At 40.9% G+C, this 144,179-nt stretch overlaps 3 protein-coding genes and 4 long non-coding RNA genes across 10 annotated transcripts; 3 read left to right on the forward strand and 4 right to left on the reverse strand.

Moving 5' to 3' along the window:
* Positions 1 to 12,395: 12,395 nt before the first annotated feature.
* On the forward strand, positions 12,396 to 74,061 carry LOC113016994 (ATP-binding cassette sub-family C member 4-like). Its single transcript, XM_026160249.2, has 31 exons — positions 12,396 to 12,709; positions 14,406 to 14,516; positions 35,881 to 36,001; positions 36,139 to 36,363; positions 36,584 to 36,673; positions 37,348 to 37,511; positions 37,823 to 37,948; positions 38,866 to 39,115; positions 40,897 to 41,001; positions 41,161 to 41,250; positions 41,413 to 41,604; positions 44,329 to 44,423; positions 44,849 to 44,935; positions 45,781 to 45,877; positions 63,740 to 63,937; positions 64,213 to 64,350; positions 64,482 to 64,519; positions 64,599 to 64,711; positions 64,795 to 64,941; positions 65,963 to 66,042; positions 66,973 to 67,123; positions 67,276 to 67,395; positions 67,496 to 67,606; positions 68,274 to 68,374; positions 69,545 to 69,736; positions 69,837 to 69,992; positions 70,701 to 70,790; positions 72,221 to 72,393; positions 72,592 to 72,697; positions 73,099 to 73,233; positions 73,314 to 74,061. The coding sequence occupies exons 1-31, from the start codon at positions 12,636 to 12,638 to the stop codon at positions 73,401 to 73,403; spliced, it is 3,966 nt and encodes a 1,321-aa protein (XP_026016034.2). The 5' UTR covers positions 12,396 to 12,635; the 3' UTR covers positions 73,404 to 74,061.
* LOC145424278 (uncharacterized) lies at positions 57,154 to 59,827 on the forward strand. Of its 2 annotated transcripts, none has more exons than XR_013905299.1 (4): positions 57,154 to 57,810; positions 58,196 to 58,374; positions 58,596 to 58,677; positions 59,206 to 59,827. It is a non-coding gene; the product is annotated as an uncharacterized LOC145424278 (long non-coding RNA). The 2 variants fall into 2 exon arrangements; XR_013905298.1 differs by having other exon boundaries at positions 57,166 to 57,810; positions 58,234 to 58,374.
* LOC145424279 (uncharacterized) lies at positions 59,515 to 61,676 on the reverse strand. Its single transcript, XR_013905300.1, has 2 exons — positions 60,909 to 61,676; positions 59,515 to 60,114 (listed from the first exon to the last, which is right to left on the reverse strand). It is a non-coding gene; the product is annotated as an uncharacterized LOC145424279 (long non-coding RNA).
* A 104-nt stretch (positions 74,062 to 74,165) lies between the features above and the next one.
* Positions 74,166 to 96,819, reverse strand: LOC113016995 (ATP-binding cassette sub-family C member 4-like). Of its 2 annotated transcripts, none has more exons than XM_080297465.1 (31): positions 96,590 to 96,819; positions 95,102 to 95,212; positions 93,474 to 93,594; positions 93,062 to 93,286; positions 92,838 to 92,927; positions 92,498 to 92,661; positions 92,220 to 92,345; positions 86,972 to 87,221; positions 86,257 to 86,364; positions 86,064 to 86,153; positions 85,773 to 85,964; positions 84,686 to 84,780; positions 84,345 to 84,431; positions 84,039 to 84,135; positions 83,176 to 83,397; positions 82,879 to 83,016; positions 82,381 to 82,418; positions 82,116 to 82,231; positions 81,881 to 82,027; positions 81,071 to 81,150; positions 80,826 to 80,976; positions 80,600 to 80,719; positions 79,954 to 80,064; positions 76,502 to 76,602; positions 75,954 to 76,145; positions 75,717 to 75,872; positions 75,362 to 75,451; positions 75,106 to 75,278; positions 74,893 to 74,998; positions 74,635 to 74,773; positions 74,166 to 74,507 (listed from the first exon to the last, which is right to left on the reverse strand). In XM_080297465.1, exons 1-30 carry the CDS (start codon positions 96,667 to 96,669, stop codon positions 74,636 to 74,638), a joined length of 3,915 nt encoding a protein of 1,304 aa, XP_080153591.1. In that variant the 5' UTR covers positions 96,670 to 96,819; the 3' UTR covers positions 74,166 to 74,507; position 74,635. The 2 variants fall into 2 exon arrangements, with proteins under 2 accessions (XP_080153591.1, XP_026016035.2); XM_026160250.2 differs by having other exon boundaries at positions 74,166 to 74,471; positions 74,640 to 74,773; positions 96,590 to 96,730.
* Positions 96,795 to 97,594, forward strand: LOC145424280 (uncharacterized). Its single transcript, XR_013905301.1, has 2 exons — positions 96,795 to 96,934; positions 97,016 to 97,594. It is a non-coding gene; the product is annotated as an uncharacterized LOC145424280 (long non-coding RNA).
* A 5,654-nt stretch (positions 97,595 to 103,248) lies between these two features.
* Positions 103,249 to 142,271, reverse strand: LOC113016997 (ATP-binding cassette sub-family C member 4-like). Its single transcript, XM_080297467.1, has 31 exons — positions 141,394 to 142,271; positions 139,953 to 140,063; positions 139,442 to 139,562; positions 138,964 to 139,188; positions 138,764 to 138,853; positions 136,206 to 136,369; positions 134,369 to 134,494; positions 133,324 to 133,573; positions 133,104 to 133,211; positions 132,900 to 132,989; positions 123,987 to 124,178; positions 123,332 to 123,426; positions 123,014 to 123,100; positions 122,190 to 122,286; positions 119,650 to 119,868; positions 117,751 to 117,888; positions 117,580 to 117,617; positions 117,046 to 117,170; positions 116,738 to 116,884; positions 114,777 to 114,856; positions 113,568 to 113,718; positions 113,347 to 113,466; positions 112,836 to 112,946; positions 111,013 to 111,113; positions 110,716 to 110,907; positions 110,477 to 110,632; positions 109,842 to 109,931; positions 107,242 to 107,414; positions 107,011 to 107,116; positions 106,313 to 106,447; positions 103,249 to 106,222 (listed from the first exon to the last, which is right to left on the reverse strand). Exons 1-31 carry the CDS (start codon positions 141,465 to 141,467, stop codon positions 106,205 to 106,207), a joined length of 3,930 nt encoding a protein of 1,309 aa, XP_080153593.1. The 5' UTR covers positions 141,468 to 142,271; the 3' UTR covers positions 103,249 to 106,204.
* Positions 129,037 to 132,886, reverse strand: LOC145424281 (uncharacterized). 2 transcript variants are annotated; one of them, XR_013905303.1, is made up of 5 exons: positions 132,841 to 132,886; positions 132,104 to 132,719; positions 131,596 to 131,746; positions 131,139 to 131,229; positions 129,037 to 130,544 (listed from the first exon to the last, which is right to left on the reverse strand). It is a non-coding gene; the product is annotated as an uncharacterized LOC145424281 (long non-coding RNA). The 2 variants fall into 2 exon arrangements; XR_013905302.1 differs by having other exon boundaries at positions 132,104 to 132,881.
* Positions 142,272 to 144,179: the final 1,908 nt, after the last annotated feature.

The following is a 144,179-nucleotide window of genomic DNA, read 5'->3' on the forward strand; positions in this document are numbered from 1 at the left end:
TACAATGCCTCACTATGCGTAGAATAACGTATGGCACAAAATTTGTATGCAAAATAGTAGTAATGACACAAAGGAAAAACTTTCATAAATATCAGATTACACATGGAAATATGAAATAGCATTTGTTGTTCACCTGCTAAACAGAGCTTCAACTAAGTACACATCTATGAGAAACTGTTGTTAAGATATGGAAACCATTCGGTGTGAGTCAGCCCTTATCATTAAATCTTTCAGCCAATGCTTTCAATAATTTCAATAATAAGAACCCTTAGCCCCAGTATTGTTAGGGATTAGACTCAAAGACGGGGATAAAACCAGAAGTAGCCACGTGTCTCCACACAGCCACAATACAATCTACATTGTCTAATAGAGTAATAGAGCTCTGTTTTCTATGTATGCAGTGTACTGTAACCTTTACTGCTGTAGGGTAATCGACCCTAATTTTCTAGGTGCTCCAAGCATGTTTGAGGCTTAGTAAAATCCCTCAATGACGTGTGGTGACCCCAAAATCCTAAAAACCGGATACCAAAAAAGTTGGGACACTAAACAAATTGTGAATAAAAACTGAATGCAACGATGTGGAGATGGCAAATGTCAATATTTTATTCAGAATAGAACATAAATCACGGAACAAAAGTTGAAACTGAGAAAAATTTTCATTTTAAGGGAAAAATATGGTGATTCAAAATGTCATGGTGTCAACAAATCCCAAAAAAGTTGAGACAAGGACATTTTCACCACTGTGTGGCATCTCCCCTTCTTCTTACAACACTCAACAGACGTCTGGGGACGGAGGAGACCAGTTTCTCAAGTTTAGAAATAGGAATGCTCTCCCATTCTTGTCTAATACAGGCCTCTAACTGTTCAATCGTCTTGGGCCTTCTTTGTCGCACCTTCCTCTTTATGATGCACCAAATGTTCTCTATAGGTGAAAGATCTGGACTGCAGACTGGCCATTTCAGTACCCGGATCCTTCTCCTACGCAGCTATGATGTTGTGATTGATGCAGAATGTAGTCTGGCATTATCTTGTTGAAAAATGCAGGGTCTTCCCTGAAAGAGATGACGTCTGGATGGGAGCATATGTTGTTCTAGAACCTGAATATATTTTTCTGCATTGATGGTGCCTTTCCAGACATGCAAGCTGTCCATGCCACATGCACTCATGCAACCTCATACCATCAGAGATGCAGGCTTCTGAACTGAGCGTTGATAACAACTTGGGTTGTCCTTGTCCTCTTTGGTCTGGATGACATGGCGTCCCACATTTCCAAAAAGAAATTTGAATCGTGACTCGTCTGACCACAGAACAGTCTTCCATTTTGCCACACACCATTTTAAATGATCCCTGGCCCAGTGAAAATGCCTGAGCTTGTGGATCTTGCTTAGAAATGGCTTCTTCTTTGCACTGTAGAGTGTCAGCTGGCAACGGCGGATGGCACGGGGGATTGTGTTCACTGACAATGGTTTCTGGAAGTATTCCTGAGCCCATTCTGTGATTTCCTTTACAGTAGCATTCCTGTTTGTGGTGCAGTGTCGTTTAAGGGCCCGGAGATCACAGGCATCCAGTATGGGTTTACACCCTTGACCCTTACGCACAGAGATTGTTCCAGATTCTCTGAATCTTCGGATGATGTTATGCACAGCTGATGATGATAACTGCAAAGTCTTTGCAATTTTTCGCTGGGTAACACCTTTCTGATATTGCTCCACTATCTTTCTGCGCAACATTGTGGGAATTGGTGATCCTCTACCCATCTTGGCTTCTGAGAGACATTGCCACTCTGAGAAGCTCTTTTTATACCCAATCATGTTGCCAATTAACCTAATTAGTGTTAATTGGTCTTCCAGCTCTTCGTTATGCTCAAATTTACTTTTTCCAGCCTCTTATTGCTACTTGTCCCAACTTTTTTGGGATTTGTTGACACCGTGTAATTTTGAATCAACATATTTTTCCTTTGAAATTATACATTTTCTTGGATTAAACTTTTGATCTGTCATCTACGTTCTATTATGAATAAAATATTGACATTTGCCATCTCCACATCATTGCATTCAGTTTTTATTCACAATTTGTTTAGTGTCCCAACTTTTTTGCAATCCGGTTTGTACTTTAAGGGGATCAAATAATGTGTCAGAATTCAATAAATATGCCAAAGGAACTTACAGCTGTTGTTGCTATGTTTACTACGATAATGAGGATCGAATGCACTTACGTATCAGGAACTGGCATGCTAGAAAAGCAGTCTAGCTACCCTAGAAAATCAAGTAGCTTTGAAATTTGCATGCTATAATTACTCAGTCACTTTTAATTAGGATCAGGAGTCGGGAAGAGTTTGAAACTTAGAAATTTACATCCACCTTCACTGTGTTTGTGATGTTTGGAGAGTCATGTCAATGTTTATCATTTGTAAAACAATTAGAAACATCACACCAATGACTACCATAACTTAAAACATACTGAACCTTTTCAGACAAAACTAGCCCGGCTCTTTAATCAGGTGCTATCTGTGTTCCATCGCTGATCCGTCGTAGGTGACACAGAGTCCAACTTGGTGAATTCCCTCCAGTCAATGAGTTGGAGGAGGGCGCTCTTTTCACCCCTTACCTCACTCAGTGAACTTAACCTATAGGTTATCAAAAGACTTATCTCAGCGTGGATGTACCACCTGTATATGAATTATTAGTGACACAAATCAATAGAACAATGGGTTTTTTTTAAATCGCAAAACAGTTTTTGAGTAAACCTGGAATCCCTCCTTTTGACACACGTCTTGTCCCTCCCATGCCTCAATTTACCATCACCAAATCACCAAGAGAATAAAGAAAAGTTAGATACACCATATCTTGGGCAATATCAGGGCTTCTCCTCTGGAATAGCTTCTCTACAGGCCTGTAAATCTGTGTTAGGAGGTAAGGTCAAGGTGGGTTTCTTAAGTTAAACAGACTTAATGTGGGTTAAGTCTGTTTAAATCCTGGCTCCTCCTTTTAACAGGAGGAAACCTCCGGCAGAACCAGGCTCAGGGAGGGGCGGAGCCATCTGCTATGACTGGTTGAGGTGAGAGAAGGAAGACAGGATAAAAGACATGCTGTGAAAGAGAGACGGAGATTAATAACAAGTATGAGGTGCAGAGAGGTCTGTTAACAGATACTGTGTGAGAAACGTGACTGAAGAAGAAATACTCAATGCATCATGGGAATCCCCCAGCAGCTTACACCCATTGCAGCATAACTTTGGGAGGATTCAGGGTCACCTGATCTGGCCCTAACTATATGCTTTAGCAAACTGGTTTCAATACAGTACATTTTCTTTAACACTTTTATACACATTTTACACTGTTTCTGGCATTTACTGGTTACTTATGCTTACTTGGTCAGACTCAGGAGACACTACCTCCACATCATATTTATTCTAATCTGGAGAGTCCGGGGTCACCTGGGTCACCTGACATGGTTCCACCTGCTGAATATACAAAAGTTTTTAGCATTCACACTGCGAACCGTTCCAGTGTGAGCTGGAGGCCCCCACCCGATGAAGCCAACAAAACCACATCATCCGCAAAAAGCAGAGATGAGATTCTGAGGCCACCAAAGTGAAAGCCCTCCGCCACTTGGCTGCGCCTAGAAATCCTGCCCATCACCCACCGGGAACGAGTCCGACTTATTGCTGGCAATGCGAACCAAGCTCTTGCAACGGTTGTATAGGGATCAAATGGCCCGTAGCAATGGGCCAGACACCCCATACTCACGCAACACCTCCCACAGGACACCCCGAAGGACACGGTCGAATGCCTTCTCCAACTCCACAAAACACATGTAGACTGGTTAGGCAAACTCCCATGCACCCTCAAGTATCCTTGAGAGGATAAATAGCTGGTCCAGTGTTCCGCGACCAGGACGAAAACCGCATTGTTCCTCCTGTATCCGAGGTTCGACTAGTGGACGAACTCTCCTTACCAGCACCCTCGCATAGACTTTCCCAGGGAGACTGAGGAGTGTGATCCCCCTGTAGTTGGAACACACCCTCCGGTCTCCCTTCTTAAAGATGGGGACCACCACCACGGTCTGCCAGTCCAGGGGTACTGCCCCTGGTCTCCACGCAACATTGTAGAGGCGTGTCAACCAGGACAGCCCTACAATGTCCAGAGCCTTCAGAAACTCGGGGCGGACCTAATCAACACCAGGGGCTCTGCCACCAAGGAGTTGTTTAACTGCCTCAGTGACCTCGCCCCGGGAAATTGGCGGGTCATTCCCCTCATCCCCAGACTCTGCTTCCTCCTCGGAAGGTGTGTCAGTGGGATTAAGGAGATCCTCGAAGTATTCCTTCCACCGCCTGACAATTTTCTCAGTCGACGTCAGCAGCGCTCCGCCAGCACTATACACAGTGCAGGTAGAGCACTGCTTTCCCCTCCTGAGACACCTGACGGTTTGCCAGAATCTCTTTGAGGCAGTCCGAAAGTCTTTTTCCATGGCCTCTCCGAACTCCTCCCACACACGAGTTTTTGCTTCAGCCACTGCCCGAGCCGCATTCCGCTTGGCCTGTCGATACCTGTCGGCTGCCTCCGGAGTCCCACAGGCTAACCAAGCCCGACTCCTTCTGCAGCCTGGTGGCTCCCTTCACCTCTGGTGTCCATCATTTGGTTCGGGGATTACCACCATGGCAGGCACCAACCACCTTGCAGCCGCAGCTCAATGCAGCAGCTTCGGCAATGGAAACGCTGAACATGGTCCATTCGGACTCAATGTCCCCAGTCTCCCTCGGAATGCTGTTGAAGCTCTGCCAGAGGTGTGCCTTGAAGATCTCGCGGACTGGGGCCTCTGCTAAACGTTCCCAGCGCACCCTCACTACGCGTTTAGGTGCACCGGGTCTGTCCAGCGTCCTCCCCCGCCACCTGATCCAACTCACCACCAGGTGGTGATCAGTTGACAGCTCAGCCCCTCTCTTTACCCGAGTGTCCAGAACATAGGTCTGGTGATATGATTACAAAATCGATCATCGACCTGCGGCCTAGAGCGTCCTGGTGCCACATACACTTATGTTCGTTATGGCCAAACTGTGATTTGCACAGAAGTCCAATAACAAAACACCGCTCGGGTTCAGATCAGGGAGGCCGTTCCTCCCAATCACGCCCCTCAAGGTCTTGCTGTCGTTACCCATGTGAGCATTGAAGTCTCCCAGCAGGACAACAGAGTCTCCAGGTGTTACAGTTTGGAGGAGGACTCAAGCGCAGGACTCCGGTTCTGATGCTCACAAGAAGGGTTTATTTACAATTCACCAGGTGTATATACAAGAATGTGCGGGGGGTGCTATATACAGCTGAGTGGGGGGGAGAAGGGGTCTCCAGGGTAGTCCAGGGGAAAGCACGCGTTCTTCCGATTATCCATTCACACGATCACAGGCTCACACTCCGACACTGCCACACGGGAATCACACAGGGGTAAATCCAGGAAGCTCTGTAGACAGGGAGACAGGGTTAAGTACGACGCACAAAGGAAAGCACTCTTAACTAAACTTGCTGTAGCTTGACTTCACTAACGCGTGGTAGACAACAATCCAGCGACGAACAGCAGTCACCTCCTGGTTTAAATGCTGCTCACCTTAATGAGACCAGGTGTCTCATCTCCCGAGGGTGTGAACCCACAGTGAGTTCTGCCCCGGCGAGAGAGAAGAGGAGAGAGAGAGGAAGAGAGAGAGAAACAGAGAGAGTGCTGATCAGCATGCAGCACAGTACCCTCCCCCCCCCCAACGGGAGCCTCCCGGCGAACCCCAGGCTTGTCAGGGTGAGCCGCATGGAACGCCCACACCATACCCCGATCCAGGAGGGCCGCCCGCAGGATCCAAGAACGCTCCTCCATTCCGTAGCCCTCCCAATCCATGAGATACTGCAGACTGCGCCCCTGGTGCCGGACATCCATGATTCTCGAAATGGTGAAAGCCGGGTGGCCATCAATGACCCGGGCGGGTGGAGGGGGTCTGGAAGGAGGGCACAGAGGACTAGAGAGGCGCGGCTTCACTTGCGACCAGTGTTGGTCAAGTTACTTGAAAAAAGTAATCAGTAACTAATTACTGATTACTTCCCCCAAAAAGTAATCCCATTACTTTACTGATTACTTATTTTCAAAAGTAATAATTACTTAGTTACTTAGTTAATTTTTAAAAACACGATTTACAACCTGAATCGGTGATAAAGCGATAGATCTTTCAGCCCAATTCTACTTTTTCTACATGATCCATCATACAAAATGGAATCAAATGGAAAAGTCTCTTTTTAAAACTTGTTTTATTAGTTTTAATCTTTTAACTTTATGCATCAGGCAAAAATTTTATTATATGCAACATTCTCTGACTGGAAGAAATTTGTTTAACATTTAAACCTATTTTTTGCACATTCCAGCACATAATTTTTCTTTTTTTTTGTTTACACTCACTCTTTCAAATAGATGCAAGTAAAACACAGCAGAACATAAATAAAGTCAAAGACTAGCGGTCCTTTTGCTCTATTTTCACCTGTAAAGCAGCAGTAGGGTAGGTGGAGGTTTACTCTGGTGCAGGTGTGCCACGGCGGTCAGTGGAAGAATCTGCGAGTTTCTCTGTGAATTTCCCATTATGTCATAGTGCACTCGGTGCTTGCTTGGAAGTTTAGGGGGTTTTTTTCGCTGTAAAAAGAAGTTTTCTTCCCACGCACAACGAACACTAATGTTTTTGTCACTTTTTATGGAATCAAACTTAAAGTAAGGTCAGTACTTCCACGCTTTAAACGCTGCACGCTCATACTCTCTCCCGCACTCGATATCTACTGTTGATCTGCAGACAGCTGTTGTCACGAACGTTGCACTTGCTTACATCACTGTGATGAGACATTCTCGCAAAAAAATCATGGTTTTAGTAACGCAGTAACGCAGCGTTCCTACGGGAAGTAACAGTAATCTAATTACCGTTTTTGCAATAGTAATCCCTTACTTTACTCGTTACTTGAAAAAAGTAATCGGATTACAGTAACGCGATACAAGTAACGCGTTATTGCCCATCTGTGGTTATGACTCATTATTGGTATCTTTTCTTTATCTAATTAGCCAATCACATGGCAGCAGCTCATTAGTGCATTAAAGCTTTTAGTTAGGCATATAGACATGGTCAGGCTGACCTGCTTACTGCAAACTGGCAGGATGGGGAAATTAGGTGATTTTAGTGACTTTAAAGATGGCATGCTTGCTGGTGTTAGGTTGACTGGTGCGATCCTTTAAAAAACTTACGTCCGTTACCCTAGGGACCGTTTTCTGCCATGCCCCAAAAAATGCTATAAAAAGATTATATATTCATATTTTTTTCCACTTTAAATTAAAACTACTTCTCCCTGAAATATTCATATAAAGTTTTAATTATATTTCGGGGGTTTTAACCCTTTAAATCGCAGTTTAATTACATGAGTGCACCTTTTTTTTTTGCCCCAAAAAACAAAAAAAACTAAATATTTTTTAAAAAAAACATTTGAAGTAATATTTGACTTTTATTATAATTAGGCCTTTGGATGGTCCAAAGATTCGCACCAACATTCGTTTTGATCCAGCATTATTTTTAATGCAGGGGCAAATTAAAAGAAAAACTTACGTCCGTTACCCTAGGGACCGTTTTCTGCCACACCCCAAAAAGTGCTATAAAAAGATTATATATTCATATTTTTTTCCACTTTAAATTAGCCAATCTTTTAAAACTACTTCTCCCTGAAATATTCATATAAAGTTTTAATTATATTTCGGGGGTTTTAACCCTTTAAATCGTAGTTTAATTCCATGAGCTCACCGTTTTTTTAGCCCCAAAAAACAAAAACTTAAATATTTTCCATAAAATACATTTGAAGTAATATTTGATTATTGTTATAATTAGGCCTTTCGATGGGTCAAAGATTGGCACCAACATTTGTTTTGATCCAGCATTATTTTTTTTGCAGCATCATAGTAAATTATAATAAAACGGTATATTATGTTTTTAGTTTTCACATACTAAGTGCTTATTACCTCGTTGTTTTCTAAAAATAAAATTACAAAAATATGTTAATAACAATACAAGATCACTTTGAACCAAAAAAACATTTATTTGAGAAGGATGAATATGAACAGTTATGTTGAGAATCAAGGAAGAATATGATTTCCGCTGCCTCCAGCCGGCTGCTTGGAGCGGTCTGCTTCCAGCTGGCTGCATCCAGCGGGCTGCAGCGGTGGGTCCCGGTACAGAAAAGTTACAGCAGGATATAAATAATTATCAGGCAAAATGTCCTTTGTTCATTACAATAATCCTGTCCGAACGTGAGAATAGTCAATATAAAATGTTTTCTTACCCTCAAATTGAATAATAAGGCAAAGATACATGTTCTTTATAAAACCAAAACATTCCCTCGCTGCGTCATGGTGACGCACGTGCCATGTTCGGTCGGGGTAGCTACCTACACGACATGTCCGATCCACACTAGAGCAATAAATCTGTAGTTTTCTTTTCTAACTCTCAAATTGCATGGTAATGCAACGATACAAGTTCTTCATAAAAGCAAAACAAACCATAGCTCGCTGCATCATCGTGACATGTGTCATGTTCTGTAGCGTGTAGCTACCCTGTAGCTACCCCGACAGGGTAGCTACCTACACGTTATGTCCGATCCCACGCAATAAATCTATCGTTTTCTTTTGTAACCCCCGGTAACTGAGTGGCAATGCAACGATACTAATTTTTAAAGTAACGAAAACATTAATATTTCCCTGCATTATCCCGGTGCAGGGGGGAAGGGCGGATTTTGTCATCCGCTAACAGCCATCGGCTGAAAGCATCGCCAACGCGATGGCGGATCATTGTCTTTGAGTGACCAAAATACTTTAAAATATCGCCCTGTTACTGTCTCATTCATCTCCTTTTCGCTCCCAATGTTATAACGAGTGGCAAAGGTGCTTTTTTTTAACCGTTAAATTTGCGTGCCAGTGTGCCAACCGCAGTGCGCGCCGAGCCCTTCCGTCGTCAAAAATAACTACTTCCGGGGTACAGCTTGTTTTCCCAACCACAGCTTCACTGAAAAATTAACTTTTTGTCATAATAAAGTAGAGCTGGGCGATAGAACGATAACGATATGTATCGCGATATAACTTTTACTCGATAGAGAAATTAAGCTATCGCGATAGACCTCGCCGCTCTTGTCCTCTTAAAAAAAAAAAAAAAAAAAAGGTCAGCCAATCCAAATTAGGTAGCGCAGAGCCGAACCAATCACAGCCGCAGCGTCACGTCGCGTGACTTGTTACGTACAGCACAAGTGCCAAGCCGCACGTGTGTTTGTTTGGGAAGCAGCCGGTAATGGAGCCAGCGCGTAATGGAGGAAATGAGTGTGCCGACTAGAAAAATCAACCGAGCGTGACCGAAGAGAAAACAGATGATGGTTCCAATGCCGGAGAGATTGTCGAACGGAAGAGCCAAAGAAGTTCCGTAGTGTGAAGGTATTTCGGCTATTTCAAGTCTGACAAAAAACAGAGTAGCGTGCACTGTAAATTGTGCCGAAAGCAAGTCTGGAAATACAATAAACTGGTGCATGCGTCACACTGTGCGCCACGTTATTGTTTCGGTGAAATGAATTTCTACAATACTGTTACTGTTAATTCTACTCTCTGCAGTGTTTAAATGCTTACATATACACACAGTTACTGTCCCTCCACACATACGACTCGGTTCTGCTTCTATGCCCCAGCTTTGTTTACTTTTTCCCACGAGGCTTCTAGACTTCTGATTGGCCAACATTTCTGCACGGTTAGGAATCTAGCGCCACCTGCTGCTTTGGCATGTTCATAGCAGCGTTTTCCTTCATTTCTGCCTTTATGTGTGGACGGGATTATTTTTTAAAACGAAAACGGAAAATCTCCGTTTTCAAAAATACCCGTGTACATGTGGACGTAGCCTCAGTCTCTGACTGGAAGCGCTAATTCTTCATTCGGCTTTTGTCAGACTAAAGTAACTGTTAAAAGTGTTTGAAAAGCTCAGCTATACAACAAGGAGAGATTGAGAATTTCCTTTTAGTTCTCAGTTTATTTGATATTGACAAAAGTTAGTCAGTTTTTTCTGTTCTTCTGTAAAACAAACTTAGATTTATTTTTAGAATTAATATTTTGTTTCTAAGTGGAATTGACAATTTAGTCTGTTTCGTTTGTTCTATTTTGAAACTTAAACGCTTTAGCGGCTGCCTTTTGTGTAGTTTGCAATATTTGCCTTTATTTATCTGAAAAAGTCTCATGTTCCTTAAGTACATCTACCCCGTTGAACTTATTATGGGAAATAAATATTTAAATAAAAACAAGCTGCTGATTATTTCACATTTTACTTGTGAGCAACGGCACATTTAAATCTTACAAATATAGTTATTTGGCTCATATCGTGATATATATCGTTATCGCCTGAAATGAAAAAAACATATCGTGATATGAAAAAATCTCATATCGCCCAGCTCTATAATAAAGTTAATTTGGCTTTGGTTCCAGCTTTTATATTTATTGTTTTTGTATTGCATATTGGCCTAAGAGAAAAGACGGGGGGAAAAGGGTGTGCGTGTGTGTGTGCGCGTGTGTGTGTGCATGTGTATTTTTTTTCTTTTTTTAGGCATAAAAACCTTTATTTTCTTTTTTTACACATACACCCCATTGTCTAAGACTGTTAGTGACACAGAATTATCATTTATTCAGCAGAAAGTCTATGGAATAAATACGAAAATTTACTTCATTTCATTCACTGGTGGACAAATATAAAAATTAAAATTTCAAGGCCCTGAGTCCTCATTGACATCCAAAGCAAAAAAAATAAATAAAATCATATAATAATAATTTTGGGATGAAAAATAGCGTTTATAATGGAAGTCAATGGGGCCGAAAATGGTCCCTAGGGTAAAGGGTGTGAGGATTTCTGTTGCTCAGCCATTTTAGGCTGATTTAAGAAATTCACACTGAAATTTTAAAATTAAAAAAAAAAAATCCTTTGGCAAGTTTGGTTATATTCCACTGAACACAGTGGAAATGGCATGCATTTAAAACCAGAAAGTGGTACAAAAAGGTCCCAGGACGACAGGAGGGAAACTGCTGATTTATTGGGTTTTTCCCACAGAACCATCCCCTTGGTTTATAGTGTAATGTATATGTTGTAAGCGGCAGTTGTCTGGTCACCCTGACCCAAGTCAATAAAGCATGCTGAAGAATTGTGAAAATAATGCACCTTTGCCTTGTTGAGCACTGAAGAAATGAAAATAACCTGAAACTACAACATGTGAGAAATTAAGCAGACCTGCCACACAACTTAGGATAGCAAGCGAAAGTAGTTTAGATGAATGTTATTGGGTTGAGCTCAGCTGCTTGTAATAATCTCCTGCTGGCTTCTCTTCTTTTGGCCTTTCTCCCAGTCAGCGCTAGCTAAACATCAACCGTAGTATAAAGTAACATGTGAGGTTAGGAGCTATGAACATGCAGCTTTGTTATCATTAGACTGAGACTGTCAGGACATTCATTTACCCTGGTTATATTTGACTGAATTTCAGTGAATAAGGGGAAATTAGTGAGAGAAGGAGAGGAGGTAGGTGTTTTAGTCCCTGCTCTCTTTTTCTATCTCTGGTCTTTTATGTCAAAGCAGGAAACACCTCTTGAATGTCAGACAGCCTCTCTCATCAACAACCTGCTCTTTATTTATAGGATATTCTCTTTGTGTCTACCTCACATCAGTGTGTTTGCCTCTGGGATCATAAAGTCACAGCAAGCAAGCAAACAAATGCCACCTCCTTTGCCATGGAAACTTTTGAGTAGAAAACTCTCAGGTTGGGTCCCACAGGACAGACACAATTTCGTTTATGATACATTGTTATCATAACTTAAATACAGTCAAGTGAGACCTCACAGCTACAAGGCAAGCCCTATGAGGAACGTATTTTGCTGACTAATGAGGATAAGCTCAAAGCATCTGACACACAGGAAGTTTATATGGACACGTTTGAGCTCTTTTACAGCATAAAGAAAATTTGATATTCACCAGTAAAGTCAATTTTTTCCTTAATTTTGATGCCAATTGTACCTTAAAACGTAATGCGGTACAAATATTGCTTTATTACTGCTTTATTCTTTTATTAAAGAAGTCCAGACGCTCATTTGACTACGATGACCTGGATGACTGAGAACCTTCACAGACACATTGCTTCTGCATCTGAAAACTGAAGGTGTTAAGGACTCTTCCATATTAGAAAGAGAACTATCTGCAGTATCTTTAATACTACTTTTTCCTCATCAATGACCAAAAAGAAGAAGAAAAATCATAGGTAAACTGGACTCTGTGACATTCTAAACATGTTACGTGAATGCACCGCAGTCACACAGTCAGTGCGCGTGCACGACTGTTTTAACCAATTGGGTGTGACGGGGCGGAGCGATTAAAGACATTTCTATTCTATTTTTTCTTTTTTTATGACCGCTTCTAAGGAGAAGGCCCATGTGTTTTACAGGATATGTAACGCACCTTGAGGTTGCTGACCTCCGCGTAACATATGTCTGCTCCAAAGCCACGGCACATAGCCACGAGGAGCAGTTTTTTAAAGGGGAAAGAGCTGAAGGGAACCTGCGGTGTGAGCGTGGGCTACGATGGAAAAAGTCAGTGAAGATGCCAAGACGAACCCGGCTGCCACCGCGAACTTTTTGTCCAAGATATTTTTCTGGTAAGTTAATAAAACGTCCTGCGGGCTAACGTTGAAACTTGAAAACACGTATAAAGGATGTGGAGAAATGTATATGTTTTCTAAATGTTGTTTTTAAAGTAAGTGGAGCCATAAAACAGCTTAAACCGAAAGTTGCTGAAAACCAGAAGTCGGGTGCTTGGCTAAAACGCGGTTGACTGGTTTTCGTTACAGAATTTAAACTTTAGGCAAGTCTTTAATGTCAGAAGCATCCTGTATATATTTATTCAAAGCTTTATCGTTGAGTTATTTTGAATACCGCCGCTTCAAATGTCAATTGTTTACTGGCAATGGGATGTTTGTTTGTGTGGACGATCAAGCTGTTTTGTACACGACGGTTTCCTTTACCACTCACGTCAAGCTCACGGAGTTTGATTTCTCAATTCCCAGCAACTTATAACCTCGCGAACAGAAGCAGGACCTCCTGAGTAGAACGTAGCCGTTGTTAATACACCTGTGCTCTTTAATTTTTACAGGTAATTGGACGTGTTTACCTTGCACTAGCCCAGTGGCAACGCGCTGTTACTTCTCTTCCAAAGAATCTCCCTTGAGTTACACCAGGGGCGAGTCTAAGTTAAAACCTTTAGGGGGGCTCAGTTTCCAAGGATAATGCCATGCATATAATAAATTGGCTTTAATATTTATGTAAAATGGTGCAACCATTCAGTCCTTTTCACCTTTGGAAACCTAAATTCAATCTGATAAATATTAAAATGTTGCCTTCAAACTCAATCTATTTAGACATTTAAATATAGTACTGTCACAGTGGTAGTGACTGAGGCAAAGGCTCAGTCCTGCTGACCACTATTTTCCAAAGTTAAAGAACAGTTTGTAGAAAAGCAGATTAGAGGAGAAGCATCCACAGCTTTTTTAAGCTAAGTCTCTTAACCATATAAAGTCAGTCCACTGTGCTTTAGACAATTTCTTTTATTTGTTTTTAATGGGTGCTATGAAGACATTTAGGGACGCTTGAGCATCCCTTAAAAGAGTCTAAGCTTGTCAGAGTTGTGGTAATCTTTTTAAAAAAGGAAAAAAAAGTCCAACACAATCTACAGACTGACTGTGTAAATCATTAGTAAACACCTCCTATAGCCATTGGTAAACAGTGGTCCCAATTTTGGGCCCGATAGTTCTGCGGCGTCATGTGAGTGTCTGCTTTTTGGCATCTGCAAAAATGCGTGCAATTAGTTCCAGTTTGGGCCTGGCACGGCTTCAGTGAAAAACACTGTGTGTGCAAAGAGACATTTCTGCGTGCAAAATAAACTACACAGGAGTCAAGAGAGAAAAGGAAATCCATTAAAATGTGACTACAAAACACACAAAGAAATGAAATGGACACGAAGTGAGGTAAACAAGCAACAAAGACCTGCATTTTGGATCCTTGCTTTTATGTAAGTGCTGTTGGTTTTTTTTATTTGTTTGAATCTGTATATCTATTAATCCATCTGTGCCTCCAGCCCATCATGTTATGAAGTCCTGCTTTACCACACATTTCTCACGTCATTTTAAGGTTTTTTTTTTTTCATTGCTGCAAGCATATTACATGTTTTTTTTGCACGGCTCTAACACCATGTAGAGTTGATGATCAGCTAAATTAAACCATAAACTACGGTCTCTCCTCTTTCTTTCGACATCTGCTTCCACTTCCCTCTGACTCTTGGATTTATTTTTCCCTCAGGTGGCTGAATCCTTTGTTCCGGGCGGGGTACAAACGTAGGCTGGAGGAAGATGATATGTACCAAGTGCTTGCAGAGGACCGGTCGGAGAAACTGGGACAGGACCTGCAGAGGTAGAGAAGCTTTACATCTATGTACTAAGACACTATCACATCTGGTGGCTTTGTTAGCTCATTCACATGCGTCTGACTGTGTTGGTGTTGAGTTTGAAGGCTTCTTTCTAACATGGATGAACTGAGGGGCTACACCAAGGTCCGGTATAAGGGATTGAAGCACCAGCCTTTCCAATTAGTAGGTGACCTACTCTACCACCTGAGATACAGCCACACCAGTATACCTAGGAGTTGGGTCATTTACCCATTTCTAAATGTTAAGTGATACCACTCACTACCCTCTCCTTCAAGGTATTTGTTATGGGAAATACTTATAACTGACAAATCACTTTTTGGGCTGGTTTTTTTGTTGTTGTTGTTTTTTTTTTTAACTATATAAATAATATTTTCTCTCTGTACTGTTTGAGAAGCTGTGGCTCAGGGGGTAAAGTAGGTTATCTGCTATTTTGAAGGTTGATGGTTCAATCCCCTCTGCACCCTGGACAAGATTTGAACCCCAAGTTGTCCCCTCACATCAGAGTGTTGAGTTTACATATGAAAGTTAGACAAAGTGCTCTACGCATAGAATAAAAGCGCTGTTTGAAGGAATGAGGGTTGCAGTAGGAAAATCGTCGAGTGATCAGCAAGAGTAGAAATGGACTTTATACATGTTTGTCACCTGTACTGTCTCCAATAGAGAATCTTGTAAGATATAACATTAAATGACAATTTTTATAACATTTTTTTTTTTTAAATAGTGGTGGCATGAGGAAATATAGGGCAGCTGTTTTGGATCACACTTTACGGTGAGATGATCCATTCAGTTCTATGTTGCTCTGTGTTTAAGTCACCACATGACAGAAGTTTGGAGGAAATTACACTACACTAAATGTGTTTAACTATGATTTGTTACGGATTCAAATATTGGGGATGGATACAAGAGGAAAAACCAAAATAACAACACTGGTCCGGCCGGGTTGAGTCAAACGATGATTTTAATGATCACACGCGTGGGAGATGGACACCGTACGCAGACAGCATCAGATCTCAAAATGGTGGAGCATTGATCAAACTCTTATAGCCTCTAGTGGCCCCCACCTAATCATAAAAGCCTAAACATTCACATTCTTTCTCTCACACAGCGCCTAAGCTACGACCTTGGCTCCCTGTTTATCTGCTCCTGCTGAGATGGGGCAGAAAATCTCTCCAGTATGTTCTGTTCTCTTCTAATCAGACAAATAAGGCGATGACTTTCTGCGAACAGTATTTCTTATAACTCAGCAGTATAATGCATCATAAAACAATATCATTCATTCACAATAAATCAGCAGTCTAATGTAATGCAAATCAGTTTAAAAAATGCAATAGTTATCACCTTCTTCTAATTCAGGAGAATAATGCAAACTAAAACTACATAATAATTCACAATCTTTAATTAGGGGTCTAACATGGCATAAAATAATATTATAATCCCACACTCCCCCTGTTGAGCTCTTTAGAATAAAGAGCTCACCTACACCCTGTAATTCAGTGTGGCCGGGTTCATTTCTTCTTACCCCTGAGGCCCTTTGTCCCCCTGTTGGGTGAACCATACGTGAGATGACGTCTGTGTTTGCGCAGTTCAGATGCAAGAAAAACTATTATTACAACAACAATAGTAGGTACAGATGATACTCCCATCACTCCCCAGTTCTTCCCCAGCTTTATTTCGGTGCTACCTTATACCCTTCAGACATACTCAGACTAGAACCTCTGTCCGAGGAGCTTTTAGCCTTTATTTTATTGCTGCAGCCACCAGTGTCTTCCAGTTGGGTGATCCTCTGCTCTTCTTTCTTCAACCTCAGGGGTTAGACAACCCTTCAGTCGTTACACAGATCAGGGGATTATTCTGCCCCGATGTCAAACAACGATCTGTGTATCCTCTGGTCACAACTGTGTCCCCCAGAAAAAGGAACAGGAACGTGTCCCCCTTTTGACCAAGAGCCTCTCGAACCTCGTTAGTCTGGTGTTCCTGGATTTCCGCCAACCCATTCATGGTTATTGCTGTGTTTATGGGATCCATCCTTTTGAGGTGACTAATCTGAGCCCAAACGCCATGACACTTGAACCCAGTTGGTGCCTTGGCAGTCACTGTGTCTGTCTCTGCTGCGAAGGATCCTCGTATCTCCGTGACCTCGTCTGGTCCTTTCTCTGTAAGAGACAGAAAACCAAAACACCTCTCTCCCTAGCTCTAATAATCTAATGTTGTTATCTACTGATCTTCTGGTGATTCAGAATTGGTTTAGAATATTCAGAATGTCCCAGGGAAATACGCCGAACCAAAAGACAGAGTGCCAACTCATTATAAGCACATTTGCAAGGTGTGTCTGAAAATTATTAAAACCACTCATTTTAACAAAAGACATCAAAAACAAATTAGCCATTTTAATTCTAACATTCGCCCCCCGTTTTCACAAAATTCATGTGTTTCCTTCCGCCTACCGTCCCACGGTTTCCTCTCCAGTGTGGTACTCAGCTTCTCATGAACACAGGCATTTTATCTTCTAAACGCTATTCAGTTCATTTTAATGATTAACGCTCAAACATGGAAATAATGATTTATGCTTCTCACTGATTCTCTAAAAAAGTCCGGAAACCTTTCGGGTCACTATTAGCTTAAGCTTTACCATACCTAAGTTATTAAAACACAAATCAAGTCATAAAAATGTTCATATAACCCTTGTTTGATGTTAAAACTCAACTCCCCCCCCCCCTTTTTTTGACACATTCCCATGTGTCAAATCAACGGAGCTCGAAAATTAAAAGAAAAGGTTAGTGACCTCATATCTTAGAAAGTATCAGACTTTCTCCTATCCAGTGTTGTCGCTCCAGTCTCGTCATCCTGTGCCAGGGAATGAAATCAATTTAATTGACATGATAGATCTGTTCAACTCGTGGCTCTGCCCAGAGCCTGCGTCCACAGAATTGCCAAGAAACAAAACCTGTAATAATATGAATTTCACTTCAATATGAACTTGTTGACTACTTTTGACACAGCAAAGGAACATTCTCTCCTCCTCGAGGACAGGCACTGACTCCCACTTATCTCCTGGAGCCAACTGTCCCTTATGGAGACACAACATTGCAGCTACAAGGTTTTGCAGATTGTTAAGTTGATCTGTGTGTAATGCTCTGAATCAGGTATGTAATATTAAAGGAATGTTGTTTAATCAACTGCCACTACTTAAAACTTAACAAATGATATAACTGAATAAAAGATCACAAAGAAAAACATGATATCAGTGTTATGTAAGCGCATGCGGCCTTCTATGCTCGAAGTCACTCCAGTCCATAGATCAGCCAAACATCGCGTTGACTGTAGCTTTTAACCCTTATTAACTTGAGCACAACTCTATAATGAGCAACAAACTGCAATATAGTGGGGCAAAAAAGTATTTAGTCAGCCACCGATTGTGCAAGTTCCCCCACTTAAAATGATGACAGAGGTCAGTAATTTGCACCAGAGGTACACTTCAACTGTGAGAGACAGAATGTGAAAAAAAAATCCATGAATTCACATGGTAGGATTTGTAAAGAATTTATTCGTAAATTAGGGTGGAAAATAAGTATTTGGTCACCTCAAACAAGGAAAATCTCTGGCTCTCACAGACCTGTAACGTCTTCTGTAAGAAGCTTTTCTGTCCCCCACTCGTTACCTGTATGAATGGCACCTGTTTGAACTCATCATCTGTATAAAAGACACCTGTCCACAGCCTCAAACAGTCAGACTCCAAACTCCGCCATGGCCAAGACCAAAGAGCTCTCGAAGGACACCAGGAAAAGTATTGTAGACCTGCACCAGACTGGGAAGAGTGAATCTACAATAGGCAAGCAGCTTGGTGTGAAAAAATCAACTGTGGGAGCAATCATCAGAAAATGGAAGACATACAAGACCACTGATAATCTCCCTCGATCTGGGGCTCCACGCAAGATCTCATCCCGTGGGGTCAAAATGATCATGAGAACGGTGAGCAAAGATCCCAGAACCACACGGGGGGACCTGGTGAATGACCTGCAGAGAGCTGGGACCAAAGTAACAAAGGTCACCATCAGTAACACACTACAATGGCAGGGAATCAAATCCCGGAGTGCCAGACGTGTTCCGCTGCTGAAGCCAGTGCATGTCCAGGCCCGTCTGAAGTTTGCCAGAGAGCACATGGATGATACAGCAGAGGATTGGGAGAATGTCATGTGGTCAGATGAAACCAAAGTAGAACTTTTTGGTATAAACTCAACTCGTCGTGTTTGGAGGAAGAAGAATACGGAGTTGCATCCCAAGAACACCACACCTACTGTGAAGCATGGGGGTGGAAACATCATGCTATGGGGCTGTTTTTCTGCCAAGGGGACAGGACGACTGATCCGTGTTAAGGACAGTCGGCCATGTATCGTGAGATTTTGAGCCAAAACCTCCTTCCATCAGTGAGAACTTTGAAGATGAAACGAGGCTGGGTCTTCCAACATGACAATGATCCAAAACACACCGCCCGGGCAACAAAAGAGTGGCTCCGTAAGAAGCATTTGAAAGTCCTGGAGTGGCCTAGCCAGTCTCCAGACCTCAACCCCATAGAAAATCTGTGGCGGGAGTTGAAAGTCCGTGTTGCTCGACAGCCCCAAAACATCACTGCTCTCGAGAAGATCTGCATGGAGGAATGGGCCAAAATACCAGCTACTGTGTGTGCAAACCTGGTAAAGACCTATAGTAAACGTTTGACCTCTGTTATTGCCAACAAAGGTTATGTTACAAAGTATTGAGTTGTATTTTTGTTATTGACCAAATACTTATTTTCCACCCTAATTTACGAATAAATTCTTTACAAATCCTACCATGTGGATTCATGGATTTTTTTTTTTTCACATTCTGTCTCTCACAGTTGAAGTGTACCTCTGGTGCAAATTACTGACCTCTGTCATCATTTTAAGTGGGGGAACTTGCACAATCGGTGGCTGACTAAATACTTTTTTGCCCCACTGTATGTATAAAGATGATCATGGTTACACCTGCAATGAAAGATCATATGATTATGCTGACACCTGTAAATAGAAGATTAACCTGAGGTTATAACAATCACTGTAATACAAATGTTAATGTAATGTCAATAGCTTCAAGAAATGATTAATGCAATGCTTGTTATATGATTCTGATGCAATAATAATGCTGATGCTGAAATAACAGTAAAACACCCCCTTTTTATCCCACTTCACACATAAATGTTTATAAATGCCTCTTTCAATTTTATTTCCCCCTGTTTTTCCCTCACTGACCACAGCAGGGGAATCTTTGTCTTGAATCAGCCATGAATCCGGCTCACCTGATTCATCACTGAGCCCCACCGTCACTGGCATCTGACAGGGTGGCGCTGCATATTCTTCCTTTAATGTCACTATTTTCCATCCATCCATCCATCCATTCCCTTCCGCTTATCCTTTTCAGGGTCGCGGGGGGCGCTGGAGCCTATCCCAGCTGTCATAGGGCGAGAGGCGGGGACAGGTCGCCAATCTGTCGCAGGGCGAACACATAGACATAGACAACCATTCGCACTCACATTCACTCGCACATTTACACCTAATGGCAATTTGGATTATCCAATTAACCTATCCCCACAAGCTGCATGCCCCCTGATGGGGGAATTGAACTCAGGACCTTCTTGCTGAGCGGCAACAGTGCTAACCACCGTGCCACCATGCTGCCGTCACTATTTTCAATCTGTTAATTAGAGTGCTTAAACATGAAGTAGACTACGTCCACAACAAGCTAATACAGCTGTAAATGTGGCCAATTATCAATCTATTACCAATCAATAACAAAAGATAGCTTTTATTTTATGCATGCTTTTAGTCAACCACTCACCCAGAGGATCTCCAATCCCAGAAAAATCCTTCTCCTCATTTAATGAGTCTGTCCTCCTTCCATGCCCTGGTAACTGGTTCATCCAGAGCTGTATCATCTTGAAATATACATACAACAAGCCAAACCACACGTTGGTCACACGTCACACCAACCCTTTTCCGCCCTGAAGATGTCCAATGCCATCTTAGTCTGGACTGTCAAAGGTGACTTTAACGCTGACTGTTCCGACAATCCATTTTATAACATTTCCTGGTCAGATTAGCCAATCTCTGCACCAGGGTTTTAATAGTTTTGCAATTTTCATTAGTTTGTATTTTTATTTAGTTTTGACTTCAGATTTTCAACTTTATATCAGTTTTAATTAGTTTTTACCAATTGTTTGCTAGTTTAGTCTATTTTTTATCTTTTTGAAAATCCTTAGTTTCAGTTTAGTTTTGATTAGTTTCAGTTATAGTTTTAGTTGTGTCTGCAATAATTAAGTGTAACAAAATCCCAGTTTCATCATATCAGTCATGCTCTTCTGCTTATCCTCGGGTATTGAGACTATTAACTCTTGCAGCACCACGTGTTCGTAATTTTGGTTCAAGTGAATTGATAAACTTTTTGAAGGCAATTGACTCACACAGTTATGTAGATATCCCAGTCCTGTTGTCTCGGGATGCATCACGCTGCCTTGCATGATGCTTCTGTTCTCTGGGGATGAGGTTTGAGTGGGGGGAGCTCTTTGAGGAGGGGGAGTGTGCTCCCTTACCTTCTCAAGGTAAGCTAGGTTAGCCTTCTTGTGTGAGCTTTTCAAGTGCACTTTAAGGTTTGTGGGATTTTTTCCCTTTAGAAATAATAATTTGTCTCTTTCCACTACAAGATACTTGCTTTATCCAAAACACAGTCATATTCAAAGTAATCCCAAATTGGACTCTGGCGCTTTCTCCCGACTTTTCCTGACATGATTCTGCGCGTGGACGGAGCAGCAACACAGACGACTCGACTAACGTACTGCCACCTGCTGGCATAATGAGACACAGCAAGACAAAAATCTGGAAACTAAACTTCATTTTCTCCCTTGACTATTGTATGACATGCACACATCAATAAAAACTAAACACATTTTTGCTATAAATTCAGTTAATTGTGTGGATGCCTTAACAGGCATCCACACTATTGAAATCCTGTTTCTCTTTCTTCTTTATTATTATTCCGGGTGTTTCCGTACACTTTTTGCCGTGGATCTACTTCCACAATTTTTGTGCTATTTTCACCGTTCAAACTCTAAACTGTTCTGCTCTTTCTGCTAATGCCGGCTATGACTTTTGGTGTTTATTGTGTGGATGCTTTAAGCATCCACACTATTGAGTTCCTCTTGGGACTTCCGTACACTTTTTGGCATTTAACTACTTCCACAATTTTCAGCCGATTTTCACCGTTCAAATTTTAAAATATTCTGCTATTTCTGCTAATTCCTGCTATGTCTTTTGGTATTTTTCACTATTATACTTTTTAAAATATTAAGCTTAATTTGTCCCATTGAAATGAATGGGAAACTTCTGCAATTCTGCTAAAATTTGCTTGTTTCTGAAACTTAACTACTTCCTCATATTTTCACGTAGAACAACCATTCAAACTTTAAAATGTTCTCAAATTATTGGGCTATTCAGGTATGATTCAGCTTTTTCAAATCTTTTACCGTTTTACCTTTATGCCTCTTAAAGTTTTCAGTTGCAAAATTGTGATTTTTCACAAAATACATGCGTTGTTATGGTTGCTATGCACTTGGCTTCCAGTCTGCCACTGAAGGTTTTGCAGTCTTCTCTTCATGTCCGAACAACTTCTTGCTACTTGCTCAATCTTCACTCAACTTCCACAAATTATACATCAAAACGTAGGTATTTTTGCTGGGTTTCCGAAAATGTCACTATCATTGTTGTGGGATTTATAGAATTTTGGCAAATCTCCTCAGACCAACACAAAGTCGCAAAACTCTCCATAGAAAGTCAATGGAGAGCTTGTTCAAAATCACCGCTTGATTTCTGTAATGAGAGGCATATTCGAATCGTCATATCTCCTTAACGAAGCAAAGTTAAGACATAAGGCTTGTCCCAGTATATCTTCAGACACTCCTGACGCTCACAATTCAAGAATTATTTTCTCACCTATTACCGTTCTGAAATGAGTTAGACTTGTTTGAGGGTAGGAAATTCGTCCTTCGCTCAGATTTCTTCAGATTTCAAACTCTGGAAATGAACCACTTTTTTCTTTCGTCATATCTTTTTAATGGATTTCCACAGAGACCTGAAAATTTCCATGATTGTTCACCAAAGCCTGCTGTCTCTTACGGTGAAAGAATGATATTGATACTCCAAATAGATTTAGAGTTAGAAAGCGTTGTTTGAGGGCAAGTCAAGGCAGTTTTTGCTTTGCTCTACTCAGTTATGGTGCATTAGAAGTCAATTATCTTTAATAATTCATATTTTAATGATAAATTGTCAACACTTTAAGATTCCCCCATCTCTTCTGAACAAAACGGTGTAAGAATGACCGTTCTAGCCCCTACGGTTAGGAAATTATGGTCATTTGTTTGAGGGGAGTCGTCATTATGAGAAATAGACTGCAAAAATCCTGTGTCTCTCTGTGCTGCATGCACCTGTTTTGGCGGGAAAAAGTGCACAGGCTCTCTGATTGGTGGATTCAAATTCAGCAGCTCCAAGGCTGCTTGACTGAGCTAGAAACTTACTTCTCTGTGTGTGTGTGTGTGTGAGTGTGTGTGTGAGTGAGAGAGAGAGAGAGAGAGAGATGATCTCATTGTAAGATTCAAATTCAATATATTTAGACTGGTTGACTGAATTGGATCTTGTGTGTGTCTCTCTCTGTGCATGTGTGTTTCCATATGTGTCCATATTTGTGATTGTGTGGCTGTTATATTTTTTTTTGCCAATTTTTTTCATTTAACAAGTATATTTGAGGGACCCTTAGCATGTTCAGCATTTTTTCAGCTGTCCATTTTGCTTTTCCAATTTTTCTGTTTAAATTATTACTATTGTGCTAAATCATACTATTTCTGCTATTTTATAAGATTTGTGCTAAATGTAGTATTTCTGTCAAATTATAGTATTTGTGCTAAAACATAGTATTGATTTAAAATTACAATATTCATAGTTCATCACAGTGTCTCTGGTAAATCACAGTATTTCTGCTCTGTTGTACTATTTTTCTAAATCATAGTGTTTCTGTAATGCTTAAGTATTTTTGGCTAAATATATTCTTTCTGTTATCTTATACTATTTCTCCTAAATTCTTGTATTTTTGAGAAGTTATCATGTTTCTGGTAAGTTACAATATTTCTGCTAAGTTCTCCTATGCTATTGTATTTCTGCCAAGTATTATGTTTCCTCTAAGATATTGCAGTTCTGCTAAGTTATTCCATTTTAGCAAAGTTCCTTTGCTTCTGCAAAGTTTTTACAATTTCTGCAACTTTTCAGCTTTTTCAGCTAGTTTTTGCATACAGCTTCAGCTTTAAAGCATCCACACTGCATTTTCGCAGGAAATGCAAATCTTTCTAGTTACTATTATACTTTTTAAAATATTACACTTTTTTCCTTTAATTTGTCCCATTGAAATGAATGGGAAACTTCCACAATTCTGCTAAAACTTTCTTGTCTTTGAAACTTAACTACTGCCTCATACTTTCACCTAGAAACTTCATTCAAACTTTAAAATGTTCTCAAATGATTTGGCTATTCCTGTATGATTCAGCTTTTTCAGATCTTCTACCGTTTTAATCTTATCCCTCTTTGAGTTTTCAGTTGCAAAATTGTGATTTTTCAGAAAATACATGCGTTGCTATGGTTGCTATGCAATTAACTCAGAGGGGACAGTGAAACTGTTTGAATTTTCTCTTCATGTCCAAACAACTTCTTGCTACTCGCTCAATTTCCACTCAAGCCCCACAAATTATACACCAAAACGTAGGTATTTTTGCTGGCTTTCAGAAAATGTCACTATCATTGTTGTGGGACTCATAGATATTTTGCAAATCTCCTCAGAGTAACACAAAGTCAGAAAACTCTCCATATAAACTCAATGGAGAGTTTGTTCAAAATCACCGCTGGATTTCTCTAATGAGAGGCATTTTCAAATTGTCATATCTCCTTAACGAAGCGAAGTTAAGACATGAGGCTTGTCCCCGTATATGTTCAGACACTCCTGACGCTCACAATTCAAGAATTTCTTTCTCACCTATTACCGTTCTGAAATGAGTTGGACTTGTTTGAGGGTAGGAAATTTGTCCCTCGCTCAGATTTCATCAGATTTCAATCTCTGGAAATGAACCACTTTTTTCTCTCGTCATATCTTTTTGATGGATTTCCACAGAGCCCTGAAAATTTCCATGACTGTTCACCAAAGCCTGCTGTTTCTTACGGTGAAAGAATAATTTTGATGCTCCATATAGATTTAGAGTTACCAAAGGTTGTTTGAGCGCAAGTCAAGGCAGTTTTTGCTTCGCCTCTACTCAGTTACAGTGTATTACAAGTCATATATCTTTAAGAATTTATGTTTTATCTCTGAATTATGAAGACCTGAAGATTCCCCCATCTCTTCTGAATAAAACGATGCCTGAATGACCGTTCTAGCCTCTACGGTTAGGAAATTATGGCCATTTGTTCGAGGGGAATCCTGAATGTCAGAAATACACTGAAGAAAACTCACACCTCTCTCTGTGTCTGTGTGTGTAAGGGCTGACTACAGCAGGTGCAGCTAATTTAACTGACCTACATATACCAAGCCCAGACTCTCCACAGCTCCTGTTCCCTTTACTGTCTGTGTATGTGTGTCTGTGTATCAATATTTCTCCTATGTTTAGGTATTACTCCTCAATCATAGTATTTCTGCTAAAGCAAAGTACTTCTACTACATCTAAGTACTTTTGCCAAATCATAGTATTTCTGCTAAATCATAGTATTTCTGCCAATTCATAGTATTTTTGCAAAATCATGGTATTTGTGCAAAATCATGGTTTTGGGGCCAAATATTTCTGTTATTTTATAATATATGTGCTGAATATATTATATGTGCCAAATCATAGTATTTATCCCAAATTATAGTATTTATGCCAAATTACAGTATTTCTGCTAAAACGCAGAAATAGTACCTTTTAGCAGGAATTTCTACCAAAAGATAGTACTTCTGCTAAATCAGAGTATTTCTGCTAAACCAGAGTATTCCTGCCAAATCATAGTATTTGTACTGAAACATGGTACTTCTGCCCAATCATAGTATTTATACCCAATCATAGTATTTCTGCTAAATCATAGCATTTGTGCCAGATCATGGTATTTGTGCAAAAACATAGTATGTCTGCAAAACCATAGTATATCTCTTATGTTATAGTATTACTACTAAGGCATAGTATTTCTGCCAAATCATAGTATGTGTGCCAAATCGCAGTATTTATACCAAATCACAGTATTTGTGGTAAAACATAGTATTTCTGCCATATTGTGGTATTTGTGCAAGAACATTGAACTGTTATGTTATAGTATTACTACTAAGTCATAGTATTTCTGCATTGTTATAGTATTTGTACTAAAACGTAGTATCTCTGCCAAGTCATAGAATTACTGCAATTTCATAGTTTTTTTTAGGAAATCTGTTATGTTATAGTATTACTACTAAGTCATAGTATTTCTGCCAAATCACAGTATTTGTGCCAAAGCATCGTATTTGTATGGAGTCATAGTATTTCTTCTAAATCATAGTATTTCAATCAAATCTCAGTAGTTGTTGTTAAAACGCAGTATTATTGCCAAATCATAGTATTTGTACCCAATCATAGTATTTCTGCTAAATCATAGCATTTGTGCCAAATCATGGTATTTGTGCAAAATCATAGTATGTCTGCAAAACCATAGTATATCTTTTATGTCATAGTATTACTACTAAGGCATAGTATTTCTGCCAAATCATAGTATTTGTACTAAATCATAGTACTTGTGCCAAATCATAGTATTTGTTGAACATCATAGTATTGGAACCAAAACATAGTATTTGTCCCAAAGCATCGTATTTGTATGGAGTAATAGTATTTCTTCTAAATCATAGTATTTCAATCAAATCTCAGTAGTTGTGTTAAAATGCAGTATTATTGCCAAATCATAGTATTTGTACCCAATCATAGTATTTTTGCCAAATCGTGGTATTTGTGCCCAATTAATAATTCTGTTATGTTATAGTATTACTACTAAGTCGTAGAATATCTGTTATGTTATAGTGTATCTGCGGAATATAGTATGTGTGCCAAATCGTAGTATTTACACCAAATCACAGTATTTTTGCTAAAACATAGTATTTCTGCCATATTGTGGTATTTGTGCAAGAACATTGAACTGTTATGTTATAGTATTACTACTAAGTCATAGTATTTCTGCGTTGTTATAGTATTTGTGCTAAAACGTAGTATCTCTGCCAAGTCATAGAATTAATGCAATTTCATAGTTTTTTTTTAGGAAATCTGTTATGTTATAGTATTACTACTAAATCATAGTACTTGTGCCAAATCATAGTATTTGTTGCACATCATAGTATTAGAACCAAAACATAGTATTTGTCCCAAAGTATCGTATTTGTATGGAGTAATAGTATTTCTGCCAAATCATAGTATTCGTGTGAATTTGTATACTGTAATATCACTGTATTATGTAGTGGCTAAGTAGGGGCTGTTTACTAAGTGCATCAGTGTAAATAGGTCATCTCTTGTGTTGGAGTGCCCTCTTGTGGCGCCTTTTGGGTAGTGCCTTAGTAAACGGGAACCCTGTAAAAAGTGGCATCAGACTGATTTGTAGTGGAGGAATTTGTTACCAGTTTTCTTAATCTTTAATCTGTATGCATGTTGTAATGCATACCCTGTTCTTAATCATAGAAACCACACCATATCACCTCTCCACATCCTCCTACTGTATGCCATACCTCCCTGTACCATCCATCTGACCGCAATAAACTCCACCTGTGGTAATCTAATCCCTGGATGTCAGCCTCTCCTTCTGACCGAGGATAGTTATAGTATTTGAGCCAAATCATAGTATTTGTGCTAAAACATAGTATTTCTTCCAAATCATAGTATTTGTGCCAAAGTATAGTATTTCTTCCAAATCATAGTATAACTGCACAATAAAGGTTCTTGAGCCACATCAGTGTTTGTGCCAAATCTTAGTATTTCTTCTAAATCCTAGTAATTCTGCTCAATGATAGAATTTCTGCTATGCTTTAGTACTTTTTTCCTAGATTGTAGTACTTCTGCTAAGTCAAAGTATTTCATGTAAATCATAGTATTTCTACCAAGTCCCAATGTTTCTGCTAAATCATAAATAATGTTTTAGTACAAATTGTATGATTTGGTGGAACTTTCTGTGTTCCAGCACAAATGCTATGATTTGGCAGGAAAAAAATATTATTTAGTATAAATACTAAGTTTTAGCAGAAATGCTATGTTTAAACTTTAAAAAATTCTGCTATTTCTGCTGATGTGTGTTATGACTTTTGACCATTGAAATGAATGGTACACATTATCAATGTGGTCACTGATTTTGCATGATGGGCTGAGCTGTGCTTTACCTCAGTGAGATAAGCATCCGTTCTCAGACTGGGAGGCCTGGGTTCAAATCCAGCTTATGGCAACATTTCTTTCACTTAACAGTTAAACTTTTTTTAAACTCTTTTCAACACAAATTTCATTTTATTCACCCCTTTTCAGCAAAATTTTCAGTTTTTTTAACCCCTTTTCAGCACAAATCCAAACTTTATCAGCTCTTTTTCAGCAAAAACCTCTTTTCAGCAGAATTCTGCTCATTCAACTCTTTTCAGCAAAATTATCAGTTTTTTCTGCTGTTTTCAGAAAAAAAACTCTTTTCAGCAGAATTCTGCTCATTCACCTCTTTTCAGCAGAAATTCTGCTGATGGAACTCTTTTCAGCAGAATTTTCACCCCTTTTTTTTTGCCCAAATTCTGCTAGCACAATTGTCAATCTCTCCACCTTTTCTTTGTGAGAAAGTGTTTGGCTCAGTGAGCTAAATAGCTGCCCTTTGATCAGGAGGGCCAGGTTCGAATCCTGCTCAGGGCATCTTTTTTTTTTTTTTTTTTGTTTCAACTTTTTCAGCTTTTTTCAGCAGATATCTTCAGCCGTTAAGGCATCCACACTGCATTTTCGCAGGAAATGCAAATTTTTCTAGTTTTAGTTAGTTTTGTGAACACTCATTACAGTCTTAGTTAGTTTTCCTTTTTTAAATTTTTTTTTATTTCCGTTAACGAAAATGTTTTTTTCACTTCTAGTTTTCGTTATTTCATTAACGATAATAACCTTGCTCTGCACACTGGAATAAACATAATCAACATGATCAACATTTTACTGTGTGTTATTTCACCATCTTATCGATTCCAACTCTCCCTCCGCATGTGGTTTGGCACATTATATTTATCCAGAACTCCACTCTGTCTCTAAATGTTTGAAGAATTTTTCATGTTTGGGGTCAAATTTTGAGAATTTGACCATAAATGAAAGTTATGGTGTTATCACCCCCTTCGGGGCTTACCTTTCCCAGTTTTGATGATATTCCTCCCTATTCTTTGCAAGTACCCCCTGTTGGTGACGAGAAACTGTTGGTGTGGTCAAGTGGGTGCTGTAAAAACAAAAGCTCAGGACAGAACAGTTATCAGTCATGTACTTCATACAAAATTAGCATATATTGAATTTCATATTGATCCTCTGAGTGTAATGATACATTTTAATTTTAATTTCTCAAAGCTAAACACAATAATTTTTCTTTATTTTGCTCTTGTTCTTGTGCAGCACCACCTCTCAGCACATTCCCCTGTCCGTTCTATCCTACTTTTAAATTGCTGACTATTTCAAGAAAGCACCTAAAAGACGGGGACCAGTGTTTATTATTACATATCTCCATTTTGAATGTGACGAGCCTATCATTCCCCTGTTATTCATAGACCTCAATAGAGGGTTTTTTGGCTTTTTTTTTTTTTTTTTTTACTTCTATAAAAGTTAATTGACTCTTTACAGTGGCCCGCTATGGTTAATAATAACATGTTCAGTCATGAGTGAAATCAAACCTTTTCTTCACTTTAGCATTTAACATTCCCAACAATATAATGTGATACATTAATCGAAACACAGCTACTAAAACACAATTTTCTTAATGCAAACATCAGTAACTCAAAATTAGCAACCAAAGGGTTAAGTCTGCAGTTCACACTCATGTGAAGCTACAGCCTCCCCCTTTAGTCTCTGTCATCCTTCTGTTCTTGCAAAAACAAAAACAAAGCAAGACAAAATATCCACCCTTCTTTTACAGGCTGGGTGAATTGTTGTGGACATTTACTAATCCTAAAGTCGGCACCGTTTTTGTCTCAGTATCAAGTCAGTTAAAACTTTTAGTCGTCAGTCCATCACAGTCCAGTTACATGCATACATCCACACACATTCATACCAGAAGTTGCTGATAATGGAGTCTCACGCGCAACCTATTCGACCCTCCATCACCAGCAAGATGACGTCATCATTTTAAAGGAAAACAGTTCCTTGTTTTTGGACTGGATTGACTCGCTGCAATCCTTTCAGGCTCAGGACTTCTCATGTGATCAGTGTCCCATATAAGTGAATTTCTCCCAAGCCCATTATAATCATGGAGAAAAATACTTTGCGACTGTTTCCAGTAAGAATATTTTATAGCGCTTTAAAGTTCAATCTCTCAGGCCTGGATTAAAGAGCTGATTTGTTAAATCAGGAACTCACAAAATACCAAAATATCACCACCGGTGGATCACACCTCTCAGATGTTCTAATTTCAGTGCACTGTAACAAAAGCAAAAACAAACGTAACCAATAAAATACCCATATAATAACAAATACTGGGGCCCATTGCAAACATGTCCAAGCATAAAACCATTTTTCTCTCTCTTAGAGAAAGAAAACAATCCAAACCTCACTGATAAAATCAACCTAGTGTCAAGAAAAACCCAGAAATCAACCAAAACTTCACCAGAAAGTTTTCCTCACTCCCGGGACAATATTGCGTAGGAATACAGGTACCGTAACTCCTTTTTGCACTGGGAAAAAAAACATGTTGGATTTACTTGATTCAATAGTGGACACTGGTTGCACACAAATGTTTTGCTTTGGCAGAAACTTAAACAACTGAGTTAAATCAACACAACCTTTTCATATTCAGTAAACCTGTGCATTTTGTGTTCATAAAACACGATTGAAACATGTTCAGATGGAGTAAGTTGAGCTCCTGGAATATTTTAATCCTTCAATTCTGTCAGTTTATTTCAACACTATTCAATAACTTTTATCCAAATACTACTTGGTCACTTAAATACTACATGTTGTCTTCAGATTGCATGCGGTTCAACAAAGTCTAGATCCTGGTTGCCATAAAAATTGAATGGATCTACAACAACTACCATCCTCCTATCTTTATCCTGGTTGCAGCAGGGCCGGGAAATAACCCTGAAGTGACACGTTACCAGGCAGGGTACACCCCGGACAGCCGACCAGTCTATCAGATAGAAACAAACAGCCATTTACCCTTACATTCATGGATAATTTAGAATCATCAATTAACCTAGCTCTAATAACTGCATGAATTTTTCTCTCACACTGGAAACCAGAATTTTGTACAGATCTTTAAAGCCTGAGGCAATTGTGTTAAATACACGCGAGATGCTTACGTAAATCCAAGGGCTGGCCCCTTTTTTTTTTTTCTTCAGTGTGTTCCTCCTTCAATTAAATCTCAATCACAAAAATGTGGCGCTCCGAAATATAACTCACACCGTTAATTCATCATTTTCACTCTGTACCACTGCTCCTTATCAGGCTGTGTGAAGCACAGTAAACAATTCAGTGGAGGCCTTAAGCCATAAACAGACATCACGCACAGACATTGTTTTCATAACCAAACCGCCTTAGACCTTGTCCCCTAAATCTACACAAGTGCCCTCTGGGTGACATGAAATGCATTTAACCAATAAACAATCAATGGCTTCTTGTTGTTGTAACAGATTCTGTATTTGGATGTTTGTGTGCAGCATTTTGCGTGTCAGCATAAGCATTTGTTAGAAAAGCATTCTTCATCGCATCAGCGTGTGTGTGTATCACTCTTCATTGCACAAGCGTGTGCATGTGTGTGTGTGTGTGTGTGTGTGTGTGTGTGTGGATCACTTCTCAGTGAATTGAATCAGCATTTCGATTTGTGTGCGTGTGTGTGTGTGTGTGTGTGTGTGTGTGTCATTTCTCACTCAATCAATGAGTGCATATGTGTTCATATGTGTGTTTCTCTTCATTCTGAGTCAGTGCATGTAGATGTGTGTGTTTGTGTTCATCACTTTCCTGTTCTGGTGTTCTGGGTAAACCACGGCCTGAGGCGTGCCCTGGGGTCCATACTGGTTCTGGCCCCAATTGAGGCAGTGCTTTTCTCCAGTGTCCTGCATCTTCTCCTTGTTCCGCTCCTCCTTAACTTGACCCTTTTGCTTCTGTAGCTCCTTCAGGGCTTGCTCCTGCTGTTGGAGCTTCTGGTCAGGTTTGGCGACCTCCTGCACCAGCAAGCTCCGGCCTGATTTCAAGTCCTGTGTCTGGGACTCCAAGCCTGACTGATGGGTTCGATTATCAGCCAGCTCCTCCTGAGCCATGCTCAGTTTCTGCTCTGATGCCTTGAGCTCTTACTGGGGGCAGAAACCTCAGAGTCTTTTCCGTACACGTCAGATTGAAGTCCATTGATGTTTTCCTTGCTTTGCTCCACGGCCTTCTGCAGCTCTGCTGTTCGGCTCTTCTCAGAGGTCAGCTCCTGGCCGGGCCCCGACACCTGTGCCTTCAGCTTATTTTCTCCTGGTGCCTTTGTCCATTCTGAGGTGCCTCCTGACCTCAGTTACTCCTCCTGTCTCTGGCATGCCCTTTTTGCTGCCCGATCATCCATGTTGGTCCGTCATTGTCCTGCACAGTTTTAATGCAGAGTTGTTAAGGTCAGCATTCTTTTGCTCGGCCTCACTTCTCAACCGGGCTTAATGGGCGTCTCGTCACAGCTCTGTCAGCTGAAGCTGTCTGGAAATCTCCCCCGTGTAGTGAAACAGGCCTTGGATTTGACGCTCTCCGTCTCTGCTGCATGAGATCGTTTTCCTGCAGCAGTGTTGACATTTTCAGGTTGTTGTTGTGGATCCAGCTGCTGTAGCATTTGGTCAGGGTCACATCAAAGATGGTAGAGGAGTGAGCAAAGATGGTAGAGGGGAGAGCAGGAGTCCAGGTCAGCCTCGGCTTTCCGGGCCGACAAAGCAGCCTGTAATCAAGCATAAAGAGAAAAAACAAAACAAAAACAAAACAAAAACAGACGAACAGGAAAATGATGTTGTGTTGGCTGTGTTATTCAGAGAGGGGAGAAACAACGGGGCCACACAATAAATTGTGTGTCAAAGATTTAGATGTTGGATTGGTGTTTGCTATGGGTGAGGTTGGACCAGCCTTAATCAGTGTCTGAAACATCAGCCTTGTTGGAATCAAAGTTGAAATAGTTGTTTCTTGTATTTGCTTTGTGATACTTAGAATTAATGTCTAATAGAAAAATTATTTAACCCTTATGTAGTACTGTAGTGCTGATTGTCCACAAAGATGAAGCAGGCACAAAACTGCTAGACACACTCTTTATTATCAAGTAGGTGTGTACATGATAGTGGGGAAAACGCGGCTCTGGAGCTGCACAGAGTATAAAGGAGGTGAGATTTTGTTTATTCAGCATCAATGCTGGTGTTGATTCTGTTCATGCTGTGGGGTTCCTTTTGCAAAAGTTTGTTCAGTAAATCTCAAGACAGTTTGACAGTCTCAGTGTTCAGTTTATTTTTCCACCACATGTTAGTCCAAGTTTACACGGCACAATGGTTAGCACTGTTGTCTCACAGCAAGAGTGTCCTGTGTTTGAATCCACAGGCCAGTTGCACCCTTTCTATATAGTTTGCAGGCTCTCCCCTGTGGCTTCCTCTCACTGTTATGTGACGGCTGTGTGCAGGCAGGAGAAGGACCCAAAGTGCAGACTCTGGAGACAGAAAGTAACTCAAAACAGCTTTAATGCTGAACTCAAAAGGGTAACAAACACTAAGAATACAAAATACACCTACGCAGACAAAACACACAGCAAGATAAAGGTAGATCACAACAATGACAAACTGAAACACAGGGCTTAAATACATAGAGGGAGCAATCAGGGAATGGACAACAGGAGGGAAACACGGCTGGGGCAAATCAGAACTGACAAGACAAGGAAGCGTAAACTGAACACACTGAGATAAGACGGAGACCTTCAAAGTAAAACAGGAAACACATAACACAGACTGAACAAAGACACAGACTCACATGCAGGCACTGCAACAGAGGGAACAGAGACGTGGGACCAGGGCAGACACAGACACTGACTGGACACGGGGATATAGTGGACAGGGGAGACAGCAACTAAGGATTACACAGAGACAAACTATAAGACATGACTCTAACAAAAACCCAAAGACTAGAAATTATAAACAATATAATAAACTCAAAAACCCTGGGTCAACGACCCAGGCATCCTAACACTCACAGTTGTTACTGGTTACTGTGTTTGTGAATGTGAGCGTGAACAGTCGTGTCTCTAAGCCCTGCAACAGACTGTCAACCTGTTCACTCTGACTTTTAGCCATAGTGCCGAATTTGATGGATGGATGTAAAACCAAACTCTTTTTTTTTTTCCCCCCCCTCGTGGCATTTTCACGAGCACTATCATTTTAAGCCATCTATATACTATTTAGTTGTGACTTTCACATTGTGTTGCTGCCATGTTTTAACAAAACAAGATTTAACGTGTTTAGGTTACTTCTGTATATGCTGAAAGCCAACAATCCAGAAAGAAATTTCCATGTAAAGCAGTTTTGTGTATTTTCTGCTTCATCTTTGTGGTTTTTATTTTGTGACCTCTGGGAAATCGTAAATAATGGTGATTCAGAATTCAACCCTGTCAAGTGAAATATTTCCTACATGATCAGGAGCCCTTGTGATGTTTAACAGTGAAGGACTAAAAGTACAGTAGATGAGTAATACTATAAATTAGACCTTTCTTATTTATCTTATGAAGCTAGAAAAGCTGTGCCTTGTGATTATCAGTCAGTAAAACTGAGCTTCACCAACTATAAATTCCAAGTGAACTGATTGTAGAAAGGCTGTGATGGTGTCTTTCAAGTGAAATTTCTTGTAATGTAGGATCTGTATTTCTTGTACTGTCCTCTGAGCAGGTTGTTCAGTAATATTATTGCAGTTTGCTATCTGCTGTCTAATTTCAAGTGGGACTTGAAACGATCAATATCTGAGTAGGAAATCCTGTGTTTAGGACATCAAAGACTGTTAGTCCAGAGTCAAGATTTGCTGCTTTCTGTCTGCAGTCTTGAAATGTGCAGAGACAAAATAAAGACTATAAACTTCCCTGAGAAAGGGAAAGAGAGCTGTGAGTTTTTATTCAGGGATGTAGATATAATTTGTATAATTTCAACAGTTTTCTTTATTTTTGCTGATCTATGGATGAACAGTCTGGTTTCATCCGGCTCGATATAAGTGCTGTTGGATCACAACAGACTTGGCGAGTGGACAAAAGACTGAACTTTCCAACTAACAATCAAAAGCCTTGTGGTGCACTCTAACATCCACCTTTATGACTGCAACGGCATGGCTCGCTGATGTATTAAGTGCTTAAAGACTTCTTTAATCAAGTGTTTTAATAAATGGAGCCTATAAAAGCTGAAATTGTGTCTTGTTTAAGGGTGTCATTGTTGATAAGTTGGAACCGCATATTCCCATAAGCTGTAGTAAGGAATGCTGCAAAGCAACCATAAAAAGCCTTAAGAGGAACGTTAAACACCTATAGGTTTGTTCTTGTAAAGACTTTGGAATTTAAATGATCCAAACAATTGTTGGACCTTTGGCTTTGGTGTAAACATTAGATATTGTTCAGGTCCATTTTCCTTGTTTTACCCTTTTTGCACCTGTTCAGTGTTTAAGGTGAATTAACCTCTTGATTGGATTTTATGATGACATGATACTGGTCATTCACACTTCTGGCTCTGCTGGCAACCAACACGTAGTAGCTGTGTCCAAACCTCGTTTTGACTGGATAAAAACTGCCAGAGTAAAACTGTTTTCACGTAAATATTATTTGTGCTAGTCACACCAAAACAATATGAAAGTTTGTAGGTTAAAGAAAAACTAATGTCTGAGACTGATGTTTGAATTTTAACAGGAGGCGATGTAAGGTAAAGCCTATAAAACATCCACAGCAAACTCGTAGAAATGGCTTAATTATTAACCTGTTTTGTATCTTACCACAGCAGTACAGTCAAGTGACAGGGAGACCTCATTATGTCATCTTTAATTGCTCCAGGATTTATAAGACAAAAGTGGAAAACAACATGAATATGATGTTTCCATGACAGAATCTGGGATCATGAGGTCCAGAGGGCTACCAAAGAGCTGCGGAAGCCTCGACTCACCGGTGTCATTGTTAAGTGTTACTGGAAAGCATATGCAGTCCTGGGGATCTTTACACTAATTGAGGTCAGTGGTGTGTTCATTACAATTAAAAATGAAAAGAACTAAACTTAAAGCAGTGGAGATGTTAATCAGAATCATTAATCAATGCTGTGTTTACTGTGTATTGACAGTCACTGTTCTTCATCTGTTCTTCATTTCAGGAGATCATTAAAGTCGTCCAGCCAATCTTATTGGGGAAGATTATTGAATACTTTGAGAGTTATGACCCAAATAACACAAGAGCTTTTCATGAGACCTTGGGCTATGCAGCTGGATTGTCTCTCTGCACCATTGGCCTGGCATTGATGCATCACCTCTACTTTTACTATGTGCAGAGGATAGGCATGAAAATCAGAGTGGCCATGTGTCACATGATTTATAAGAAGGTGAGCAGGAGTCCATGACCTTGATAAAGGAAAAACCCTTTCTTTTCTAGTTGTTACTGAACTCTATTTAGATTTCATGCGAGGACTGCTAAAGGCCGTAGCTGCATTCTTGTGCTTGTATCACCTTGCCAAGTTCTGTCATGTAATACTTTAAGAACTCTGTGGATAGATGTGTGTTTGAGGTGGAGGAATGTTGCTTCACGGATAATCTTTGTTTAAGGCTCTGCATCTGAGCAGTTCAGCCATGGGGAAGACCACCACAGGCCAGATCGTCAACCTGCTCTCCAATGATGTCAACAAGTTTGATGAAGTATGTGAAATTTACATTTTTTAGCAAATAAAAAGCAAAGACTTGAGACTAGTTGCTAAGTAATAATATTTGCTTTAACCCTTGGATGCAACAATATTTTAACTATAGCTAAACCTCATTTCCAGTGGCACCTTCTAACACTTAAGCTTCATTTAACTACAGAGACATGTAAGCAGAATGCAACTTTACTGCTATGCAACTACTAATTTTAAAGATGCAGTTGTATTGAATTTATTTTGGATTTTCTTTAATCCACTCAGGGTTAAATGCATGCATAAAGACTCAAACATACACACCCACTAATTCATCTTTTTTATGTGTGTCACATCAGACTGTTCTGATTCTACTCACTCAGACAAACTCTGGCAAATCTCTCCTAGCGTGAGGTTCAGGCTTAATTACACTCTTGGTACCAAATCCAGTTTCCCTCATTGGAATGTTGAGTTTCCTTTTAATCAGTGTGGGCAGAGACTGCTGTGAAAATGCCAGCTTCTTGGGGGTATTTTGTTCCTTGGCAGCTGGATGTTAATTACACCATGTCATGCTTTCACTGATCTTCATAAAGTCTTTTGAAAGTAGCCATTCCTAAATGGCGGAATTCCCATGCTTCCTTAAAAGATGTATTGCTGTTAAAGTAATATTGCAACTTATTCCAGATATTTTGCTCTGAATAGGTGACGATCTTTCTGCACTTCCTGTGGGTGGGACCGCTCCAGGCAGCTGCAGTCGTTGGGCTGCTGTGGAACGAGATCGGTCCTTCATGCTTGGGAGGCATAGGGGTCCTCTTGATTCTGATGCCTGTCCAAAGCATGTTCGGAAGACTTTTCTCCAAATTCAGGTAAACCCACAAATGCTCATTCAGTCTTAGATCCCTGAAACTGAGCTGAACTCTGATTTAGCATAACAGAAATGTGTATCTTTGTGGAACTGTAGCAAGGAACTATTGTTTTAGTCTAAAACTCCTATGATTGGTCTGATTTTATTTCAGTATTTTTGGCTAAATTCCCCCCAAAAGAAAAAGGTCTTTTACAGACTTGGTGACGAAAAACATTTTAAGGAATAATCCTGATGGAACTGATGAACATTGATGTTGCATGTTAGATGTTTGGATAGGTTTGTTCAATCGTGAGTTTTTTATTTTGTTTACAGAAGTAAGACTGCTACTCTGACGGACAGCAGAATCCGCACAATGAATGAAGTGGTGTCTGGAATGAGGATCATTAAGATGTACGCTTGGGAGAAGCCCTTCGCTGCTCTGGTCTCTGAGGTCAGAAGGTAAAAAGATGATGATGATTATTATTATTAATTCTGAGTCTCAAGAAATGCAAACTTAACTTTGCTCTTTTTTCCAGAACATTATGCAATTAATTTTAAAATGTGCAGATCTGGTTTTGGAGCACATCCTGACCTTCATCAACTGTGATAGTTGATGAAGGGTGTTACTCAAAGCTCTGACTTTGAAAATGAACCAAGAAGAAAATGCTTATCTTACCAAACCACTGGCTTAATTAGACACATGTGTCTGGGGCGGGAGTAAGAATGTAAATAAAGGAAAAAGAGGCAGTTTTCTGAGAGAATGTTGTAGTGTACGGTAACAGGGGAGAAACCAGTCCAGCTTTTTCCAGTTTGGATACAATACTGATAGCTGGTACTGGTGCTGATTATTGCTGCTTTATTGCTAATCTGCATTCCTCAGTAAGAGAAGGAGCGTGAACATCATTCTTTTACTCTGGATGGCATTACCTTGGCCTCCAGTAACACTGTGAGGAACCTTGGAGTCACTTTTGACCAGGATATGTCCTTCAACTCGCATATTAAACAAATATGTAGGACTACTTTCTTTCATTTGTGCAACATTTAAAAAATGTTGCACAAATCTCTTATTTTCTTTTCTAAATGTACCTGTATATTGTTCACATGTTGAAACAAATTATCAATCAATCAATCAAACATCTCTAAAATTAGACGCATCCTGTCTTAGAGTGACGCTGAAAAACTAGTTCATTACTTCTAGGCTGGACAACAGTTTGGAGTCTGGGTGTTTATTATCTATGACAACACTGCATATAGATGCATTTTTCTGTTTTATCGCTAACATTTGAATGTTAGAAAGTAATGTATGTTTTTTTTTTGTGAAGGGCTAAGGAATAAGTAACATTGGTCACATTTCATTGTTGGTGTTCTGTGTCTAGAAAGGAGATCTCCAAGATCATGAAGAGCTCCTACCTGCGAGGTCTCAACATGGCTTCATTTTTCTGCGCCAGCAAGCTCATTCTCTTTGTCACATTCGCCATCTATGTCCTCCTGGGAAATACCATCTCAGCCAGCCGTGTATTCGTGACGGTGTCTCTCTACAGTGCGGTGCGACTTACGGTGACGCTCTTCTTCCCTAGTGCTATTGAAAAGCTGTTTGAGAGCCGTGTCAGCGTCCGCAGGATTCAGGTACACTGCATTGGTGCTATTTTCCGACTTCACTGAAAGACTTCACTAAAAATCAGTCGAGTCAGCAGACCTTGTAACTAGGGCTGGGCGATATATCGAGTTTTTAAAAAAATATCGATATATTTTCATACGAGATATAAGATGTGACAATATCGTTTATATCGATATAGTCTATGTTATGTTATAATTATACTTGTGGAGCCGCAGGTTTGCCTCTCTTTCGTCCACTTTTGTCTCTACGCAACGTTACTCGGCCTCGCCTCTCCTTCACTGAACACAACTCCCCCTCCCCCATAGCTTCACCTGCAGGCAATGACAAGATGAAAGCGGAAAATCTCCGTTAGCGAGTTACCGCGGATCGCCCCGTGTGTGGGGCTGGACGGTGTCAACGTGTTAGCGAGCTAACCGCGCTAACGAGCTAATCTGTCAAATGTTTTCATATGACTTTGCTAAGCTACGGAGCTGCACCGCTTGATGGATTGTCGGAGGATTACGGCTACCGAGGAGGAGCCTCGCGGAGTGATACGTACCGTGTGTGTATAAGGACCACAAATGGCACCTGTTCAGAGACGTGGTGCAGCTGTGAAATCTGTCTTTGTTATTATGCTCAGCGTCTATTAGTTTACATTTTGACTGCACAATTGTGAGCTTTTTGTTATGCACAAAAACAACATTGTTTTCTTTTATTTATGGACCATGATTATTTAATAAATGCTGATAATTTATTTTTGAGTAATTTCTTCATGTACATCTACGCTGTATGTAAATAAAAGTGCCTGTGTGACATCTGGGACACAGTGTGACTAGAACTCTCTTTTTGTTCTTAACTTAAAACTTAAAACTTTAAAAAAAATATCGAGATATATATCTTATATCGCCATCCAGCTAAAAAATATCGAGATATGAATTTTGGGTCATATCGCCCAGCCCTACTTGTAACAGTAAGGTCTGTTGACTTGTTGGAGACGTGCCCAGTACAGTTTCAGTGCAGGTTTAGAATCAGAATACTTTATTGATCCCTAGGGGAAATTATTTTTTGTTACAGTGCTCCATTATAAACAAACATTAACAAAGACAGACAATACACTAACTAAGAATAGCACAATATATACAGGCATATATATACATAAAAGTCACTTATTAATAAATAGCTGAAAAAGAGCATGTGCAAGAAGGGTGTAGCTGTTGCAGTAAACAGTGTGTTAAGTGGATGAGGTGTACAGGGAGATGGCCACAGGCAGGAATGATTTCCTGTGTCATTCAGTGGTGCTTTTTGGTAATCTCAGTCTCTCACTGAACGTGCTCGTGTGTTTAAAGTCATTGTCTCTCGCCATGCAGCTTTTGAACAGTTAAAGCCAGCAGAATGTAGCAGTGCTTCTGAAAGTCTGGTTCTGCTTTCAATGAACAGACTCATAAAAGCAGATAAAGGCTTTAGTATTTGCTCATTACATTACTCCTTTAATGTTCAGTCCGGGACTGCTGTTCTCACACAGCATCATCTCAATGGTTCATCTGTGTAAAACAAAGTTCTTCCTCATTTTAAATTTTCTGCCCCTAAACTCGAGTTCAGATTTAAATGGAATTTTCATTGGCATCACTGTCAGTTGTATAATATTACAAATAATTTACCAGATCACTGTAGTAAAAGGCTACTCTTTAAACATGTGGCACCTTGGTGCTGTTGTGTAACACTGCATTGGGAAATGATCATGGGAGCGATTTGACTGTCATGGCTGTGTTAGATCTCATCACTATTGCACTTCTCTCTTTCTGTGGTAAAGGAGTTCTTGACACTGGATGAGATCAGGAAAAACACAGTTGCTCTGCCGCAGGATGAGAAGGATGCTGCTGTGGAGATTCAGGATCTGACTTGCTACTGGGACAAGGTTGGATACATGTCACTTGCTGCTCTAACCAATCAGAAGACCTCAATTTAACTGAGTGCACACTTGCCCTTTGGCTACACTTTGTTTTGTTCATAGTAACTCTAAACAGCAGACTTTTAAAATGTTTTTTCTGATGTAAGATTTTTATTCTCTTTGCAGAGTTTGGATGCTGTATCTCTCCAGAGCATCTCACTCACACTCAGCTCGAATCAGCTGTTGGCTGTAATTGGACCGGTGGGAGCTGGAAAGGTAAGACATCTACTCGTGTTGCTGTGTAATCTATTTTCTTTGTCTTACTCATGCCATACGTGCTGTTATATAAAGCACTTTGAGTACTCAAAGTAGAAAAACGCTATATAAAAACCAGTCCATTTACCGCATCTGTGCTTTACCTTCTACCATCACTATCAGTCATCCCTGCTGAGCTCCATCCTGGGCGAACTTCCAGCTGAAAAAGGGGTGCTGAGAGTCAAAGGACAGTTGACCTACGCAGCCCAGCAGCCATGGGTCTTCCCTGGAACAATTCGCAGCAACATCCTTTTTGGAAAAGAGCTGAACCCCCAGAAGTACGAGAGAGTCATCAGAGCCTGTGCTCTAAAGAGGGTGAGAGATTTGCATTTGCAGTTCACAAAGTACTCAATCATTGTTATGTGCATGATTGAGCCTTTAGAAACAGAGAAAAGGGTGATGAATAACTCCAAAGTTGCACTAGATCTTGTTTTGTTGTTTTGTTTTTTTTCAGTGAAATCAGGTCCCGAAGCAACTACACTTTCCTCTGTTTGAGGAGTCTAATACTAATTCAATGTGAAAACACATTTGATGACTTTACTTTGTCAAAAGCAGCGTTGGTATGCATCACCTGTGCCAGCGTGTGTCACGCCCTTTCTCTTGCACCGACTCTGTTCCTGTGTGGTGCTGCTAGTACGTTCCCTCTTCATTGTCAGGAGCAGAGATGGGCAGTAACATGTTACTGTAATCAGATTACCTTTTTCAAGTAACGAGTAATGTAACGGATTACTATTGCAAAACCGGTAATTAGATTACCGTTGTTTAAATATTAAACAAATTTCTTCCAGTCAGAGAATGTTGAATATAATTAAATTTTTGCTTGATGCATAAAGTTAAAAGATTAAAACTAATAAAACAAGTTTAAAAAAGATACTTTTCCATTTGATTACATTTTGTATGATGGATTATGCAGAAAAAGTAGAATTGGGCTGAAAGATCTATCGCTTTATCAGGTTTTTTCAGGTTTTTTTCAGGTTGAAAATCGTGTTTTTAAAAATTAACTAAGTACCTAAGTAATTAATTACTTTTGAAAATAAGTAATCGGTAAAGTAACGGGATTACCTTTTTGGGGAAGTAATCAGTAATTAGTTACTGATTACTTTTTTCAAGTAACTTGACCAACACTGGTCAGGGGTATGAAAATACTTTGGTGTCATGTTTGTTGGAAAGGGAGGATTTGTGTTTCAGGATTAGTGAAACTTCACCCAGTCTGTTGATCACGAAGGTCTCAATAAATGAGATGGGACCTGTGTTTGTTTGACTCTGTGATACTGCAGAATAATGAGACAGGAAAAGTTTTCTAAGCTTTATTAGACAGATGACTTCCTGTGTCAGCAGCAGCGTTTTTCTTAATGTTCCTTAAAAGAAACCAGCTGCTGTCACCTTTATGTGAGTCTTAACAGGCTGCTTTTGGCTGTATAACAATATGGTTTCAGGGTTTACTGGGGTTGAAAAGCAAGATTTAGCTGCAGGTTGATCACATAAATTCACTCGATCTGCTGTGTTATAACAACTTCCTTGGCAGAGGTAATATTTTTGGTAGTGTTTACGGACAGAGTGACGCACATGCTAACACATAGTTCAAAGTTTTGAGTGAATACTGAGTGGGGTCATCTTTTTCATGTGCAGGCTATATCCTCACAGTTAAACTGGGCTTGATTGGAGTCAGTTTGGCAATAGCACTCTGATGGCAGAATGTTGTCGTCTCTCTGCAGTCAGTCAGAAAATTTGCCTACTGTTAAGTGAGCTGGGACTTCTTGTTCCTAGTAATCCTAGAGTATTTTCCTTCCATCCAGGATCTTCTCATTATCCAGATAAAATATGGTGTCAGTGTATCACCAAACCCAAGGTCACCAATCTGCTGAGAAAGATGGCAACATAGATTTTTGGATGAGTGAGTGTGTAGACTGTAGACAGTCTAGAAACAAGCTGACTTGGTTCTGTTCATAAAGCTACTGAAAATAATGAGCCATAGATGGCAGCACTACTTTTTCTTACTATATGCTAATTGTAAGTGAATGGTACCGAGTGACTCGACTGCAGAGGTCTGAGTGCAGAGAGGATTGAGAGTCCAACTTTCGTCCTGTTGTATTCGTCTCAGCATTTCTCATCTTTGTTTTTATGATCACTTATTGCTTACTTTTATGTAGTTTTACAACAAGATTTGCATGTCTGCACTTTTGCAAATGACTGATATAACGGCTGCACTGCAGTGAGCCCTTGTTAATCTGCCTGCAGCAGAGGTTTCACATGCTGTGCTCAGTAGATGAGTTACTTGTGAGTCATGGTACTGTGCGCAATAAACAAAGTAAAACAAAAACAAATTCTGCTCTGACAAGAGCATCTTATCTAATCTGTGACTTGTAAAGGGCTAGAAATGATTTGATAGTCTCATGAATAGCTTTGTCATCAAGACGCTCAGTCACTCAATGTTCTGACTTAGTCATTGTGAAAGGTTAGGTATTTTACATTAGCGGGGTTACTGTTTGCTTTGTTTTCTTCTCATTTATACACACACTTGTACATTTGTATAAAACAAACGGGGCTAGTGTCGCTGTGTCATTCATCTTTGCACAAAGGTTGGGTGGCATTTTTATCATGGAGTCATCATATTATTGAATATCAAAAGGAATATTAATAATAATATTAAGGGTTTTTTTGTTTTTCAAATTGCAGTTGTGCCTTTGTGCTGGTAATTGTTGTACTCTGCAGCAACAACAAAGCCATAATAAGACAGGGCTGTCTTATTATGAAACTCCAGGCCTCAAGGGCCGGTGTCCTGCAGGTTTTAGATATCACCCTGGGTCTACACACCTGAATCGAACAACTAGTTCATTACCAGGCCTCTGGATAACTTCAAGACATGTTGAGGAGGTAATTTAGTCATTGAAATTAGCTGTGTTGGTTCAAGTAAACATCTAAAACCTGCAGGACACCGGCCCTCGAGGCCTGGAGTTGGACACCCCTGCAATAATACATGCTCTTCTTCCCATGGTACTGTATAGTGCAGTAATAAAACTCTGCTGCCCATACATCCAGGATCTGGAGCTACTCCCAGATGGAGACCAGACACTGATTGGGGACAGAGGAGCTACACTCAGCGGAGGACAGAAAGCGCGTGTCAACCTGGCCAGGTAGTTTGACAGAGAACCAGACTGCTTTATTGTGTTCACCCAGATATTCATGACTGCTGTTAGGTTGCACATTAGTTTTTGTTTTGCTAGTAGCAGTAAATGATACACATGAAATGTCAGCATAGATTTCCCTTTAGGCAGAAAAACTTTAAAGGAACAGGAATGGACAGGTTTTAAAGGAAGGTGCAGCAGACTGTTTCCTGGCAACACCTAAGATGGTATTGACACAGTAAATGCATGCACGAATGGATCGCGTTCTTTTAGTCGTCTTGAATTAAAGCACTCCGTGAGCCAAAAGTAATGATAATCAAAAAACAACAGAAGACCTTCTCACTTTTAGATGACGGTAAAAAGACATCTCATTGTTGCTATGAAGCCTGATGCTGCAGCTACTGTAAAAAAGGGATTCATGCTTTTGATTTCAGGGCTGTGTATCAGGATGCAGACATCTATATTCTGGATGACCCACTCAGTGCTGTGGATGCAGAGGTGGGGCGGCACCTCTTTGAACAGTGAGTGACTCAGTTAAAATCATTTCAGCATTTATGACTCAATCTGTCTGCAAAGAATGTGTGGTTGTTTTTGATGCACACATTTACAATAATGTGCAAAAGTCTTGCACAAGACTGGACAAGACTGGATATTTAGCTTCCATGGAGCCAGACTAAAGAGTAGTTCTGCAGGCTTTCTGGACGTTTTCTAAGTTTTCTTTGAGTGTTCTTTTGTGTCTACACATGATTATTTGGCAAAGAACAAAAAAACTTCAGGCAACCCTTGCTTTAAGAAGTGGCTTGGAATGGCTATATTGTTTAATCAAAATTCTGCAAAACAGGTTTCTGTCCTTGCTATTCATCCTTCTGTTAGCAGTCACATCACAGGTCAGGGGTGGGGTTAAGCCCCTTACTGGAAGAATACATCAAAGCTGGAAATCGTTCAGTGTCTCCTCCCCAGCAGGAGAAAGTTTCTATTCTTGTGCATGATGTAACACATGCACTTGTGTTTTTGGCTTTTGGCAGAAGTTTTAACCTGAGCGATGGATGTTTAGCAGTGCACCATTGTTTAATGTTGTTTTTATAGCTTTAGCACTGGACACAGTGCTTTGAAACAAAAATACATCAGAAGTGAAAACTGACAAAAGCTTTGCATGTGTTGGGCTAAGCCAGGAAGGGGTGCGGGACTACCAGTGTCAGGCAGACAATTGAACTTGACTCCAAACTTCCTGTTACACTCTTCCTCTTAGATAACATACAAACTTTTTAACTGTACTAAGGAAGGAGAAAATCCTTTGACAGTGTTTGACGTTTTTATGTGAAACTGAAACAAACTGGAATGAGAGGAAATGTTTTTCTTGTATCAGATGCATCTGTGGCTTGCTGAAGAACAAGCTTCGCATCCTGGTCACCCATCAGCTTCAGTACCTGAAGGCAGCTAACCAGATTGTTGTCCTGAAAGAGGTTAGTGCAGATGAAATCATCCCTGTGTACCAAACTTGTATCTGAGCACTGTGTTTACCTTCAGCTATTACATTTCAGCGCAAAAGACATGCTGTGGAATAGAGCCAGAGATTAGTAACAAGTGTGATTCGGTGCAAAGAGGTCTATTAACACATAGTGAGTGAGAAAGGTGACTAAAGAGAAATACTTAATGCATCATGGGAATCCTTAAGCAACCTATGTCTATTGCAGCATAACTAAGGGAGGATTCAGGGTCACCTGGTCCAGCCCTAACTATATGCTTTAGCAAAAAGGAAAGTTTTAAGCCTAATCTTAAAAGTAGAGATAGTGTCTGTCTCCCGAATCCAAACTGGAAGCTGGTTCCACAGAAGAGGGGCCTGAAAACTGAAGGCTCTGCCTCCCATTCTACTTTTAAATACTCTAGGAACAACAAGTAGGCCTGCAGTGTGACAGTGAAGTGCTCTAATGGGGTGATACTACAAGGTCATTAAGATAAGATGGGGCCTTGTATGTTAGGAGCAGTATTTTGAATTCAATTCTGGATAAAAGATTATTTCAGATTAATAAAAGGATTCATCTGAAATAATCACTATACTGCAAACACTGTGGATCAGCCTTGAATAGTCTTATAGAAGATTGCTCTGAACTTTTGTTTCTGAGTGTTCTCTGGCACCACCTTCAGGTCAGTTATCAGCTTTGCACACAAGATATTAGATCAGGGGTGTCAAACTCATTTTAGTTCAGGGGCCACATGGAGAAAAGTCTATTCTCAAGTGGGCCGTACTGGTAAAATCATTGTGTGTATATATAACTTAAAAACAACAACTTCAGATTGTTTTCTTTGTTTTAATACGATCAACATAAAAATAAAGCTAGAGCCTGTGGACCGTATGTTCAAAATAGTACAGGCACAACATAGCTATTAATCATAAAACATCTCAAGTTATTTGAAAATTCTGAGGACAAAGAACACACAAACACACAGTGCCTCAGTGATTCACAGAACTGATTCACAGATCACAGAACTATATCAGGGTGTCACTTCGCAGGCAGCAACGTAGATAAAAATAATGAAATCCTGTTCGCCAAACACGTACAAGAACCACAGAATAGGTTAAATATATAAATCAAATATAATCAATTAGAAACAGTCTCACATCAACATAAAAATATATAAACATAAAGCTGGAGCCTGAGGACAGTGTGTCCAAAAGCACAATATAGCTATTAATTACAAAACACCTCAAGTTATTTGAAAATTCTGAGGACAAAGAACACAGTGATTCACAGAAGTAAATCACAGATCACAGAAATACATCAGGGTGTCTCATGCAGCACTTTCAGTGGGGTTACATAGTTTATTTGACTTCTGATACCTGGCATCTTTTTGCTTTCACCAACTCATCAATATCAGGCTTCACATCCTGAGTGGCAGCTAACTTTAGGATGTGATTCAAGTGCCTGTGCGTGAGCCTTGAGCGCAGTTTTGTTTTATTTACGCTCACAAAGATACGTGGTTCCGAACATGCACAACAGTTTTGCAGCGAGGGCTGTCAAGTTGGGGTAACCTGGCAAGAGATTCTGATAGAATGTGTTCAAGCCAACTGCGGCAAATTTGCCCTTCAAATCCGAGTCACACTGCAAGTCTATTATTTCAAGTTGGATCCTGACGGGCAGATCAAAGGGATTCACGGTGAACGGCGAGCAAAAAACTTTGAAGTCGTTCTCCAGTTCACCAAAAATCTGAAATCGTTGCTCAAACTCTAGTAACAGTCCCGTTATTTTATCTTTAAACCGCTTCATATCTGCCACATCTGTTCCGTTATTTGAGGTTAAGGATGTTATTTGACTGGAGGCATAACTCACAGACACACGAGACGCGCCATTACTCCAATGAGTGTCCTTTATTATTTTTCATCCCCCCCCACAACAACAACCCAGCAGAAACGTTCCTACCACTTAACATTTACCTGATACTACATCCCCCCCTACTAAATAGGATGTGATGCTGGAATATAACCAAGAAAACAGATTAGACCCGCACGCTTTAAAGTATACTATTACTATGTCCTTGTGCTTTATCTGGTAACAGCTTGTTTACTGAACTCGCTTGGTTTCAAACCAGACTACTCAGAATGTCCAAAAATAAACTCTCAAAGTATACAACTCTGAACACTAAGCATAAGTGCACATTTCTGAACTATTCGGTGCAGCTACAAACAACATGTTTAAACAGTGCAACCATTTGCTTTATTTCTCATTGTCTCTATGAGGGATGGGGTAGACTACCCAGCCCTCAGCCTGAGTGTGGGGATTATTCTGCCCCATTGCTCACTCAGTTCCAAGCCCTATGAGCAAACATAGTCTTTTAGGTATGCTGGAGGCCTCCTAGACCTGGGTTGGATTTGGCTCCCAGCTTTAGGAGTCTGCTGGCTGGCCTCCTGTGAGATAGTGTCTGGAACCGACACAATCTGTGCAGCTGGAACAGAGTTCTCAGGTGAAGCCTCTGGTGGATCGCCAGAAATCTCCGGTGCCCCAGGTGTCCATATAAGATGATAACGGTTTCTTCTCAGCGTGCCCTTTGCTGTCTCGATGATGTAGGACCTCGGTGAGCCTGCCATGGACACGACTGTCCCTCTAGTATCCATGTCTGAGAACCACACTTTGTCTCCAGGATTGAGCTGTAGCATATCATGTGCTCTGTGTCTGCGGTTGTAGTTTTGTCTTTGTTTTTGTCTGTACGATTGTTCTATAGCTTTGAGCTTGTCTGTGTCCGTACCTCTTGGATTTAGCTGTGATGGGATGACAGGAATAGTTGTCCTTATCCTTCTACCCATGAGAAGCTTCGTTGGGCTGTAGCCATTTGCCAATGGAATGGCCCGGTATGCCATAAGGGCGAGATAGGGATCGCCAGACTTTTTAAGAAGACTTTTGATGGTCCTGACTGCCCTCTCGGCCTCCCCATTGCTCTGAGGGAAGTGGGGACTGGATGTCTCATGGCTAAAACCCCATTCTTGTGCAAATCTTTTGAAGGAATCAGGCGAAAACTGAGGTCCATTATCAGAGCGAACTTGCTCTGGTATGCCATGACGTGCAAAGATTGATTTACAGTGCTCGATCACTGCCTCTGATGTTGTAGATGTCAGTTTGGCAACTTCGAAGAATCTGGAAAAGTAATCCACAATGACCAGGTACTGTTTATTCTCAATCTGGAACGGATCAGTTCCCACCATGGCCCACGGTCTTTGTGGGAACTCGGTAGGTAGCATGGTTTCTTTGTGGTTAGTCCGCTCACGGCAGCAAGTGTCACAGGTCCCAATCACTTTTATCAGCTCACTGCTCAGGCCTGGCCACCAAACAGATTGTTTAGCTCTCTCTCTGCATTTCGTTATTCCTAGGTGTCCCTCATGTAGTTTAGACAGAATGTCTGCTCTGAGTGATGTGGGAATCACTATTCTGCTCTGATAAAGAAGCAAACCATTGTGGACTGTGAGGTCACCTGAAAACGGCAGATAAGGCTGGAAAACCCTTTCAATGGAGTACTTATCTGGCCATCCTTCCACACAGAACTTCTTCAGCTGGCTTAGAATGCTGTCCTGATGTGTCTGGATTTCTCTGAGTCGTGGCTCTGTGGCTGGCAGGCTTGCTATGACGGACTCCACATACAAGTTGATTTCTTCCTCCGACAAACCCTCAGTTGTGTCACATACAGGAGCTTTGGACAGTACATCTGCTGTTGCAATGTCTCTACCAGGAACATGAGATATGGTATAAGAGAACCTCATCAATCGCATGCGTAGATGTTGTATACGAGGTGGAAGCTCGTCCAGGCCCTTGGAGCCAAGCAACGAGACCAGAGGTTTGTGGCATGTAAGACTGCTTTCTTCCATTTGCGCAACATCTCTAAAATTAGAAATATCCTGTCTCAGAGTGACGCTGAAAAACTAGTTCATGCATTTATTACTTCCAGGCTGGACTACTGTAATTCATTATTATCAGGATGTCCAAAAAACTCGCTGAAAAGCCTTCAACTAATCCAAAATGCTGCAGCAAGAGTCCTGACAGGGACTAGAAAGAGAGAGCATATTTCTCCTGTTTTGGCTTCCCTTCATTGGCTTCCTGTTAAATCCAGAATTGAATTCAAAATCCTGCTCCTCACATACAAGGTCTTAAATAATCAGGCCCCATCTTATCTTAATGACCTTGTAGTACCATATCACCCTATTAGAGCACTTCGCTCTCGCTCTGCAGGCCTACTTGTTGTTCCTAGAGTATTTAAAAGTAGAATGGGAGGCAGAGCCTTCAGTTTTCAGGCCCCTCTTCTGTGGAACCAGCTTCCAGTTTGGATTCGGGAGACAGACACTATCTCTACTTTTAAGATTAGGCTTAAAACTTTCCTTTTTGCTAAAGCATATAGTTAGGGCTGGACCAGGTGACCCTGAATCCTCCCTTAGTTATGCTGCAATAGATGTAGGCTGCCGGGGGATTCCCATGATGCATTGAGTTTTTCCTTTCCAGTCACCTTTCTCACTCACTATGTATTAATAGACCTCTCTGCATTGAATCATATCTGTTATTAACCTCTGTCTCTCTTCCACAGCATGTCTTTATCCTGTCTTCCTTCTCTCACCCCAACCGGTCGCAGCAGATGGCCGCCCCTCCCTGAGCCTGGTTCTGCCGGAGGTTTCTTCCTGTTAAAAGGGAGTTTTTCCTTCCCACTGTCGCCAAAGTGCTTGCTCATAGGGGGTCATATGATTGTTGGGTTTTTCTCTGTATCTATGAAGCGCCTTGAGGCAACTTTTGTTGTGATTTGGCGCTATATAAATAAAATTGAATTGAAAATTGAATTGAATTGGTCTGTTTCAATGTGGAATGTCTTCCCAATTAGGAACTCTGCAAACCTCTCACAGGCCCATGTTGAAGCGAGGGCCTCCTTCTCAATTTGAGCATATCGCTGCTCAGTCGCGCTGAGAGCTTTTGAAGCGTATGCTACTGGTTTCCACCCTAGATCGGCGTGCCGCTGGAGAAGCACTGCTCCCAAGCCATACGAAGATGAATCAGCTGATACGCACGTTTCAGCATTTGGATCATACAGAGCAAACCCTGGGGGTGTTGTCAGTTCTTTTTTGATGCCGTCGAAAGCCTGCTGCTGCTGTGGCCCCCATGACCACAGGTTGGACTTCTTCAGCAGATCTCTTAGGGGGCACGTTTTTTCCGCCAGGTGAGGAAGAAACTTTCCTAGGTGATTCACCATGCCCAGGAAGCGTCTCACCTCACTTATGTTGCTGGGCTCATCCATGGAACTCACGGCATGCACCTTGTCAGGATCTGCGCTAACCCCCGATCCCTCAATGACCTGCCCCAGGAACTTTATCCTGTTCTTGTAGAACTCACACTTGTCGTTCAATGTTACTCCAGCCTCCTGCAGTCGAACCAGTGCTTTTCGAAGTCTCTCATCATGCTCTCCTTGTGACGTCCCCCAGATGAGCACATCATCCATCTGGCAGAGGACTCCTTCTAAGCCCTCAAGAATGCGTGCCATCCGTTTCTGGAAGTGTTCTGGGGCTGATGAGATTCCAAAGCACAGACGAATGTAACAATACCGACCAAAAGGTGTAATAAAGGTCGTGAGCAAAGAAGAGTCCCTGGATAAGGGAATCTGCCAAAATCATGCATTGGCATCCAGCTTTGAAAACACTTTTGCTCCTGCAAGCTGTCCTAGTGTGTGTTCTACTGAAGGGAGTGGATGCTTCTCTCTCATGACATATTTGTTTAGTTCAGTGAGATCGCTGCATATTCTCACTTTGCCTGTGCGCTTAGGAACCACCACCATAGGCGCGCACCAATCAGTGGGCTCCTCCACCTTGGAAATGACACCCTGCTGCTCCATCCTGTTCAGCTCTTCTTTAACCTTTGGTAAGAGTGGAAGGGAGATTCGCCTAGGGGTCGAGAGGGAAAACGGCTGTGCCTCTGGTTTCAGAGCAATATTGTACTCCCCCTCCATTTTGCCTAAGCCGCTGAAAAGCTTGGGGAATTCTTCTTTGACAGCGTCAATAGAGTCTAAGCTAATATGATTCACTCTAGCAACCAGCTGTAGTGCCACTGCAGCATGCCCGCTCAGCAGCGGTGTGCATAAACCCTGTACGACATAAATGTCTTCTTTGGTTTTGTGGTTGTTCTTGCTGAGAGTGGCTGTGAACATGCCTTTTACCTTCAGACGTGTTCCTCCTGGGCCCTGCAGAACCCTTTTGGGCTTATCCAATCTCCCCAACTGATGCTGTGTGTAGAAAGTCTCTGGGACTGCTGTGACATCCGCTCTGGTGTCGATTTTAAAGAGTGTGTTGTATTTGTCCACATGTATCTCTGTTACCCATGGACTCTCTTTGGTGTCCGCAGAGAGGGAACCCAAGAAAGCGACCTCATCATCTGTATCGCTGTTCTCTGAAACTGTTGCAGCATTGACTTCACACAGTTTTTTGTTTCTGCACATCCAGGCAAAATGTCCTTTTTTTCTTACAGTAATTACATGCGGCTTCCATCGCAGGGCATTGTTGAAGATTGTGACCTTTTATGTCTCCACATCTTCTGCATTGTGTCTTTTTTTCTTTCTGTGTTTTGGCGGTTTGTTTATGTAGCGGTGTCAGCTGCTTGGGACGTGCCCCTTCTTGCCGTTTAGCATGGACGCGGTTCAGTTGTGAGTTGGTAATATCCATTTTAAAGTTAGTGCTTAGCATCTCTTGTTGCTTCTTTACAAGCTCACTTTGTCGGGCTCTGTTAAGCGCTTGTTCTAGCGTTAGTTCTGGATCCATTTGTAGCTGTTCTGACAATCGTTTGTCTTTCAGACCCACGACAAATCTGTCTCGCACCATTTTGTCATGCAAAGTCCCGTATCCACAATGTTCTGCCAGACAATGCAGTGCAGTATGGAAGTTGTCAACTGACTCACCCGTCTCTTGTTGGCGCTGGTTAAACTTCGCTCGCTCAAATATGATGTTTCTTCAGGCTACGAAGTGAGCATCCAACCTCCTTTTAACGGTCTCATAATCGCTCGCCTCTTCGGGAGTCAGGTGCAGGGATACCAATATGTCCTCCGCCTCCTCGCCCATAGTGTAGATAAGGGCGTTCACTTGATTTTCGTCCGCTTGCGTCTCCAATCCAGACGCGATGCAAAAAAAAAAAAGCTTTATCCATTTGGTCCAATCGTCGGACCTAAAAGTGAACTTCTCCGGCGGGGTGACTTGAAACTGACTCATGACGCCACGTCTCTTTTCGCGCAGCTCCTCTATGGCCGACCTTTAACCTGGCACCGACGCCGAAACCTTTCACTTATGCCCAACTAACGTTTCCAGTTGTCTTCTGACACCATGTTCCGTTATTTGAGGTTATGGATGTTATTTGACTGGAGGCATAACTCACAGACACACGAGACGCGCCATTACTCCAATGAGTGTCCTTTATTATTTTTCATCCCCCCCCCCACAACAACAACCCAGCAGAAACGTTCCTACCACTTAACATTTACCTGATACTACAACATCGTGCACACATTTTTCAGACAGGGGAAGTGAGCTGCATCACCACCAGCGAGCTGCGTCTCCCACAATAACAGCTTCAACTTGAAAGAACGTATGCTGTCATAATACTGTGTGACAACTTTGTTGCGTCCTTGCAGCTGTTTGTTCAAGTTATTCAGGTGCTCTGTAACATCCACCATAAATGCAAGGTCCTGCATCCATTCTGCGGAATGAAATTCTAACACTGGTTTGCCCTTTTCTTCCATAAACTGTTCAATTTCTTCTCGTAAATCAAAGAAACGCCTCAGCACAGCACCTCGGCTCAACCATCTTACCTCAGTGTGGTATGGCAGGCCATAGATGTGGTCTTTCTCTCTGAGAAGACTGTCAAACTGACGGTGATTGAGGCTTCTGGATCGGATGAAATTAACAGTTTGGATGACCACCTTCATGACGTTATCCATTTTCAGTGACTTGTAACACAAAGCCTCCTGGTGCAAAATACAGTGAAAAGTCCAAAAATCACGTCCTCCATTTGCAGATTGCACTTTATCTCTGAACTTTTTTACAATGCCTGCTTTCTTCCCGATCATTGAGGGCGCACCATCTGTAGCCAGGCTGACAGCGCGGGACCAGTCCACCAGAGGTGTGGACTCGAGTCACATGACTTGGACTCGAGTCAGACTCGAGTCATTAATTTTATGACTTTAGACTTGACTTGAAAAAATGTTCTAAGACTTGTGACTTGACTTGGACTTTTACACCAATGACTTGGGACTTGAATTGGACTTGAACCGGTTTACTTGAAAAGACTTGATATTTTACCCCAAATATAAAATTTAACATGCATATTATATAGAGATTGAAAATGTGACGTCATTCACGGGTAGAACCGCAAAGGATTCTGGGAACTCGTGGCAAGCGGTACTAGCGCACGCAGGCTTTCAATTAAAATCAGTTATACAGCGATAAAAAGAAACACAAAAATGTCAAGAAGCTGTTGTATTATTAACTGCAATAGCCGGTCGCATGACAGCCACGGGAAGCCGACGGGTAAAGAGATCGGTTGTTATCGGATTACGTCGTTGAAGAGAAATTGTTCAAGCCATGTTTCCGAAGTAACAAAGACGCGACGGATGGCCTGGATTGCAGCCATTCAAAGATCAAATATAACGTCCCAGAACACTCCAGCTCACAGGTTAGTCTGCTCCAAGCATTTACACGAAGGTCAGTGTTTTTTAGTACTTAATACGTCATTTTCATAACATAATTAGTGATATAGGTTACAAGCAAGTCTGGCGCTGAACAGAAATTGTCGCGCTATGCTCCTTTATTTATTGTGCATAAATAGTGAATTGTCCTGACACAATATTGCGTTTCGCTTCTGTTATTATGGTACACTGACAAAAACATATACTTTTATTCACAGGATAAAACAGGTTTTTTGTATCACTAATTGCCCAGTACGATTACAGCATACAATATTGTTGTCACTGCTACATTTCTGTGATGGGTACCAGAAATTATTTCCACTACTAATTAATTACCCTTGAGCTCAAAGGTCATATTAATAAACGGTTAAGGAATGTGTATTTATGACGACAATTTGTGAGACTGGTAAACTTATGATACGTACGATGGTCTTTCGTTCTACACGGTGCATTTCAAGGTCCTGCACCCATCCGTCGGTAAACTGTACCTGGGCTTGTTGCAGTGACCGGAAGTTACTAAACTTCATGAGTGTATGCACTCACTCCAAGAACCGTATGATTATAAATATGAATATAAATATGCTAAGATGAGATAGCTGACTTCATCTAACTAGCAAATGTTGTCCAGGCTACGTTGGTGATACAGTTTTTTTTAATGTGTATGATATTTTTGTCATGCGATTTTAAAGCCGGTCCTACAACCGCATCCAAGAATAACATGCAGCTTATCTCAGAACTGTCGGTGAAAATTATTCTTGGAGCTAGGTTTAATTGAGCTGCATTTTAAAGAGGTGCAATTTCACAATTTGTGTATATTTTCTAAGTTCACTATTTTGTCATGTGTTGAGAAAAACACAGATTTTAAAATTACATGGTCTAATATTTACATTTAGCATAACTGCAACATTATTTTTTCGTTTTTTTTTTAAAGACTCGAAAGGACTTGAAATTCAAAGTTTCAGACTTGTGACTTGACTCGGACTTTTACACCAGTGACTTGAGACTCGACTCTGACTTGCCTGACATTACTTGAGACTTGACTTGAGGATAAAGACTTGAGACTTACTTGAGACTTGCAAAACAATGACTTGGTCCCACCTCTGCAGTCCACTCCGACCCTGTCCAGCGCACCGACGAGTGCGGTGAAAATATCAGCTGCGGTTAGGGTTGCCAACCGTCCCTTAAAAAACGGAATCGTCCCGTATTTAGAAACAAAAGTACACGTCCCGTATTGAGCTAATAAGGGACGCACTTTGTCCCGTAATACAGTGAGAATCAAAAGTAGTCTATAAATGTTAATGGAATTAACGCTTTGTTTGAAAACATAATTCCCAGCCCCTCTCCTGCTTTGTGACCAATGAGCTGACAGCACACTTATGACAATTCGAGTATGACAATTCAGATTACCGCTTATCTCATTGGTCGAGGAAAGGTCGCTTGCGGAGAAAATACCGGAAGACAACAGATGACCACAACAAGAAGCATGGCCAACAGGGAAACAAACGCTGACACTGCGGTGCAAGTCTCGGACGACAGTACACCTAAAGCTGGGCAGACACTGTGCGATTTTTTTTCATTCACGTTATTCAGCTCCTGCTCAAACTGCACGATTGACTCACAGGGGTTAGAAGTTGGTAGGTCACGATGCAGAGTCTCACACTATACCGCCCGATGCTCTGATGAGACCTGAGTGCTCACACTGTGCCTCCATAAAATGAAGGTTATAACAGAAATTCTGTCGCTCGCTCTCCCTCTCTGTCTTTCACTCACACAGACACCCCACCACCATCAACTTTGCTAAATTGAAAAACATTGATCAGGCAGCTGTGATTAAGCAGCAGTGTAAATCAAACTATTTTCACGGTTGTTGTGGTCGTGATAATTTTGTGATGCCACATCGAAAAGGCTCGGATGAGCTTTCCAAAGTTCTACAAGTTGTGCCTCCATCGCTTGGGTCCAGATCACACGCCGCACAGCCATGCTGCTCCATCTTTTTCACCGACGTTTACGTGTTAGCGCGTGAGCGGCTGTGTTGACACCCTCACGACCGATTGATGATCGGGAGCTGGTCGTGAGGTGTTAATCGCTTCTCGTTACCCCACGTATACTACACGATGCACGATGAAGGCCAAAATCGGGCCGATCACCAAATCGGTCGCACGACTCAAAAATCGGCTCAAAATGGGCCAAAAATCGCACAGTGTAAGCCCAGCATTGGAGCAGCAATGTTTGTTCGCTCAGAGAAAGAAAAAAAGGCTGCAAAAGTACAGAGAGGAATGGGAAAAGGAAAACACCTGGCTGGAAAAGTGCACGATAACACCTTTAAAGCGCACTGCACTGTGTGCCGGCGCACTTTTTCCATAGGCATGCTTCTAGCGGTGGGCACAAGAAGAACATGAGGGGTATGGAACTCCAAAGTGTTCAAAATTAAATAAATAAATAGGTCAAGATGAAATAAATAACTATGTGAATAAATAAGACACAGATATGTAATGTGAGAATGATATTGTGAAATAATGGAACACATTTTGAAAACAATGCTCATTATTGTGAAACATATTACATTCTGCTATATAAATTTTCTTATTATTGTGAAATATTATTTCATGGTCATTATTTTTCACAATAACAGAGATTATTCCTGAGGCATTTTATTTATTTCCAGCCGTTTTTAGTCCAAAATGACCTTTTTTCAAAGTCAGTCTTTATTTCAAAATCCCGTTTTTCCCGATGGTCTATTTATTTCATAATGCGACTTTTCAGCAGAATGACTTTGTCTGTCAATCAAGAAAGACAGGGCGGAGCCAGTTGTGTGATTGGTTGCTCCTTTACTCAGACATAAGTAATAGCACATGAATTGTCGATTTAGGTTTAATGGTGCAATGCATCTCCTATGCAGCTGGCGGCAGTATGCAGCTCAAAATAAACTTAAGGCACCGACAAATGCAAAACACTGGGCGCGAATAACGTTACAGGTGTATCAATTCTTGTGAAGGGCATGGCTGCAGGAAACAAGTCCGTTTCTGAGTTACTCAGAGAACTTGCTAACCGCTTAGATTGAACGTCTTCACCTCAGTCTGCGTATTGCAGCAGTGTACTGGAGATGAAGTGGTCCCTGGTCCAAGTTCTCATCACAACCGCACAGTGTTAACGTTAGCAAATGCTAACGCTATCACAGCTAGCTCCACTCCACGAAACGCTGTTCAGGGTAAGTAACGATATGTTATTATTGCTTGGTTAGTCTGTCTGTCTGGCAAAAATGAGCTTTTTAATCAGTTTAGTCACAGATTTTTTTTAATACTGTTTTTTATCATAGCAAAGAATTCTATAAATTAGGTAAGAGAAAATAATTGTCTTCTGGGTTAATGTCTGTATTACTATTTACATTGTTGTAGGTAATAGTTATTCATGACTGTTTTAAAGTGGCTTATCTTCTGTGCTAATATGGAAGACAAGTAATCTATGTGAAAGAAAAGAAAGCAATTTTAGTTCAACGTAGTGATTTTGTAAGTGGGTATAATTTGAAAATGCTTTTACTAGTACAGTGGATGTTCTTTAAATATTTAACATTTAAAGTGTGTGTCACTTTACAGACTCCAACTTCAGTTTTGGTTTGGTCTCACCGTTGTAGGTCATAACACAAACAAGTCGTCAAGTCAAGCAGCTGAGGAAAGGGCTTAAGGAAACCATGGTATGGCCGCTTCTGACAGAAAGATCAGACATCATTCCTCCTTTCTTACCAAGGGAATCAGAGACTGCTCCCTGTTGTGAGGTAAGGTCAGGTCACATCTTTTAACATCTGAATAGTAAAGCTATTTGGTTAATTTATGAAGGATGAACATTAATTGTTGACACAAAACACCAATATACTGTTTTGTATGCGTGGGTTAGTTGAACAGCTGGGTTACATTTAATAAAAATACACCTAATGTTGCTGATGCTCTTAAGACTACAAGATAAGTAAAGCTATAAAATGACTGTGGCCTGCCACAGAAGATGAAGATGAGGAAGAAGAGGAATGCTCTCGAGGATAAATGCAGAGTGGCAGGTTACCTTCGGTCCTTCATTGAAAATGGTAAGTCTGCTGCGATAGGTATTTTGCCATTGGTTTTCTCTGATTATACTTTGGTAAATTACATACAGTCCAGTGATCTTGGGTCATTAACAAAGTACACTATAGTAGAGCTGGGCGATATGAGATTTTTTCATATCACGATATTTATTTTTATTTATTATTTTATAAAAAGGACAAGAGCGGTGAGGTCTATCGCAATAGTTTAATTTTTCTATTGAGAAAAGGTTATTTCGCAATACATATCGTTATATCGCCCAGCTCTACGCTATAGTATAATTTTGTTTTGTTATTTGCTCCATGCAATACATAAGAGTGGTGGCATTATCAGTTGCACTAGAATTGTATGTAGACTACTTTTAGCTTTGTTAACATAAAAATATCTATAAAAGCTACAACAGCAATTTGAGTGGGGCAAAAATGTCTGGTGCCCTGTATGTAAGTGGTCATCTTTTATGGTATTTCTCCATAAAAGATTCAAAATAATGAATATAGGATGTCATTATAGTTTAAAACAATCTTCTGTTGCAGCATCTTGTGCACAACAAAAAGCCCTCATCAAGTTTTGGACAGGATGGGAAGTCTTGCCGAGAAATGACTGTGGAAGTGGTCAACAGCAATCTTCCAAAGTCTTCCACCGGTTTTGAAGTACTACGTCTTCCTGCACACTACTGTACCTATGAGTCATTTCTAATGGACATTCAGGTGTGTCTCAACTCTACTGACTCAGGTTTTGGTCTGGTTTACGATTGATTCCATAACCACATGGTAAAATTAGACCATTTCTTCTTTCTTGCATCACATTACTGTACTCGGTGTTCAAAGAAACGGACAATCTAGTGAGTTCTAGTTCTTTTTAATACACTTGACAGTGAAAAATACAGAGTACAGGTGTGCATTTATGGCTTTTTTAATATAAACTGATGAAGAGTTCAGATATCAAAATCAGTTGTTCACTGTACATTATAAATTACACAATATGTTTTGTTTATACTCGCTACTGATACAAAAAAAATTTCTAGAAAAAATTATTTGAATTAAGATGTTACACTACTCTACTGTGTTCATTGTATTAAATCTGCTCAGAGTTGACATGTACTGTATATCCAACCAAGAAATGAATATCATTAAAGTGACAGCTGTATAAAACAAATCCTGTTTTATAGCCACTCACTGTTTTGTTGAAAATGAAATTGGTTATGCTGTTTTGAGTCGGTATTAGCTACAAAGCTGTAGAAATTTAAAAAAAAAAAAATCCTCCTGACATAGAAACTGATTAAATGTAATAATGTCTTTCTACAAGTGATTTTGAAGTATTGGTAGCACAGCAGGGTCTTGTTCATTCAGTGCATCTGGGAGCTGAATCTCAGGAATGGTGATCTCATTTGATGGGCAGCGATTATGTTGTCCTGTCCAGTCCACACCATAATCCTCATCAACCTGAAAGAGCATGCACATGTTTTAAATCTAAACTGAAGAGGTGTTTCCTGCAGCTGTTCCTAGATGGACTTATTGAGTCTGCCAGGGCCTATGTGAGTTGCTTAGGCATTGGCTACCAACTAATTATTCATTCACCCATTCTAGGTCAGGATTGGTTCTCTTCAGGTATAACAAATTTAACTTTGTTTAAAGTATTGCCATCTATACCTGACAGGTGGGATAAAAGAGAATGGCTTGGGAGGCGCACAGCAAATCTCAAAGTTTTCCAATTAATGCTGAAAGAACCAAGGATGTAAATGTATTCTTGTTTTAGCTTTACCGAAGACACCAGAGAAAGTATATCTATAATGCTGCTGAAATAGACAAAACCATTTCAATAAACTCGCTATTTAACATCAACCTTGTTATGCGTTATCAGAGAACAATCAACTGCAAACAGCAATGAAACATTCAACTATGTACTATTTAAAGCACTAATGACCCTGTTGTCTAACAAGATGTGATAAGTAAGTAGACTGTGGAAAGCTGGTGGGTCTACTCTCTGTGTAAAAGGTTCCTACAGGCTCCACTGACCCCAGTCTCCGAGTTAACACACTAACAGCTAACACTGCTAAACGTGTCTCAACGCCGAGATGGCGCCGATAGCTTTAGCCGTAGCTGCCCCACTTAGTTTAGACAGTAACAAAAAAAAAGTAAGCGATAATAATTCATTGTCAAACGTCATAATTAAGGTCAACACCTAAACAATGCTGTGTACAGAATCACACAGGTGCTCAATTACAGCATAAACTTACCTTAGACCATCCTCCGTCATTTTCCTCCTAATTGTGCTCGGAGACACAGAAAATGTATCGGCAATTACCCCGACGGTTATCCCGGACAGCACTAAAGTCCTGAGTGCTGCACCGGGATTTCTAGACGTGGACGGCCAACATTTGAAGACTGTTCTTCCTCGGCGTATTCCAAACGAACACGGTGCTGAATTGATCTTAAACCTTTGACAATGCTGTCATCGATGCGAACATCTTGAAGAGCAATTATCATCCCAAGCATTTCAGAAACATCTAAACGACTCAAAACAGTATCTACAGGTAAATGATCCCTCTCTATCTGATTTGCTTAAATGAGCAGAACTGGCTGAAGTTCACACCAGTCCGCCATCCTCCGTGACTTTTGACCTAGCACGCTGTTGCTAGCTGCAGTAGCCGTCCGCGGAGCCGGTATCCAGGAAAACTAGTCGATGGTAAACGATAAGCCAATAGGTGCAAAGGTCCAGCCCACTTACATTGATTGACAGACAAAGTCATTCTGCTGAAAAGTCGCATTATGAAATAAATAGACCATCGGGAAAAACGGGATTTTGAAATAAAGACTGACTTTGAAAAAAGGTCATTTTGGACTAAAAACGGCTGGAAATAAATAAAATGCCTCAGGAATAATCTCTGTTATTGTGAAAAATAATGACCATGAAATAATATTTCACAATAATAAGTAAATTTATATAGCAGAATGCAATATATTTCACAATAATGAGCATTTTTTTCAAAATGTGTTCCATTATTTCACAATATCATTCTCACATTACATATCTGTGTCTTATTTATTCACATGGTTATTTATTTCATCTTGACCTATTTATTTATTTAATTTTGAACACTTTGGAGTTCCATAGGAGGGGTGTGAAAGCTCAGGGAACCCTTAACCATTTTTTTGTCCACCAGGCCACGGCAGAAGCAGATATGGTATGTAAACATTGGTTTGTTTTTTTAAACCCTCTGGTTAAGGTTATTATGGGCATGTGCAGTGAATATCAGCGCTATGTGGCCAGAAGTGTGATAATATAATTTATTTTGTGTAATAAACAACTGCAAGGATAGATGATTACAACAAATAGATGACTAATACATAAAAGTAATACATAGATGAATAATGATGATGAGTTAAGATGCGTAATCATGGCAACAAGTGGGTTTACAAACAGGAGCAGCTGATTAGCATTAGAAAAGCTGAAATAATACCTCAACTGAAGCCAATTGTACTATATGCACTATATGTGCACAGTTACAGGAATATTTTTTGTTCTATTGCTTTCTATTAATTTATATAATTTTAAGTTAAGCAGGACAGAGTTCTTTTAAAGAAAGATTTACTTATATTCTCAAAAGTTAAGCATGACAGGCTTCTGTTTAAGAAAGAGACCTGTTTTACTGTGTTAATGTTGTCATTTTGAGCTAAAAATAAATGGCTAAATGATCATTTGTTTCCCATATGGTCATATCACAAAGAATATGCATCTGCTTAAATCAAATTCAAGTCAAATGGTTAAAAAATAATTTCACACACAAAAAAAATAGCTACCACACTGGGAAGGGTGAAGACAACTGGGTTGCCCGGCCCTGGCCACGAGGTGTCCCTTATTTATTTTTCAGCGAGTTGGCAACCCTAGCTGTGGTCGTTGTATCTGTCATCGGTACCAACTCCACGAACTCCTCGGTGACGGTCAATGTGTCATCAACTCCGCGGATGAAAATTGCCAGTTGTGCAACATCTGTAATGTCCGTGCCTTCATCAATTGCAACTGAAAACACAATAAATGACTTTACTTTTTGCTTCAACTGGCTGTCCAAATCCGCTGAAAGATCAGAAATCCTGTCAGCAACTGTGTTTGTTGTCAGGCTGATATTTGCAAAGGCCTGGCGCTTTTCAGGGCACACAATCTCCGATGCGTTCATCATACATGTTTTTACAAATTCACCGTCACTAAATGGTTTTGAAGCTAGTGGAATTTCGTTAGCAATGAGGTAGCTAGCTTTCACTGCAGCATCACTGATGTCTCGGCTGTGAGTAAACACAGACTGCTGTTTCTTCAGACCCGCCAACAGTTCATTCACCTTCTCTCTTCTCCGCTGTCCTTGAAAGTTGTCATATTTGTCGGCATGAAGACTCACATAGTGGCGACGGAGGTTATATTCTTTTCAGCACTGCAACATGCTGGGAACACACCAAACATACAGCTTTCCCATTCACTTCCGTGAGGAGGATGACCATTTATCTTGGAACACTCTGCATCCACTTTTCTCTTTTTTGACAGAGACATATTGGGGCAATGAGGGTGCCAAAACAGATCAGGTTTACATTTCGCGGGCAAAACAAAGTAGCTCACAATTGCTATTGCGCCATCCAATGGACACAATTGGAACAACAGTTTCTTTATTGAAAAATTGCTGCTCATTTTTATACTTTACAAAATCATCTCGCGGGCTGGATTAAACCCGTTTGCGGGCCTGATCCGGCCCGCGGGCCGTACGTTTGACACCCCTGTATTAGATCATAGACTGAAGGGGCTGCAGGGATTTATCTTTGTCTCTTCAGGAGATGTTTTCTGAAATTCAGCCACACTACTACCATTTGTAGAAAAGCACAAACAAGACTGAGTGCTGCCAAAGCAAGCTGACTGTCAACAGACTATCTGGGTGACTCGCAGGACTTTGAAGATGTAAACCGCAGTACATTTCCAAACACTACAAAGTGTGTGTTTCACATGAGGAGGTGGTGCTGCCATAGGTCTGTAAAACACAGCTGTACAATTTCCTAACACTTGGTGATATGTGTGTGTGTTTGTCAGGGTCACATGGTGGCAAAGGGAACTTACACGGAGCTTCAGCAGTCTGGATTGGACTTCACCTCTCTTCTCAAGAAGGAGGAAGAGGAGCAACAGCAGCCTCATCATGACACCCCCACCAGAACTCGAACTCTGTCTCAAAATTCAGTGCTGTCCCAGACTTCCTCTGTCCAGTCCATCAAAGATGAAGACCAGTTACCGGTTAGTGGATAATTATCAGTAAAAACAGCCTAGTTTTTAAAAAATCAGGGTTGTTTATAGGAAATGGGTCGTTTCTGCCCATCCCTAGTTTAATATCATGTTTGCTTTTCTTTCTTTTCCCCTTCCCCAATGGTCTTTAACATACAGAGCGTGCTGAACTGACACAACTTGAGCTTAGTTTGCTTTAGTCCGTTTTCATTTTGACAAGTTAAACACAGGGAACTTGACGGCCAGTGATCATGATACTTGTCTGCATGCTGATGACTTCCTCGCAGGCGGAGAAAGTTCAGACATTTGCAGAGGAGACTCGAACTCAGGGAACCATTGGAATACGCATCTATGCCAAGTATCTGGCAGCTGGGGCCAACATTGTGGTTCTGCTGGCTGTCGTGCTGCTTAACATCATGGCTCAGGTACACAAAGACTCACCTGCACTTGTAATTCGCCTTCCACATGTTAGCTCAGTGAGAATAAGTGTTGAATGCATTTCACATGTGTAATATAAAGCAGTAAAAATTATTTTTTTGGCTTTTATATCTTCTAGGTAGCATACATCATGCAAGACTGGTGGCTAGCTTACTGGTAAGTATCTTCAATCTGCCGTTTTCCTCATAGACTGCAGCTTTTACATGTCTGTTTATACTCATGTCTGACTGTTTAGGGCTGATGAGCAAGAAAAACTAATGGCCAGCAGTAACATGACTAACATCACAACAAATGGACTAAATGTCACCAAAGAGCTGGACACGGATTTTTACCTGGGAATTTATGGAGGTAAAGGCGTTCTCTTATTTACACTGCGCTGCATTTCTTCTGATTTTACTCCACTGGTGTTTTATGGTGTGTTATTTTTCCAGGTTTGACTGCAGTCACCATAATCTTTGGCTTTGGCAGGAATTTGGTGCTGTTCAATGTGCTAGTGAGGTGTTCACAGTCTCTGCACAACCGCATGTTTAGCGCTATACTCCAAACACCCGTGCGCTTCTTTGACATCAATCCGATTGGTAAGCAAAACTTTGCAAATTTTTAGTGTTGTACGTTCTAAAGCCAGAGTCGGTAAATTGTAGAATTTTGTAGTTCAAAAACTTCTAAATGGAATTCTGTAGTGCTCGTGTGGGCCAGCCACTCACCGGAGGGGAGATGGTCAGGGGCAGGCTGAGAAATCTGGCTTTAGGAACTTGGAATGGCACCTTTCTGTTGGGGAAGGAGCCTGAGCTAATGCTTAAGGTTGAGAAATATGAACTAGGTGTAGTCACGGTCACATGAACTCATAGCTTTTGCTCTGGTGTCTAGAGAGGGCTGGACATTGTACCAGTCCTGGGTTGCCCTCAATGAGAGGTGACAGGCAGGTTGGGTATACAGGTATCCCCAATTTGGCAACTGTGCTTTGGGATGGATGAGTCTGGTTGTTTCCCTGTGCATTTGAGTCAAGAAACAGGTCCTGACTGTCATTTTATGCTTATGTGTAAAATCACATTTGACACGTCAGCACAATACCCAACCCTCTTCAAGTCCCTGGGTAGGATGCTTGATCTGCTTAAATGATGTCCTCAATCCTGCTGATACACTTTTTGTAGTGGAAGCAGAGTCTGGAGCTAACCCATCCATCACTGTGGCTGAGGCCACTGAAGTAAAAAAACAAACAAACAAAAAAGCTGGCCAGGCCCCAGGGTTAGATGAGGTTTGGTGAGGTTCCTCTTCCTTACACATAGGGTCAGGAACTCAGTCATACCTTGGTGTGACCCAAATAACCCAGATAAAGGGGGTAAAGATGGATGGATGAATTTTGTGGTTACTTTTACTCCATTTGCCATCTTTGTGGGGGCACAGTATACAATTCAATTCAATTTTATTTATATAGCGCCAAATCACAACAAAAGTCGCCTCAAGGCGCTTCATAGATACAGAGAAAAACCCAACAATCATATGACCCCCTATATACAGGCAAGGAAAGTTAAACTAAACATTAATCTTACTCTAGCTGGTTTCAAAGTGTGGTGATAATTATCTCTTGTCTGACCTCAGGAAGAGTATTGAACAGATTTTCAAAGGACATTGGGCTGCTGGACTCCAACATGCCAGTGACGTTTGCAGATTTCGTTCAGGTGAGGGTAGATTTCTCAGCAAAGACACAGCAGCATTTTTCTTTTCTAAACCACTGACAAAGCTGCAATGAAGATCATAACAAGTGACAGTTTATGGTGGAGCTGTAGCCTCCACGCTCTTTTCGATAAACACAGCAGGTCCAGAGCAAAGGTAGGGAAGTATTTCCCTGAAGTAACAGCAGCACTCACTACTGTAATGATAATAAAACTTTCAAGCCAATAAAAGTCATTTAAAGTCCAATAAAAAAAAAACGGTAACAAGTCTTAATAGAATCAAATCAACAGTTCAACAACCTAAGAAGAAAAGCGATCTTACCATGTGCTCATCTGTTGCTGGGTAGTTTTCCAAAGTGAAAGCTAAATTCTATGAAGAAAATGCCATAACTAGGCAATTTAAACTTTGCTGCAGACTCACAGCAGCTGTCCCATCACTATGAAATCAATGCAGTACCTGAAATACTTCACTCAGGTCCAGGCTTTATAACTCATTAGCCCTTAGCTCTTAACTTTGAAGCTAATCATTACACTGATTACATGCTGCTGGACAAAATATTACGAATTTCTTTGTTGTCACATGTTCCTTGAGCTTGCCTCAGTCACTCAGTACTCAGTGCTGCCACTGGTGAGTAAAGCGAAAGTGTAAGCGCTGTGGCACTGCCCTTTGCTGAGGTTGGTAACATTTACCTACTGATGCCCATCTGAGATAACGCTCTTATTTGTAACAGAGGGTCAAAGATCTCTTTGAAGAATAAAATGAGTAAAACTGACAGTGCTGTTACTAAAGTGAAAGGCTGAAGTACAATGCACAAGTTAATGAAAATACTTTCTCATTCTGTAAAACATTCATTTTTCTTTTCTAAAGACACTCAAAAAGAAAAAGGCACAAGAACAAACCACTTTAATGTTGATGTGTTTTTCTGTTGTGAGCAGATCTTCCTCCAGATACTTGGGGTCATTGCTGTTGCAGCGTCAGTGATTCCCTGGATCCTTATCCCCGTTGTCCCCCTCCTTCTCATCTTTCTTTATTTGCGTCGCTACTTTCTGCGGACCTCCAGAAATGTTAAACGGCTGGAGTCCACCAGTGAGTGTCCTACAGTACAACAGTGTGTGAAGAAGGAGATACACGTGCTGCTACTGTTGTTTCTTTTTCATTTTAAAACCTGCATATGTAATATCTTTAAAACTTGAAGCTCTTTAACCTATTGGTAACTTCTGACTCATCTGTGTCCTCAGCTCGGAGTCCAGTCTTCTCCCACTTGTCCTCATCTCTTCAGGGCCTTTGGACAATCCGAGCATTTGGGGAAGAGAAGCGCTTCCAGAAAGTCTTTGATGCCCATCAGGACCTGCACTCAGGTGCTCTTCATGCTTGGCACATAGAAGCTCATATTATGATCAGAGAACTTAAAAATTGTATGTTTTTGAACTGTCTGTGATGGATTGTTTCCCTGTGCAGAGGCCTGGTTCCTGTTCCTGACCACCTCTCGCTGGTTTGCTGTCCGCCTTGATGGCATCTGCTCCATCTTTGTTACCATCACTACTTTTGGCTGTCTGCTGCTCAGAGACAGTGAGAGAACTAATTTTACTGTTGATTTAGTCTTGCTGTTTGCGATCGCTTACCAGCAGGGGGCAGCAGTGTGCCGGTTATCCACTATATTGCCAAAAGTATAGGCTTACCCATCCAAATTGATGAACGATCAAGCTTCTCCATCTGGCAAGCCGATGGTCCAGTCTGAGAACGGTACTTATCTGACTGTTTCCAGGGAAAGAAACTCTTAGTGCAGCATACCAAGACATTTTGGACAATTTCATTCAGGAAGGGGCCATCAAGGCGATGGCCCCCTGTTCTAGCATGACTGTGTACAGTACACAAAGCAACGTCCATGAAGTCCATGAAGACATGTGTGAGTGAGTTTGGGATGAATTCGAGTGGAGATGACGAGCTAGGCCTTCTCATCCAACATAAGTGTCTGACCTCACAAATGCACTTCTGGAAGAATGATCAAAAATCCCAAAAACGCACTGCTAAACCTTGTGGAAGAGTTGAAGCTGCATAATTTTAAACCCTCTAAATTAAATGGATGGGATGTCACTCAAGTTCATATGCTTGCGAAGGCAGTTAAGTGAATACTTTTGGCAATACAGTGTATATGCAGTCCAGCAGATGCTGAGTGATTGCTGCCGTTTAACTTTTAAAAGTGTTAGTAAAATGGTTGTTTTCCTGCTCCTGTCAGAGCTTGATGCGGGTGCTGTTGGTTTGGCTCTGAGCTACTCTGTCACACTAATGGGCATGTTCCAGTGGGGTGTCAGACAGAGTGCAGAGGTGGAGAACATGGTAAGATACTCACTGTCTCTTTTATTTCCAGAGCTTGTATCATTTCTTTCCATACTGAGCTTTTGCTATTCCCATATAAATCTCACTAATTTCCAGAAATAGTCCAAAGATTGTATTTATTCTGTCATTTGAACATCAAAAGTCTTCTTTGCCATTTTGTTTTATATTTATGGTTGTTGGGCTTGTTGACATGGAGGTGAATCTGAGACCACTTTCCTGATGTTGTATGATTTCTGCCTGGTGTGCTACGCATCTTAAACTTGTGTTGTCAGCAGACTTAAATGATCAAAAATTTTTAGGAGTCTGAAGTAAATTATTTATTTGGGTGATGCAGTGGTTAGAACTGTTGTCTCCCAGCAAGAAGAAGGTCCTGAGTTTAACTCCACCATCAGGCCGGGGTCTTTCTGTGAGGAGTTTGTATGTTCTCCCCATGTTTGTGTGGTTTCTCTCCGGGTACTCCAGTTTCCTCCGAAAGTCCACAGACATGAAGTTAGTTGTGAATTTAAAATGCCCGTAGGTGTGAATGTGAGTGCGAATGGTTATCTGTCGACCTGGCGACCTGTCCGGGGTGTACCCTGCCTCCCGACCTGTGGTAGCTGGGATAGGCTCCAGTCCCCCCGTGACCCTGAATTTGATAAGCAGAAGAGGACGAATGGACATTATTATTTTGCAAGAGTCCAAAGGGTTAAGCTTTGGGATTCTGCTCTTTCACATGAATAGCATGAATAGACCACTAGTTGTACTGGTGTTTCTCTGGCATCTGTCCATAATAAATAATACCTGCATTCTCCTTGATACCAAGTAGACACACTAAATGATTCTATAACATCCGTCTGATTCACGTGGCAGTTCTCCTTCATTGAGAAAAGCAGCTCATGGAGAAAAAGTAGTTTAGGAAAATAATCCTGCAGAAACAGTGGCGGACTGAAGCATCCTGAACACTGAGTTGTGAGTTGCAGACTTGCTGATTGGATGTGGAGGATGTGGTGGGCAGTATCTTCTTAAATTTTTGGTGTAATTCTAGATATTAATCCATTCTTTCAGATTTACCTGATTGTTTATTTCTTAAATTGAACTTGTATGCAAATAGTTTTATTACATGTTGTGTTCTTGACTACACCACACAGACTGATCCTGATTTAATGTGCATTCCTGCGTTTCTGTCCTCAGATGACATCAGTGGAAAGAGTAGTAGAGTACACTAAACTGGAGAGTGAAGCACCCTGGGAAACCCAGAAACGTCCTCCTCCTGATTGGCCAAGTAAAGGCCTGGTGACTTTTGACCAGGTCAACTTCTCCTACAGTGCTGACGGACCTCAGGTGCTGCACAACCTGAAAGCCATGTTTAGACCCCAAGAGAAGGTCAGACATCAAGGTTCATTTGTTTTGTTTCTAAGAACCTGAAGCCATTTGTGTGATACGCTGTCAAACCAAAGCTTATGTTCTGTGTCCTGTGGGTCAGGTTGGTATTGTGGGTAGAACAGGAGCCGGGAAAAGCTCTCTGGTCTCGGCTCTGTTCCGCCTGGCAGAGCCCCAGGGGAAGATCTACATCGACGGTATTGTGACCTCTGAGATCGGCCTCCATGACCTGCGGCAGAAGATGTCCATCATTCCTCAGGTACAACATCATAGCTGACCTCTTAGCAGAACACAACACTAGCATCTGGCTACTCTTGTTGCCTTGTTTCGTAGCTCGTCTACTATGACTTTGTTACTTTGACATGAGAAATATTTGGCTAATAAGTGACATTAATTATTACTAGTTGGGCACATCCTTAAAGCTAAGAAAGGATCAGCAGCCCCAGTCTGCTCTGACACTCTAGAGTCTGTTTGCTCTGTGAGAAAAGCACAAGTGTTGCAACAAAGTGCACAAGCACTTTGTTGCAACTGCTTTGATTTGGTGCTTATAAATAAAATTGAATTATTTGCTCAAACAATTATACGAGTGTAGTTTTAACACTGCATCTTTTGGTTTTTTTGTTGTTTGTTTGTTTGTTTTCACCAGCTTACCAGTAATGAGTTAAAATCAGCTGTCCAGCAAACATTTTCCCCTCAACGCTCTCAGCATTTCAATTCCCACAAAGCTCTTTGCTGTGATCAGTCAGAACTTTTGCAAACTGTAGGATGCATTCAAAACCAAAGGAGGGCAGCTGGTTACAGTTTGCCATGTGTGCCATTTAGGTTTTTTAAACTTTTACCTGCCACAGCAGGACATTCACTCAGATATGTCGAAATAAGTCACTGTGCTGTTCTGTTTACAAATAGTCCACAAAATCTAATCATTTTGGTGTCCTCTGGGTTCTCCAACTCTCCCCCACCCCTTTAGGACCCGGTACTGTTTACGGGTTCCATGAGAAAGAACCTGGATCCATTTAACCAACACACAGATGAAGAACTGTGGAGTGCTCTGGAAGAGGTCAGTAACTCTCACAATCGGCAGAATCAGTAGTGTGTGAGTTTTAATTCTTGTATGATGAAGCAGAATACTTGCCAAACTATTTTATTATCTTACCATACAACAGAAATATTGTGAAATATGTCAGGTTGGCTCATCAGAGCGTAGCGTACTAGCATCAAACTGTCCCATTCAGGATGACTGAGGGTGGAGGAGCTGCTGTCTCTATTGCATGAGGATATTCTCTTACATAGGCAATTATGTAATTATGTCCTGGAGCCAGGAGCGGACAATCAGAGATCCCAGTGTGGTGGTGAATGACCTCAAGGATTTTGACCTCAAAATCAGCCTTGAAAAGAGCTGCCAGGAACCTGCACCATGTATGGACTGTCTGGGGCTCTATATAGATCCTATTCCTAATTGTGTCACTTTCAGAGCAGAGGATCATCAGCATCCTTCACACATTGTCTCTCCCTCTTTCAGCTGAGAAAAACTGTGCAGTTCCAACTCTCTGCATCCTTGCACTCTTTAATTCCTGTGGTGCATTTACAACCGCTTATAATGAGGGATTGTCAGCTTTGGGTCACATCTCTACATCTGCTGCTGTCACAGTGTAACAATAACACCGCACTGTCTATCACAGTTCTCCACCTGCAGAGGAACCCAGCAGCTCTTATTGCACAAATACCTCTGAGGGTGATGTTACCCAGAGTAGCCCTTATGGCCTATGATGGGAAGGCAGTGAATGGCACAAATGTGCTAAAGCTGTGCTCTTAGCATCACGGGACATCTCTGTGGGTAACATTGTTGTCAAAACAGATGACTATGCAGTAATTATATTATGTTATAGTTTATATTAATCTTTGTTAGGATATTTAGATACTAACAGGTCTTATTCATGATTTTTATATGTAAGAAGAAGAACTTCAAATTTAATGCAGAGAAGCTAATATGTGAAGAATGGAGTCTCTCTTTTATACTGATTGCAGCATTCTGGATCAACTGAAGGCTTTTAGGCTTTTACAGCAATGCAGCCTAGAATAAATAAATACACCAACTAGCTTTCCAGCTTTACTTTGAGACAGGTTGCTTCTAATTTTACAGGTACTGCACAAATTAATAGAAAGAAAAGAAAGGCAGTCCTTAATGTAGATGCTAAGGAACATACCCTGATCAAACATGAGTCCTTGTGTTATTGGAGGTTGAGTCAGTGTCAGGTTAGACACACTATTTGTTTTTGAATCATTTGTCTTGATTGATAAATAAAGCTGGGTGTCATCTGCGTATCATATCATAGCAGTGCTTCTAATAATGTCTAAGGGAAGCATGTATGATTGGTCCCAGTACAGAACCCTGTGGAACTAACTGTAAAAAGACGACAGAGCAGGAATTATTTATAGAGGACACACACAGTGTAGTTAAAGCTGCTTTATTTTTTTTTATTCCTGCAGGTGCAGCTAAAGTCTGTGGTGGAAGAGCTCCCTGGAAAGTTGGAGACTGCCCTGGCTGAGTCGGGCTCCAACTTCAGTGTGGGCCAGAGGCAACTGGTGTGTCTGGCACGAGCTGTCCTGAGGAAGAACCGCATCCTCATCATTGATGAGGCCACAGCCAATGTGGACCCGAGGTACTGCAAGATGACGTTTGCCTACTGTGTATGAACAACATCTTGTTAGACAGAAGAATATCTTGTGTACTGCAGCATGATGGGATACAGAAACTACTCGGCTGATAACACTTACTTTGACACATCGGTGGTTGTTTGCTGATAGTAAATTTTATCTAAAGGTCACACTAACAGAAGCGTTTATTTCTGCGGCTGCAGGACCGATGAGCTGATCCAGAAAACCATACGAGATAAATTCAGGGAATGCACTGTGCTCACCATCGCTCATCGCCTCAACACCATCGTAGACAGCGACCGTATACTGGTGAGTCCTGAATCGTTGACAGTGATGCCACTTAATTAGGTAAAACCTCTAATTAGGTAGTAGTTAAACAACTAATGCAAAGGTAAAAAGTAGAATGGCTTTTTGCTGAGAGCTGGATCCAAATAATCTGTCAATGCCAGGCCTTAGAAATGCATTAATGCATTCTGTATTTGACAAGATTGGTGTCCAAACATACAAACTGTAACACAAGTGTGACTGTCACCTTTGGAGCAGCTTCTGCTTTCCCTGTATGTGGATGGAGTGTCGGGCTTTCTGGGTTTAGCAGCTTTTCTTTCATAGCCTGAAAAATGCCAGATTCAAGTCAAGAGGCTATTAGTTTTACTTTGAAACTCATACTTTGCTCTTACTTTTGTGCAATAATCAGAACTATTTGTTTCCAGGTTCTAGATGCGGGGAAGATCCATGCGTATGATGAGCCGTACACCCTGCTGCAGGATCCCACTAACATTTTTTATAAAATGGTGCAGCAGACGGGCAAACAGGAGGCAGCAGCTCTTCTAGAGGCAGCTAAAAAGGTCAGTTTGTTTTCGTTAAGTGTGAAGAACTTGAGTCAATCTCTTTTTGTAAACTGACATTTGTAAACTATGCGTTCCAGGCTTACGACAGCAGGAGCCGCCCCAGCCTGTCAAACGGACACGCAGTAACAGCAGACGGGAACTTGGTTATCTTTGAGACCGCTCTGTAAGCTCAGGGAGGCACTGAATTGCTGCTGCTCCTCCAGAAGATCCCTGGGCTGTAAAGCCCCTCCAGTCTCTGGTGAAAGCGCTGATCCGCTGCTGGTGGCGTAAGACGGGGTGGACGTGACCTGCACAGCATTGATTTGCTGGGCCTGATGTGGCCACACAGTGCAGCTGTTTCCTCAGACTGACTGCCCAGAAATCAGGGCTATGAGAACTGTTGATGTAGAGCACTACCTATTTATCTCTCACGTGTTAAATTGCTGCTCAGCATTCTGGTGCCTTGCACAAATAGCTTTTAAATGGCTACATAATCCTTAAAATCCCAAGTGCTTTAATTTACTGATGGAAGTAAATCACTTGTAGATCAAAGTGATATTATTGTTCAGGATTAGTAACGACCAAATTCTTACTCTGCAGAGATCTCTCTATTTTTTTCACATTTATCTCTTTAACTACATGTTTTAAAGACTTGGAAAAAAAGCGTCACAAGATTTCAGTGTTAAATATTTTGTTCCTTGTGTTGTTTAAATGCTGACTGAAGCGTTTCCAGGGAGGAAAGTGAAATAGCAGTGTGAGCTGTCTGCTGAATGTTTAAGTTATTTCAACTTTGTACGCTTGTTTTGTCAAATATTACATAAAAGGCCCACACATCTCACATGGTAACATTTGTCTTGGTGTATTGTGTAGTTTTTGCTTTTTGGCAAATATTGCTACTAAGATATAATACTGAAATCAAATCTTTGGTCAAGTCAAGAAGACAAGGACTGTTACAAATTACATGAACTTTATGAAAATTCGTGTACAAAAAGTATAACGGTGGGGAATTCAAGGTCAAATTCTGAAGCTTACAGATCTTACAGAGTAGCTTGTTCACATGTGACAATGTAACCATAATTTATGATTTCAACATAACTTAAAAACAGACACAGATCAAATAAGATCAAAGCATAAAAAACATCAAACGCCCCAGTCGTTGCACACAGTTGGAGGCAGGAGGAGCTCGCGGTGCTCAGAGGTTGCTGCAAGAGTTCAGCTGATTCCAGTGTTTCACTCCACGTCACAGTTTAACTTCTCTGTTTGGGTGTGAGAGAGACTTGTTGGAAGTAGACCTCACCTGGTTGTAGCAGCCACAGAAAAGTCTAAATTATTTTGCTCAGGCTGCTGTCATAAGCTGGAAAGCATGGAAACTGTGTGGATGCAGATTTTTCAGCCATGTTTAAGGGGACTCTTTTTCACCTCACCTTCCTGCTGACTCCAGCAGAGCCGCTGCCTCAGCCTGGCCCATCTCTTGCACCATCTTGTAGAGAGCACCCTCCTTGTTTTGCAGTAGAGTGAAAGGACAGTCCAGCTCCTGAATGGTGCCACTGTCCAGCACCTTAGGCCAAGAGAAAACATACGGTGGTGTAACAGTTAACACAGGAACATTTTTTGCATATCTGTGTACTCTAACAGTATGAATTTATTAAAAAGCTACAGTCGGAATAGCTGAGTCACCAGTATACGGTCGCTGTCTATGATGGTGTTGAGGCGATGAGCGATGGTGAGCACAGTGCAGTCTCTGAACTTTTCCCGAATGGTTTTCTGGATCAGCTCATCTGTCCTGCAGTAACAACAAGAAAAACACTTTGAGAATCATGTGGGAAAAGTGTGTTGAGAAAGCTCCTGGATGTCTAGGAGCTCTCTGTACTGGTAATGTATCTGGAGGACCTTGGGTCAACGTTGGCCGTGGCTTCGTCGATGATGAGAATGCGATTCTTCCTCAGGACTGCTCTGGCCAGGCACAGCAGCTGCCTCTGGCCCATGCTGAAGTTGGAGCCTGACTCAGCCAGGACAGTCTCCAGCTTCCCAGGCAGCTCCTCCACCACAGACTTCATCTGTACCTGCAGTGAACATGGAGAGGAGAAACCTGTAGCTGGTCTGTGGGCAGTAACGACAAATCTGGGTGTGCTAATTAAATACTAGCCTCTTCCAGAGCTTTCCACAGGTCTTCATCAGTGTGCTGGTTGAAAGGGTCCAAGTTCTTCCTCACACTGTCAGTAAAGAGAACTGGGTCCTGGGGAGCAGAGGGGAGAGAAGTCAGGGAGAAAAATCAGTAGACTCTGCTACGTCATTAATTCTATGTACCGGATATGGATTTGGAAACGACACGCAGTATCGTATGACTTTGAAAATCTGTGTTTTGAGTTTAATTTACTGAAAATAAATGATATAGCAGTTTCAATTAATAGAAGAATAACAGAAATGGATAGCATTATTGTAACAGTGAGATTGTAACTACGTATTTCTTCAGGCAGTTGAAGTGTCATCTGATGTTGTACCTGAGGAATGATGGACATCTTCTGGCGCAGGTCATGTAGGCCAATCTCAGAGGTCACAATACCGTCGATGTAGATCTTTCCCTGGGGCTCTGCCAGGCGAAACAGAGCCGAGACCAGAGAGCTTTTCCCCGCTCCTGTTCTACCCACAATACCAACCTGACCCACAGGACACAAAACATCAACAGCTGATCATCACTCAGACCCCAACCAGCTGTTCTCCACAAACCGATGTGTCACCTTCTCTTTGGGTTGAAACGTGGCGTTGATGTCTTTGAGGACCGGTGGTCCATCCTTGCTATAAAAGAAGTTCACTCGATCAAAGGTTATCATTCCTTGGCTCGGCCAATCAGGGGGAGGACGCTTCTGAGTTTCTAAGGGTGCTTCACTCTTTAGCTCAGTGTACTCCACCACCCTCTCCACTGATGTCATCTGAAAAGCCAAGAGGTCTTTTTCAATTATGCTTTTTGTAGCCTATGTTAACGTTCATTCATAGGCATCAGGATGTTTTTATATTTTTTAAACCCCAAAACCGAAAATTCCAACTTTCCTACAAAGGGCTTTATAATTTGTACAGCATACTTTACTGTAAGTGCAGAAGTCAAGTGTCCAAAGTTTTTGTACAAATGAGGTATGATCAAAATTTGAGAGGATTAAGGGGAATTGAAACTTTGCTCCATGTAACTGTCCATTAAGTACATTTATCTTCACCCACCAACATCATTTTCATCAACATCATTCATTCAAAAAAAAACTGGAAATACAAAATGTCATCACTCAGTTCTTACCATGTTCTCCACCTCTGCACTTTGTCTCACTGTCCACTGGAAGTTTCCTATCAGTGTTACAGCATAGGTCAGCACAAGGCCCACCTCTCCAGCCTCCAGGCCTAATGGATCCAAAACATGATCAGAAATCAGAGGCTAGTTCAGGACTTTCTTCTGCATTAACTCACTGTGTGTGGTTAGGGTATTTAGCAAACTAAATGCAGTTAAATTAAACATTTAATTGTGTTTAGTTTGCTAAATACCCCAAGCCCACTAAGGGGCTGGTTGGTTTAAAAGTTGTGGAACTGTTTGGTTTTTCTTTCCTTTATTTCTAATAGTTTAAGTAAAGGTTTTAATAAACGTCCATTTATGGCAAATCTTATTAATCTACATTATATATTCTTGACCTGTTGCACAGATTCAATTCAATTCACATCAATTTGATTTATATAGCACCAAATCACAGCAACAATTGCCTCAAAGCACTTTATATTGTAAGGTAAAGACCCTACAATAATACAGAGGAAAACCCCAACAATCATGTGACCCCCCACGAGCAAATCCTTTGGCGACAGTGAGAAGGAAAAACTCCGTTTTTATAGGAAGAAACCTCTGGCAAAACCAGGTCAGGAAGAGGCAGCCATCTGCCATGACTGACTGTGGGTGCAGGGAATAAGACGGGACAAAGACACACCCTGGAACAGAGCCAGAGATGAACAATAACTAATGAATAAATGCTGAGTGGTGTATACGCACATAAAGAGTGAAGAAAAAGACTCATCATGGGAAGCCCCCAGCAGCCTAGAGCTATTGCAACATGACTAAGGGAAAATTCAGGGTCAACTCATCCATCCCTAAATATATGCTTTATAAAAAAAAAAGTCTTAAAAGTAGAGTTTGTCTGTCTCCTGAATCAGGGCTCTAGAGTGCGACCAAAATTTTCAGTGGTGCCACTAAAAAAAAAATAAAAAATTGGTTGCACCTGTGCGACCAACTGTTCGGGTAGCAAAAAAAAAAAAAAAAAAAAAAAAAAAAAAAAATCTGCAACGTTCCCTGTGGTCAACAACAGACACACATTTTGCCCTATCGTGGACTAAACCAATCAGAGATAGTAAGGGGCGGGACCTCTCTGATTGACCGTGGTCCAGTTGAAAGTGCAGGTGGAAGTGGGAGGTGAGTAGCTTGAATAAAGCGATATCAATTCATTAAATCCTGAATCGACTTTTAAATATAACTGTGTTTTGCCAGAAACGCCAGATTCTCAGATTAAAGCTCACAAAACCATTTCAACAACAACCAAACAGCAAATGAGAGCAGGTACAGGCATTCCACACAAAGACGTAAACACAGAGGACCGACGCATCAGAATCAACTTTGTCTTTCTCAGCTTTCTCACCCGACGGACACTCTGTCGGAGCTTAGCGGTTCTGATGCGTCCGGTCCGCACTGTGTTTACGTCTTTTTGCGCTGATTCTGAGCTGCAGGTTGTGTCTCTCTCCAACCAAAATTCACCGAGCAAGCAGCAAAAGAAGCAGCAAACTGCGCTTCACATTTGATCAATGTCGTCATGAATTTTGCTGTTTTGCTTCCACGACTATTAAAAAAAAAAAAAAAAAAAAAAAAAAAAAAAAAAAAAAATCACACTTCATGCACAGCTAGCGCTCTCTCTCTCTCTATCTCTCTCTATACTTCAAGAACAGTTTCCCGTCTCCAATCTCTGTTTTCTGTATTATTCATTCACTTATTGCCCACCAGTCTACCGTTGTTTACAGCGCTGTGGCTGCTGTCTTTTTCTTTTCTTTTTTTCACTTAAATGACCTCTGACAAGAAAGCCTATTTTTTCTGTTGTTCAATACTGAAGAAATTTAAACTTTATATGCAGAACATTGTAGAATATTTTTAAGGTTATCTGCTATAAAAAGCCAGACCAGGAAAATCTGTGTTTTATTCTCAGTTACTTTCACACAAAGGCCTCTGCTGTGATGTTCACAATTCTGATGAAGTCAGTACTGATAAATGATCAGAATTATAATATTTCTGACTGTCTGAGGCTAAAAGTTGAATCGAATCGGGACTTTGAAAACCGGAATCGAATGGATTATAGAAATCAGTGATGATACCCAGCCCTAGTGAGCAGCCTAGGCCCGACAGACGTGGATGTAGCTGTAATAGGAAAAGAACTATTGCTAACTTTTCCTGTTAAGTTAAGGCCTGATCCTTCTGAAATTCATAGCCAGTGCTCTGACACGGTGTCATCAGTCTTTGAATGCTGAAAAAGCACAGTGTATTCAGAAAAACACATTATATTATATAAATTATTATAAAATTTGTGTGCGCCCAACTTTTGTGCCGGTACGCCTAACTTTTTAAAGTTAGGAGTACGCCCATGGCAAAAAGTTAGTCTAGAGCCCTGTCCTGAATACAAACTCCACAAAAGAGGGGCCTGAATACTGAAGGCTCGGCCCCCCATTCTACTTTTAAATACTCTAGGAACCACAAACAAGCTTGCAGTCTGAGAGCGAAGTGCTCTAATGGGTTGATAGGGTACTATTAGGTCTTTAAGATGAGATGGGGCCTGATTATTCCAGACCTTGTATGTTAAATTCGATTCCGGATTTAACAGGGATGCAATGAGGAAAAACCAGTGTCGGTGAAATGTGCTCTCTTGGTCTGGTCCCTGTCAGTATCTTTGCTGCAGCATTGCGGACCATCTCAAGGCTTTTTAGGACGTTTTTAGGAGATCCTGATAATAAGGAATTGTAGTCCAGCCTAGAAGTAAGTTTTTCAGCATCACTTAAACGAAATGTTTTTAATTTGAACCAGATTCCGCAAATGGAAGTCCAACACGTTTGTTTACCATATATGCACTGAATGATATATCCTGGTCAAAAATGACTCCAAAATTCCTCAGTGTTACTGGAGGGTTAGATTTTTATAGGTGAGTACAATAACCTCAGTTTTATCTGAATTTAGAAGCAGAAAAGTAGACGTTATCCAAGTCTTTGTCTTTAAGACATTCCTGTATTTTAACAAATTGGTGTGTGTTATCTGGCTTAATAGATATATAAAGCTGGGTGTCATCTGCATAGAAGTGAAAATGTATGCTATGTCTTCTGATGATACTGCCTAAGGGAAGCATGTATAATATAAACAGAATTGGTCCTAGCACCGAACCCTGTGGAACTCCATAACTAACCTTAGTGTGTGAAGAGGACTCTCCATTTACATGTACAAATTAGAGTCTGATAGATTGATATTCAAAACATTGTACAGTACCTTTAATACCTACAGCATACATAATCGCTGTAATAAAATAAATCAAGGATTTTTTCCTTCCCACTGTCGCCAAGTGCTTGCTCTAAGAGGGTCCTCTGATGGTTGGGGTTTTCTTTGTATCGTTACAGACTCTTTACCTTACAATATAAGGCACCTGTTGTGAGACAGTTTGTCTGCATGGTGCTTTAGTTCCTCACCATGTCTGAGTAAGACGCAGCCAAATGCTGTGAGAGTGATGAATATGGAGCAAATGCTGTCAAGGCGTAGTGCAAACCAGCGGGAGGTCATCAGGAACAAAAACCACGCCTCTGCAACGAGACGAAAAAATGCATTTCATTATAAAGAAGATGACCAGGTTAATCTTTTGAGCAGGTTCACTTTACAAGACATTTCATGAGACCCAAATATCTCACACATGTAATTTATTATAAAGCGATTTGTACAATATAAAGCACCTTGAGGTGACTGTTGTCATATAAATAAAACAGAATTAAAGTCTTCCAGGCTTCTTCGCTATCATTATTCCACTATCATTACTGATTTGCAACATTTTTAACTATTTTTCAGCTGGAGACGCATAGCTTATCTTCCCAAGGCCTCTTAGGAGAGATAGTTGAGCAAATGATCAACTTTGAATTGACCTGTGATAACCTTTCTTAAGAGGGAAAATGCCTTTACAAATATGCTCCCAGAAGGTATTCATTGACAGACTGAGAGCAAATTATCCAGAATTCCAGTTCTACTTGGAACTATGAGTAGTTTTCTTTATCGCTTGAAATTCCTTTAAAATCAGCTAGAAAATCTCAGTTTTAACCATCCATAAAGAGTTCATAAAGAGTAAACCTGAATGCAGGTCCTGATGGGCATCAAATGCCTTCTTTAACCTCTCCTCAGCCTTGAGGGCTCTGATGGTGGAAAGACCCTGAAGAGACAAGGACAGGTGGGAGAAGACTGGACTCCGCGCTGTAGGAAAAGATTAGCTGTGAGAAACTGTTAAACAGCCAGCGTCATTGAACCTACAGTTTAAAATGATGAGTTTATGATAGGATCGTAATAAAAATAAGCGCACTTGTTGACTCGAGACGTTTGACATCACGTGAGGTACGGAGGTAAAAGCTTCTCAAGTACAGAAAGATTATTAGGAGAGGAACAACAGGGATGAGGATGAGAGGGATGACTGAGGCTGCCACCGCGATAACGCCAGCATTCTGTAAAAACAACTAAAACAACATCGCATAATCAGAAATACTCAAATTACTGAAGGATCCTTTTAAGTGAGTCTTGTGTGTATATAGCACATATAGTAGTCTTCACTTGATAGAAGTCCACAAAAGTGATAGGTAGCATGGAGTCCATTTGGCTGACATCTTTGGAAAATCTGTTGAGTATTCGACCTGAAACAAGGGAAAAGGAACAGAAACATTATATAAAGAGAAGACTATAAATCATTCAATCAGTAAAAGCAAAGATATGTCAGCCCTGCACCCAGCACCATTATCATGTTAAGGATGTAGGCAAGTGTAATTTTTGTCCTTTTTCTTAGTGTGTACTGTATGCTCTAGTGGGCTAATGCTAGCAAGACGCTAACATTGAAGCTACCTGGACAATCCAAAATCAGTGGGTGATATCACTACGTCCATCTTTATGCTGTCTATGTTCTGAACATGAAGCTTTACACCATACAAATCAATGCTTTCACCATTCATTGAAACGTTGCCTCATGACAAGCACCTCGGTGAAAGTGGGGAGGAAAATCCCCATTCCTCCCTGAGCCTGGTTTTACCAGGAATCTCTTCCTGTTAAAAGAGAGTTTTTCCCTCCCAAAGCACCTTTATGTGGCTGTTCTAACTTGGAGTGCCAAGTATGAATAAAACTGGATTGAACTGAACTTAATAGACCTTTTTTTAGAGGTTTAAGGCCAATGTCATCTTGGAGAACTCAGACAACACTGGAATATGTCAGGGATGTGTTTTGACTCCAGTTCTCTTCCTGGTAGAAATAGACTGGGTTATTTGTAAAACTATAGGCAAAACTCCCAATCGGTCAAAGGCATAAGGCAGGATATACCCTGATGTAATTCAACGCTTTTTCTTAAATTTAAAATAAATTCTGTGTAGGCCTCACCTATGGGGTTGACATCAAAGAAGGTAACCGGGGTGTGGAGAACAGCACTAAACATGCTGTTGTGCAGAGTCTGAGCTGATCTCACCAGCCCGTGAAATATCACCAAACTCCTGGCAAAACCAAAGACCACAGCTGCTGCTGTCAAACCTAAAAGTAAACACAGCAGGACTATATTAGATATTAGACCTGAAGACTCTAACAAGAACTATAGGTATTACTATAACTATAGGCTTACCTGAATAAATACCGAGGTAAAAAGTGAGATCAAACTTTCGAAATGAGCTAGTAACATCCATTCCACTGTCCACGCTAACAGCAGTGGCTGTGCTGTTAGAAAACTCCTCCCCTGCCCTGTCAGATGACAAGACAATTCAATCAGGTACACACGAAATGATAACTGATCTAATTTCATTTAAAAAACTGTCAAATGAACAGTATAAAGTTAAGCTATTGCATACTGTATTTGCCATTAAAAATATCCACATTGGTAAAGTTCTTACCAATATACCAGCCACCAGTCCTGCAGGATATATGCAACCTGTTGAAACGGACCTCTCTTTAGATCAATTTTTGAAACACAGCATGAGGAAACCAAGTTGCATGAAATGTGTGGGAGGGTGGGAAGGTTAAGTCAGGTTAGAGCAGGGGTAGGCAATCTCAGTCCACGAGGGCCGGTGTCCCTGCAGGTTTGAGATGTGTCCTCAAACCAACACAGCTGATTTAAATGGCTAAATTAGCTCCTCAACATGTCCTGAAGTTCTCCAGAGGCCTGGTAACGAAATAATCATGTGATTCAGGTGATTACCCAAGGTGAGATCTAAAACCTGCAGGGACACCGACCCTCGTGGACTGAGATTGCCCACCCCTGGGTTAGAGTCACTATGACTTTTCCACATGATTGTACAGTGAGGGATTTAATACTGATAACAGTTAATACAGACAGGTAACACCTGGAGACAGAAAGAGTGCAGGAAGGGTGTTGTAGGGTCGGGGCTTACCTCAGCTATTATGCTGAGCAGTATTATGACCATTAACACCAAAGTGTTACAGCCTGCTGTGAAGTACTTAAGGTAAACATGGCCGCTAACATTTCCTTCAGCTCGAGTTTCTTCTGTAATAGTTTGAGCAACTTCAACCTGCAAAACAATAAAACAAGTTTAGTGATAATAGACTTGCAGGTCTATTTTAACCCAAACTATTCATTTCTACCTCTGTCCATCCTTGTAATTAGGTGACTACAAAATGCTGCCATTTATGTGGGGACTCTTAATCTAATCTTTTGGAAATATACCTACATGAAGCTGATCAGTGCAGCTGCTGTCTGGTAGCAGGAGGCTGCTGGAAGAACAGTGTGACCCATGTGAGCAAATCGTCCACTGGCTGCGTAAAGACAATTTGTCTGGGTCAACCGAACATGACCCAACTGAATGTGCCTCCACATCACTTCTCAGCAGGGACACAATATCCAGGCCAGAGGTCTGCAGCTCACTGTAGGTTCCCTGGACCATGACATGACCCTGGAGAAACAAATAATGAAAATGAGCAACAATGTGTTTTTCAGTACTTAATAACAAAAAAGTCAAAAAGGCTCATCTGAAGGAACGCCTTCCTTCGGAGAAAATCATTTCTATGAATTTGGAAAATTGGAAAACCACCATTAAAAATCAGTTGTGAAGCTCCTTCTACAAAATGCAGAACCTGTGAGTAAAGGGGAACACATTAAAAAGGGGATCAAGGAGATTTAATTGGAACTGTACACAAAGCCGCGTTGCCTGTTTATCCCTGACACTTTTCAGCTCGTCACCTAAGCTAACCTAAACCTAAACCTCCCAACATCACTCTACATAATGCTGGATCTCTTTCCTCCAGCTGAAGCGTTTTTTGACAAACTGAATTAGATTTTTCATCTGAATGAATATGTTTCCTTAACTTCTGTAACTGAGTAGTTTTGTATTAACACATCTGGTCCAGAGACTTTGTGTTGTAAGTTAAAAAATTAATAACAATTTGGAAACGGAAATGTCACCTGACGACTGGAGATCAACGTGTGCTGGAGCTCACTCTCAGAGATTACACACCTCAGAGTAACAAACTATAACTGGTGAATGCAAACATGTTTATCCCCTGCCTACTTAAACCAGCATAAAGGGGGACAAACCTCCTTGAGGACCAGGATCTGGTCAGCCGTCCTCAGATGCTGGAGCTGGTGTGTGATGAGGATACGACACTTGTTCTTCAGCAGGCCACAGATACACCTGATTTTGATAAATAAGAGGGGGTTTCTGCACGTTTGTGACTGTTGCTTTGAAATAGTTCCATATAAATAAAACTGAACTGAATGGAATTAAAACAGTTCACATGAACTTCAATCATGCAGTGTGTACTGTCGAGCATGAGCACGATTCTCGACACCATTATTAATCAGGGTATACAGATAATTAGCACCGAACTCTTTATTACTCACTGCTCAAAAAGATGTTTTCCAACTTCTGCATCCACAGCACTTAAAGGGTCATCCAGGAGGTAGATGTCTGCATCCTGATATACAGCCCTGAAAACAAGGACACACAGTGGGGGAATCTTATTTGTCAGGAAAAAGACTGAACTTTCACATAAACTATAGCAAATGTAACAGCACAAGTGTGTGCATGCAGGGTAAAAATACATGCACCCCAACATCTAGCTACTTGTTGCCTCTAGTTTAGGTTCCTTAGAAACTCAGACTAACATTTGAATGCGTCACGGTGATACAATACGTGTAAGTTTTCTTCTAGGTAGCGTTCTTACTACATGATGTCCATGTACCTTGCCAGGTTGACACGAGCTTTCTGTCCCCCACTGAGTGTGGCCCCTCTGTCCCCGATCAGTGTCAGATCTCCATCTGGGAACAGCTGCAGGTCCTGAATTTGAAACAATGGAGGCGTAACTTGCCTACAATCATCAAGGGCATAAATGTCATGATAATTTTGAGTTTTTAATGATTTATTTGAACTGTTCTTTTTCCAGAATTAAACGATTGTACAGAAAAAAGGCCCTGCTCCAAAGTCAACACCTTCAAGCTTGAGTGAAATTTGCTGTTCCCCCACATGGACAAACAAATAGCTTCTGATAAAATGTTTTATGGTCAGACAAGAGAAAGACTGAGCTGTTAGACCACAATATATTTAGAGGAACAAAGGTGAGGCTTTCAAAGGCAGCTCTCCCAGGATGGCCAGCTCCATACCAGGAAACTAACCAATTTAAACAAACTGCCAAGAAGAGTGGTCAAAATATCTAGACAGAATCCACCAGAAGATCATTGATGGCCTCCAAAAGTGTCTGTTTGAAGAGCAACTTGCAAAGTGATATTGAACTAAATACAGCTAAATGAACACCAATAAATTGGTGAGTATATATTTGAGGTTGTTTGTATATTTTTGATCCATAGATTAGAAAAAATCCCAAATAAAAGCTTAAACTTGTTTTAAAGTTATTGAAGATGTGTGCTGTACAATCATTCCACTATAGAAAAAGAACAGTTAAATAACCATGACATTCATGCCTGGGATGAGTGCATGCAAACTTCTGACCACAGCTGTACTTCAAATGAGACATAAAAGAAAAGCACAACTAATACTGCTTTACTTTCAAGAAAAGATGTGACGTCCCAAAGTCAAATTTCAGAATTTGCTCCTAAACTATAGCAAACAATGCAATTAATCAATATGATTATAATTGACTTTTGAAGGCTGCTGGCTTTTATCAAGGTCATCTGATCATATTGTTGGAGCTAATCAGCATTTTCTATAGGTAGGAACCCACCTTGTAAGATTTTACACCAGAGGGTAAAGAGCGGTTCGCCTTGAGCTGCTGGCCTAACATGAACTGGTTAACTTGCAGCATTATATCTCACCTTCTTCAGAGCACAGGCTCTGAGGACCCTCTCATACTTTTTAGGATTCAGTTGTTTCCCGAACAGGATGTTGCTGCGGATGGTTCCAGGGAACACCCAGGGTTGCTGGGCTGCATAGCTTATTTGACCTATGACCTTTAATGTGCCTGTGTCATAAGGCAGCTCTCCCAGGATGGCACTGAGCAGAGATGACTGAAGAAAACACAGATGTTATGAACATGTGACCCTGAAAACACAATTTTGATACTCAATGTTCTGACCTAAAGGCTAAATGGTAAGTCAGTTGCGGACCTTTCCGGCCCCCACTGGTCCGATCACAGTGAAAAGCTGGTGTGACTCTGCTGTGATGGAAACATTGTGCAGAGATGGTGCATCCAAACTCTAAAAAAAAGAAGAAGAATGTATTAATTAATGCACAAATTTTGAATTTAAAATTATGCAAGATGACTCATTATCAATATGAGTTTTAAACTTTAACATTTACCTTATCCCAGTAGCAGGTCAGTGCCTCAATTTCAATAGCGTTCTCCATTTTTCCCTCCAAAGGCAGTGCGAGATTTTTTCTTTCAAGCTCTTCCAGGACGAGAAAATTCTTGAAAGATATTTAATGGACACACGTGCTTTGAAACATAAACTAAATTAGCACAGTTCTCTTGCTTTACCTATCCACAAATTTAGAAACAACTACATTTAAGATTAAAAAGAGTTCTGATGTCACCACCAATCTTTTATCCATTTTTTTGCAGGACAGTTACAATATCTGCAATCAATCTGGACATCACTTTAGGATCTATTTGACAGATGGATTCTCCATGATGGAAAACATCATGAATTTCAATTCTATTTTAGTTCAACAGCACCAAACAAGCATCACAACAACAGTTGCCTCAACATGCTTTATATTGTAACCTAAAGAGACAATACAACAATGCAGAGAAAGTCCCAACAATCAGATTACTCAGATGAGCAAGCACATGGTGAGAGTGGGAAGGAAAAAATCCATTTTAACAGGAAGAAACCTCCATCAGAACCAGGCTCAGGGAAGACCGTAACATTAAGTCAACACGATTTTTGTTATGTAAAGTTCTCTGAACTTTTTAGACAATAGAAAAGTAGTAAATCGGTCATTATGGTACTAATGACAGATATCAGCTACGGTTTTGTTACTTGTATTCCAATTTATGAAAGAACAGAATTACCTTAATCCTGCGAATGCTCACAACAGTCTCTGACAATTTCTCAATGGCCAGAGGAAAGAACAGGGTCACTGTGAGCTTAATTGTACCATACAGGGATGCAGTGACAAACACACTGCTGGCAGTGATGGTGTTGCCCAGGAGGGCGTAGACAGTGAAGGTGACAAACACTGTGATCTTGCTGCTGGCAAAGAATGAAGCCATGTTGAGTCCTCGCAGGTAGGAGCTTTTTAATATCTGATGAATTTCTTTCCTAGGAGTAAAGAAGAACATAGGGAGGCTTAATATGTAAAATCAGAAGACTTTATTTAGAGTGTCACACCACTGTCAAAAAAAAGAATGCTCAAATGACTACAACTGAAATACTTACGTCTAAATAATTATTTTCTTCATCAGACCATGAAGAGTGCAAAGACATACTAACATACAAGACCTTGAACTATCAGGCCTCATCTTATCTTAAATATCACCCCAATAGAGCACTTTGCTCTCAGACTGCAGGCTTACTTGTGGTTCCTTGGTTATTGTAGTAGATAGAGCGACTTCAGCTTTCAGGGCCCTTTTCTGTTGAACCAGCCCCCAGTTTGGATTTCAAGATTAGCATTAAAGTTTTGCTTTTTGATAAAGTTCATAGTTATGGCTGGATCAGGTGACCCTGGCCCTGAAACCTACCTAATTTATGCTTGTGTTTCTTCTTCACTAACCTCTTTTCACCCTCTGTTTATACACCACTCTAGAGTTAATCATTAGTTATTATTAATCTCTGGTTCTCTTCCACACCATGTCTTTATCCTGTCTTCCTCCCCTAACCCCCAACCAATTGCACCAGATGGCTGCCCCTCCCTGAACCTGGTTCTCCCAGAGCTTCCTTCCTGTGTTTTTCCTTCCCACAGTTTTCATGTCTTTATCACATATTTTCTGTGCATTTTTTGTATTTTGTGGTCTTATATTTATTAGCCTACAAAGATTGAGTTAACAAGGTTTATCACGTATAATATGTGATTCTTGATATATTTACAGTGATGCTTCTTGTTTTGTTTTTTTTATTTCCTCTCACACAGGTGGTTGTTATTGTCTTTTTAAGTTTGTATTTAAGCTTCCCAGTTTGAATGTTAGACCCTCGTGAAGTTTCTCTAGTCGATACACGTAGGTCAAGTTTATCCTCGCTGTGCTTCTACAAATTGCATTAAACTTTTTTTTATCTGGCAGTACAGTGGTTCTGAGTTTTCTGCTTTTTTGCCAGGAAGTGGTACAGTAGGCAACGTAAAATCACCGAACAGGGTCACTGGATGGTAAATGGACTGATTCTTATATAACCCTTTTTTACTCTCGAAAAAAATGAAAAATAATGTACATTTCAAATTATACAAAAAGGTATTTTTCAGGGAACACAAAATGGGTTAACAATTTAAAGCTGTTGTGCAGCAATGGAGGTTGATCAGGTCTTGAAAGCTGGTGCTACTAATTCTTACAGGTGTTCCAGCTTTTCTGGATTACTTACAACCCCCTCTGCCTGCATGAAAGCAGTGTTGGAACACACTGTGGTACCATGCCCTCGTGAGCATCAGCTGAACAGCACTGTACTGCAAAAAGTAGTTTGTGGTGAGAAAAAGGTTTCTGAGAGTTAACAGCTTCCGTGATCGGTGGCTAACAGGGCAACAGCTTTAAACACAGCTTAATAATGGTCATAGTAAGTCTCAGTTTCAACTGTGAAGAGAAGACTTCGAGCTGCAGGTTTGACAGGACAAGCTGCAGGAAGAAAGCCATCGCTAAGACGTCAGAATAAGACAAAGAGGCTTGCCTGGGTCATGAAACATCGCCACTGCACTACTGAAGACTGGAAGAAGGTATTATAGAGCAATGAATCAAAATTTGAAATCACCGGTTCATCACGCAGGATCTTCGTACGTGAAAGGATGGCTCTACAGTGTGTGGCATCAACTGTCAAACATGGAGGAGGAAGTGTGATGGTCTGGGGCTGTTTTGCTGGATTCCAGCTCGGTGACTTGTACAGAGTGAGAGGCACCCTGAACCAAAATGGCTAACACAGCATTCTGCAGCGCCATGCAATACCCTCTAGTTGGTCAGGGTTTCATCCTATTGCAACATAATGACCCAAAACAAAAGTCCGAGCTATGCCAGAACTACCTCAGGAACAAAGAACAAGATGGTAAGCTGGAAAACATGGAGTGGTCTCCAGTCTCCAGACTTAAACCCCATCGAGCTGGTTTGGGATGAACTGGACAGAAGAGTGAAAGCAGAGCAACCTAAAAGTGCCACACATTTATGGGAACCTCTGCAACCGATATGGGAAGAACTTTCTGAAGAATATTTGATCTCTGTTGTAGAAAGAATGCCACGGGTGTGTTCAGCTGCCAAAGGTGGAATTATAGAATACATTTTGGCCTATAAATTGATTCCATGATAATTGTTTTACTTGAATTGCTTATTTGTACTATGCTTTCACTTCAGAGTGCAATGCAACATTAAACTGCATAACTTTCAATTATAAAATGGAAAAATTGGGGTGTTCTAAAACCTTTGACCGGTAGTGTACGTGTATCGAGTCTGTCAGTACTTGCCTGACTACATTGTGCCAAGTGTAAAATTTGGTGGAGCGGTGAGATCTGGAGTTGTTTTTCAGGAGTTGGGCTCATCTTAGTTCCAGTGAAACTAACTCTTGATGCATAACAAGACATTTTGGACAATTTCATGCTCCCAACCTTGTGGGAACAGTTTGAGGACGGCCTCTTCCTGTTCCAACATCATTGTGCAACAGTGCAGAAAACAACATCCAAATAAACATGCATCAATGAGTCTAATGTGAAATAACTTGACTGGCTTGCACAGAGTCCTGACTTAAACCTGACAGAACATCTTTGGGAATAATTAGAGCGGAGGCTGTGAGCCAGACTTTCTCATCCAATATCAGTGTCTGACCTCACTTCTGGAAAAATGGTTAAAAATTCCCATAAATATACTCCTAAATCATAATAAACCTTATGGATTAACAATGGGATGTCACTCAATTTCATATGCGTGTGAAGGCAAACGAGCAAGAACTTTTGGCAATATATCTTGGTGTTGCATGTATCTCATGCAACACCAAGATCATGTGTTAGTTTGCTTGACCAAAGGCTCAGTCCAGCATAGCGTCAACATATCGTTTGGTAATGATGGAATGCTAATACTGGGAATACATTTAGCTTGACTCAGCAGAAAATGACAGTTAATTATAGATTTGACCTTACTTTAGAACATTAGCAAAACAGCTTTAAAAAAAATTGTTTGTCAAAAGCTTTGGTACGGCCTCTAAGGACATTCAGTGCGGGGCCTCTCACAAGAATGTAATGATTCAGCATCTGCAGAGGCCCCGAAGCCTGAGGCCTTGCGCTTGACGGAAAGAACGTAACATTCTTTGTTTTGTGTTTTGATCAAGATGAAGGGTTTTGTCTCTTCTCTACAAATCATTAAAAAAAAACCCAACTTAAAATCCATTTAAAATATAAAAATAGACAAACCATTTCACCATAAATCAACCCTGTGTTAGAATCCAAATGTACACATTACTTCATATTTACTACATATTTAGTAGTTTTGTAACTGTGGATATCTTAAGAAGTCTTTATTATCAAAGACTCATTGAGACTTGAAGGTTGACTGTAAAACATTTTTCTTCCTGAAACTGTAACCCTGAATTAATCATGACTACAATGCAACCCAAGTTTTCACACAGAAAAATAATGTTGAGCTGTTGTATAATCCACACCAAAAGTTCAAGCTTCACCGACTTCCTCACTCTCTGTCTGTACATGGCCAATATTAAAATACTGGCTTCTGTAAAGCAAACCTCTTTATACCATATCACCCCAATAGAGACTTCTGACTTACACGTGGTAAGTATTTAAAATCAGAATGAAGAAGGCAGAGCCTCCCATTCAATGCTGGTCACTAGTAGTGACAAATTTCCTCTGTGGTTATTCTAAGTACATTTAAGCTGAAGATGGATGGAAAGTTTTGAAGGCTACAATGGATTACTGCTTGATGTCACAAGGACTGATTTTGAGTGGGTTTCTTTCAAAGAATCTCAGAAGGTGTTGATGGGAACAATAAGTGACAGTTAACATATAAAGTGCAGAGCAAACAAAGGATTATCATTAACCAGACATCAATGCTGAGAAAGTTGAGGATTAATGAATTAATACAAATCTAAGCTGTTCTTTAAGAGCAGTACATCAAAGCAATAAGGAATTCTCCTTGTTGTTAATTCTGATTAATTCTTCTTGTAGCTAATCCATATGAACTCCCATGGGCCCTAAGAGGTTACCAGAAAAAACTGTGATTGCAGTGATTTAAAGAAATTGATGAGCTCTGCAGAGATAAGAAAATCCAATACAGATCATGCTATTAATGAAATCTCTTTACATTTTCCCAGACATGCCTAACTTTATATGCTCAAGCTCTTTGTTCTTGTTGATGAGGAGACTCATAAGCACACATAAAACATTAGGCACACCAAAGGATGTTTTCAACTGTATACTCTAACTAAAAAAATATAGGAAAAATCATGCTGGATATCAATGCTGACTACACTATGGACTGTGTATTGTGTAAGGAATGAAAGGATGTCAGATTGTTTCATCGAAATGAAAATTATCAACCTATAGAGCTGAAAAATATATATTTTGTTGAAATATCACTGCAGCAGCTCAAAATGGTACTTAGCAGTTTGTATTATTCCCATAAGTTTAACTGACTTGATGCTATAATCTCATCAAAAAGTGTTCCTTTGATTTTTACATGTATAGGACCAGTTCTCCGCTGTTCCAGAAGAGCACAGTGGTTCAACATGGATCTCCGCCTCCAGACAAACCACACATTATGTGAACCCTACATTTCTCATTCGTTTGGCAAATGAGAAAAGTTCCTGGGCTGATGGAGCAAGCCTGATCTGTGGTATGATCTTTCTTTATGCCCCTGAAGTTTATCGGTCCTGTTCACTATTTTAAAAGACAGCTAAAGACATGTCTGATATTTTCAGTTCATTTCATTTCCACATGTGTCGAAGCATTAATCATATTGGTCGTTCCAAATCATAAAACTGCAGGATGACGAGTCAGTTTATTAAAATATTTATTTTGACAGTTTTTGATTCACTGTTTATACTCATAATTATTATGGGAGCACATTATAAGAAGAAGACATTCCTCTAAAAAATTAGCTGATTCTTCATAAAACCTGTAGTTCTTACCTTCTGACTTCAGTCACCAGAGCTGAGAACGGTTTCTCCCAGGCATACATCTTGATTATCCTGATACCAGACACCACTTCGTTCATGATACGGATTCTGTTGTCAGTAAGGACTGCTGTTTTGCTCCTGCAAATATAAGCACCATTTACACTGTGTCCATTAGAGGCTAAAAAAACCATCTAATCAAAATTGTATAAAAACAGGCAGACAATGCACATAATAAAAGAACGTTATCGTCAGAAACAATAATGTCCAGCTTCTGTATTCTTCGTCCATACCTGAAGATGCCAAAGAGTTTTCCAAACCAGGTTTGTATCGGCATCATGAGTGCGATGGCTGCTACACCTGCCAGGCACGAGGCACCGATCTCATACCAAAGGAAAACAATGATCACCACTGCTTGGAGAGGTCCCACCCACAGGTAGTGCAGATTAAGTGTAATCTATAGAGAGCATGATTGTTGACGTGCAGAAAACATGCTGGACAACTTGTCCAAACCTTACAATTTTTTACAAATCTGTGTGAAGATCTTGATGTTAAGGGCACAACTTGGTTTAAAAATGTCATCAAATACAATTAAATAATCTCATCATGTGTTTGAGTACATGATTCTCTTACCTCATCGAAATGATTAACATCATTTGAAAGGAGGTTCACTATTTGCCCAGTGGTTGTTTGTCCCATGGATTTAGCACTGAGTCTGAGAGCCTGATGAGAGGAATTTTACTTAACTGCTCAAAAAACAATTTTCACAACACCGACAAGTATAGATGGATCCATCGGAACATATTTCTGACAGAGATAAGCTGACAACTCTTCATTTGTACAGATTTTTCACTGACCTTCCTGTAGATCATGTGACACATAGCCACTCTAATCCTCATGCCTGTTCTTAGGACATGATAGTAGTAGAGATGTTGGAGGATAGTCAGTCCAAGCGTGGAGATGGACATCGCAGCAGCGTAAACATACGCCATGCCAAGACTTCTCTGATCATCGGGGTCACCATTCTCAAAGAAAAGGATTATCTTCCCCAGAAGAAGTGGCTGGATCACTTTGATTGTCTCCTTTATGATAAAGACAATGAATGCAAGCTTACATTCATCCTTTCCCAGACTTTAGGAAATGGGTTCAAATGGCTGCTAGATATTTGAGCCAATTTTTGTTACAAGAAAGGTCTCTGAGTACATTAGCATGCTTATTATTTCATTACAAATAACTCATCTGACACCTCCACATGACCAGTCGACATACCAGGAAAAAAACAAATATCCCAGCCATTACATAGGACCTTCCATAGCACTTTATAAGGACTCTGGTGAGTTTTGGCTTCAGGAGTTCCTTTGTAGCATGTCTAACTTCACGGTCCCAAAATCTGCAAGATAAACATGGAGATTATTAGATTAGGCTAACCTATGAGGTAACTGTGAAAGGTACAACTTCTCTGGTACAAACAGAAGTACACACTATAAGTTGAAGTTAAGCAAACAACATTTTATGTCAATCTAGACACAACATTGATCTTTAGACCAATCTAGAACAACAAATGGCAATGTAACTATTTAGGATATAGTCACACCAACATTTTAAAAAAATCATTAGCAAATAAACCTTCCAAATGAGAACCATACGGCCGCACAGTGGCAACATACTCATTTGTTACAAGAAGTATCAGGTTAATGGAATGGCAAACAGCAATTCAATGATCCACCAGTGACACTGCCACTTACATCTTCATCAAATGAATGGCACAGAGAGCTGGTTAGCATTTCTGACTGAGAGAGCTGGGAACATTTACACGTGTGGCAAAAAAGAAGCTACTTCTTTAACAATTTTATAACAATTACTATTAAAAACTATTAAAACTAAGTTAAAAATAAAAGCAAAATTTAAGTGTGGACTTCCTACCATCACCAACTGCTTGCTCAAAGGGGGTCACTGACTTGTTAAGGTTTTCTCTGTAGTATTATGGGGTCTTACCTTACAATACAAGGTGCTTTAAGTTGGCTGTTGTTGTGATAAAATGGAACTGAATTATTTAAAAGTAATGAGCTTTATTACAGCTCTTTCTGTTGAACTTTTAGTGTTATTTTTAGTGACAGGATGCCTGTTGGGAGCATCGGCATGTTTCAGGGAGGCCTAAGGTTGGGTTTGGCCTGTTGTGAAAGGAGTTAATACATCAAACAGGAATAAGTAGATTGACCTGTCAGAATAACACATCAGGTGTGACTCACACTACGGCAGCACTCCCTGGCAATTCAAAGAAACACACAGCTACTGAACAAGCATGCAGTCTCTCCTGGCAAAGCACCAACAGCTACCTGCTTGTCTACAGATCATATTTGTACAATTCACCAGGGGAAATGAACCCCTGAAGAGGTGAATACAAACAGAAATATCATCAATAGATGGCAGACTCCAGAAAAATATTTTGGGGTATTATTCTACTGTGGTAGACTGGCCAGAAATGACTTTTTTTGCATCATAAATAGATAACAACGCTTCTTCTTCTGGACTGCTTAAAAGACCAGTTCATAAATAGTACTAAAAGTGATCAAGAGCTCAAAAACCTCTGGTGCTAGGCCAACCATCCAGCTACATGTAAAGGAAGTGACAACAAAACCATAGGGTCTTAACCCATAACTTTCCTGGGTAGAAGAATTTTTTAATGTTATTCAAGGCAATATTTGACTAAATCACATGTTGTGAAATGGGTTATTTGGGTAGTATGCATAACCACATTACTCATTGACTCAAAAATAAATCTCTTCTCAAACTGGTCATAGAAAATTGTAAGGACCTATGTCTGAGCCATCATCTTCTCAGTCTCTCAGATTTGACTTTTGTTAGTGATCCAATAATGCAACACAGCAGTGTAGTACCTCTGTAGCTCCTCTCCCAGGGCTTCAGACTGATCCTCTTTAAGGATGCTATACATATCATTTTCCTCAAGTCTTCGCTTTTGGCCAAGCTGCAGCAAAGGGGTTAACCAGCTGAAATAGAAAGACAGAAAGTATTCATGGCGCTTCACCTGTCCCTCATTTTTCCATATTTCGGCCTTATTCCAAAAGAAGGATTCGATTCATTTTCCACCTCAGAATTCTACACACGATACCCCACGATAAAAAGCAAAAAAAGTTTGCTCGGCTTTTTGTACTTATGATATTTTACTGATGTCTGGGTTTTAAAAAATTAGCTTTACAGATCAACTTGGCTTAAATCACACACATTAGCATGCCCGTCAAAGTCCGCCTTCCCTGGACACACACACTCACACACACACCATCCCATATCCACCACGTTTTTCAAAAAAATACTAACAATAAAAAAACACCCAACTTTAACTTTAAGAGAATAAAAAAACAGTATAATGGGACAGTTCATCTTAATTTAACTCTGTGTTTTTCTGGCAGTAAAAGCACCTGTTAATAAGCACCTGTTTGCATAGCCTGGTGTCTCAGTGTATGACATTCAGTGTATGTCAGGTTAGCAGAGGGGAAAAGCAGACGTATCAGAAACAACATAGCAAAGTTTTCTGCTTCTCCCAGTTTAATAATTCTCTGGTCATGTGTAGTGAAGCCTCCCTTGGTATCTAGAAAGAAGTGCACTTTGAACATTCTGAAGGTGAGTTATTACTCAGTTACTCAATGCTTTCAATATAGACATCAAAAGACCAACCACATATCTATGTAGTATTTGTTTGTGTGGTACTCATACTATGTATTAAGCCAGTTTAAACCATGAGGGCTACATTAAAGCCTACAATTGCTTTTCCCATTCATGAGTTATGGTTGAAAAACTCAAACAAGTCCAGAGCTACCTGACTCAACTCTGCTGTTCAAAATCTATTCCACAAATAAATGCACAGAAATAATACACACAGCGAAAAGCTGCACATACTTTCTGTGGATTTAGTATTTTTTATGACCTAATAAAATAACCCAGGAGTTTTTTGTTTTGTTTTGTTTTTTCAGTGTATGGAAGTGATTCTACCCACTTTGAATTAAAGTAATCAGTCTCAGTTTCCACTATTATGGTCTGAAGCATGTAAACACCGGCTTTTGAATAAATTCTGAAGTATTTCTTGCTTGCCTCATGTGGTCCGTGGGGCACAGCATTGCTGGGATGGGCTAATCCTATTGATTTTTCAATGCGTGATCAAGTTATGAGAAACTATTTTTTTCAATTAAAAATGCATCCTGGCACAGATTAAATCCCCTTGTAAACGGGTTCATAGTTCTAGTTAACTCAGAAAAACCACAATTAAAACGATATACAAACATGTATGCATGAAATCAGCAGTTTGTTGTTCTTAACTGATTACCTCACCGCTCGGTCAGAGTTAGATCACGCCGTGAAATCACACTTACCACAAAAAAACTCTTGAAAAAAAGCTGGCAGTTGCCAGCGGGTTGTGCCTGCCGCCCGTGCTTGTCACCTCCATGGTCATACTGGGGATAGCTCAGCCGGGCGCGTCTCTGCACGCTGTACGCTCCACTTCATTCGGTCCGTGTAGTAAGTGGAAGTTATGTAAAGCTCAACCAATAACTGTTCAGGCTGGAATTTAGCCGTTTAAGTTATTTAAGATCGCTTCACGTAACTCCACCTACACGACCATCAGTGAAAATTGAAAAGGAAAGTGAAACTTTATTATTATTATTATTAATATTATTATTACTACAGGACTAGAGGATGTCGTGTTTGGAACTTGAAAAGTAAGGGAGTCATGTGATCTTTTCAGTCTAGCTCTACCTGTGCAGCATTATTAAAATATGTCTGCTTTCCTAACACCTCAGGGTTTACACAGCCTCTCGACTTCTGACCACTGGTACAGGATCCAGCACAACCGAGACCCGGAAGAAAACAGACGGACGCATGGATGTTTTGCTTTCACACACAGAAACTTCCGAACGAAGTCCGCGAACCGTGCGTCACTACAAAACAAGTGAGAACGTCCACTCCGCTTATTGGCCGGTTGGGTGTCAGGGGCGGGAGCGCTGTGCTCTGGACTGCGTGTAGAATTTCTGCTCAATTTACGGCTAGTTAAATTCTGCATCCCAGAGTGCAAAGTATACGTGACTACGGGAAGACGTTAAGGTCAAACTTGAAGTAAGCCGAGTCAGAGCGGGATTACGTTGTCAACATGAACGAATCAGAGCTGTCAAAGTAAGGTCCGGGATCCAAAATCGGCCGACAACGACTCCAATCCGGACTGCTGAACTGCTTTGGACAATGTAAAGGAGGACATAAATGATGGACTTTTAACTGTATATTAATACGTTTTGCATCTTTTTCTACTAACAAGGATCTCTCCCCTGGCCATTCATCCTGCACCAAAGTATTTTAGTGATAGATAAACAACTGAAGGACAGAAAAGTTCCTGTTTTTCCAATACTCTGAATTTATTTTACACCACCCAAAACAAACAAACAAACAAACAAAAAACCAAAAAAAAAAATATTGTGGGTCCATAGTAAAACCAAAAATTAAATTGATAAATAAAATATCCTTCAATTACCAAAAAGCTTTCAGTTTTATAATTATAGGATAATCTGGATTTTATTCATTTATATTTACATTTATTTCTCACAGTTTAATTCAAAAAAGGCAACAGATCTATTTCTCTCCTACATCTAATTTTTCTTTGAAAATTACTTTTCTACCCCAAAGTGAAGGCCAGGGTGTCGAAGTCTCTGTGTGTGAGCTGCAGTAATAGCAGAAATTCAGTTTGAAATTACTCACTCACTCAAGTACCTACAGTTACATAGGACACAGGACGGTAAAGTTTAAATAAAGAGCAACCTGCTACTTGAATATTTTACACAAGCACAAATAAACGACTTCATATTCATTTAATGCTTAATGATAGTGAAACTGCTGCCATTCAGATGCTTTACTGTTGGTGTTGCATGGTGGATCAAAATCTGACTTTTTCTAATTTTGTGATTTTTCTGATTTTCTGTGTTCGTAATTCCTTTCTTAAAAAGTAAAATTATTTTTAATGCACCAAGATAATACTCTATTACAAGTAAGAGTCTAGCATTCACCCTCCTTAACTATAAGTATACAAGCATAATCAGCATAGTTTCAAAAAGTAGTCATTACTGACTACCTCCAGGGCAAATGTCACCTTCATCTCAAACAGCTACCTCTCTGCAAACATCAGTGTCTTCCTGCGGATGCAGGAGCTGCTCAGAAGGTACGGGGCTGTTATTGTAGCAAAAAGATTTGTGTGTATCTCGATACCTGTGTGCGTATTTCTGTGTGACTACATGAGCTCACAAAAAAGGGAAAACAATCATTTTTTAAAAGACCTCCAGTGGCATTCAGTCAATCCACAGGCTTTCACCAATCACAGTTCAGTGTACTAAAATTTGTCCTGGATGTGTTCCAACATCTCAGATATGCTGACTTATGAATGAGGGTTGAGTGTATTTTCATACCTTTATAAAAATGACAAGCAACAAGGAAATTGGGACTGACGTGCAAGGCAGTCAGACTGGCTAAGCTGCAGCTCACCTGTGAGACACTAATGAGTGGAAAACCCAGTAATCTGGAAAGATGATGCCAGCTTCCTCCTGATCAATATTAGGGAGAATAAATGTTCCACATGCAGTGTTGGTCAAGTTAAGTGAAAAAAGTAATCAGTAACTAATTACTGATGCAGGTGCAGGTGTGCCGCAGCGGTCAGTGGAAGAATCCGCAAGTTTCTCTGTGAATTTCCCATTCCGTGGCAGCGTACTCGGTGCTTGTGTTTAGGGGTTTTTTTCGCTGTAAAAAGAAGTTTTGTTCCCACGCAGTGAGTGAACAGCGGACGCTAATGTTTTTGTCACTGGAACCTATGGTTTAAGAAAGATGCATTTCCCTTAAATTATATTAAATTATTTTAATATTAGATTTGTAAAGCCTAAAGTTGTATGGCTCAAAACTGTTACAAAACTATAGCAGCAGATAAACAGCACACATAAGCTGTAGAAACAAAGAAAAGGAACGCCAGGTGATCCGTTTGTAAGGAATTCAGTCCCACAGTGCATGAATCTACAGGAATATCAGCATTATCTCCACTGAGGTAACATTACAGTATTTATTCTACACAAGTATTGAAAGAATGAAAAACAGGCTTCAGGCTGCTGCGTCCACGTCCTCAGGAGCAAGCGTTCCAATATCTGTCAGGACTGGACACCAGAAAAAGAAGACTCAATATCCATGAAAGGCTGGATATTTAATTTGGGTTAAAATATCTTCAGGATGAAAAGGAAATGAAAATACAGACATGTTTATGTAACCCAGATGGAGACAGCGGAAACACACATCTTGCTTTACTCAAACACAACTACAGAAAGTTTCCTGGCAAAACTCAATGACTGGTTGTTGCTCTCTGGAATAGTTGCATGCACAGCGGTTTGTCTCTTTGTCAGCATTAAACCATACCTCAGCCTTCAAACAAGGGAAAGTGGTAGAGTAAAGATCCAAAGACATTTTCAGTCACATTGCTGCACAGATCCTGATGAATTCAGTTCAGTTTTATGTATAACAGTCACCTCAAGCCACTTTATATTCTAAGGCAACGATCCTACAATAGTAGAGACATAACAGAAGGCACACTGTGAAGGAGAGCAAGAGATTAATAACTAATAATTAAAGGCAAAGTGGTATACCGATGTGATGAAGAAGATACACTGAGTGGATCATGGGAAGCCTCCAGCAGCCTAGGCCTATTGCAGCATAACTAAGGGTGGGTTCAGGGTCACCTGATCAGCCCTAACTATATGCTTTAGCAAAAAGGAAAGTTTTAAGCTGAGGGGTTCAAATCCCGCCTTCACCTTCCTGGTCAAAAACTGATCTGATCTACGGGGATGTTGTTTCCATACGGATGTTCCAGACGCTTTTATAATGTGAGAAAAACAGATAGTGAATAGTGAATCTAACACGTCAGCCTTTTACAAATATCTGTTCCCCGTTCTCAGCATCAACATAGTAAACCAGGCATGGGACTGGTTAAGCAATAATTCAATTAGCTCAGGATAAAAATGGATTCAGAAGGCTGCGCTTGTGAGTTTGAGGTACAGCGTGTTCTTTTGTTTTTAGTTTTTTATTATAATTGAGTAATAATTTAAAAGAATCCTTGAACACAAATTTGCTCTTGCTATCAAGTCTAACAAGGACATCTAAGAAATTTTGGAGAAGTACCTTTAACAGTGTAACATCTGCAACATTGTTTCAACTTTTATTTTACAACAATTTTTCACTGTGACTATATATCAACAAAACGCAGACACCTGATGGTTATTCACCATCAAAACATTTGCTGGGCAGTTTCTCATAATGTCATCATCTGTTTTATAAGGTGTTGATTTAATGTACATTGATTTCGACATTTCCAGGCTCAAGTGTTTCTGCTGTCACTATCTTAGCTGCAAAACACAAAAAATGGATGGGTCTGACTGTGCATACTGGGCCTACAGAGAGGAGGTTCAGGATCTGAAGAGATTGTGTGACAACAACAACCTACATCTGAACACAACCAAGACCAAGGAGATGGTAATCGACTTCAGGAGAACAAAGTGATCTGAGTACTCCACCCTCTACATTGATGGAAAGGAGGTAGAAAGAGTAGAAAGCTTTAAGTTCCTCAGGGTCCACATCTTGGCCAACCTTACCTGGTCCACAAACATTTCCCACCAGGTAGAAAAAGAACAACCAAGGATGTACTTTCTTAGGAAGCCCAAATACCCTAAAGACTGCTAATTAACTTCTACCGCTCCGCTTATCTTATAGTGACTAACGAGTTGACAGAAAACACATTGGGTAATGAGAGTGCAGTTTCATACTCCAGATAGTACGACTAGCAGACTTCATTATTTTCATTGAATTTAACCCTAAATAAATGAAAGGAAAAAAACCAAACAAAAAAAATCAGCAGGTAGACATTTACAGATGTCAAGACAGTAAGCTGTTTTCCTATTTTCTATAGGACAGTATGTCTGTGAAGGTTCTCAGTCATCCAGGTCATCGTAGTCCAAGGAGCTTGCAAAGAAAAGCGTCTGGACTTCTTTAAGTTGCTTGAAGACGTTTCACCTCTCATCCGAGAAGCTTCTTCAGTTCTAAGGTCAAATGGTGGTGAGTCCCAGATTTAAACCCAGTGGGAGTATCCCCCCAAAGAGGGACAAAAGGACCCCCTGATGATCCTCTAATCACCTGAGCCAAGGTGTGAAAATGGGTGTGGGTCCCAATCAACCAGGGTTTCGGGTGAGCTCATTATGAAGCCTGGCCCCACCTTATCATGCGATTTCCTGAGGTCAGATGGCCCAGGATGTGAGTGGGCGTTTGAGTTCCCTCCCAAGACGCCTTAACGCCCACTCACATCGTGGGGGAGCACCTGCTTCAAGTTTGAGACAAGTTACTACCTTAAGTGGAGAGGTTTAAGCATCTCTTGTTCACGAGTGATGGGAGAGTGGAGTGCGAGACTGACAGACGGACTGAGGTGGAAGCTGTACTGATTATTGTACATTATTATTGTACTTTATTGAGCCCCGTGGGGAAATTGCTCTCTGCATTTAACCCATTCACTCAGTGAAGCAGTGGGCAGCCATTGGGCGCCCGGGGAGCAGTGTGTAGGGACGGTACCTTGCTCAGGGGTACCTCAGGGTAGCTGTTAAGGGGAATCGAACCCCCGACCTTCCGATCATGGGGCAACCACTCTACCTACTGAGCTATCCCTGCCCCTGATCTGTTGTGGTAAAAAGGGAGCTGGTCAGGTCCTGCCCTCACCTATGGTGAAAGGTGTGGGTAGTGACTGAAAAAAATGATGCTGCGGATACAAGCAGTGGAAATTAGTTTCCTTTGAAGAGTGGCTAGACTTTCTCTCAGAGGGAGTTTGAGTAGAGCTGCTGCTCCTCCACATCAACAGGAGCCAGTTGACATGGTTTCAGGCATCTGATGCCTCATGGTAGCCTCTTGGCAAACCACAACAAAATATGAATGGCACCACAGAGTCAAACATGGTGCCACATGAACTGAAGACCCAAAAAAAACCCCAAAACAGATTTGTCCTTCCTTTGGAGAGCTGCAGATTTGGGGGTTCAGTCTATATAGCGGAATAATTTTTGTGTTGACTGACTGATCAACAATTTGGACTTCACCTTTTCATACCTCGTATTTGTTACTATTCCCTTTTTTTATTCACGTTTAGTAACATTTTCATTTTTTTGTCACATTTAATGCACTCTTGGAAAGCAAAAACACAAAGTCACCCAGCCCCACCCCCAGCCTTCAGTAGTTTTCCAATTCTGCTATCTTTCCTCAACAACTGCAAGCTGAAAGGTAAGCATTCCTGAATCACAGCTTCCACAGCACAGGGGGCTCTTGGCACACAAGCATCTCGCTAATGAAAATATGTATTTACAAAGACAGCAGCAGCTGTGCATGCCAGCTCAAGTAGACAGTGTAGCAGTGCCAAGCTAAATGCAAACTGCAGTGCAAAACGAGTTCGTTTGTGTTGCTCTCAGTTCAAGCCCTTTACAGTTAAGAGTCATAGTGATTTACAGCAGTGGTCAGGAATTTACAGAATACCGAGGTCAATGTTATCTTCCAACAGCTGTGGTTCCAAGATTTTTAATCTTATGACCCTTTAGTACTGTCTACCAAATGTCTACTGAAAACCATTTGTCATTCTGTGCATGTGACCTTTAATTAATGATTTTCAGATTATTTTAATAGATATTTTGTTATGCCCAGAAAAGTGTTGACTTTAATTCAAAAGCCAAAGACAGTCTATGTTCTACACCTCACATTTTTTTAACAGTAACAAAAAAAATAAATAAAATGGGTCAGTTGAATTTTGTGAAAAAAATGGTTGACACAATGACTTCAGCAAACTTTTGTCATTCAAACCTAACATTAGGTTCACAGTTTACAAAAGCACTGGTTAAGAAAAACATACCCAAAAACAAACTGATAGAAGCAATATAAAACCACCCCATAAATTTCAATTTTCAAAACACTATACAGGAGTATTTGGAGCCACACATTTCCAGACAGCAGTCTTTTAATATTTAAGGTAAGGAATCAATGAGACACAAGTCTCACACTGTTAAAGTAATTTACAAAGAGTGTAAAACAAGGCAAGCAAAGCAAAAGAATAATATCCACCATCACATTGTTCATAACCAAATTGCACAACGTTCATTATAGCTATGGATGCATGGGCATCCAACCAATGAACAGCAATAAATCTAATCACATCAAATCTAGGCTTAAAGATAAGATAATGTCCAAAACAAAGTCAGGGTTCAAAAACATTTTTTAAAGAAAAAAATAACCATCAGGTTTGGGAAACTGCAGGTATGTGCCAAGTAGGGATGGGTATCGTTTAGGTTTTATCTGATACCGGTGCCAAATCGGTACTTTTGAAACGGTGCCGGTGCTTAAACGGTGCTCGAACCGGTGCTTAAAGAATGGAGAACACAAACTTTGTCCAAAAACCTCTCATGTTCAGCTGGGGTTTTTTGTAAAAAGATAACAATGTGTGCCTTTTCTGCAGCTATGGGGCATATATGGCATCACTCTTGGCTGGAAGCAGTGCTTAAACAATGGAAAAAACACAAACTTTGTCCAAAAACCTCTCATGTTTAACTGTTTTCCACTTTTTCTTTGGTCATTTTAGCCTTTTTGGCCAGGGTGCAGGGAGTATCTGCCATGAAACAAGAAGACAGCCGCATGTAGCTATGATGATGTTTGCTAGTTCACCTTACATGCATTAATGTAATAACGTGGTTAGCCTACTCAACGTAAATTACACACGAACAACATGAAGCTACTCATGCAGAGAAGAACGGCTGCTTTGCATCATCATCCTCATCATTTCTGCTACACTGGCAGGGCTAGGGGCCAGGACTCTATTCTTCGGGTTTTTGGGGGATGTTGCTCCGGGTCCGATAACTGGCAACCCACCCGACGTGCACGGTGTGAGGTCTCGCAGCAAGCTATCAAATACAGCGCATTTCTCGGCTTTAAAAAAAAACGCTATGCGTCGCCAGCTGTTTCATCGGATTCTTGGTGTTACCTCCTTTGACAGTATCACAGTATCAGCTTAAAGCACTTGTTGCAGGCTGCTGAGTTTGCATATTTTGCTGTGAAGTACAGCCAGACTTTTGACCGCTTCGCCTTGGACATTTTTAATCTGTACCTCTGCTCTAACTGAACGTACGTACCTGGCCCCGCCTACTATCCTCGGAAACGTAAAATGATTGGCTAGAAATGTATCACAGCTCAGGAAAAAAAGCACCGAAATAAAGCACCGAAATGTGCGCTGCTTTTCGGTCTGGTTACTACCGTTTATGTCAGAACCGGTGCCATCATGGCACCGGACACCGGTACCCATCCCTAGTGCCAAGGTAACCAAACACTGTGTATGGATATGTTACATCTGTTTTTCTCACTGAATAATGGATAGGAGTTTTCATGTATGACTTATTTGGGTTCATTTCATGTATAATTGTTAACAGGAATGTATTTTATTCCAATGATAATGTAGCTAGTTACTTTAGGAAAGCTCAGCACACTATAGAACGGAAGCTCTCTCTATTAGGAATACATCTAACAGAACAACGGAGTCCAGTTAAACTGAACTTGTGTGGTTTAAAACTGCTTTGTACCTTCTCTATACTAACTGAAGACTCCAAAGCTGAAAAAGAAACACTGAAATTGCAAAAATCATCAATGTTCCTGGCAAACAAATTGGCAACCACTGATCATTTTCACACATCATTTGTTCATGGATTTGGTTTATTATGAAACAACAACTACTCAGGCAGGTGGCTCAGGAGTTAGAGCATGTCATCACTAGACAGGCGGTTCAATCCTTGAAAAAGTGCTTGTATGAATGTGTGTGTGAATGGTGTTTAAAGTACTTTGAGTAATCAAGTAAAAAAGCACTATATGAGAACCAGTCCATTTACCCATCTCCAGTCTTTATGCTACACAAACTACCATCTAGCTTCAGCTCCTTAGTTAATGAAGAGTCACAAGAGGTTTGCTGTTAGAATTATGAACAGCATTAATGGAGGAAAAGTCACTGGTTACTTCAAAGGAGAGAATTCGTGTTAGAGCCAGTAGCTAGATATAAATTTAGGCATTTACTTCCAGAATTTACATAGACTGTTGTAAGTATACCTAAACTCTTTCACCACAGCAGGGCCATTGTGGCTACTACATTATTACTGCTGCTAAATGGAAACCTGACACCAAGATAGTGAACCTTGAACTATAGAGTAGCAGAAGACAACACTGTCAACTAAGCACAATAAAGAGTCAGTTGGAGTAGAGCCCCACCATCATCCCATCCTATAGTCAAGACTACTAAAAAGACATAAGCTCTGGATGATCCACCACACAGTCTGCTCCAGCCCCAGTTTTCAGCCCTGGACTCCTGGACATTTAAGATTCAGCTTTATCTGGTTTGCATAGGCAGCAACCTGCCCAGTCAACCTTTCTGACCTGCTCCCTGTTCCCTCAATATCCCAACCCCTTTAAATTCTGCAATAAATATTAATCTTTCTATATAACTCTAGCTTCCTATCTGTTTGTGTTGTCAGCTAATCCTCTTAGCTATGGGTCATCGGATAGGAGAGTGGTTATTAAAATATGTAACCAATAAGCACTGCAAGGCAACCAAGTGTAGCACAATTGTAGAGCTCAGCATTTCAAAAAAAGGGGTAAATATAACCCCTGGAAGGTTCGTGGTATAAATGATCCTTATCATTTGTAATGATCATTGTTGTGTTTTTTCATTTAGGTGTAAGCCATGGATCAGAGACGGCAGTGATTTCTTTTAGTAGTTAGACATTTATTTAAAAATACCAAGGGCGTCCAATTTAAACCCACGGTGGTTCTACTGTTCTAGGATCCAAGTGTACAAGTTAGCAAAGTGGTAGAAGGCTTCCAGTTCTTAGGCACAACAGTCACGCTTCACTGGCCACAGACTTTCAGGACCTCTGTGCTGCCTGGAGGGGAAAAACGTTATTTTAATTCGAATTAACTTAAAAACAGAGTCCAAAGTTCTCTCTCCACCCTATCCACTTTTTTCAGCTCACCTGTCTAGCTGACTCCAGTAGAGATGCTGACTCAGCCTGGCCCATCTGTTGCACCATCCTGTAGAGAGCACCTTCTTTGTTTTGCAGCAGGGTAAAGGGGTGGTCGAATTCCTGGATGGTCCCACTCTCCAGAACCTTAAAAATAGACAAATGTCCTCTTCACCAATAACGGTAAACTTACAGTCCTTTAAAAGCTAGCATGTGAAAAATATATAAAGACTGACATGCTACACAGCAATAATAATGAACTCAAATTAGTTTGAAAATGGTGCTACATCTCAAAAACTACTTTGGAAAATATATCTATAAATTGGGACGATCCTGATTGTAATCTTTACCAATATCAGTTATTTCATGGGCCCAGAACTTTAAATCCATTCACTGTGACTGATTCGTCTGTTATCCAGACATGTAACAGTCCTCTGCAGTCCTTTTTTAAACTGACAACCTGCTAAGGATGAGCCAAACAGGAACCTGGCCAGTGCATGATCGCTTTCACGATCATTAGGCATGGGTACTGATTGACAAAATGCATTTCCCACCCCTATGAAAACTGATTAACACACTGTCAGACTGAAAATGGACAGCTAAAGTTAAAATTTAAAGATCCTCAAGGTGTTCCTGAGAGATAATATGATTATAAAACATGGTTGATTGAAATTAAATTAAACTGCACTGAGACAGAAGAGATGACTCACAAGTATGCGGTCACTGTCTATAATGGTGTTGAGGCGATGCGCAATAGTGATCACTGTGCATTCTTTGAACTTGTCTCGTATGGTTTTCTGGATCAGCTCGTCTGTCCTGTAATCACAGCAACAACCAAAACACAGTAGAAACATATGGGAGAGGTGTGCTGAGAAAACTAGTGGATGTGTAATGACATTTCTGTGTATGCTTTATATGTGCTGGCAATGTGTTTGGAGGACCTCGGGTCCACGTTAGCTGTGGCTTCATCGATGATGAGGATGCGGTTCTTCCTCAGGATGGCTCTGGCTAGACACACCAGCTGCCTCTGACCCACACTGAAGTTGGAGCCCGACTCAGCCAAGACAGCCTCCAACTTTCCAGGGAGCTCCTCCACCACAGACTTCAGCTGTACCTTTGTTTATACGGAGCAACCATCAAGAGCTGTCTTTGGTTTATTCTTTAAAACAATGTCCTTGATTAGAGTTTCTAAAAACAATCAAATGACATATACAGTGCATCCAAAAAGTATTGACAGTACTTCACTTGCTTCACAGCCTTATTCCAAAATAGATGAATTTCATTTCTCATAAAGTGAAATAAAAACACTGGTGGCCACAAGTGCTATACCCCAGAATCCTAGCAGATGCACCTATGGTAAAAATCCTAGGTGTCTTCCTAGGAAACATGACCTCTGACCTTGATCTTGAGGTTGAGGTCACAGAGATTCAAATTCGTGGTTCAAACTATAATATGAATTTGAAAATCCTACGTCGCCTAGTTCTTGAATTTTTGCATTCGCAAACTTGGGTAAGACCGGTGATGACAGCACTCCCTCAGGCTTTTACGGTTGAGGCATAAAAAGTTAGCTTGAAATTCTCGCAAATTTAGAAAGTAGAAAACAAAAATACAACATGTATTTTTCAATGTACGTAAGTATTCACAACCTTTGCTCAATACTTTGTTGAACCTTTGGCAGCAATTAGAGCCTCAAGTCTTTTGAAGTATGATGCTACAACCTTGGCGCACATATTTTTGTGCATTCTTCTATGCAGAAACTCTCAAGCTCCATCATGTTGAATGGGGAATGTTGGAACACAGCCATTTTCACATTTCTCCTGTAGCTCAGTGGGGTGGCTCTGGTATCGGCCAGATGATGAGCAGTGCCTGGTTTCCTCCAGACACAAATCTTGGCATTCAGGCCAGACAGTTCAATCTTTGTTTCATCAGACCAGAGAATTTTGTTTATCATGGTCTGGAGCTCAATTTTGAGTATCATGGCAAAGCCTGTGAATACTTATGTGCCTCCTGGGCACCTCCTGGGTGAGGTGTTCCGGGCATGTCCACCGGGAGGAGGCCCCAGGACAGACCCAGGACACGCTGGAGAGATTATGGCTGTGTCCCAATTCAGGGTCTGCACGCTTGAAGTACACGCACTACGTATGGTGTGTACTATAAGTATGAGAAGTGCGGAAGTGAGATGCTTGTGAAATGGGACGGTCTAGCCTTCGTCGCGCTGTTCAGGTTGCCTAGCAACCATGATACTAACCGCGAGTAACGTTACATACAGCTTTGTTTGACAGAAATGAAGGAGAAAGAAATGTTTTGTTAGTCATGCATTTTCGTCATGACATCACTTTGATTAGTTGAGTATCTGAGGCTGAGACCACGGGACTGTAAAACATGATTGTTGGGCTTCATTTCTGTACTGAGCAGTCATTTCAAGATTAGTCAGTAAATAACAATTAGTTGTTCATGAGACTAAAATCATCCCACTGTGGTAATGTAAATATAATATGGACGCTGAAAGTACAAACATCACTAATGTCACACAACTTTGCCGACATGTGGCCAACAGCAATGTTTTAATGTTCTTCATTATTAAACATTCGCACATAAGTAAGTGACATCATATTCAGTACTTTGACAGTTCACTCTTCGGCCGCTCCCTTCTGCCGTATTTTGCGGAAAAATTCTCCACACCCACCAACGCGCTATGAATTGTGGGATATATGGGACCACGAAGCGTGCACCGGACCACGCTTGATATTTGGGGAAATCGTTTGAAGTACACTTCGGATTGGGACAGCCGTCGTCGCGTGGCGGTGACGTAATCGCACTTAAAATGCGTACTTCAAGCGTGCAGACCCTGAATTGGGACACAGCCCATATCTCTTGGCAGGCCTGGAAATGCCTTGGTCTTCCCCCAGGTAGCCTGGAAGAGATGGCTGGGGAGAGGGAGGTCTGGGCTTCTCTGCTTTGGCTGCTGCCCTGTGACCTGGCCCCAGAGAAACGGAAGAGGGAGGGAGGGAGGGAGGCAGGATGGATGTATGGATGGATATTTTTAATAAATTTGCATGAATTTCAAACTTTTTTTTATCACTTTCTTAATATGGGTGCAAGGGGTGAAAATGAATTTAATGCAATTTAGAATTAATCTGAAACATGACAAAACCTGGAAGAAGTGAAGTGCTGTGAATAATTTGGTGCACTGCAATATTTACAATGCAATATGTATTATTAACATAAAATCACTCAAAAGAAATCCAGCTTAAGTGCATATACTGTACCTACACAGTATACTTTCTGTCTAGCCAAAGAATTTTTAACACAAAAATGCCGGTTTGATCTTTAAAGACAAAGTTAATTCATCCATATATTTTTCAAAGCATAGTTGAATCCCAGATATTTATTAGTACAAGGGTATATGTATATGATATAAGTTATGTGTATATAGATTTACAATAATTTAAGTAAATTTCTGCAATAAAGAGACCGGAGGGGAGGGCATGCTGTGAAACAACTGGAAGCTGTAACTAAAGTCCCGGATGTGATTACTAGCCTCTTCCAGAGCTTTCCACAGGTCTTCATCTCTATGCTGGTTAAAAGGGTCCAGGTTTGTCCTCACAGTGCCAGTAAACAGAACTGGGTCCTGGAAAACAAAGAAGAGAGAAGTGAGGCAGAATCACAGATATACTTGATTTGAGCATAAATACAAGGTGTATTAATCAGTTTCATACTACACATTTTCATTTTTAATTTAATTTAATTTGCTTTCATTTTGTTTTTCTTGTTTTTACTTCCTCAAAAAATAAGCCTTGAAGCCCCATATTCTTTTACCACTGCTTGGCTTACAAACGAACAGATCCTTAGAGTCAAGGGTCACAGAGGAGTTTGTTTTATAACTTCAGCACTTTGCTACAAAGCTCTACATGCAGGTCCACACAAGTGTTACATTATAAAATCCTCCCAACAGGTGATGATAACACGATAAGATACACAGCAGTGCATGGGCAGAAGCAAAGAAGAACGTGGGTACTAAACACGAGTGCAAAATTATGTAGGCCTACGATTTAAGGTCTCTCTCATCAGGCAGGTGTTCTGTGCAGCCACAATACATTTTCCTCATAAATTCCAGCTATGAAATGAAATATCAAAAAACACAATAGGCAGAATAGGTGTCATCTGATGTTGTACCTGAGGAATGATGGACATCTTCTGGCGCAGGTCATGGAGGCCGATCTCAGAGGTCACAACACCATCGATGTAGATCTTCCCCTGGGGCTCTGCCAGGCGGAAAATAGCCGAGACCAGAGAGCTTTTCCCCGCTCCTGTTCTACCCACAATACCGACCTGACCCAGACGAACACACAGAACATCAACAGCTGATCATCACTCAGACCCACCCACTATCTGTCTGCAAACAAATGTGTCACCTTCTCTTTGGCATGAAACGTGGCACTAATCTCTTTGAGGACCGGCGGTCCGTCTGTGTCGTAGAAGAAGTTCACTCGATCAAAGGTTATCATTCCTTGGCTCAGCCAATCAGAGGGAGGATGCTGCTGAGTTTCCCAGGGCCCTTCATTTTTTAGCTCAGTGTACTCCACCACCCTCTCCACTGATGTCATCTGAAAAAATCACGAGCTACCTTCAGCAGGTCATAACAGCATGTCATGTGAATATCTGTTAACAGAAGAAAAAAGCCTTAAATTTAAATGTCACTCTGTTTTTACCATGTTCTCCACCTCGGCACTTTGTCTCACTGTCCACTGGAAGTTTCCCATCAGTGTCACAGCATAGGTAAGAACCAGGCCTACCTCTCCAGCCACCAGCCCTAATAAATTTAAGAAGGAAAAAAAACAGACCACGTGAGTTTGTTCTTCTAAACCTATTTAACAAAGTGTTGAATTGGCCAGTGTGCTGCCAGTTTAGCTTTTGTAGCTTTAGCTTGGACTCTGGTATTGCAGTCAGTAACACATTGCCATCTTTACATAATTTTTAGTCAAATCGTTTTGTAACTGCAAAAGTACAAGATCATTGTGCAAAGAAAGTGACACTAGTAAGAGACATGAAAGCAAAAGACATATATTCACTGAGATGGTTCTACCTTCATAATATTGGGAGTGATCCTGAATGTTACTTGAGCTTTATAGCAAGACGAGTAAAGAAAAACCCTTTTACCCAGTGGATCATTTTTCTCTGTTTTATTTAAACCACAAAAGAGAAACTAAAACTGCATGCAGATAACAGATCTCAAATTACATGCATCATTTGCAAGGTCTCCAATCATCAGGAGTCTAAGGAGCTTGGAAAGAAAAGCGTCTGGACTTCTTTAAATTTCCTTGAAGATGTTTCACCTCTCATCCAAGAAGCTTCTTCAGTTCTAAGAGTAATTGGTGGAGAGTCCCAGATTTTAAGCCCTATCTGAGTGTTCCCCCAAGAGGGACATGGACCCCCTATTGATCCTCTACCTAATCACACGAGCCAAGGTGTGAAAACGGGTGTGGGTCACAATCAACCAAGGTTTTGTGTGAACCCACTGTTAAGCCTAGCCCGACCCTAATCAGGAGCTTTAATTAACTAATTAATTAAAAAAAAAAAAAAAGCAAAGCCAGTAACGTAACACCGTAAATAAGACAGGACTGAGACCTTGGTAAAAATCATGCGATGCCACACAATTGCTCTGAATCAAGATAGGAACAGAATTAATCAGTATTTGAGATTATTGAAGGAGAGTTAAATGAATGGACTGTTGCAGATGATTTTTGCAGATGATGTGGTTCTGTTGGCTTCATCGGGTGGGGGCCTCCAGCTCGCACTGGAACGGTTCGCAGCCGAGTGTGAAGCAGTGGGAATGAGGATCAGCACCTCCAAATCTGAGGCCATGGTTCTCAGCCGGAAAAGGGTGGAGTGTCCACTCCGGGTCGGGGATGAGTTCCTGCCCCAAGTGGAGGAGTTCAAGTATCTCGTCTTGTTCGCAAGTGATGGGAGAAGGGAGCCAGAGATCGACAGACGGATTGGGGCTGCAGCTGCAGTAATGCAGACGCTGCACCGGTCCGTCGTGGTGAAGAGGGAGCTGAGTGTAAAAGCGAAGCTCTCAATTTACCGGTCGATCTACGTCCCTACCCTCACCTATGGCCACGAGCTGTGGGTAGTGACCGAAAGAACGAGATCGCGGATACAAGCAGCAGAAATGAGCTTCCTCCGAAGGGTGGCTGGCCTCTCCCTCAGAGTAGAGCAGCTGCTGCTCCACATCGAAAGGAGCCAGCTGAGGTGGTTCGGGCATCTGACAAGGATGCCCCCTGGGCGCCTCCTGGGTGAGGTGTTCCAGGCATGTCCCACCGGGAGGAGGCCCCGGGGCAGACCCAGGACACGCTGGAGAGATTATATCTCTCGGCTGGCCTGGGAACGCCTTGGTATTCCCCCGGATAAGCTGGAGGAGGTGGCTGGGGAGAGGGAGGTCTGGGCCTCTTTGCTTAGGCTGCTGCCCCCGCGACCCGGCCCCGGACAAAGCGGATGAAGATGGATGGATGGATGGACGTTGTTAATTCTTTACCATCTCTGAGTAATATCAAGCCAAATGCTGTGAGGGTAATAAATATGGAGCAAATGCTGTCGAGGCGTAGTGCAAACCAGCGGGAGGTCATCAGGAACAAAAACCAGGCCTCTGAAACAAAAGAGCAGAAAAAAACCTGAGACTGAGTTACTGAGATTTGAACTTGAGTCAACAATACTCCATCAGCATTTTACAGCTCAGGGGTACAAAACTGCAAAGGCAGACTTATTTTTTGTATCTGGATTACTACAGGGCAAGTAATAGACTTGGTTTGTCGTTCAATTTCTTATTTGTCTTCTTTTTGCTTCGTTAAGCAGATACATCATACATTGAAACCCTGACTGCAGTGGCCTGGGTTCAAGTCTTCACCATTTTGCTGCATGTCTTTCAAAAATGCACCATAGTAAAGTTGTCTCACAGAATTTTTGGACTTAACACTGAAAATTAATCAGTCACTTTACAAATTCCAGTCAGCCTGGAAAGTGTAAATGTTTATTCTCAAAGAGTAAACCTGAGTGAAGGTCCTGATGGGCATCAAAGTCTTTCTTTAACTTCTCTTCTGATCTGGAAGCTCTGATTGTAGAAAGACCATTAAGGGAAGAGGACAGGTGTGAGAGAACTGGACTCCGAGCTGTAGAAAGGGCAAAATGAAAAGACAAGAACTACTTTTGCTGGCCCTTTCAGATTATTTTTTCCCCCAAAACAAATTATATAAATAATAAATCAACATACTTGTTGACTCAAGGCGTTTGATATCACGTGAGGTACGAAGGTACAAGCTCCTCAAATACAGAAAGATTAACAGGAGAGGCACAACAGGGATGAGGATGAGAGGAATAACTGAGGCTGCCACCGCGATAACGCCAACATTCTGTAAAAATAACTTAAAAAAAACATCATATAATGAAAAATAATGAAAACACTGAAAGATCTTGTTAAGTCAAAATAAAGAAAACATGGACCAAGGTAATGAGTGCTACACCTTCTAATCATTTAAGTAATAGTGGCAACTGTCAGTTCATGAAATTTCTTCCCTCCTAGATATTCCACATTCAGCTTTAAGTGGAGCCATTTAGCAACCACAGCATGAAGTTGCAGAGTTACAGAGTGGGGTCACTCTGCTGAGGCACATAGCGCGTTTAAAAAACTACCAGTGCTCAAAAAGCATACAAAAACTCTATGCTGGAAGTCCCAAAAACGTGATTATGTTCATCTGGACGTAGTGTTTTCAGTGGGAGAAACCTCCGGCAGAACCAGGCTCAGGGAGGGGCGGGGCCATCTCCCGTGACCGGTTGGGGTGGGAGAAGGAAAACAGGATAAAAGACATGCTGTGGAAGAGAGCCAGAGATACCTCCCCAACCTTATAAACAGCACATTTGTACAATGACTGAAACCAGCCCAATGAATGAACAATGGGCTGTGGGGTCAGTTCCTTGATTGTTAATATGCAAATTGCCATGACCATTGATCAACAATTACTGATCAAAGCCCATTGATCAAGGGCATGGGTAAAATTCACAGAGAGTTGGGGTATGGCTGCAATCACAGCATTGTAAGTTGGTGAAAGATGTACCCTTAGGCCCCCTCCTCGATTCAGAGATGGTCTTTCCCTTTTCACGTAAATGGCCTCCTTGACTCCACGCTCAAACCAGCGTTCCTCCCTATCCAGGATGTGTAATCCTCATAAACTTGGGGAAACCTGCAGTCAGTCCAGACTGAAGAAGTCACTTGGATGAGTGATGAAACGTTTCTCCCACAAAATGCTATGTCAAGATGAACAGAATCAATTTTTTGGGATTTCCTTACATGGATGATTGAGCATGTATGCTTGAAGGTTCATAGCATGGGTTTCTGTGGACAAGCAGCTCCTGTAAATGTAACATGGTGTAGGTGGCACAGTATTTTTGTCTACATATGTATATAATTTATGGTAGTCTTTACTTGATAGAAGTCCACAAAGGTGATAGGTAGCACGGAGTCCATTTGGCTGACATCTTTGGAAAACCTGTTGAGTATTCTTCCTACAATGCAGACACAGTTTTAATTAACAGGACTATGTTGTTAAAGGGCAGAATGTCAACTTGAAAATATTCTGTGTTATAAGTGGATGTGAGGCCTGCAGTTCAGACTTTAGGAGTTCCTGGCTAATGTGTGTGATTGCTTATTGAAAATGGTTTAAAAATGAAATTAAAAATGAAATTAAACCAAATCTGTGAGCAGAATGTGAGAAAATAACAGCTTTAAAGTTATGTCCTAGATGTTTATGCAATCTATACAGAGATCTCAACTAAAGTAAGCAGGCTAACATGTTAATACCAGCCTTAAAAGCTTTCAGTGTCTCCGGTGTTATTGGATAGTTAGCAAGATTTAATTCTGCGGTTTGTCTTTTAAACATTGGGGATTGATACCTACGAATTTTCCAGTGAAACACTGCCCCAATTGGTGACAGTTTTGATTTATTTTTGAATTAGAGTTGTAGAGGCTAAGCCTACGCTTGAAGCCACTGAGGTGGTCGTTAACGGGGGTGACGCGATGTCACTGGTATGCATGAATTAAGTTCACAGTCCAATAAATCCAGCAGTATGTATCTTGTCCTTTTTGGTCTTTATTCTGTATCGCCTTAGCATAACAGCGCAACGATCACAAACTGTTTGCCTTCTCAATGACACACCTGACGCCGATTACGTGCGTCTACCTTAAATACCTTTACATTACATAATCAAAACAGAAAAAGGTGACCTCTAGTGACCACATAAGGTATTAACCCAAGAATGGCTCCTACACCCCGGCCCCTAATTGAAATGGCTATCAGACATGGCAATTCTAATCACAAAGAAAATAAGGAGCCACTAATACAGTCTACTTTAGACCTATACATTCACATAAATAAACATAAGTAACACACTTTTAGATTACAGTCTCATGTAACAAGCAAAGTTTAGTTACAGGTCTTTCCAGAATATTAGTCTTTGTTTTTAAACGTGCAGATCGCACAAGTCCTTTTTTGTCACCAATGGCTTCCAGAACTCTTCCAAGTGGCCAGGAACCACGCGGTGCAGAAGAATCCATTATAATGACTATATCTCCAGGTTTTAGATTCTTCTTCTTTTGGTTCCATTTTTGTCTCTCCTGTAACAAAGGCAGGTATTCGCGTATCCATCGTTTCCAAAAAAGATCTGAGATGTACTGAGCCTGTTTCCATCTTCTCTTCAGATACATATCCTGAGGGTCAAATAGTCCGGGTGGTAAAGATGGTTTTCCTTTCATCAGGAGGATGTGATTTGGTGTAAGTGGCTCTAGGTCTTTTGGATCATCAGAAAGCTTTGTGATGGGTCTGTCATTTAAAACTGCTTCAATTTCACATAGAACCGTATTTAATCCATCGTCGTCCAACTGTTGTTGCTGAAGAACGGATTTCAGAATTCTTCTGATCATACGAATTATCCGTTCCCAAGTTCCACCATGATGTGATGCTCCAGGCGGATTAAAACTCCTGGCTCCTACAAGAGTCTTACATTTTACACCTTTAAACAATGGACCATGGTTCAGGGGGTTGGGAAGCTCATCTTGTAACCGGAAGGTTGCCGGTTCGATCCGAAGCTCTGTTTGTCTTGGTCGTTGTGTCCTTGGGTAAGACACTTCACCTGGTGATGGCCAGAGGGGCTGATGGCGCGATATGGCAGCCTCGCTTCTGTCAGTCTGCCCCAGGGCAGCTGTGGCTACAACTGTAGCTTGCCTCCACCAGTGTGTGAATGTGAGAGTGAATGAATAGTAGAATTGTAAGCGCTCGGAGGCTCTAGAAAAGCGCTATATAAATGCAATCCATTATTAACAAACACTAGGCAGATAAATATGTGACTGTTTCCTCTTAAAAATAAAAATAAATCCTGTGTAGGCCTCACCTATGGGGTTGACATCAAAGAAGCTAACAGGAGTGTGGAGCACAGCACTAAACATGCTGTTGTGAAGAGTCTGAGCTGATCTCACCAGCCCATGAAATATCACCAAACTCCTGGCAAAACCAAAGACCACAGCTGCTGCTGTCAAACCTAAAAGTAAACACAGCAGGACTATATTAAAAAAATAGTTTGGTATTTGATTTACAGCAGGATATTCTACCAAGTAATATAACATAATGGACACTAAACACATGGTAGTCAACAATAGTATGTGAAGATTTCAGTAAGAACTACAGGACTGAAAGGCTTACCTGAATAAATGCTGAGGTAAAAAGAGAGATTAAACTCTTGGTATGAACTAGTAACATTCATTCCACTTTTAAGGCTAACAGCAGTGACTCTGCTGTTTGTGCCGTTTGTAAAATCATCTCTTGCCCTGTCAGGTGAGAAGACAATTAAACAAAGAACATCACTTAAACAGTCTAATAAAATGTTCTGTAATTAAATGAATAGAAAAGTAAGCTACTGGCTCTACAGAACTGGACTAAAGTCCTGATCTACCACTAATTTCTTTATACTTTGCTTGCAAAATGGGACACACGTGTAGTGAGTTATTGAAAACATACATAGAAATGCAGAACAGAAGGAAAAAATAGATTTATTATTTTTTTGCCTTCCCACTGTCCCCAAAGCGCTTGCTGTTTTATCAAATCTCTTTGTAGGGCCTTTACATTACAATATATCTAAAAACGTTTTAGCTCCTTAGAAGCAAATTATAAAGAAATGAGGTGTATCTCAAGACTTGCACAGTGTTACACAGTACTAAAAGTGTGTTGAGTTCTCACCAGTATACCAACCACCAGTCCTGAAGGATATATGCCACCTATTGAAAAGAAACAAACAATAAAAAAAAAGGTTCAACTTGGTTTTGTTTCTTATGTTCACAATGAATAAAAACATTGCATTAAAAATCTCCATTCACTTGCTAATGGTACCATAAGAGGTCTGTGACTTACCTCAGCTAGAATACTGAGAAATACTATAACCATTAAAACCAGAAGGCTACAGCCTGCCGTGAAGTATGTAAAATAAATGTGACTGCTGACATTTCCTTCAGCTCGTGTCTCCTCTGCAATAGTTTGAATAGCTTCAACCTGCAAAACAAGAAATGATCCAAGCACATCTTTATACTTGAACATAGTTTTACTGTTTGTAATCTCAGAACAAAGCTGACACTTCATGATAGTGCATCTAAAATAATATTAGTGAGAAATATATATATCATGAAAACCTGACCTCAACTCAACAGAACACCTTTAGGATGAATTAGAGCAAGGACCGTGAGCTAGTCCTTCTTGTCTGACCTGATAAATGTGTTTCTGGATGAATGGTCAAATGAGCAAATACTTTTGACAGTATAGTTTTTTCTTATATATTTATTACATGTAACGTGAAATTTGACTGAAAGGAACCGTAGAGTAGGAAAAGGTGAGAATTCTTTCAAAGCTGTTGAAAGGATTGTCAAGAATAGCTGATTTAAGAAATTGGGAGACCTCACATGGAGCGGAAATGGACACATAAAGATGAGCTGAAAGCTGCCATCAAAGCAATCTTAGCTTCAGTAACAACTTTACAGTGCCTGCATGCTGATTACCTACACACCACATTACATGGATGCAGTAATTCAGTGTTAAGTGTATAAGTGCAGTGTATGTACCATCCATTACCATATCATGTACCATGAATGAACACCACACAGCACCATATCAGCTCAATAAAGCACTTCACTCTCGGACTGCAGGCTTACTTGTTGTTGCTACAATATTTGGAAGGCAGAGCCTTCAGCTTTCAGGCCCCTCTCTGTACAGCCAGCTTCTAGTATGGATTCAGGAGACAGACACCATCACTACTTTTAAGATTAGACTTTTTATAAAGCATTAGTAAGAGCTGGATCAGGTGACCCTCAAGCCTCTTTTAGTTACACTGCAATAGGTCTAGGGTGCCATGATGCGCTAAGTGTTTCTTCTTCACTCATCTTTTTTTACTTTTTAAGAGGTTGAGGATTTGAGATAGTTGATTTGGGGTTAAATTTTCTGTGTTGTTTTAATTTTCATACATTTTCATGATTTTATTACTTCACCCCTTCACTTCACCCGTTGCCTACTGGTGGTGGTCAGAGGGCCCGGTGGCGCCAGTGTCCGGCAGCCTCGCCTCTGTCAGTGCGCTCCATGGCAGCTGTGGCTACAATGTAGCTTGCCATCAGCAGTGTGTGAATCTGTGTATGAATGTGTGTGTGAATGGTGAATGACTGAATGTCGTGTAAAGCACTTTTTGGGTCCTTAGGGACTAAGTAAAGCACTATGCAAATACAGGCCATTTACCATTTATTAACACATTAACTAATTACTTAGAGCAGGGGTGCCCAATCCCAGTCCTCGAGAGCTACCGTCCTGTAGCTTTTAGATGCATCCTTGTTCAAATCAAATGAATCAAATGAATGGCTTGTTATCAGGCCTTTGCCAAACTTGATGGCATGCTGAAGAGGTAATCAAACCGTTTGATTCAGCTGTGTTGGAGTAGGGATGCATCTAAAAGCTGCAGGACAGTAACTCTCGAGGACTGGGATTTGGCACCCCTGACTTAGAGTAAGTGAACTTCTCCAATAGCTACCTGAAGTTAGCATATCTTTTCTAGCCAAATGGCTATCAGATAATATCTACAAATGTCACATATTAGAAGAAGTAATAAATGGACTTGTTTATATACCATGGTACCATATAGAAACTTTAAAGAAAAAGAGAAAGGACAATGCATGGGGGTCTATGAAAATTAATTACATTTTTAAAAAACTGAAGGTAAAACAACACTATTTTGTAAAAATAGCAATGTTCAATCTCTTTAGTAAATATACATACAGGAAGATGCTCAGTGTAGGTGCTTTCTGGTGGAAGGGGGCAGTTGAGGAAACAGTGTGAACTGTGAGAATCATTTGTCCACCGACTTTGTAAAGACAGTTTTTCTGGGTCAGCAAATGGAGACAATTGCTCCTGCTCCTCATCACGTCTCAGCAGGGACACCATATCGAGGTCAGAGGACTGCAGCTCACTGTAGCTTCCCTGGACCATGATTTGACCCTAAAGATGCAACAAAGGAAATCAGTTACTGGACATCTAGGCTGCTGTTCTTTTGGTATATGGATAGTCCAATGGGGGGAAAGGGGGTTGTTCACTGTTTGTAACCCCTGTAGGCTCTACCCTACAGGGGTACCCCAAGACAAACCTTTGCACTTAACCAAGTGAATCTGGAATCTGGGACTCTATAACCCCCTAAAACCCAGTGCATACAATCCTCATCTCCCTTTGAAACACGGGAACAGGTAGAAGTCAAAGGCGTCAAAGGCTTCAATGTAGGAAAGTGTTTACTGAAACTTCTCCAAACAAAGAAATCAAACTCATAAAACCCGAGAAGAATGAGTACTGAGGTCAATCTTAAGGGTGGGTCTGTATGGTCAATGAAACTTTGGAACTCCAAATGTGTGCTCCAAACACAAATACAAAACATCTTAACCACACGGAAAACCATTTTATAAATCTGTACATCCAAACCTAAATAAATGCTGCTTGTTTACGCACAACTTCAAGTTCAGAAATTTGATTATGTTCTTTCAAAAAATCTTCCTGTGCACACAAATATCTAAAAATACACATAACCCTTTGCCTCACTTACAAAACCTTAAGTGCACATGCACGAATCATTCATTACATACAGGTCACATCGCATGTCCACATAGGGTTTTGAGACCCAGGTAGTTTCACACAGATCCACAAATCTAAGCTGTGTTCAAGTCCCAGCAGAAAACTGGGACATCTGTGCTTCCACTGTCCACTGTTCCATTGCCAAGGTTTGTCTGACTTGATGTCAGCTGAGAGCAGAAATGTCCAGGATTAGCAATTAAGCTAACAATAATGTTGCTGTTTTCAGAGAATAGTAAGATTAACATCAAAGTTTTATTTCACATTAAATGGATTAGCATATACCCACTTCAGAGGATGGTCCACAGTCCTGTACAACCATGGTGTTGTGAGTGAAAATTAAAGTGATGTTATGTGTATGCACAGAAAGATTTTTGAAAGAGAAGATGATCAGATTTCTTAAATTGAACTTAAAAAGTTGTGCATAAGTGATCACAATGCATTTAGGTGTGGATGCACAGATTTGTAAAATACTTTTACCTGTGGTCAAAATGCTTCGTATTTGTTTCGATTTTAGAAATGGTTGAAATGTCACCATTTATACATATATACATATATAGGATTATGACTAACACTGACACAAGCGACAGCATTAATAAAACCACAGACAGATGAGTAGCAGTTATGTCCTTACAGTGTAAGACAGCTCTTCTGAGAAACCTTGGATCCTGACATTCGTGGTCCTATATACACATATCACCATCTAAACAACAGGTTCTCAACAAGTGCAAATACATCTAATGGACAAGAGCTCCCCAGTTTACAGCTAAACCAGCCCCAAACATTCTTTTAAAAAGCCAAAGCCCCAGCAGGCAACCCACAGGACCGATAATGTCCAGGTGCATGAAACCACTAAACTGTCATGATTCTGGGTCTTCTGGCCCAATGTTTTGAGTATGTTTATGTTTAAGTTTATTAGGTTCTCTAAGTTCAATTCTATTGTGCATAGGTTGCCGTTACAGTTCACTGTTTATTAGATTCCCCTTGCGTCTTCACCCCTGTTTTTAAGTCTCCCTCACCCCTCATGTGTTTCATATCTGCGTTTCTTATGTTGTCAAGCTTGTGTTGTCACGTCTGTGTCTCGTTATGTTTCCCATTTTATTTTGAAGAGGTCTGGTGTCCCATGTTCTTCGTGTTTAGTTTTGCTCTTCCCCTGTGACATGTTAATTTGTGTCAGCTGTGTCCCTATGTGTTTCCACTTCCCCTGATCACCTCCAGTGGGTGGTCGTCTGCTATGTTCATGTCATGTTTCCAGGTTTTTCTAGGAATCCATGCCAGGTCTAAATGTTCAAGGTTTGTGAGGTCATGTTTTAATCTTAGTTCACCCAGTTTAGGTTATTGTTTACTTTCGTCTTTGCCTTTTGTTTTGTACCATTTTGCCAGCCTTAATAAACAGCTCATTTTTGTTATGCTCAAGTTTTGTCTCTTTGCATGTCTGCACTTCCACGTCCTCACTCCTCACAGTCGGCTGTCCGTCGGCAGCCATACTGTGACATAAACAGCCCAGGTTCATTACTGAATGGGTGAGAACCTTTTTTGTGGTTTTAATGTCGCAGCTGATCAGGTTATTGTCACCATGTCAGGCCAAGTCTGACCGACTAGGCAGGATTCTGCTGTGGGAATGCTTTATTTATTGCAATGGCATGGTTAAGAAGCAGGAGGCAGGCTTCCTTCAAGCAATTTTCTTTTGCAGGAGTACAAACCTCCTTCAGGACCAGGATCTGGTCAACTTCCCTCAGATGTCGCAGCTGATGTGTGACCAGGATACGACACTTGTTCTTCAGCAAGCCACAGATACACCTGATCATAAGCACAGACAGGTGTACACATTTCATAAATAAGAAGTGGAACTTTTCTCCTTTTAAAAATCTCATATAGGTCCATACTGCACGACACAACGCAGCTGTGTAATGCGAGCTCAGTCCTCAAGATCCAGATTCATTGTTTGCGTTTGTTTAAAGTGATTACAATATTGGAACTATGACACATTTATAGCTGACTTGTGTAAAATTTGAGTAAGAGAACATTTAAAAGGTCAAACAGGATGTGTGGCAGAAAATATATTTCTACAGGGGGAAAAAAGCAAAAAGTCTGTGGCTGTGATAGAGCAGAAAAGGATCTGTGTGCATTACCTCAGCAGTATGTACTTAAAGAAATCTTTATGGCTTTTTCTCCTTATCTCTGTGTCAACTGAGAGGCTTTAAAAGGACTGGTAACAGTTAAATAATGCTTATTTGGAACTGCCAATCATGCAGTGCAACTAAAATAAAAATCATGGCTCGATGTGAGCATAATAATCCCACTTCTAAGTTTATCAGTGATAGTATTGTTGGGTCTTTACTTTACAGTATAAAGTGCCATGAAATGACCGGTGTTGAATTGAAAACTCAAATCTAACCTTACAATTAATAATTCCCTTCGTTTCTATAAAACAGAGATATGTAGCATGTAGAATATACTATACTTCATGTGTATGAATACATATGGGTATCTCTTTGGGACACAGATAATTGTGAGCAGTCATTACTTGTCGAAAAGATGTTTTCCAACTTCTGCATCCACAGCACTTAAAGGGTCATCCAGGAGGTAGATGTCTGCATCCTCATACACAGCCCTGTAAAAAAAAGGGCTTTGATTATGGCATGTGAAGTAGAACAACTATAGCAACAGTAGTGTGCATACCTGGAGGTTTAAAAAAATTGCCCGAACATATAGGTTATTGCTGCCTCTATTTTAGGCTGCCTAATAACTCAGAGAAGGAATTCAAATCTGTTGAGGATTATACTAAAAATGGATTTCTCTCCTGTGCATAACAATGACATAACTGCTGTGACTGTTGTCGTACCTCGCCAGGTTTACACGAGCTTTCTGTCCACCACTGAGTGTGGCTCCTCTGTCTCCAATCAGTGTTAGGTCTCCATCTGGGAACATCTCCAGGTCCTGCACAAAATGTACGTGTAACAAAAATAAATGTGAATGCCAAAAATAGGGGAACATTTTAGTCATTTGATAAATATTGGCAGTTTGGTTTTGTTCTTCAGAATATTAGCAAAATGGGCTATCCTGTACTATAAGCACAGATAGAGATTCCAGGACAAGTATTAATGATCGAAACGCAGACTAGGCATTAAAAACATAAGAGGAAAGGAAAAACCTGAGAATAACTAACAAAGAAACTATGAATACAAAACATAAAATCAGAATGAAAACACAACCCAAGCAAACATAATATTCAACAGAAAATTACAACAAGGTCATACAGAAAATATCAAACTGAAGACTGAGATTCCAAAGCTGAAAAACGCTGGGTACAAAACCCAGAATCATGACTAGAAGAAGCCTGAGTTGTGGACATGCATCTGCTTCTCTGTAAAGTCCGGGTCCATGAAATCCACAGTAGTAGTTCAGGCTTTAGAAGCTTTTCAGTCATAGTTTTTCAAGTAGTATTTCTACATTGTCATGAACACAATATTCCGTTTTGATAGAACACATTAGCTCACCTTCTTCAGAGCACAGGCTCTAAGGACCTGCTCATATTTCTTTGGGTTAAGTTCTCTCCCAAAAAGGATGTTGCTGCGAATGGTTCCAGGGAACACCCACGGTTGCTGGGATGCGTAGGTTAGCTGACCTTTGACCTTCAATGTGCCTGTATCACGAGGAAGCTCTCCCAGGATTGCACTTAGCAGGGATGACTGAGGAAAACATGGATGTCATGCATGTAAGCTGGGTAAATTGCATTTTTTATTTTTTTTTGTCAGTGACAAATACTGCAATGGTTTAACACTTTGTTTCCAAGTTGCTATGGTGCAATGGCCCAGACAAATTCTGGACCTCAACACAACTCAAACACCTTGGCAGAACCATAAAAGAGCTGTGTATAAACATATGCCTCTAAACCTGAATAAACTGAATAATGACTGATAAAGTCATACAGATCAGATTTAGCTGATTTTTAGCTACTTTTGCTAAATGTGAATGTACAAGGTACTGAATCATGGGCCACATATTTCATAGGACTCTATGCAGTAACAGAAAAAAACAAAACAGAAAAAAAAGGAAAAAACCTCCACTCTTTTACAAATGAAATCAAGCACACTGTTAAAAGAAAGAATTAAAGGATGTTTTTTAAATAAAGTCGAGTCAGTTAAACTTTTTTTTTTTCGTGTCCCGTTTGGATCTTTAGCCATCAGAATTGTTGTTTTAAGGCCAAGAAAGATGCCAAGCGGATTTATTTTACCAAGTGGATCATCATGGCCTTGCCATATTGGTCCATATGAATTTATTTTATTTTCGGTTGCTATAAACGGGACAGACATGACTGGGGGATAGGACAGGGAGAAAGAATGAAAGAAAGAGAGGGAGAGAAAGAAAACCAAAGGGGAGAAGAGACGGTGAGAAAGGGGGGAAGAAAGAAAGAAAAACAAACAAAACACCTGGATCACCTGTATGAAGAAAAAAAAAACAGAAGAGAAAGCAAACAAAAAAAGAGCAACATAATAAAAACAGCACCATCACAATAAACTAGCTAGCTGTAGATAACAGTAGATACTAAATATTAAATGATATTGTGCAGCACGCAAGATAGACAGCACACAATGTGCTTTGAGGCAGCAGCCAAGAAAGGTGTAGTCCGCGTCTGTGAACACCCGTGTGTACACCTGTGTGCATACCTGTGTGGATCAGCATGCTTGTATTCCAAAGGTTTCTCCATGTAACGATCTGCTAGGGAGTGTGGGGAGCCATAGCCCCGTCCACCAGGGTATGAAGCAGGTATGGAGGAGATCCAGGCCCCAGATATCCAGAGGCCCCAGAGTACAAGGACCCGAGGAGAACCACCAAAAGGGGGGGAACCGTGCCACCCTCCTGGGAAGAGCTGAGTAGAGCCCCAAACGAGAGGTCATCCAGCAGCTACGGAGCAGAGGCCAGAGGGGGTTGCAGTGGCGTGCCCGCGGGCTCTGCCGGCAGCCAGCTGTGCCAGAGAGGACCGAGCTTCAGGCCCAGAGGCCAGAGGCCTGAGGGCATCCCACCCCCCGGAAGGGGCCCAGCCGGGCCACAGGCGCCAGGTCCCACCAATCGGCCACCAGGAGTGAGCCGGTACATACATGAGTGCCCAGCCCCAGACGACAAGGACCACCAACACACCAAGGTCTGAGGGCATCAGCCACCGGCAGGGAGTGTGGTGAGGGGAGATAGGCCTCTGTACTTTAGAGGGCCTGAGATCTACCCAGAGAGGTTGAGTCTAAGACCCAACCTGACATATAGACACAGACGAACAGGCGCACGCGGACACAAACGTGCATTCCCACCCCATATGCACAACCAAATACTCGGCACTTACCTAACGTGCAGACAGACACAAATAGACACTACACAGACAGTCGCACTCCCCAAACATACTCCATATCCCAGGTCCAGGTACCCCCGCCCTCAGAGGGGCAAGCCGCACCTAGACCCAGGAGATGTAACCCTTCTCTCTGGGGTGGAGGCAAGCGGACCACCTCCTTATCTGCAGTAGCAGGGAGGCCCCGCATCCCAGACCCCAGTCTGACGGCCAGCACCTCCTCCCAGCCCCCCAGCCCCCCAGCCCTGACGGCCAACAGAACCGGGGTGAGTGAAGACCTCAAACCTCCCTACGCCCGCTCATATGTAGTGTTGCTGTGTGCTGTTCTAAAGTGCATTTAAAACTCAAGAGAGCATGGTACTAGCTTCCTCTCAGAGAGCAGCACGGCTCCTCCCAAAAACCCTTAGTGTCTAAATACATTTAAAATTGAGGGTAGGGCATCAGCGCCCGAGGTGGGTTGGAATACACCAACCATCCTCTGGATGCTGTAAAACGTGCCCACCCCCAAGGCCCTATATGTATGTGTTATGTGAGAGTGTGAGTAATGTGGATGTCTAGGTTGCAGAATAAAATTGAGGCACAGGCGGCCAGAAGGGGACAGAGAGGGAGTGCCTCCCCTGCACCCTGGTGACATACCTGCACCCCAAGCCCTGCGTGTGTGGGTGGGTGTGGTAGAGCGGGAATAGGGAGGCAGCTGAGGATGGGGAGGGAAGAAAGGGAGGGGCAAGTGGCCCCTCCCTGGGGCCAGCTCCCCCGCTGACCCCAGTAGGCACCCCCACACTCTGGAACCCACCAGGGCAAGGGGGCCCAGGCCCATCCGGACCGGGGCCCGCAGCAGCAGCACCGCCCAGCCCCACAGAGTCTGGGGCAGCCCTCCTGACTCCACCCCAGAGAAAACTGCACCCACCCCATCATCCAATCATCTCCCAAACTACACAAGACAATAGATACCCAGGTTGAGTTCATTCTCCACCTCTCCTAAATCTCTCCCCCCCCCCCCCCCCACCTGCAGAGTGAGCTCCTGTAGTGAGGAGACCACCTGCAAAGATATAACAACCTCCCCACCAGTTAAAGAGCCCCCTAGTTGGGCCGATGCACCAGAGGTCCCCTGCACTGGGGCCGAGCCCCCCTGCACCCACCCGCCCACTGCTCCGGCGACACAACAGCCAGGACCCAAGCCCCCAAGGCCCGGCCAGCACCCCAGACCGGGGGGCGGAGCACCCCCAGACCCCCAAGCCTCCACGCCCGTCCCGGACCCTCCCAGGGGCAGCCAGGCTACCAGGCCAGTAACCAACGTCCGCCAGCACAGACCCTCTCCCATCTCCGCTGTACGCAGCCACAAGGAAAACACCATCCAAGAGCCCCAGAGCTCCTAACCAGGCCTTAGGGACTCCCCAGACACCCTAAGGCCGTCCCTACCCCCATATCAACTACAATAGCGAAGGCAGGACCAAACCATGACCCCCCACCCCCACTAGGTGATGAAGCCGATCAAAGGAGCCCAAAGGGATTGATCAAATGTGATGGCAGAGGTTGTATCAAGACTAATGTGATCTATTAGATGGTTTTTATATTGGTTAGAATTAAGATTATTTTTATTTTTCCAGTTAATGAGGACCATTTTCTTGGCAATGCATAGGGCCGTAAAAACAACGTGGGCTGTGTTTATTTCTGCAGTGACCTCATCCAAGTTGCCCAGCAAGCATATTAAAGGGGAGGCTGGAATGTTACATTTCAGACACTTTGATAAGTCTACACATATCTCACGCCAAAATTTCTGAACTGGTGGACAGAACCAAAGAGCGTGGATGTAATTGTCCGTTGTATTTGCTGTGCAGTGTGAGCAGTTGTTGGAAGGCGTATAGCCCATCTTGAACATCCTATGACCAGTATAGTGCACTCTGTGTAATATTTTGTATTGTATTAATTGCAAACTGGGATTTCTGATCCATTGAAAGGTTTTTAAGGATATCTGAGACCAAAGGTTTGGGTCTAAGTTGATTGATAAATCTGGTTCCCATTTTGCAATAGGAAGGGATATTGATTCATCTATTTTAGAAAGTGTTCTGTATATTTTAGACAATGATTTGGGGGGTTTTAGACTAAAAAATTGTACCACAGTTGGTGGTGTTTGTAATTCAGCTTCACTGGGATTAAATTTCTTTTTTACTATGGATTTAATTTGTTGATATTCCAAAATTCGTTTCTTGTTGATCCCATATTGTGTAACTAGTCTGTCAACTAGTCAGTTAAACTTTTGGGATATTGATGTGATAAGTCAAATAGCAGAGGGGGTTGTTAGTCGATACCTGGACCCTACAGAGATTGCACAGGTAGTCCATCTCCCACATGGTAAAACGGTAAATGAAATTCCAGGAGACAAGAAAATGTTCTAGGAGACCTGGACAAGGCTGTTGAAGGCCCTTAACCCATCATCAGGACTGGGATCTGCTCCGTTTTACAAAAGGAAACTGGATGATCACTGCCAAAACCCTATAAAAATGACAATAATGGCGCCAGAGAGCCCAGTGCCCTCTGGTAAGCCCTGTGCTCACCACCCAGCACCATGGAACCCAACTAACCTTTGCCATAGAATACCAGAATTGGTAGGTCCTCCACTTGCGCCCTGTGCTTTTCAAAGATGAAAGCAAGCTTAACCCATGCACATGTGACAGAACTGAAAGGGTCTGGAGAAGTCGTGGAAAAACGTATGTTGTGTAACATCATTCAGCATGACTGGGTTGGTGGTGAGTCACTGGCATATTGATAGAGGGATGCACAAACCTCTACAGGCTAGGCAACGGCACCCTGACTTTCAATAGATATTGTAATAAAGTCCTTGAACTTTATCAGACCATATGCTTGTGGGTCCTGGATTCTTCCTGGTGCACAGCAATGTCCAACCTCATGTGGTGAGAGTATGCAGGCAGTTCTTGAAGGATGAAGGAACTAATACCACTGACTGGCCCCCACACTCACCTGACCTAAATCAATAGAACACCTGTGGGACATTATGTTTCAGTTCATCCAATGTTGCCAGGTTGCACCACCTAACATATTACTCAGTGCACATCAGTAATGATGATTTTTTTCCCCATTGAGATCTGATATGTTATTAAAGTGGTTATTTTTTGAGCAGCGTATAAGAATCCGGTAATAAACCGTTAGGTTAAAGACTCCTATAATCTTAGGGTGGATGCTAAAATACACTGAAAAAAATATGTTGTTGGATTTACTTAATTCAATGGTGGACATTTGTTGCACACAGATGTTTTGCTTCGGCAGCAACTTAAACAATTGAGTTAAATTAACACAATTTATTCATGTTCAATAAACCTGTGCAATTTGTGTTGATAAAATGTGACTTAAACATGTTTTGATGAAGTAATTTGAGCTCTTGGAATATTTTAATCCTTCACAATTTTCTCACGTTATCCCAACACGATTCAATAACTTTTACCCAATACTACTTGGTCACTTAAATACTACATGTTATCTTCAAATTACATTTTGCTATTATATTCTAGTATCAAATACACAATTTTCAAATGGAGGCATTATAACAGATTGTATTGTTCTCTTCCAAGATGGTTGCTGGCATCCACCAGTAACCTTTCAAAACAAAATGTCTAATTTCACTGCATTGACAGTAGGTAAAGAATTAAACTGACATTACTCCTCCACTGAATCTATATAAATCAACAGTTAAATAATGTCAGTTCTTCCGTGTTCTCTGGAATCAATCACAGTAAAGAAATTAGACTGTTTCTTTTGAAAAATGTTGGGAAAGAACAAATCAAAACATTCTATTTAAGGCCTCTGACATCAAGATTCAGTTAAACAACAATTATAACTAAACAATTTGAGGTAATGTTAGTTTCCATTAACATTAAATTAGGTTACTGAATTGGCAAACACCTTCCTATTAACATTACCCATTTTACCCCAATAACTAAAGAAATTAGCACTTGCAGGTCAAAACCTTTATTCAAGAGACGCAAAAATAACATTGATACAGTGACTGTCAAAAATTACAGCACTGATCATACTGTGACATCTTGGTTCAAAACAGCAAGCTTAGAAATATTCAACGTTCTTTACTTCAACTGAATGAAATTGAAAATACCATTTCACACGACCCATATGGGATATTTAGACTGTATAACTGTTCACGCTACATCTCTTCACTAGTAAAAGAAAGAAAAAATACAAAGAGAAATTTAAAAATGCTGCCAAACAGACAGAGAACTTGTACAGAGCAAAAGGAAAAACAAACAACAACAAAAAACAGCTCGTCCTCATGGCAGTTGCAGAGTATATAAAAATGAACCCTGCGATCTGCTCCTGGAATTGAGCTTCAAAAATGCAGCAGAACAAGTGTGAGATTTAAATGTCCTCTCACCTAGAGCTGGTCACCTCACATGCATAACAGTGAGCTTCGTTGCAGGAGCAGTTTTGTCTTAGTTGTGAGCTTTTCTTGAGAGCTGAGTTGCATCCAACTCCATTACCACCCTTTGAATCACCTCAAAAGTGTAGCAGAGTTGTGATGGGTAACTCATGTTGAAGGAATAAAAAAGGTCCAAACAGCATGGCTACTGCAAAGGTCACGTTATCCAGATCTTGAAGAACAACATCAGAAAAGTCATTGCCTGGCGCATCTCTGGAGACAGATGTTCATTGTGGTTTTCTCAATCTGTGCAGTGGCCTCAGTCAAGTCCTGGTTAAACACAAAACATTTCTTTAAGATTCCTTTTTAAACTCATCTCTTTTGAATCTACCAGTTCTAATGTTAGAGTAATTTAAACCAATGCAAGCAACATAGTAAATAGCTATAGCCAAAGAGTGGCCTGCCATGCTGCCATTCATGGTCTAACAGAGTTTCTAAGAGAGGGTGAAAAACATAATAATTTCAAATGCTTTACATTAGTTTTTGTTAGAAAGACACCGGCCCATCAGAAATCCAGGTTATGTCACTCAGAAGATGTTAGAATTTAGACTTTCAGCCCCACAATTTGGTTAGCTGTTGGTCAGTTGGTCATTTTTTCAAACAAAAGCTAATGTAAATATTGGTGGGATTTTCCTTTGTTCATTAGAATGACAAATTTAAAGTTTTTTCACACTGATGTGACCCCTAATACAGGGGTGGGGATGGGGCCTCAAGGGCCGGCGGCCGAGTTCACTACCAGGCCTCATGTGAACTTCAAATTATTAAAGAGGACTACTGGTCCTAACCAGTCCAATGAGGATCAAGTGGATAACTAAATGCATTTTTAAATGTTGCAAATCCACAATCTACTCATAAAACACTCACCATGAACTCCTGCACCAAGATGTTGCAATTGTCTTTCACACAGATGCGGAGCACTTTGATGAGGGACTCCGAGCATTAATGTCATCCTTGACTATTATAACAAAGAAAACAGAGATTTGTGAACTTTTCAGTAGCACAGAAGAAAATGATCCCAGACAAAAACTCTTGACTTTTTAAACCAGTCAACATGCAACACCAGCATCTACAAAGCAATATCAAAAGTTCCTGTTTGACATCAACTTTATGGATATATAGTTTCCAGAACATTTATTTTTAAAAAAAGATAATTTTTTCTCAGTGGGCCAGTAAATGCATGACGAAAATTATGGCATCCTTTTAGTGGAATCATTACTCACAGGTAATAGTTGACGGTTTCAATGGATGTAGCATAAAAATCTTTTACTGACCTAATGCAATACATATACACTTTGTAGTTAAAGAATTTTAAAGTTCTTACTGTCATAATGGCAGCTACATCCTTTAGCTTTGTGCCCTGTTCCCCCGATCACTTTGCAAACACTTTCAGCAGACTGTCAGAGAGAAACTCAGCTCCGTCAGAAACCTTGACTGTATGCATGGTTGGGATGCACTGGAATGCTGCATTTTATCTGAAATGACATAAAATTATTTTGAAATAACAGCAGGCACTGTGCTTGGTTAATCAGTAATGTTTTGTTGAATAAAAACTGTGTTTCCAGATCTTATGGGATTAAAAAAATCCAAAGATGTTTGTTTCTGATTTGCAACCCAAGAACCCACAAGTTACAACCTCATTTCAGTTCAAGTGTGCATTAATGCGAGTCCAGTAATCACCTTTCTGGCAATACATACAGGTATAAGTTAAACCTATGGCAGATTTTGGATCTCTCAGTTGTATTAATAGGGTGAGTATGCATGCACCTAATAATTATAAAAAACCTATTATAATTAAGTTACAGAAACGAAAATAGAATATACTTTCTTACCATAACACCTTGAACCCACAATCCATCAGCTGACTCCTGGTGAAATGCAGAATAGATGTGGTCTCTCAATGTGCATCAACAAAAACAAAAACAAAAACAAAAGGACAGCAGGTGAGGGCAGGAGGGGTAGGGATGTAAGCTAGCATAATGCCGCTGATGATATTAGCTAAAGCTTTTCAATGTCCAAAATCTCACTAACACCACGGTGCAGTAAATACACAATGTAACTGAAGAGTCAGTTGACAAATCTATTCACACAGAAAACCAAATTATGTTATGAGTGCCTCGTAATTAGGTTTAATGTGATATTACGGCTCTTGTGCCAAAGACAAATTCAAATGAAAAAGCGCCAATTCTTTGACAACAGATAAAACAGCAAATAAGCTAACGGCTCTTTTTTAGCATGTTACATGGCGACACTCTAGACGTTTAACTACATTTGGCTGAAATATGGTAAAAATTAATTCAAAAAATCAAGACATACCAAAAACGTAGAGGTGGCTGCTCGACTTGACTGAGATGGATGCCTTTTTTAAACCACGATCCAAAGCCCGCGAGATGAAATCACGCGTGGTTTCACGAGATTTAACGTTGCTATCTTATTGACTTACTTCACCTGAACATGATATGAACAATTTAATACACCCTTTCTGCATATCATGTAGTTTTTACACTATATAGTTACATTTAACTTTAAAACATGAGGCAATTGTGTTAAATACATGCAAGATGCTTACATAAATCCAAGAGATGGCCAGTCCCTTTTTTTCAGTGTAGATTACACAAGTTTACTGACCTTTCCGGCCCCCACTGGTCCGATTACAGTCAGAAGTTGATGTGACTTTGCTGTGATGGAAACATTCTGAAGAGATGGTGCATCCAAACTCTAAACAAAGACAAAAATGGCAGTAAGTACTACATCAAACTATAAAGTTTGCAGGAACAGTCATTGTTCTACAACAATATGTTACACCGCTACGAAATATATTACACTATTTACCTTATCCCAGTAGCAGGTCAGTTTCTCGATCTCAATAGAGTTTCCCCCCTTTTCCGCCAAAGGCAACATAATGTTTTTTCTCTCAATCTCTTCCAGTAGGAGAAAATTCTGGGAAAATGATAAACATGGTTTTACACCAGCTTTGGAAATTGTTTGACTATCTTGGACATGACTACTGGATTGCCAACTTTTCCTACAGTTTATGACAGAAATTAATTACCTTAATCCTGCGAATGCTCACTACAGTCTCTGACAACTTCTCAATGGCCAGAGGAAAGAACAGGGTCAGGGTGACCTTAATTGTACCATACAGGGACATGGTGACAAACACCTGGCTGGCAGTCATGGTGTTCCCCAAAAGAGTGTAGACCGTGAAGGTAACAAAGATTATGAGCTTGCTGCTGGCAAAGAAGGAAGCCATGTTGAGTCCTCGTAGGTAGGAGCTCTTTAATATCCGACTGATTTCTTTCCTACAAACATAAGAGAACATATGTAGATGGATTACATAGTTGAAGCAAAGTTTTAAGTTTAAATTTGGCAGGATGTTGAGCAACATCGGTTTCACTTTGATATGTCTATGACAGTAATTATATATTTAATTTTTAAGTTATGAAGGAAAAAGGAAAGAAAAGTCAGAGTGTAGCTTTTTGTGAATTCCCATGTTCTCCCTGTGCCTGCATAAGTTCTGTCTAAGTACTCTTGGTTATCCAATACAGCAGGATCCAAACCTCCCACTGAGTTTAGGGATCACTCTTGATATGAGTTTCAGCAGGAGGACAACAGTACCAATTAAGAACACCCCAGAAAAAAAAGTAGTAATATAAACTTTTTCACAAATTGAAGAAAAGACAAGCAAACATAAAATGTAAACATGTTGCAAAAGGAGGATTTATGTAAGAGTTGTAGCATTTGCACCTATGTGAAAAACGTGGAAATCCTAAGTGATTTTCAGAAAAGTTAACCTCTGACCTTGGGGTTAAGGTCAGCGGGATTTGAACTTATCTGAGATTTCTAGTAGGTGCATCATTGGTCTGAATTTGAAAATCCTATGTCGCCTCATTCTGGAGTTCATTCACAAACTTGGTATTGTCGTCCTCCCTGTGTTTTGACGACATTACCCCGTGAGCCTGTCAGAGCTGAGGGCTAAATCAGTTGATGATGGAGAGGGGTACCAAAAAAGGATAATATATGCAGTAGTATTCTGCTGGTTCAGAAAATGATTCGTGTCAAAACATTACCAGTTTGTCTGTGATTCTCATCCTTACTTTCTAACTTCAGTCACCAGGGCTGAGAACCATTTCTCCCAGACATACATCTTGATTATCCTTATGCCAGACACCACTTCATTCATGATACGGATTCTGCTGTCAGTAAGGACTGCTGTTTTGCTCCTGCCAAAAAACAACAACAAAAAACTCCACAACATGTCATTGAGGCCGCTAGTTTTCCTAATGATACATTATAAATAACATATTAGTGCATGAGAAAATAGACACAGTCATTGAACATTGTTAAACAGGCCCTGTCATGGTCCTGGGTTTGGACTCGGGTTTCAGAGTTTGGAACTTGTTTTAAAATGTTTTTAGATTCATAGGGAACATTTAGTTCTTAGTTCGAATCTTTTTAGTTCAAGTTTCTATTTCTGTTGGTTGGGTTGTTCTTCATCGTTTGATTTTCTTTGATTCATTCTTGTTGGCTCTTGTTCCCTTATTTCCTCTCCTTGTTTTTAGTTTGTCATATTGAGTGTTTCGGTTATTCATTCCCTGTTTTATTTTGGTTGTCATTTGTTTCTTGGGTCTTGTATTTAGTTTTACTTTCTTTTGTAATCATCTGATTAGTTTCAGCTGTGTCTTGTTTCCCTGGTGTTTCCTGTCTGATTTCTACATTAGCTCCGGTCTTGCAAAATATTTGCATGGCTTCAGTATCAGCTTTAACATTCCCTAGTTATCTAGGTGGACATAAAATACACTAAAGTTAAAAATGGGAGTCCTACAGAGGAGTTTATGTGTGGGTTTGTATGCATCAAATGTGTCTAATGCCAAAGCAACAAGGTTTAGGATTTCTATGACTGCAGTAAAATTCCCTCCATCCATCACTTACTCATCTGACCCAAAGAAAAAAATTAACATAGGACAATCCTTAAGGCTACGATGAAGGTCATTACTGATACAGACTGATTATACAGAACCTTAAACACACTTCGATCAGGTAATAGAGCTCATACTCTTTAGAGAGATCATATAAATCTACATTCTTCATGAAATGCAACAACTCAAAAAAAAGTAGTTTTTGTCACAGTGGTGTGATGATCAGCTGTGCACTTAGCATGCTGAGGTTAAAAACTCAAAATGGATACAGCACAAAAGGCTAAAAGCCAAAAAAAAAAAAAAGTTACACAGAGAGTATTTTGGGAAATTTGTTGAGAGTTGAGATGTCAGTGGAGGACTTTTTTTGACTGTGCCAATCTTTCTATAATTGAAACCGAGTTGGGAAGAACTCTGCAGAAGTTCGGTAAAATAATGTGCCCACAGTAAGAAAACAAGAGAAACAGAAGGTTTTCTGTGTATTAACAAACACTTCCTGCTTTATAATTACAGGAGAGTCTGGGCAATGAGCTACCAGAACATTTTGTGTAATTTCAAACATTTCTTACAATTGAATTTGTGCGAACATGTCTTTCATTTACTACAGCAACATTTCTTTAGAAAAGAAAAATCACAGCGCCACTCGTCCAGCCTGCTTAAGATCAAAGTAAGTTGTATGTGGCCCTCAAGGTAAAATGAGTTTGACCTCCTTGGTTTACGAAGTACCAGAGGAGGGCAGCAATGCACCTTTGTGTCTAAAATCCAAGAAGAAGTCTGGCAGTCTGCCTGTTTAACCACCTTTGTATGTCTCAGTTCGTGTTTTGGAATTTCCTGGATTAGTCTTTTTTGTGTGTGGATATTTTGGAGCTTGTGAACATCGGGCTTCTACTTTAATAAAAAGGTGTGTTTTACATTTGCCCAATTTGCCTATGAGTCCTGCAGTCGGGTCTTGTTTCTTGCTGGACGTTGAGAGGTCTATAGATTGAAAGATCCATGTACTTCTCCAGTTATCCTTTACCTGAAGATGCCGAAGAGTTTTCCAAACCAGGTCTGTATCGGCATCATAACTGCAATTGTTGCCACACCTGCCAGGCACGAGGGGCCGATCTCATACCAAAGGAAAACGATGATCACCATTGCTTGCAGAGGTCCCGCCCACAAGTAGTGCAGTCTGAGTGTAATCTGTAGAGGTCATTATAAATGACATTTTGAAAAGTGTGTGACATTTGGAAGTGGCGGTCACAACTTGGATAAAACTGTCAGTCACCATAAGGAGCCTGTAATGTAAGCAAACATAGATGCCCAAGATTTGGAGAAATGTGCTAATGGTCAACAAATTTTAGGAATACTCAATAAAGTGTTGGGTAACTACATGCCGACAGAACAGCTTTAAGATGCTTGTGATTCTCGTGTGACTGCAATCACCCTCACATGTTAATCAGTCGTGTCAGGCTTTAAGCTATCCCAAAAATGATTCCTTTGTGGCATTAACAAAATAGCCGCAGAGACTTGCTTTTAATGCCTGACTGCAGTTAACCAGGGTGGATGAGCATGTTTCATTTGTGGAAGTACAGATGTTTTATTCAGATGCCTGCCTAATATTTTTGAAAACAACTTCCTGTGAATTAGACAAAAGTAAACTTAATTGTCCTACCCATACAAAAATTGCCTATATACATCCTTATGACATAGCTAGCTATCAGTTGAAGGTTTGCTCTCAGTCAATCTCATTGATTAGAAGTTATTGTGAGGTCTTGTATTAGCTCAAAATCAGTCATCTTGTGATGCCACCGTCTGAACAGGGACTCGCCAGACCTTATGCTCTATAGATGGTGTGCTGTAATCCTGGAAGTGGACAGAAATGTTTCGTCATACAATAAATGTGATCTCTCTGGACAACTTTGTATTGATTTTCTTTATATTGACACTTCCAGACCTCTTCCCTGCCCTATATACACTCAACAAAAATATAAACGCAACACCTTTGTTACTGCTCCCATTCCCCATGGGATGGACGTAGAGACCTAAAATTCATTCCAGATACACAATATAACCATCCCTCCCAAACAGTGGTCACAAATCAGTCCAAATGTGTGGTAGTGGGCACATCTGCTATATTGAGATAATCCATCCCACCTCACAGGTGTGCCACATCAGGATGCTGATCTGACATCATGAGTAGTGCACAGGTGTACCTCAGACTGCCCACAACAAAAGGCCACCCTGGAATGTGCAGTTTTGTCTCACAGCAAAATGCCACAGATGCCACAAGCAATGAGGGAGCGTGCAATTGGCATGCTGACAGCAGGAATGTCAACCAGATCTGTCGCCCGTGCATTGAATGTTCATTTCTTAACCATAAGCCGTCTCCACAGGCGTTTCAGAGAATATGGCAGCACATCCAACCGGCCTCACAACCGCAGACCTCGTGTAACCACACCAGCCCAGGACCTCCACATCCAGCAGGTTCACCTCCAAGATCGTCTGAGACCAGCCACCCAGACAGCTGCTGGAACAATTGGTTTGCACAACCAAACAATTTCTGCACAAACTGTCAGAAACCGTCTCAGGGACGCTCAACTGCATGCCCGTCGTCCTCATCGGGGTCTTGACCTGACTCCAGCTCGTCGCCGTAACAGACTTGTGTGGGCAAATGCTCACATTCGATGGCGTCTGGCACGTTGGAGAGGTGTGCGCTTCACGGATGAATCATGGTTCACATTGTTCAGGGCAGATGGCAGCTGAGAATGTCCCAGTTCTTGCATGGCCAGCATACTCACCGGACATGTCACCCATTGAGCATGTTCGGGATGTGCTTGACCGGCGTATACGACAGCGTGTACCAGTTCCCACGAATATCCAACAACCTCGCACAGCCATTGAAGTGGAGTGGCCCAACATTTCACAGGCCACAATTGACAATCTGATAGACTCCATGCGACGATGTGTTGCACTGCATGAGGCAAATGGTGGTCACACCAGATACTGACCGGTTCTGGGTCCCCAGACCCCCAATAGCGCAAAAAACTGCACATTCCAGGGTGGCCTTTTGTTGTGGACAGTCTGAGGTACACCTGTGCACTACTCATGATGTCAGATCAGCATCCTGATGTGGCACACCTGTGAGGTGGGATGGATTATCTCAATATGGCAGATGTGCCCACTACCACACATTTGGACTGATTTGTGACCACTGTTTGGGAGGGATGGTTATATTGTGTATCTGGAATGAATTTTAGGTCTCTACGTCCATCCCATGGGGAATGGGAGCAGTAACAAAGGTGTTGCGTTTATATTTTTGTTGAGTGTATAACATCAAGCAGAGGGTCAAGAGTTCAGATTTTTCATCTTTATCATTCTCCTGTGGCAAGTTAGTGTAGTAACTTTTAAATAATATCTAAAAAAAACCCTGTATTTACCACAAATACCCATCTACTCAAATACCTAATGAAAAAAGGTTTCAAAGGGTACATCCAGGTTAACCCTCTGTCCTTCTGTTGTCTCGGTTACAATTCTCCAAATGTAGTTTCGAGTTGGTTCTTGACCCTTACAAATTTAGGTCATCTGTTGCCTTACCTCATCAAAATGATTAACATCATTTGAAAGTAGGTTCACTATTTGACCAGTGGTTGTTCGTCCGATGGATTCAGTGCTGAGACCAAGAGCCTGATGAGAACATTTTTACTTAACAGCTTGAAAAATTTACAAAATTATTCTGAGAGTTGTGAGCTCAAAAATTTGCATCTCTTGTGCAAATTTTCTGAATCTTCACTGACCTTCCTGTAGATCATGTGACACATTGCCACTCTAATCCTCATGCCTGTTCTTTGGACATGATAGTAGTAGAGATGTTGGAGGATAGTCAGTCCAAACGTGGAGATGGACATCGCAGCAGCGTAAACATACGCCATGCAAAGACTCCTCTGATCATCTGGGTGATAATTCTCAAAGAAAAGGATTATTTTTCCCAGAAGAAGTGGCTGGATCACTTTGATTGCCTCCTTTACGACAAAGACAATAAATACATAATGGAATATGCAAACAAGCTTCACTCTATCCATTACTAGTACTGGATGTGGTAAATTGGTTCAAATATCTGCTAGTAATACAATAATACAGTAAAACTACAGTATTCCTTTTTATTTTAGCTCATCTGAAATAATATGGCCAGAAAACCGCACAAAATCTCAAATACGACCTGTGCATGAATGATTGTTTTAACACTGGTGCCAATTGTAAATATTCACAACATACCAGAAAAAATTCAAATAGGCCGGCTAATGCATAGGACTTTCCATAGCACTTTATAAGAACCCTGGAGAGCTGCGGCTTCCATAGTTCCTTTGAAGCCTTTTTTACTTCCTCATTCCAACATCTGCAAATCAAATGAATTTATTAGTTGAGCCCAGGATTTATAAACACATTTCCAACAGAGGTGCTTTACTATTTTATGAAAATTATTTGCATTGAAATTTGATGGCAGCAACATATCTCACAAAGTTGGGACAGGGCAAGAGAAGGCTGCAAAGGTAAGTGGCACTAAAAAGAAACAACTGGAGGACTTTGAGGCTAATTAGGTTAATTAGCAGCAGGTCAGTAACACAATTATCAGACCCTCGAAAGCACTTGATATTACAAGCAGTGGCAGGTTGACAGAATGGCAATCCACACTATAAAAAAATAAAACATTAACTTGAAACAAACAGACATGTTTCTTAACCAGCACCACTTCTGGTTTTGTCACATTAGCCTTTTGCTGAAGTACCTCTGCAGCTCCTCTCCCAGGGTTTCAGACCGATCCTCCGGAAGGACACTGTACATGTCACCTTTCTCGAGCCTGTGTTTTTGGCCAAGCTGTAACAGGGGGTTTAACCAACTGAAACAGAAAAAAACAAACCATTTCCATCTGGCAGAGAAAAATACAAATCACTGTGGTTTAGAAAAGACATATCTAAGCTGACTGTGAATGTCTGAACTATTTGTGCTTAATGAGTTATTTGGAGAAACAGTGTTTCTAGTGATGGACTTGGAGGATCTCTTAAAGCTAATGCTGTTCACACATCAAATATCGGCCACAGTCCCGGAAGAACATTTAAAATTACAATGTAAATTCACAGGTATCCAGCTTCTTGAATTAACAAGCAAGTGATGATGATCAGTGTATGAATAACTAATAAGCACAGGAAAGCAACTGGTGCTGAAAGAAAAAGACAGCTCTTTGAGGCTGGCTGTGGGAATGAATCAATCTGCATACGCTGACTTCACACTGCAGTCCAGAGAAACGAATGACTACACCCACTTCTATATAGTCTATATATAAACCTTTAAAAAAGCAGTGTGTACGACTTAGGGCAGCTAGTGGTGAAGTTGCAGATAGCAAACAGCTGCTCTGGCCTCGCCTTCATCTTCCGAGCAAATAGGAATACTTGCTGTGACTGCTAAACATGTTAAATGTCGTCTGTGAAACGAGAGAGGGCCCTGGTTTGTTTCTCTGTAAAGCCTTACAGAGTTCACTGAAGTCACTTAGTGAGCTCATTGCAATAGTCTCATCAGTTTTCTCCAATAAAAAGAAACGGCTGATTAAACTAGATGTGCAATAAAGAACGTGTTTTAACTTCTATTTGCATGAAAGCTTTTCAAAAATACTTGAGAGCCTCAGACTTTGTGAGAGCATCAGTTTGCACATTGGGACTGGACCAAGACGTACATCGGAATGCCCGTAGGGGATATATCACGTGATGTTCTTTAAGTAACTGACACATATTTGTTATGTACAATATGTACAAGCCCCTATGCGAAGGGGAAGCCTGTATTCAGTCACCTATGGAATATGGACAGTTTACATTTGACATTTATAGAACGATTGACTTACACTCTCCCTGTAGATATAACGGGCCTTTTTTAAAAGCCCACTTTAAAAAGATCAAAAGATCCGCAAGCCCTTTAAGTTCTAACCTATTTGATTTCTCAGTTACTTGTTACCCGAGTCTTCTAGTCGTTACTGAGTACACAAAAATAAAAATAAAAATTCCCTCTTCGCTCCTAGATTCCGATTCATCTCTATGATATACTTTATTCCCATTTCAGACGGAACGCTTTAAGTGCTGTCACTCAGTGCGGAATAATTTGCAGAAACTTTCTTCTTTCTTTTGACTGATATACTAACAACATGCTGAGGAATCCAATATCTTCATTAATGCACTTACCACAAAAAGACCCTTGAAAAAAAGCTGGCAGTGGCCAAAGGATTGCGCCTGCTGTCTGCCTTTGTAGTCTCCATATTAGATGGGTGCTCTGAGGCTGCTGTCTGTACCCATCTGTACACCGTGTTCACTCAGGGACGACTTCAATCACTAAATGTATAGTTGGCTTGCATCATGTAAAGCCAAGACTGCTGAAGCTGTTCTGTGTTTCACTAAACTGTCTCCACCTGTTCCCAGGTGTAAATGCACAACAAGAGGCGGAGTGTTTAACTATAAAGTAGAAATGAGCCTAGTGAGCTTTCTGAACCTCCAATGGAAAAAAAAAAATCTATGGAAATAACCGCGTACATGTTTGAAATAAAATAACTGTCATTTAATGTCACGGACAAGTGTTTAAGTCGGCATTTTCAGTGACAATTTCACGTTACAAAACAAATCTGAACGAGTTGCACTTTAACGCACCATTTAAGCAACGCCTATAGTCAGATACAGTTATGAAAGTGCAATATCGAGGGCCCCGGTTTTCACGTGTGTTTCCCCCTACTGATCCCCACGTGCAGTAGCTGGTGTGTGAGGACAGCGCGAGCACCTGGAGTCTGGGCCGTCTTCAAAGTTCAAAAGACAACTTCGTCCAAATGACATCAAACTTCACTGTTTTCACTCCATCTGTCCATTTTATGCCAAAATGTCCATGCAAATAGTGCAGAGAGTCTCACCGGGATGCATAGTGGCATTATACAATAGGACGTCACATCAGGGCTGCTGAGTTTAGCAGACTACAGAGATTCTGTCCCTATACCAAAGCACTATGTTACTTAAGTTTTGCATCTTGATGAGACACCAGCAATGCACAGAGACAGCTGCTCTAACCAAGTAAAGACCCATCTCTCACTTAGACAGCTAAACTGAAGCCATAACCTCTGTTGTGATGACACAGCACTGTCAGATCTCATTTAGTAAAAATGAGAGTCAGGATTTAGTTTCTCTTTAAATCAGAGCCAAGAATTAAATACCTTATAACAATATCCAATTTTAGCTCAAAGACACGGAGACAACTTTGCCAAAAGTGTTACAAATGTATGTGATATGATCCACAAACCTGAACTAAGTGTACACCGTGATTTGTGTGTAACTTTTGAGGGTTAACAAATGAGCGCTCCAGTCCACACACAGACATGCACCTGAACACATTGCGATCATTTGCGCACAACTTTTTAAGTTCATCATTTTCTCTTTGACAAAGGTTCCTGTGAGCGCACGTAACGTCCCTGCTGGTCGCTTACAAAACCTTAAACGTATGCACAAGAATCGTCCAAAAATCTAAGCTACGTTCAAGGCCCAGTGGAAAACGGAGACATCTGGATTTCTATTGTATTTTTTTCTAATAAACAGATGGGTTCATCTCTCCACTAGAAAACACAGATATTATTTTATTCTTTAAATAAGCTGCCGCTACATGCTGGATGTTCATCTGCTGGGAAAAGTCAGTCAATGCTCAGTTCGTTTCTGCTCTGCCCGGTTAGATAAACCCTGGAGACGAAACAGCGGAAGCCAGATGTTCCTTTTTTTTACTGTGACTTGAATGCAGCTTAGTTTTGTGGTTTTGTGTGAGGCTGGCTGGGTCAAAGTTGTGCCAAAACCCCACGTCGGCATGCGACGTGATTTGTGCGTGCCAGGCCATTCGTGCGCATTTATGGTTTGTAAGAGAGCGAGGGGGCGGTTTCACGTCGGTTTAGACATGCGTGTGCACAGGAAGCTTCTTCACAGAGAAAATGATCCGATTTGTGAAGCCGAACTTAAGGCGTTGTGCAGAAACGAGCAGTATTTCTTCAGGTTTGGATGCACAGATTTGATAAATGGTTCTACGTGTGGTCAAGATACATGCAACTGTGAGCCCTCAAAGGTTACACACAAATCACTGTGCACATTTAAAAAGCTTGTTTTGGGCTTGTAGGCATTCAAAACACTTTCTCTCTGTGCAAAGATCATCAGGTTTACACTGCAGTGTCAGATAATGTTTTATAAACTGATTCATATCATATCTAACAGCTGCAGAGGTACAGAAGACGAAATATACATTTGTATTTTTTAAAAGCTTCCTTTGTCTGCTGTTGTTTTTAATGGCCTGGTCCTTCTTGGTTTCCAAAGGGATGCTTTGCCTTCTTTACTTTTGTCTCTAAAAGATGCCCCAAAGGTGTTTCACTTGTTTCAAGTCAGGCAACACACCTCTCCAGGTGATAGTTTTTCTTTTGCCTGTATTAGAAACACTCGTGAGTTTTGCCAACATGTTTTGCTTTGTCATCATCTCTTTTCTGGAGGATTCTGGCGACTCGGTCATCTCGTTAGCTTCTGGTATACGTTGAGGCATTCATGGTGCCACCTACCAAAGACACCTCCTTCATGCAGCCTCATAAGATAAACTCCTACCCCCACATCTAATATTCTCCAAATATTCATCAAGTGTCTTTTCATGTTTTATTTATTTTGTTTTTTGGATTCCCATCGCACACAACATGAGTGATCGTGTCACCAACTCTCACAGAAATTTGCAAATCCACTTTTGGCCCTTGTGCTAACTAAGAAACAGTCTTTAGTGTCATTCCTGCACATCTTAGATAGTTCAGCTCAGTTCTTTTCCATGTGGACACACGGTGGACACAACCCATTAACAAATACTGACAACGCTTTGGTGTCCGAGCATTTCACAGGCCAGAAGAAAGTCCCCTGCGTTGCAGTATTCATGCGTTTGTTGCATTGTTTCAGCTGTGGAGCAGTTTTTTAACTTTGAA

Source organism: Astatotilapia calliptera, chromosome 23, assembly GCF_964374335.1.
Source record: "Astatotilapia calliptera chromosome 23, fAstCal68.1, whole genome shotgun sequence".
Lineage (NCBI taxonomy): Eukaryota > Metazoa > Chordata > Actinopteri > Cichliformes > Cichlidae > Astatotilapia > Astatotilapia calliptera.

Excerpts from the sequence above, each read along its gene's own strand:
- LOC113016994 (XM_026160249.2), top strand. The coding sequence starts at position 12,636 with ATGGAAAAAGTCAGTGAAGATGCCAAGACGAACCCGGCTGCCACCGCG. Across the intron at positions 64,520-64,598 it reads GACTGGTGGCTAGCTTACTG|GGCTGATGAGCAAGAAAAAC; the intron begins GTAAGTATCTTC and ends CTGACTGTTTAG. Across the intron at positions 68,375-69,544 it reads GTGCAGAGGTGGAGAACATG|ATGACATCAGTGGAAAGAGT; the intron begins GTAAGATACTCA and ends TTCTGTCCTCAG.
- LOC113016995 (XM_026160250.2), bottom strand. The coding sequence starts at position 96,669 with ATGACCATGGAGGTGACAAGCACGGGCGGCAGGCACAACCCGCTGGCA. Across the intron at positions 82,028-82,115 it reads TTACCTCGGTATTTATTCAG|GTTTGACAGCAGCAGCTGTG; the intron begins GTAAGCCTATAG and ends GTTTACTTTTAG. Across the intron at positions 75,279-75,361 it reads TGTGGAAAGCTCTGGAAGAG|GTACAGATGAAGTCTGTGGT; the intron begins GCTAGTATTTAA and ends TGTTCACTGCAG.
- LOC113016997 (XM_080297467.1), bottom strand. The coding sequence starts at position 141,467 with ATGGAGACTACAAAGGCAGACAGCAGGCGCAATCCTTTGGCCACTGCC. Across the intron at positions 117,889-119,649 it reads CCTACACTGAGCATCTTCCT|GTTGAAGCTATTCAAACTAT; the intron begins GTATGTATATTT and ends CTTGTTTTGCAG. Across the intron at positions 109,932-110,476 it reads AGATGTCCATCATTCCTCAG|GACCCAGTTCTGTTTACTGG; the intron begins GTACAACATCAG and ends TTTGTTTTCCAG.